Consider the following 141,126-nt stretch of genomic DNA (forward strand, 5'->3'; position numbering starts at 1 on the left):
TGACCATCGATCTTCCAGGATAGTAAATAAGCACCCGGTCAAACTCCCTAGCCACGAAATAGGATCCGTCTTCGAATCTCTGGCCTTGACGGGGGTTCTTCATGAGAATGTCAAGCCTATTTTCCTCTCAGACTCCAGTTATGTCAGGCAGATAGTGCATCTCATCTTGAGTGACATTGGAGGACTCCTTGATGGTCTTGCCGCCGCGCCCCCTCTTTTTATGCCTCCTCTTATTGTCCCATGCCTTCTGCTCATTTGCCTTGTACTTGTCATCGATCTTGCGGCCACCCATGGACTCAGCAGCACCCAAGAGAGAGAAGGTAGGAGGGACGTTTCCAGCCTGTGCCGACCCTGTGGTCTGGCTATCTTTGAGCTATGCAAGCATCGACATTGCCCGCTCTTCATCTCCGCCGGCATCGACAGGAGGAAGTATCCTAGGGGAAAGGCCGAGCGGCGAATGAGAAGTACCTTTGTGGGTGGAGGGAGATGGAGTCATAGAGGACCGGCGCTGGTTGTAGAGAGATACCAAGCTCCTAGGCCACATAATGCGGTAGTTTGGACAACCTCCTAGGATATCCACGCCTGCCTCCGGAGGTAGCGGGATAGCATAATCCCGATGCTCCTCGACAATGGAGTCCACCATCACACTCACTTGTGCGTCGTTCATAAGAATGCCGTGCACCAGTGACGGTTATTGTCTGGGCATCAGGCGGCCAATGGCGCCTACAGGCTTCCCAGGCTTGTCAACATGGATACGACAGTTCACCGGTGTCTGCGCGTAACAAGAAGAAGGCATATGTGTGTAAGATCTTTATTCATGAAGGTAAGGAGTGAAAAGGAGTTTGAAAAGTATGCTTACAAGGATGTTGTCGCTCGGACCCGGATCGTTATCCCGGATGCCCTTGCTTGGGTCCGGTTGGCTAACGGGGGGGTTGTCCATGCTAGGAGCCGGGCTGTAACCTGGGGTGTAGGTGTCTTCGTCGTCCATACGTGTGTCGGAGGCGGCGCTGCTCTTCATCGGGGTGCTCTTTCGCAGGAGAAGAGGAGGAAGAGGAGGAGGTTCCTCAAACCTTCCACTCCTCCCCCGAGTATGGTGTCAAGGGCGGGGTGGTCTTTGGCCAATGCCGACACCAAATGATGGACGTCTTGCACTCCCGCGACACCTCTTGAGACACGATAGATGCCTGCTCTCGCGCCTCCGCCTTAGCTTGTTCTATTATTTCAGCAGAAGCGGGGAGCTTTTTCTGGACCGTGCTTCGCTTCGGAGCTGGCGGGAAATAATCATCCTAGCAGGCCCCTTCGCCTTCCCCTAGAACACGGCCCGTGTGCTCCGCCTTTTGCAAGCCGGAGGTCACAGCCGACTCCCACCTCTTGCTCTGCACGGAGTTGTCTGAGGTTTCTGACCTCTTGCTCTACTCCCATTTGTGGGCATTTTCCTGTTATCATATAAGACAGGACGTGAGTCTATATGGATCAAGAGTGTCATAATTAACACCAAAAATAAATAAATGCACGTGAACCCTTACCGTAAATTTTTTAACAGGCGGCTGCATTGGCTCAATGCCCGCCCACTCCTCGGGTGTCATGTGCTGACGTGCATATTCTCTAGCACGTTGGTCCTCCGGCATGTCATGCACTGGAGGCACCCTGCCTGCCGCCTCGAGAATTCGGTCCTGCTTGTGCCAGACCTTCATCTTCCCCTCTTTCCCTGCACTCCCTAGCCTGTGGTTCAAGGGCTTCCTAAAGCACAACGCCCTCATACGTTCACTCTTCGCAATGAAGGCAGGGTTAGACGATTCCTTTTTGAATTTTTCCCATTCAGCCTCATCAGTTACCGACGGCCATTTCTTCTTGATAATCTCGTAGGGTTTGTCCATCCACTTTCTAGTGGTGGTTTTCCAATTAGCAAGTCCATTACGCACTGCTATATTGACGGCCCTTAGGAATTGCTCGCGCCACTCGTCAGTGATTTGGAACCTCCTTGCAACGTCCGCGATGCACGTGTTTCTAACGACTTCGAAGATGTCACTCCACTCGTCGGTGATCTTGCAATACTTACGTGCAACGGCTCCACAGGTCGTTGTGAAGGCCTTCTGTGCCCTCTCAGGTGACTCCGGGCGGCCTCTCTCAGAGTGCCGAGTGACCACGTAACATAACTCCTTCAAGTTGTGGCTCCCCCTCGGCGTCTTCTTTCTTGGATTCTTAGCGGGAGTTTCAAAAGGTTGCGGGTTACTCTCTTCCACCCATCGCTTGTTGTCGCGCTCTTCTGAACGAGAGCTACCTGAGCCAGAGCTGGCAATTTGCTCTCCCGATGAAGACTCTTCATCGACACGATCTACCTCCTCCCGATCAAGAACTGGTTTCTGGCTACTCTTGCCCATTTCGTACCTATGCCATCAAAACCATCTAATATATATATCGGCCGAAAATTTCGGCATGACCTATGCTAAAAAACTAGCAAATTTTCTCTACTAGGAGATCGAAACCTGCATAAAAACCCACCCGCATATGTACCCCCTCGGCACGATGGCCGGCCCCTTCTCCAATGACCCGACACGATGGTCGGGCCCACAATTCATTACTCAATTCTCCAAAATAGCATATAAAACCGCTATACAAAAAACTACATGTATAGCATATAAAAAACTACATGTATAAAAAACTACAATGCATATACCCATGTGTGCTATATATTATCAAATGGATATACTCATGTGTGCTATATATTACAATGCCTAAAACATCATGTAAAATGTGCTCACTACGATCCTCTGTAGCTCAATACTATATAAAATTCACAATGGTAAATAAAATGTATCCATGTTACAAATTAGTTATTACAATATGTGTGCCCATCTAACTCAATATATCAAATTCACAATGTATACATGCCCTGGTGTGTGGTGGGAAATGTACATCTAATTTGATATAAATTATCTACTACTACAAACTACAATGCTAATCCTAAATTAACAGCAACAAATCCTAACCCTAAATTAACAGCAACAAATCCTAACCCTAAGTTAACAGCAACAAATCCTAATCCTAACCCTAACCCTAAATCAAGCTAAATCAGAGGAGAGGGAGGGAGGCAGAGGAGAAGGAGGCAGAGGCACGCACCTGTGGCTCGGGGAGGAGGGAGACGGCGCGGGCTCGGTGAGGAGGGAGACGGCGGCGTGGGGTGGTGGCGCTCAGGCTTGGGGACGAGGACGCGGGGTCGGGGAGGAGGACGACGCGGGGTGGCGGCACTCGGGCTCGGGGACGAGCACGCGGGGTCGGGAGGAGGACGACGCGGGGTGGCGGCGCTCGGGCTCGGGGACGAGGACGACGAGGCCGTCGGCGGCGGGCTCCGGGCGAGGACGGGTAGGCGTGGGCTCGGGGTGGAGGAGGAAGACGGCGCAGAGGCGAGGACGAGAAGGCCGTTGGCAGGCTCGGGGCAGCGTGGGGTCGACGGCGGTGGCGTCACGAAAATCCGGCAGCGCTTCGCTAGGGTTAGGGAAGCGCCCACTGGTGGTCTCTCGGGTTAGGGGAGGACGCGCACGCGAGAATGACTCTAAAATTTTCTAGGTGTTCCTTTATATACCCAACTATCATCAGTAATGGGCGGATAAGGGCGGCGACCGTTACTGATGTTCCCTCAATCATCAATAATGGTCGGGATACAACGCGACCGCCACTGATGAGTGCCTATGAGAAATGCCCAACAACACATCAGTAACGGGCGCCTTGTTACTCGCCCGTTACTCATGTCTGCATATACTCATCAGTAACGGGCGTGTAACCATGCGACCGTTACTGATGTGTTCCCATCCTTCTTGAGCATTGTACCAATTTAAATTATAGGAACGTTTAAAAAATTTAAAACCTGTCCTTTTGAGTGTTTTAGGACATGTACTTGTCACATTCAATAGATGAAATCAAAATGTTGAAGTTTGATGAATAAATTCATGCATTTTGTCTAGTTTTTTGGGAGTGACAAAGCCATGTACTGACATACATACACAAAAGTACATCGATCGCACATAATTTCACTTAGTACAAAGTTTGCATTAAGATTCAGTACGAGTACATTTTACAATGTGACTACTAGTGCTTCTCCTTCCTTCAGTAAGTCATAACTTGACTCCTCGCAGAACTGCTTCTGAGGTAGAGTTTTTTGTGGTATTTTCTCGCTCTCGCTCCCATCACTTCTTCTTTTCCTTCTCCTTTTCCTCGTTAATATCGTGCGTTCCGCTTCTTCGTCATCTGCGGCGGTCGTCGGATCATGGAAACCTTTGTAGTCTTTTTGTGAAGTAACTCCGTCCAATCCAACAATGCTTCTTTTCCCTCTTCTTACTATGACGCGGCCTTTATTTGCCGGGTCGTCTATGGAGGTAGCACCATCGTCGTGAACCTATGACTTTCTTCTTTGTCACATTTGGTCCATCTTACACGGAACATTGTGATCTTTGTGACCGAGTACTCCAATTCCCAGATCTCCTCGATAACGCCGAAGAACGCTTTGGTTTTGCTGTTGTCGTCGGTCGCGGTCTCAGAAGTCATGACTACACCACTGTTTTGATACGTGCTTTTACGGTCCTGAGACGCGGTGTAGAAGTTATAGCCGTTGATCGCATATGATTGCCAAGTAGAGACGTTTTAAGCAGGTTCCCGTGACAAACATGCAACCGTCTCTTCTGATACATTGGTCGTCTCCCTGCCGTACCCATAATTCTTCGGCCACGCTGCGAATATTTTATTGTGCTCCCAGTGGATCCAGACTTCTCCTCTTTTAAGGTTTTCATTTCGCAGTTGTTCCACGTGCACTTCCTGATAAGGCCGGCAGCAATCGACAGTTTGGAACACAACCAAATGTGCTCTTTCAAAGTCAGCTTCCCTTCCTCTTCCATAGACATTAAGGTATGTATGTCCAAAGCCACCTTCGCCATCGAGCTTGCCCTTGTGCCGTGATTCGGGAACACTTATTGATTTCTGGTCGGCCAACCAATCCGTGCAGAACTCGGTGCACTCTTCTGCCCTAAAGCCTTCCACGATGCTACCTTCCGGACGCGATCTGTTACGAACATAGCGCTTCAGAACCCCGTTGTATCGTTCAGGGCCATACATGTTATGCAGGAACGAGAGCCCTAGGGACAAGATCTCATCGCATATGTGGATCATTAGATGGACCATGATATCGAAGAATGATGGAGGGAAGAACATCTCGAGCTCGCACAGAACCTGTATCATACTATCCTTCAGTATCTGGCATCGTCTAACGGTGATTGACTTCTACAAGATGCCGTCAAAGAAGTCAGAAAGCTTCAAAGAAGTATGACATGGTTGTCGTGAGACTTCATGCGAGATAGCGGGCAACTTCTCCGATGTCGTGTTTTCCCCGCACTTTGTACAAGCCTTGTAGCCATGTGTAGTCATGCATGCAGGTCAGAAACGCTGCTCTCATCGTGAAGTACTCCCTCTTGTTTGCATCCCAAACCACTCTGCCAGGGTTCCAAAGCTGCTTCAGCTCATCCTTCATTAGCTGCAGATACACATTTAGGTCAACTCCCGGCTGCTTTGGACCCTGTATGAGCATGCACATGTGGATGTACTTTCTCTTCATGATTAACCATGGAGGAAGATTGTAGACAAACAAGATCACTGGCCATGTGCTGTGCTTGTTGTTCATGTTTTCGAAAGGATTTATCCCGTCAGTGCTGAGACCGAGCCTCAGGTTTCTGGGCTCTGCCCCGAAATCAGGAAATGCCGTGTCGAAGTCCCTCCACTGAGTCCAATCGGCAGGGTGTCTTAGGACCCCAGCTTCCTCCACACGGTAGTGCCCGTCAGGATCGAATGCAGGCTGCACCAGATCGTGATAGACAAGATACCTCGCATCCTTAACGTTCTGCATCCAACGCTCAACTCGGCCACCTGCCGTAAGATACCAGACAGTCTTTGCCGGCCTGCCCTTCATCACTTCTTCCCCATCGTCTTCGCCAGCTCTGGCATTTTTCTTCTTCTATCTTGATGCACCGCATATGTGGCAGCTCTCATGGTTCTCGTACTCTCCAATGTATACCATACAGGCGTTTGGACATGAATGATGTTTCACGCAATCTAATCCATGCGGACATGTAATCTTCTTCGCCTCGTATGTGCTCTTGGGCAACTTGTTTGGCTGTGGAAAAACCGAAGCAAGGTAACTCAACAAGTCCGTGAAGCCCTTGTCTGACACGCATGATGCTGCCTTTAGACTCAAAAGTTCGAGCATCACTTCGAGCACGTTGTTTTCTTCGCCAACTCCATCATACAAGGGTGTGTTTGCGTCCTCCAACAATTTTTTGACCTGAGCAGACTCTGCGTCATCTTCGGGGTCCTCCAGCTGCTCCCGTAGGTACGGGTCATCTAGCATTTCGGCAATCCTGCCACGTGGAGCTCCTTCACCTTCCACATTAGCCTCCTCATCGACTCTTGTTTCTTCCTCGGAATCATTCGCCAGATCATACCGCAGGACATCATCATCTTCGCTACCGCTACCGACATCAACCCGATGCCAGCACGTGCATCTGAACATCTCAGGTTTCATCATGCATGTGTTTCCACATTTGCGACATGGACAACGCATCATCACAAGTCCTTTTCGTTCCATATCACCTTTCGCGACTCCAAAAACGACCGTCCATTCGGTTATCTATTGAGCATTCATTCTTTCCTTGGCGTACATCCAAGAACGGTCTTTCGATCTACAACACAATACACAAGAAAACAAACAAAGCAAAATAGTTAGCCAAATCATTGACAAGGGGATTAAGGTGTTAATTTGAAATTAGAGACATTCGGAGAGAAATAGGAGGCCGGCGAGAAAGATCGGGAGGGAGAGACAGCTCGCAAGGGAGAGGGAAGCTTCGGGTGACGACGAGCAGGCCGCATTTTGGCCTACAGCCGGTGCTCAAAATTTTTAAATTGGGGAACTTCGGAGAGAAATTGGAGGCCGGCGAGATAGATCGGAAGGGAGAGGGAAGCTTCGGGGTCGAGAATCGGAGCTCGCCGGCAGCCGGAGCTCCAAAAATGGAGCTTGGCTGCCATGGCCGCCCGCCGGCCATGGAAACGGCGGCCGCCGGCGCGGGGGGGGGGGGGGGGGGGGAGGAGGAAGGAAAGGGAGGGGAGGCTACCTGGGGGGCTCGCCGGCGGCCATGGTGCCGTCGGGTAGCGTTTCGCCGTCCCCGGAGAAGAACGGCCGTAGCTGGTCCGTTACGACGCGCAGCGCGACCAGCTGCAACTCTGCTCTTCGTATTTAAACCGCGACGATTATCAGTGGCGGTCGGGAATTGGGCGACTGTTACTGATAATAGTGGGTACATCAGGGCGACCGTTACTGATGCGTGGTTCATTAGTGGCGGCCGCCTTTTAACCGACCGCCACTGATGTACCTCACGAGGTATGATGGTTCATCAGTGCGCGACCGTCACTGATGTATGGCTGGGCGGGGACGGGTAGACCCCGCTTTGTTCATCAGTAACGGTCGCGCCGGACCCGTTACTGATGTGCCGTTGCATATAAACCATTTTGTAGTAGTGCGTCCCAAAACAAGTGACGTGGATTTGTAAAAATTCTTATGCAAATCCACGTCACTTATTTTGGTAGGGCGGGAATACTGAATACTGATCCTGGTTTCCACTTATTTTGGTAGGGAGGAAATACTGAATACTGATCCTGATCCTGGTTTCTCACCAAGTGAGCTCTCACATGCACGCATGGCTGTCGATCGCATGCAGGCGTCCGTCCATGTGAATCTACCGTTAATTAAACAGAAGTGCATGCAACACCGACACGAGGGGACCGTTGAATATAAATTCCATGTTACAGCTTATGTTTCAGACAAAGTGGATCGAAACATAGGGAGAGTGAGGTGAGGTGTAGTTATCCAAAGCTGGTAGCTAACATCGATTAATTAGGAGTACTAGGAAAGCTTTACCTAGTCAAGAGTACAATTTAATTGGGTGGATCGATCAGAGTACGTACGTCGAGATACAAAGCGAATGATGATGGTGTGTGTCGTGGCAGAGGCGAGCAGCATGTTCCTGAAAAGCAGCAGGGGAAAGGAAAGGATCGATCTCAGCAGCTCAGCGTGCACCGGGAAACCGATCCATCGAATATACTCAAAGTGCATCCTTTCTTAATTTGTTTATTTGAAATTAAGTGTCTTCTTCTCTTGCACCAGCTACTGTATGTATGTATGTATGTACTCACTCTGAATGTCATATGCTATAGTGGGAGATGGGTAAACAAATACTCCTACTGTCCTACACATGTGGGTTTGCAGCTTTTCTTCCTGCTTTTTCTTTTGCACTCTTTCCTTTTTGTTTCTCGCCCTATTTTCCTTCTTCTCTTGCATCAGTTAGTTAGATTACAATACTTTTAAGTTAATTCTATTATCAGATCATGATCGAAGTTTGGTGCGCACGGTTGGTGCATGCAATACGATGCAGATGTGGTCGAGATGTGTGTATATATGCACTCCACAAAACAGTACTCACTCACTCACTCTCCACACGTACAGTTTCAGTTTCTTTCAGAATCTTGAGAAACATAAGCATTCTGAGGACCTACCTGCGCCGCATTGGGGTGTACATCGTGGAGGAAAACATGCAGGAAACACAAGCACGAAGGCAGACTAGTACTGATCTGTAGCTACCTTTGGTCTAATCACACTGCATTATGGAGTATATTCTAGGGGCTTGCCCTCACATATACCCATCATCCATCGATTGATCCCCTTTTCTTCCTTTCTGTCAATCGATCTGCAGTGCCAGTTGCTGCCGCTCCGGCACGGGTCAGTGGAGTACTGGAGTGGCGCCAAACGAGATGCGAGCAAACGAGCCAGTCCACCCAATGGCTTAGTTTACCTGCTGTCTCCTCACGTATCATTCGCAACAGCGACGCCACACTACTCAGATCACATCATGTGTGGTAGATAGACGCTAGCAGGTGTCAGCTTCCACGCGTCGTGTTAAATTTGGCAATTAGCGAGAATTGATCCGAACCTAGATAGCTCAGATTGATTTTCTTGTGCGGAGTTCGGAGTTACTCCCTGTGATTCTAAATTGTTCTCGAAATATTACATATATCATATATCTAGACGCTTTTAATAATAGATACATCCATATTTATGTAAATTTGAGAGCACGCCGGCAAGTGGGCGGAGCGGAGGGAGTATACCCTCTAGACAGTGAGCCCCAAGGTGTCGCCGTTGTGGTCATTGTGCCCATCGCCGTCGATCGGCTTCGCTTTCCGGCCGATCAATTTTTTCCCTTTTCCTCCTTCCTTGCCCCCGCGAGACCGTGCTCCCTAGGAATAATATTTTGCTAAATGTTTCTTCTCACTAAATTTTTCTTAGGAATAATGTATTCACCAAAAGCAAATTGAACCCACATGGTGCAACGGAAAACTCACCCCATTAAACTATACGCTACCCGTAGAGTTCAACTTTAGCCCAAAATGTTAAAACCAATTCACAAAAATCAGACTATTCTAATTGACCCTAAGTTAATTGACATCAAAAACATATTCTCCATGCTTTCTCTTACCCTCAACACCATCACCACTATAAAAAATATATCCACATTTCACCTTAAGTTTCCAAATTTTTTTTGCGCAATTTAATGAGCATAGGATTTTCTTCATTCCTTTAGCGAAAGAGCAATACCGAATTTTGGGATATACTACCTTCACTTCTAAATATAAGAAGTTCTAACCTTGTCCTAAGTTAAACTTCTTAAATTTTGACCAAGTCTATAAAAAAAACCTACAAATTTCTATGACTCTAAATTAGTTTTATTAAATCAACCATGATATATATTTTCATACTATACTTATTTGACATTAATTCTAGATGTTGATATATATTCTTGTAAACTTGGTCAAACTTTAAAAAGTTTGACATAGTTCAAAGCTATGACTTCTTACATTTATGAACGTTGGGTGCATTACCTACCAAATCGGACACATATTTTTTGTGCAACTTAGTGAACATTTTGTCGCATTAACTAAAAAAAGTCAATACCGAATGGATATATTACCTAACAAACACAAGGGGAGTTGAACCCTCCCCGACACATCCAATGCCAGTCTTGAAAATTTTCAGACTAATTTGTCGATGCGCTGGTGGGAACGATCATTTCGGGCTTGGAATGATTGATGTGTGTGTACTACTCTCTCCGTCCCAAATGATGTGAATTTGTATAAGAATCTATACAAATTGGAGTCACTTATTTTGGGACGGAGGGAGTATATACAATCACAAATACCTAATTTGCATACTCTGTTCGTAATTAATGTGAGATCGATGTGTCTATATTTACAGAGCGCGCCCATCATTTTTACATACTACTGCCAAAGTTACGGTCGGCCGGCGAAATTGAACAACTCAAGTGCAAGCTAACTTTGCAGCACGCACAAGCTAAAGTGTGTTCCCTTGGGAGGTAATACTACTACTAAAGAGACGGATCCAAGTGCAGGTACGACAAGCATAAAAACAGTGACAGTTGTAGTGCCACGTCGGTGCGTCGCACGCTCACTAATTGAGCAAAGAAAATACTTGTGCGGGGTCCATAAAATTCCCCTGTGATCTCCCAAGGCAGAATTGGACGGAGATCCCGGCCAGCAGGGATCATGGCTAGCTTAACCCCGCATGCATGGATATTCTTTCTCACTCTCACTCACTGGCTTCACTGTCAGTGTTGGATGGATGTCTACTCTTCTCACCCTACTGTCTATCTATCTATCACTCTATATAGAGAGCCCTCAGTGCACTCCTCACTCATATCCCCCTGCCTAGCTGCCATAGCTAGCTCTCAAATCTCCTTTCCTCCGGCTTCAATTCCTCTCTAAACTTGGTTGCTTCTCCTTTGGCCCCAAGGAAGAAGCTTGCTAGCTAGCAGCAATGGCGGACGTGGAGGCTCGTCGGGTGTGCGGCATGCCGGAGAAGATGCAGCTCCATGTGGCCATGCTATCGCTGCAGTTCGGCTACGCCGGGTTCCATGTGGTGTCCCGGCTGGCCCTCAACATGGGCATCAGCAAGCTCGTCTTCCCCGTCTACCGCAACATCATCGCCCTCATCCTCCTCGTCCCCTTCGCCTACTTCCTCGAGAAGTACGTATGCATATATATACATACATACATACATAGAAACTCAATAGTAACTATTCCTAATTAACTGACTGGTCTGCTTTGGTGTGTGCAGGAAGGACAGGCCGCAGCTCACTCTCAACTTCGTCATCCAGTTCTTCTTCCTCGCGCTATGCGGGTTCGTCATGATCTGATGACCATTAATATTGTTTGTAACTAGCTTTTATGATCAATGCTTTATTGTTGATTCATTCATGGTCAGAATAACGGCGAACCAAGGTTTCTACCTTCTGGGGCTGGACAACACGTCGCCCACGTTCGCCTCCGCCATCCAGAACTCCGTCCCGGCCATCACCTTCGCCATGGCCGCCGCCCTCCGGTACGACACAGACAACAGCCACAAGCTAGTACAGGGACCGGCCCAGACCGATCTGACCGTGACCAAACGTGATAAATCAATAAATTGTTACATACATGCATGCATTGTACGTGCAGGATCGAGAAGGTCCGGCTGGACCGGCGCGACGGCGTGGCGAAGGTGGTGGGCACGCTAGCGTGCGTGGCGGGCGCGTCGGTGATCACGCTCTACAAGGGGCCCACCATCTTCGGGCCCGGTGGCGGCGACAAGCTGATGAGCATGGGCAGGCCGGAGGTGTCGTGGACGGCGGCACTAGCGGGAGAGGGCAAGAACTGGACGCTGGGGTGCGTGTACCTCATCGGGCACTGCCTTTCCTGGTCCGGATGGCTTGTGTTGCAGGCGCCCGTGCTCAAGAAGTACCCGGCGCGGCTCTCCGTCACCTCCTACACCTGCTTCTTCGGCGTCATCCAGTTCCTCGTCATCGCCGCCTTCCTCGAGAGGGACGCCGAAGCCTGGGTCTTCCACTCCGGCTCCGAGATCTTCACTATCCTCTACGCCGTGAGTATATTTATCCTAATACTTGATGCTTCATGTTGGGTTTATTCTAAAAAATATATTTATCTAAATTAATCTAACTAGTCTTTAATCATCTGTGAGGGGCTAAGAACATGTAAAAATGACTTCAATCTCAGTCAATGTACCAGAACTATCGGATTAAGTAAAAACCAGATCCGATGTCCGGCTCATCAATGGATTGATTTCTAACTAAAATTCAGATGACATGGGCAAAGCAAAACCGAAACAAAAAAACTCGACATAGCATCTACATCAATATAAGCTTCTATTTTCTTCTTTAAACAAAGAGAAGTGTAAAAAAAAATACCAAACGTAGGATCAGATAAAAAAAAGCTTCTTGTTTTTTAAGGAGAACATGAAAAAAAAAGTGGTCCAACGAGCTGTCAAATGATCACTTTTCGCATGTTTAGCGTTTCTCTCTAATTGAGCTAGCTCAAGTGCTCAACCTACCTTTGGACTGTTGTTTATGCACACAAGCGTCACCCGCTTAATTAGTAGCTAGCTAGACTCTTTTTTGGCATACTGTATAGTTTTTGGTTTAGTCATGAGAATAAGTGGAGGGCACGATCAATGTGACAGAGGTAGCTATATCTCAGATCCGTTTTGCTTTAAAATAATATACCTCAGATCTTAATGAAAGTTACCTGTGTGCTACTCATCATTAACCATTTCCTTGCTTTTCATCAATAGCAGCAAGCTAACAAAAGAGAGGAAGCAAAATGACCATGCAAAAATATAGATCGTTCACTTGGTAAAGGAAAATTATGTATAACATGATATACTCTAACTAGGAAAGACAAAGCGGATGCACTCAATAAACTACGTGGAAACTGATATTTGCACATTTTAAATTGTCTGTAAAGTGCGCAACTAGTCAATCCCCAGCGAAAAAAAGTAGTCAATTCCACATTTTTGTACACCAAAAAGTTGGACACATATTATTTTGTACAACTGGCTCACTGTGCATGCCTGACAAATATCCAGGGTTTCATCGCGTCTGGAGTGGCATTCGCCGTGCAGATATGGTGCATCGACCGCGGGGGCCCGGTGTTCGTGGCCGTGTACCAGCCTGTGCAGACGCTCGTCGTCGCCATCATGGCCTCCCTCACCCTAGGCGAGAAGTTCTACCTCGGAGGGTACGCACGCACGCACACCCTATTCATCACGGTCATATATATGAAGCTCGCAAAAACAATGTTGACATGACTCGTAATACTATATGCAGGATCATTGGCGCCGCGCTGATCATCACTGGGCTATACCTGGTTCTGTGGGGGAAGAGCGAGGAGAGGGCGAGGATGGGCAAGGAGGCGGCGCTCATGGCGGCGACAGCTTCGAATTCCTCCGGCGGTGACCACGTCGCCCGGAGCACCAAGGCCTCCTCCATCACCCAGCCCCTGCTGCCTTCCTCCACCTCATCCGACAACGTCTGATCTATCGCTACCGTATCTAGCTAGCACTACTTCACTTCTGAACGATGGATCAAGAGTGTTAATGTTAATTTTTCCTTGTTTTTTCATCACGGCGTCGCCAGCGAGCTACTATATGTATTCGCATGGACGGATGGTGTGTTAATTACGTGGTGAGCGAGCAGCTGAAAGTACTACGGATTTGATTAAAACTAGCTAGGATTTGTTTGGATCGTGCGTGCGTGTGCTGAATTATGTTATGTACGACGTTTTATCGTCATGATTTGGTAGGGTTTTCTAGCTTGCTGTGTGATTTGAACAAGGCTTGTTAGTTAGATCTGGACGCATTTGAGTTGTAATTGCCTGCATGCCTAAGTATTACTACAGTGTGTACCTGGGTTTAATTGTTCATTTTGCCTTAATTTCACTGCATCATGTTGGGCGTTCCATGGCGGTTTAAGCGGTCAGACTATTGGGGAGGCCAGCGTTCTTCCTTTGAGGCGTTTTCTCAAATCCTGTGGCGTTTTCCAATTAAGAACGCCTCGACATTTTGATGTGTGATGCCACTTTATGTTTTGTCTTGAGCGAATAAATTTCTCTTTGCGGTCTCATGGGCTGGCTTCTTCATTGCCCGTATACGCCCTGGACTCCCGATTGGGCTGAGCAGTCGAGATGGGCCCAAAGCCCAAATGTGACATGTCATTTTTGACATGTGTATAGGTAATTTGGCTATGGACAATTTTCATTTTTTTTTCCAAAGGATACATGCCAAATGGATATGTCATCTGTCAATTTGATATCTGGCCCCACACACACCACATTGGTTTTTACTCTTCTTTTTTTTGTTGATTGGCTGATGGGACATGTTCACAGACAGTGTCTGGATGAACTTCTCAAATCAAGATCAAATTTGAAGTAGTTTTGACATATCACGAAAAAAACGCTAAAAACAGAGGTACATGTGTGTTCTACATTTTTCTTATCCTCTGCATGACTGCCATTGTGCCAGAGGCAGGCCACGTTGGCTGGATATTTGCTGGCTTTCCCTCTTGCCGATCAGCGCCAGTGGGATTCAGCCATGTGATCAATAGCATTTGGCGCGGACCAGTACATTGGTGATTCCATGTAAGGAAGAAGAAAGGTGTTGCAAGCGTATTTCAATGTCCACACGAGGATCAACACTGCATTCCTAGTCACCGTCGTCGTTATCGACCACTTGGAAGACACGATCGAAGTGAAGAACTGGTTGTGAATAAGAATACAAGGATATCTGTTTTATGTCACAAAAAGTATATATCAGTAGACTACTTGTTGGTCAAACGAAATGAAATAGGCTTTATATTTGAGGAATTATTTTTCAGATAGTACGGCCCAAGGAGGTGCCATTGTTGCTTACTAGAAGAGAGGGACCATCGCAGGCTCCTACCAAGGTTGTAACGGTACGTTGGTGGATTGTTTCTACAAATTTGGTCAAACTTGGGACAAAATTATAAGGACATGTCTAGGGGGCGGCCGTATGCTTGTTAAGCCCTCCGAGCGGCCTCCCTAATATGAAAACCTCGTCCCTGTTAAAAATACGCGGGGCCTATATGTGTCTAATCCAGCTGTGCTTGACCCAGCAGAAAAGTTAGCCCCCTTCTCTCTCCCTCTCCCCCATGTGCGTGTTTAATCTCAGGCTATGCTTTCCAATCAATTCGGTTCGGTAGTATAGCTGCATGCATGTGTATTTAATTTCGTTTGAATTTCAAAACGCCATAACTTTCAAACCGAGCGTCGAAATTATGATCTGTTTTCATCGTTGGCTCTCTCGCGACGAGATCTTCAATACTAGATCCGTGTTTGCTATATTTTGACAAATATTTTACGAAAAGCAACTTTTATGATAAACAATGCAACTGCGGCTCTCCTACTGGCAATTTTTTCTTAGATGCATACCGGCAACAGTTTTTCCTCCACTATAGCAACTTTGGCGGTTATACTAACAATTATGTGTGCCCGATTGCAACTTTCTCTATAGCGGCAACTTTAACTATCATACTATTAGCTTTGGTTGCTATATCGGCAACTCTCGCTCACATAATACCAACTTTTACTGTTATACTGGCAATTTTCACTCACATAATACCAATATTGGTTGCTATACTGACAAACTTCGACTCATCTATTAGCAACTTTGGTTGCTCTATCGGCAACTTTCACTCACATACTAGCAATTTCGGTTGTTATACCAACAACTTTGACTACCATACTAACTAATTTGTCTTCTGTATTAATAATTTTTACTCACATAATAGCAACTTTAGTTACTATATCAACAAGTTTCAATCACAAAGAAAACAATTTTGGTTCCTATACTAGCAACTTTGATACACGTACTAGCAACTTTGACTATCGTATTAGGAATCGTAGATCCTATACTGGCAACTTTCAATCGCATACTGCCAACTTTGGGTACCACACCAGTAACTTTTCACATGGTAGCAACTTTGACTGCTATATTGACAACTTTGATATACATAATAGCAAATTTGGTTTCTATATCGTTAACTTTGACTATCATGCTAGAATCAATGGCCGCTATACCGACAGCTTTCACCCGCATATTAGCAACTTTGGGTGCTACACTAACAACTTTGACTCACTTATTAGCAACTATGACTGCTATACTAACAATTTTGACTCACTTGTTAGCAACTTTGGTATATATATCGACAACTTTGACTAGCATACTAGCAACTTTGATTAGCATACTAGCAACTTTGGAGTCTATATCGGCAACTTTGACTAGCATAGAAGCAACTTTGGTTGCTATACCAGCAACTTTTCACATTCTAGAAACTTGTTATACTGGCAATTTTGATTCACATACTAGCAACTTTGGTTACTATATCAGAAACTTTTGGCTTCTATACTGGGAACGTTCACTCACACACTAGCAATTTTGGCTGCTATACTGACAACTTTCACTCACATAATAACAACTTTGCCTATTATACCGACAACTTTGATTAGCATACTAGCAACTCTGACTTCTATACCAGCAACTTTTCACATACTAGCAATTTGCTATACTAGCAACATTGATTATCATACTAGCAATTTTGGTTACTATATCGTCAACTTTGACTACCATGCTATCAATTTTGGCTTATATACTGGCAACTTTCAATGACATAATAACAACTGTGCGTGCTATACTGACAACTTTGACTTACATATGAGCAACTTTGGCTTCTATAACGGTAACTTTCACTCACATATTACCAACTTTGACTGCTATACAAGTGACTTTCACTCACATATATACCTACTTTGGCTACTATAACAGCAACTTTGACTACCATAGTAGCAACTTTGTCTTCTCAACTTTGATTGACATATTAGCAGTGTGTTGGAATGATCCGTTTTCACTATTGGCTCTATAGCGACGACCTCTTCAAAACTAGATCCCGCTTACAAATATTTCTTGAGAAGCAACTTTTGTGCTAATGTGCCAATCTGTTTTCACATGCTAGCCACCTTTTTGTGCTTATGTGGTGATTAATCAATTCGCCTATAGTCACCACACTAGCATTTTGTCTTCTTTGGTCCCATCCCTGCCAGCAGTAGCACTACAAAATTTCAAATATGGGTTCAAATATATGTTGACAACGTATCTAAATGGATGTTGCAGGTGCTAGTCCCACTCCCACATCGCAAGCCTCAACATCAACATCAACTTTTGGCCAGATGACCTAAGCCATCGATGGCCTTCACATACAACCTCCAGCGTGGGTAGCGGGGGGGAGGGGGGGGGGTACGGGGTTCTCGAAGAACTCTAAACACAATAGAAAAATCAGGACAAAACCAACCCGCGCACGATGAAGACCCAACAACAAAAACAGCTCTGTGCTGCTTACCTCAACTCACCGGCGGGCAGTTGAAGCAGTGTTGACGAGGATATCCCAGCCGGGTAGACGAGAGCCGACTACAAAAAAGACTCCAAAAATAGGGCAGGTCTCTCAGATCCATGAGTCGGATTAGAGGAGCCTCCGGTAGGGGCAACCGCTTTCCATACACAACACCATTGCCCTTTGATCAATCCACCAATTCCCAATCCGACATTCTGACACAATCCGCAACAGCCGGTGATGTCGGTGGCACCGCCTCTTGAATCCACTGCTCACTTGTTCCCCTACACCGACTCGTCGAGATCTCCTCGACAGCCTTTGAAGATGGCAATTTTGTTTGCTATTCTTAAAACTTTGGATGGGTGCAACAACTTTGTATGAAAAAAGCAACTACTATGTGTATTTTATCAACTAACTATTTGTATTTAGCAACTAATTAGCAACTTTATGTTCAAAGAAGAGCCCAATGATATACAAGGTATAGCAACTTTTTATCAAAGAATAAGCAATTATTTGGAATTTTTTTCAATGGGAGCATCCCACATCTCTCTCTCTCTCTCTCTCCTTCTTTTCTCATGTTTCTCTTTTTTTTTTCTTGGGCCGCAGCTCATCAACTGTCTGATCACATCTCCTGGTTGGCCCAACCACCAAATGAATCGGGGTCCCCTAAAAAAAATAAAAAACAGCCCGCCGGGATAGATCTGGCCGCCGTCCCCCTTCTCTCTTTCTTCTTCCCTACGAAAGAACAGCCGGGATAGATCTGGCCGCCGTCCATGGCTGCCCGCTGAGGAAATCGAGGATGAAAATCAGGAAAAAGAAAGGGAGAAAAAGCACAAAAAAGCGAGCTGGGCTGCAGTATCGTGGAGGTTCGTGGAAAGGTTCGTGTTCCCATACCCCTATAATCTCGGAATCTGTTTGTTGGGACCCTTTTTTCGGAATTCTTAGTAAAAGTTGCCTGTTATGCACAGAAATTTGCTTGTAGACAAAAAAAATCCGACCAAAAAGTGCTGAAACGTGATGAAGATGCAGTAGTTCCTACGCCTTAGCTTAGTTGGTTGCCATCTCTAGTGTATTTGTTGCTAGGACTAGAAGAGTAATAGTTGCAAGGTCTATTGTATAGTTGCATGTTCCCCCAGTGACAAAAGTTGGTGTTGGTGGGTCTAGTGTGTTTGTTGCTAGCACTACAACATTACTTGCTCCCCCTAGTGTATAGTTGCACGTTCTACTGCGTTTGTTGCTAGTTCTAGTAAAAGTTGCTAACTCTAGTATATTTGTTGCTAGCTGGCTAGTTATATGGTTCCTTGTTCCTCAACATAAAAAAACGTTGCTAGGTTTTCTGACAAAGTGTTGATACGCCTACGTGATTAGTTACTAGCTTTATGGTTGAATGAGAAAGTTGCCGTACGTACGAAAAAAAAGTTGCTATATCTGTCATGTTAAGTTGCTCATTCGCTGATTTTGCAGAAAACCATGTATCATATGCTCCATTTGTGTGGGCAGATGAAAAGGTATGGCATCTGCTGTTTTGCCATGAAATATATATGCAAACAAAAGATCTAGTTAAGTACTTCAACTCCTTAACATACTGTCAATTTGTACCACACATCCCATGTCCACGTGAAAAAAAAGCGGAAAGGATATAGCCGTTTGTTATCCCACAAACACCAGATCCGTGAAAAAAAGCCAGAAAAAACATCTATGTACATCTAATAAGCATGGCATAACATGATGTTGCTGCCAAGACACATTGACATTCTTTGTGCTGCTTGTGGTCCAAAACTATTGTTCTTTGGCATGATCATGCAACTGCCGCCACTCACTGTAAAAAAAACACAAAAAAAAATGAATAAGAAGATCTGGAAGTTACTGGTTTTATTTGAAACGTTGCATGGATTCTTGAATTATTTGCTTGGTTTATTACAACAGTTGCGCACTGTTTTGGTTTTTTGCGTTGTTAACTATGGATTGTTTTATGTTCATAAAAATGACATACATAAAAACTGATTATACTTATCAACTTTGCAAAATTTCCCCCTGTGCAGGTAGTAATAATGCAGCGCCTGAATGTAAAACCGTGGGACTTGAACCTAGAAGCGCCTCTTGACGATGGCATTGGAGGAGGTGCTGAACCGGTTCATTGCACGCCTGATGCGCCGATGGATGTGCATGAAGGAGTGGGGGAATCTCCAGCAACTGTTCACATTCCTGACACCTAGCCCTTGCATGAGGAGGCGTATGTGGGTCCCCCCGTTGCTGAAGGCACTGCTGGGGGTAGTACTGGAGTTGCTGACACTAATGTAGTTGCTAAAGACACTAATGGAGTTGTTGAAGACACTGCTGGAGTTGCTGGAAACACCTCTGGTGTTGCCCGTGATCCTCCCTGCAACATTGAGGAAGAGCTCAAATACTCTTCTCAACCATAGGAGCCCTTCCTAGGGATGAGATTTGACACACTAGCCGGTGCAAAAGAGCATTACAATGCTTATGCGCGCGTCAAGTGCTTCTCTATCAAGGCAAACACATCTAGGTGATCAGCATACACTAATCTTGTTGAAAAGCAGTAGTTCGTTTGTAACAAGTTTAGGAAGCCCAAGAATATGGACGATGCTGCAGGGCAGTCTTCTAAGGTGCGCAAAAAAGAGAGTTCAAGCGACGACGAACCCGTTGATGCAAATGAAGGTCCGTTAGCATCTCAGAAGGTGGTGAAAAGGAGGAGGAGAGAATCGATAAAGGAAACGGAGTGCAAGGCCAAAATGACAGTAAAGTTAAAGGATGGGAGGTGGGAGGTCATATTCTTTGTTGTGGAACACAATCATGAACTTATAACCAAGCCTTCTCTCACCAAGTATCTCCTGTCGCACAAGAATATCTCACCTGAGGAAGAAGACTTCCTGCGAGCGACTGCAATCTAGAGACTGGTAAAAATAAAGTTGCTCACTTTTACATATGTGTTGATGTATCTTGTGGTTTTGTTGCTATTCTGCTTGTGTAAAGTTGCAAGAAAACTACATGAGTAAAAGTTGCTCATTTTTACATGTGTGTTGTTGTACCTTGTGGTCATCTAGTTTAACTAACTATTTTTTCATAGAAATATCAACTATATTTACCAAAACTGGAAGGAAAAGAGATGGAGATTAAATTACTAGAAAAACCTTGTTGGGTTGCAGCTATCCAAAAAAAATTCAGTGCATTTTGATAACACTGTGTGAAAAAGGATCTAAAAAAAAGTTTCTGCCGTAGACTGCATGGCTTGCTTGTTCTCTTGAGAAAAAGTTGCTAAGTAAATGATTTTTTTGCTTCTCCCTTTTTTACTATCTATTTCGCAGGTCAGATGATGCAGCTAATGTCCAGATTTTATGCGAACGGGTTTATCGTGCCATACACAACAAAGACAATCAGCAACTTCCGCTTGAAGATCAGATCTGAGAGGAAGGGTGATGACATGGTTGAAACAGTATCTGTTGGAGATATGCCCTAGAGGCAATCATGTGATGATGTTATTTCCTATGTATTCATGAGTTATTTGTCCTTGAACATCATCACTGATATGTATCAATAAATACGTGATTTGTTTGTGAAACTATGTATTCTATGATGTTGTTCTAATGGTCCCTGGTCATTGAGGTTATGCGGACACATAACCTAGACTAGCAATGTGAATCAGTGTGATGACTATGTTTCACAAGTCATAGGGCAAGGTGTTGCCGACTGATAGCATGGACTCGACAATGAGATTGTTGAGTCGGACAGACCCGCACTGAGACACAACGAGATGATTGTCATTTGTTAGTCTCAAGTACGATGTATATGCCAGTCCTAGACCTGAGGTCATCGTATGAGCTTGGGATGTGAATCGGCCTACTTAGGGGTTGCCAAACGCTACTCCGTAACTGGGTGGTTATAAAGGTAGCTTTCGGGTTTGCTGAGAAGCATGCTGCGAGTCATGGTTGATCAAGATGGGATTTGCCCCTCCTGTTCGGAGAGATATCTCTGGGCCCTCTCGAGTGATCAGATTCGGAAAGCATGGCCATGCGACTTGGGTTAAGTGTTAACCCGTTCGGGAATCTGTATCACAGGAACGAGAAGAGATTCGAGCTATCCACAAGGATGACACGCACTCGCCTTGAGCTCGACACACATATCGCGAGGCAAAAGGAATGTTGCATATGACACATTGTATGGTTCGTCAATATACCTTGTGGTTACTCGGGAGTTGGCACGTGCTGCTAGGCGCCGCTACCAACTATCGACTTGAGTCGGTGCCAGTGGACGAGCAAGGTGTTACTCGGGCCCGCAGTCCGAGCTCGTAGTCGTGGCCGACTGACCGCGAACCTGAAGGGTCACACGCTTAAGGGGTGGGAACCGAGTTGGATCGGATCCAACTCGTATCGGGCTTAGACTCCTAATGGGCCTCAAGTGTTGAGCCCACTAGGGACGTCTATATAAGTGGAGGAGACCAACCCGTCTAGGGTTAACTCCAGTTGAGACGCGAGTTAGACTCGGCCGTCGCACCTCCACGCCCAAAGCCTTGCGATCGGATCTAGCAGTCCGCCGCACGGAGTTCCTCCCTGTACGTGTGGATACCTCGGAGGCGCTGCACCTGCGGCGCTTGGACGAACTGTTCGTGGGATCGGCGAGGAGGAGCAGGCTGTTCGACTACTCGGCATCGACGCGCTACATCGACTCTACTTCCGCTACGGGTCTGCGCGTCTAGTGGTAATCTCGTGATCCATTATCTACAGCATTGATCCGGGCGGAAGCGGTAGAAAATTTTATTTTGTGCTAGCGTAGCATACCGCGTTCCCCAACAGTATCCTACTTCATTGCGAAACAGAAAGAGGACCCAACCTTGTACTTCAGTGTGAAGATGGATGAGGAGGATAGGATGGAGTTGCTATTCTGGGTTGACGGCGTAGCGAGGAAAGCATATACAGAGTCTTACCATGATTGCATATCGTTTGACACCACCTACCTCACGAACCAGTACAACATGCCCTTTGCCCCCTTCATTGGCATCAACCGGCATGGGCAATCATTCATGCTGGGCTGTGGGTTCATGAGGGATGAGACGCCTTCGAGCTTTGATTGGCTGTTTGAGCAATATCTGGATGCAATGGGTGGCCAAGCTCCTCTGAATATTATAATTGATCCGGACTATGCTATGAGGGCCTCGATTGCAAAGGTGTTCCCAGATACTGTCCATCGCAATTGCCGATGGCACATTATGAAGAAGGCCCAAGAGAAGATTGGTTCTTTTTTGGGAAGGAGGCCTGGTTTGTCGGAAGACTACAATGAGTGTGTTGATATGAGTAGGACTCCACATGAGTTTGAGCAGAACTAGGCAACTTTTGTTGCGAAGCACCAGTTAGAGGAACGTGCTGATTTTGTGCACCTATACAACATAAGGAGGACATGGGTGCCGTGTTACTTTCGGGACTGCTTCTTCTCCTTCCTCTAGTCCACACAGCGGAGCGAGGGGTTTAACGCTGTCCTTAAGCGCTATGTGAATCCTCACAACTCCATCCTGAACTTTGTGAAGCAATACGAGAAGATCCAGGTTAAGATCCTCGTGAAGGAGGGGGGGGGGACGACTACAGGACAGACCATCTAACACAATGTACTTGGTCGTCGTACCCCATTGAGAAGCAGGCTTTCGCAGTTTACACCCATGATATCTATGTCAAATTCTGGGATGAGTTCAAGTTGACGGGGAGGTACAATGTTTGCCCACAGCCAAACGACCTGTACAAGCTTGAGCCCAACATGATATACTATCAATTCTATGGTGCTAGGAGTTACTTGGTCCTTGCTCGGGTGCAGGAGGAGGAGTACAACTGCGAGTGTGGGAAGATGAAGAGGGATGGCTTGTTGTGCTGCCACATCTTGAAAGTGTTTACACACCTTACGAGCAATGAGATTCCTGAGCAGTACATCATGAGGAGATGGACGCAAAACGCAATCCCGGGAGAAGCTGCTCGTCCAGAGGAGCCACAACCGGACGCCCTCCCACCGGAATCATTGAAGCAGATAAGGATGGCAAATTTGTCTGTCAAATATGGTGAACTTGCTATGATGGGTTGTGCTTCAGATGCAACGAACGCCATAGCAGAGAAATACATCCGTGTGACAAAGACTGAGATAAACCATCTGAACTTGACGAGGAGAAACGATGCAAAGAGGAGGGGGGAGGCTGCAGCACGTAAAGCAAGTGAAGCTGCTGCATCGACTGTGCCGGTGACTGCACCATGCCGTTCAGCAACTTCAGGGCCTCCCCAAGCAACTTCAGGGCTTCATCCAGCAGCTTTAGGGGCTTCTCCGGCAACTTCAGCGCCCCCCCCCCCACCCAGCAACTCCAGGGCCCCCCCTCGGCAACTTCAGCACCACCCCCGCAACTGCAACTCGTGCTGGAACAGTAGCCATGACCTCTATAGCTACTGCGTCAAATCCTTTGGCGAGTGCAGCGGCAACCGCATCTGCTTCGATCGACCTTTCTCGGGTCAGGAACCCTGACAGGTGCCCAACAAAGGGGCGGCCGCGGAAGAAAAGCTTCTCTTTCCCCCGAGACTGCCCTGGTGAATGGCAACTTGTGTGACTGGGTGTAGTGGGAGGAGCGGCGTCCCCCCTCTTGAGCGGCTGGTGTGAATTATCATCTTGTTCATGCAAGTTTCTGCCACTCCCTTGCAACTTTATAGCATCATGTGGCAACTTTTCTTCTTGTGCTTGCAGGTGACTAGTTGGTCCTGGCAACTTGACTTTCTTAGCTGGCAGCTCAGCAGTTTGCAACTTATCAGTTGTTTCATGCAACTGTGCTGATGATCCTTGCAACTCTGCAAGTTTCGCCATCAAAATCTCATTAGCGCGTTGCGCCTCTGCATCTGCAGCCGGCCCCTCCTTGCGTTGAGGTGGCAACTCCGCATGTATGGGCGATGATGGCGCCGGTTTATCATTGCCTGCCAATCCCTCCTTAATCCCCTGCGACCCTGAAGCTGTGGCTGGAAACTTCTCATTCTACACTGGTGCCTGCATGTTTGTGGCATGCGACCCTGACGCTGGGGCTGGCAACTTCTCACTCTGTGCTTGCCCTCCGATGGTTTTGCCCTGCAACTCTTTACCTTGGGCTGGCAACTTCTCAGTCTGCACCTGCGCCCTTATGGTTTTGCCCTGCAACTCTTTAGCTGGAGCTGGCACCTCCTCATGCTGTGCTGGTGCCTTCAGGGGTCTGGCCTGTGGCTCTATAGCTGAAGCTGGAACCTCCTCATGCGGTGCCGTGGGCAGGGGTCTGGCCTGTGCCTCTGTAGCTGCAATTGGGAGCTGTTGACCATGCCCTGGCAACTCTTGGTCACGAGTTTGCAATTTTGGATCAGTGTGCAATGCCCTTTCAACAGTACCCTGCAACTATCCTGTGGGGTCTGTCAATTCTTCTTCTGCATGATTTCCGTCCACGGCGCTGCTTGCAGGTGTGTCCTTCTTCCTGGTAACTTGGATCTTCTTCCTCATTTTCTGTTTCTTATGTACAGGGTTTGCTACCTCTTTCCTTTTCGCCAGAGTTGCATTTCTTAATTGTCCTTGATTGGCTCCTACTGTTGCTGGTGCTGGTGCTGCCGGAATAGCTTCATCAAAACCCACTACTTGATTGATCCAATCATCTATCATACTTTGTGGGCAAAGCTGAGGGAACAAGTCCTTGTCATCTAAATTCCCCTTGTCATCAGTCTTGTTCAATTCCGCTGTCACAAAATCTTTCATTGTCTTCCCTTGGAATATTTTCTTCGAAGCTTAAGATGCTTGGTTCCTGTAGAGAAAATTAGCACCGTATAGTAAAAAAATAAATATTTTTTGACCTCTAACAAAGTTGCAGAATTGTGAAAGGTTGCAATAACTAGCTCCCCCCTCCCCCCCCTATCTACTTGCAATGGTGTTTGTGGAAAGCTACTATTGACCTCTAACAAGTTGCAAAAACTGACTCTCTAGTTGCAAGAATTATTAGTAGTTTAGTTGCAATTCTGTTTGTAGAAGTTCCTACTGACATGTAACAAAACAACAAGGACACCTATATGAAGAGTTGTTTAGTTGCAATTAGTAGGTTAGTTGCAAGAATTTTGCAGTTTAGTTCCAAGAACTAGTACTTTAGTTGCAAGAATTAGTAGTTTAGTTGCAAGAATTAGTAGGTTCACATTTTTCTAGGGGGTAAGAACTTGCTAGTAGTCCCACAAAACAATGTAAAAGTTGCTACAAACTGAAAAAAATTGCATAGTTGCATTGCTGTGTTGAAATTTTTTGCTACAAGACTGTTTACCTCAAAGGTGGGCACTTGGTGGTGCTCCGGTTCCATGCTAACTAATTCCAAAAGATCTATCTCGATGTCGCCGGCTTTAAAGCAGAAGGATGATGATCCCGAAGAATTGCCAGTAATGTTTTTAGCTCTTTGGTGTCTCCTCCTTGAATTTTCAATCCAGCCGCCGAGCGTGATGTTGTCGTCCGGGCTTTTGTCCTTTCTGGTTTCCTGGGCTGCACCCTCAGCTCCTCCGGCGCCACTACGGGGGTCGTCTTTGTCATCGTCACCATCTTCATCGTTGCTGCTGCCGTCTTCTTCTTCTTCTTCTTCTTCTTCTTCTTCTTCTTCTTCTTCTTCTTCTTCTTCTTCGTTGTCATCTTCATCTTCGTCTTCGTCTTCATTGTCCTCATTCCTTGCCAGCACCTCTTCATTTATGTCATGCTTGTCCCCTCCCACCTCAGTTCTTTGGTTGCCGCCCTCGCCATCTTTGTCATTGCCGCTGTCTAACCAGTCAGTTCTGTTATCGCTTGAGTCCGCATTGCCATGATCCTTTGCGACTTGTTCATCTTCTTCTGTGGTGTCTTCGCCATCTTCAAAGTCGCTTTCATCGTCGTCCATGCGACACCTCTTCCTCGAATTGTTGCTTGTGCTTGGTCCATCAGGGTCTTCATAGATCTTTGCGATGCCTTGTACAAACACGCCCATTTTTGCTTGCACAATGTTTGAGATATCGGTGCAAACACTGTTGACGAGGTCGGCATTCCTCTTCTTCTGTATAATGACAATGCAAAAAGTTGCAGGGATGAGGATTGTGTAAAAAGTTGCTGCTGTGCTGTGTAAAAGTTGCTATATTTGATTACTTACGTTTGCACTTGTGTTCCTTGGGAGTCTCGCGGCAACAAACTCTTCTGCCGCGGCTGCTCCTTGAAATAAAACATTCGTTTCTTCCCCCTGAGCTGGCTCCACATAAATATCCTTCAGCTAGCAAAAAGAAGCATCGGCGTTGCCGTGTTTTAGGCTGTAGTTGCAGGAAACAGAAAAAGCAAAAGGCATGATGTGGTTTGTAACTATTTTGCAGTTCCAGCAACTTCCCCCATAAAAGGCAATAATCAAAATTATGGTTAGGTTTGCAACTATTTTTGCAGCTCCAGCAACTTCTAATGCACATGGTGTAGTTTATCCAAAAAAAACACAAAAAAAAAGAGTTTGCCGGTTAGGTGCGCGAAAAGACGGCGATGAGCACTCAGGGGCAAGTTGCGAAACTGGCCGTCCTCCTTCATGTCCTTCTTGATGACCCTGCTGATAAGTTGTTTGGTCCATGCTTGAGCCTGCACCTTGCTTCTGCTGATCTGCTCGCCGTGGTCAAGGGAATCCAGGTACAACAGCTCCCCCCCACACACCCCCCCCCCCCGCCCCCAAAAAGGGAAAGAAAGAAAAGACACATTATGCCACATGCGCGCCGCCGGGGATTCCCTGTTTTAGAGCTAGAACGTACATAAAAATTTGGCGAGCAGAAAATATCCAGAGAAGCATACCACAAGGTGGAAGACGCAGCAGGACACTGAGTTCTTCTTGTCACCCAAGTCGACGAAGGCATAGTGTATAGAATCCACCACAAATTGGCAGAAATCTAAGTTGTCCAAGATCTTGAGATCAACAACAGCAGGAAAGCTTTTCAGGCTGACCTTTGTGCTTGTGCTGGGTCATAGAAATCCACTTATGGCAACAATAAGCCAGGCTCTGAAGAATTTATCATTGGCTTTTCCCCTCATGTCCTTGATCATTTGAACCCAGGTGGGCAGCGGAGGAGAGCTTCCTGTCCCAAGACTATACTGCTCTCTGATGAAGTTGGACGCGTCCTGATCTGACTCATAGGGCACGGCACGCCCCCTGTTGGGTAGGTTCCAGATTCTACTCACGCTCTTTGCATCCACGACTATGCTTCCCCTCCTTGGGAAGAGCATCTCGCATGTGCGAACACTATATGGCGACATCAGAAACTTGCTGAATCTGTCATTCATTGTGCCTGGGACAAACGTCAAACCTCCAAATCCCTTCTTCTCGATGAGCTTGATTTGCGCAGGAGATAGATCTTCGTTTAACTTGAAGAGCCTGGAGGGGGATGCCCGATTCCTACCAAGTTGTGGACATGGCGTAAACAACAAAAGACAATTTAAAATGGGTCACAATTATATAAAAAAGCAACTGTATGGCTGTTTATACACTAAGAAGATGTTTTTGCTGCATGAAAGTTGCTAACTCCATGTAAAAGAAATTACAAATTATACACTTAGCTGCTAACTTCATGGTAAAAAACAAGGTTAAACGTTGGACGTGATAGTTGCTGGATCTAGTATATTTGTTGCTACCCACAATATAATAGTTGCTCACTCCCAACATATAAGTTGCTAGCTCTAGCGTGTAGTTATATCCCTAATGCATGTAAGTTGCTAGCAGTACTCTCTATTGTTGCTGGATGTGGACGATTAGTTGCTGGGTTAGCAGATATGGTTGCGTGGAAAAAAACTGTCGGCACATCTTAGCCCTTGGCATTTTTTGGTGTGAAAATTTATAGCAACTAAAAAACAAATCAGTTGATCCAGCAGCTTTTTTTCCTTGTGAAAATGAGCATAACTTACATTTTTAGGGTCGGGATCTCTAGCTCTAGGGCCCTTGGCTTTTCTTGCAACTTGTAGCGGGACTCCCACTTCGTCGGGTTCTTCTACTTCTTCTTCATCATCTTGTTCTGTCCCTTCTTCATCAACTTCTTCGTCAACTTGTGCTTGCGGTTGTTCTGGAATCTCTTTGTCAACTTGTGCTTGCGCTTGTTCTGGAACTTGTTCATCGACTAGCTTGGTTCGCTTTGCAGCCCGTTTGTAGGTTTTGCGTACTTTATTTCCCTCATGTGCCTGCGAAAAAAAGAAAAAAATGACACAAAATTTAGGATTTCACATGTTGTTAGTGGTTTTTGCACTTGCCAAAAAATGTGACAATGTTGCTAGCTCAAGCATGAGGACCTCCCCATTGCTTAAAAAGAAGAAATGTAAAGTCGCATGTTGTGTATGGTGAGTTGCACCTGTCTTATGGTTAGTTGCTGAATTACCTAAAAAAGATGCCCAAAAAGATATGGGACATGCTAGCTGGCTCTATTGCGGTGAGTTTGCGTGCTACAAAAAGGTGGTGAAAAAAGATTGGCCAGTATGCGTGTGCATGGTTACTAACTCTGCTATGATAAGTTGTTGGGTTGACCTTTACCTTTTTGCTACGCTGTTCCTTTGCGGTGTCAACAGCTAGTTGAGCACTGCTGCCTCCGTCGTCACCTTCACCGCCCGTGTCCATGTTATCGTCGCTGAAAGCCGTTGGCTGTAAAAAATGATAATAAAAACAGGTTAGCGATGGATCTATTTGCAACTATTAGAAACCCATATGTAGTGCCCGTATGACAGCAACACAAAACATCCATGAACCATCTAAGCAACTTTCATGACATGTAACTCCATCGATACTATACTCACTTATGTTCTGTGCAACTTTCTCTGCTGTGCTGGCAACTTTGCCTTATGCGCTAGCAACTTTGCCGTTCTGCGCTAGCCACCAATCTATGACTATGTATATATAACTCCATTGTTCACCTAAGCAACTTTCTCTGATGTGCTGGCAACTCTCTTTGGTTCCATATAAGCACTATTTTTCGTCGATTTTTTGCATCTAAAGCAACTATGGACAACTGTTTTGCCATCAATTTTGCATGTAAACACATACAACCCCCAAAAAAAACACATCTGAAAAAAACACGTACCTAACCTCGAATCGTAGTTAACCGTCGCAAATTCCACCACAAAAAAACCACACAAAAAAAGGTCAGCAAAACAAAAACCACCACAAACTAGGCAAAAAAGCATGATAAAAAAGCAACTCTATGATCCTATACTGACTTTTTCCCAACTATTTTGCAACTAAACACCGAATTACCGTGCTCTCTAATTCCCAGTTTCAAAATGACACATCGTTATGATCCCTATTGTTGCATTAGCTAAACGCGTCGTCATTGCTAGACTAATCCTGGTCAAAACAACTACCTACTGTGCAAAATCCCCACATCATCATGCATCCATTTCGCACACGCGCCGGACAAGCAAACCCTGTTGTAGACAAAAAAAAATCCGACCAAAAAGTGCTGAAACGTGATGAAGATGCAGTAGTTCCTACGCCTTAGCTTAGTTGGTTGCCATCTCTAGTGTATTTGTTGCTAGGACTAGAAGAGTAATAGTTGCTAGGTCTATTGTATAGTTGCATGTTCCCCCAGTACCAAAAAAAGTTGCTGGGTCTAGTGTGTTTGTTGCTAGCACTACAACATTAGTTGCTCCCTCTAGTGTATAGTTGCACGTTCTACTGCGTTTCTTGCTAGTTCTAGTAAAAGTTGCTAGCTCTAGTGAAAATCCCCACATCAACAAGCATCCATTTCGCGCACACGGCGGACAAGCAAACCCTGACGGAGTTTTCATCTCTGGATGTGCATGCGGCTAGCCCAAAGGGTGTTAGCATGATCCTAACATAGAACCCAAAAAATCGGAGACAAAATGGGGGACAACCTGAAACCCTAGGGAGCCAGAGACAAGGAGAGAGGTGGGTGTAGGGGAGGAAGAACAAGGACAGGGGAGAACAAACCTAACCCTGAAGCTATCTCGTCGCCGGTGACTCGAGGCAAAAATCCGCGCGCCCGGTGGGGGTCAAATGCCTCTGTCGCACGGGAGAAAAGGAGGGGGTGAGACGATGGAGAGATATAGAAGGTGGGGGAGCAAAACACCATGGCCGCCGTGCCGCTTACCTCACCTCACGGGTCGCCGTCCAAAAACCGCCGCCGACCTCCCGCGTTTGCCACCTAGGTTTAGCAAATCCGCCGCCCGCCTTCCTCCCCCAAAACCGCAGCGAGCCGCGACGGGAGTTCGGGCGACGCCCGAAGCCGTGCCGGCGATCCCTCTCCCCCACTTCCTGCCTCAGTCACGCGGCGGTTGCTAGTCGCGCGCGGGGCGTTCGGGCACAGCGAGGAGGGCGACGAGCGTTGGGAGCGACGAAATTTGGGGGTGGTGTCGTCGCTCGGTGCTCCGACACCGGGGGTGTGCGGCCACGTCCCCCTTTTAGGTTTGGTAGGGGCGTCTGGGGCAGAGACCCGGTGATCGCCGGCTCGGCCGATGAGGCCCTACGGGGCCGGTGAGACAAAGTGCTAAGGGTGCGCGCTGGTCCAAGAACAGGTGCACGCACGTTTTTTACCCAGGTTCGGGCCACCCGGAGGTGTAAAACCCTACGTCCTGCCTGTCTGAGCTGGTATTGATTACGGATCAAATGTTTACAAGTTGCCGGGCCGGTTCCCGGGCTTCCTCTCAATGTCTAAGTACTCCCTACTGCTCTCTGTTGGCTGTCCACTGGAACCAACTGATCCCCGATCTAGTGAGCCAGCGAAGGGAACTTGTGGAATTGAACGACTGTCCAACTGACTAACTGACTAACCCACTAACCGACTAACCCCCTTCACCGTTGGCATGTGTCCTCCTTTTATACGCAAGGGGATGCCACATGTCCAACGGTGCATGAGCTACAAGTGTCCAACGGGGAGTCATGTAACTCTCCCCGGTGAGCTGGTGGCGTGCATGGGTGCCACCTCCGCTGCTAGGGGCCTAAGACCCTAGGGTAGGATTGGACAACCACTGTTCCTTGGATCGGATGGGTAACTACCCGTCTGTCCGCTCGTTTACTGAGCCACGCGCCTTGCTCCTTGCCTTGGTGGGACCGCGCATCCCGCGCCCTCCACGCGCCCGCGTGACGCTGTCCATTGGGCCCCACGCCCGAGGCGGGGGCACGTGCCCGGGAACCCCTAGTCCTAGCAAGTCGACCCCGGGAAGAACCCGGGCCCAACGCGCCCGGGAAGCAGCTTCCCGGGAGGTGCCCAAGCGGGAATATTCCCCGAAGCCCCGCTAGCCCCTTTCGGGCTGGTAGCTTGCCGGGGAGCTCATAAACGCTCCCCGGGATGAGACCTTCCTGGGAACCCGGGAGAGGGGCCCGCGCGACGTGCAGCGGTGGTACCCCGGGTGCCACTGGTGCGACAATAGCCCCCGGGCGTGGGCCGGCATCACCTGTCCCCGGAAGGGTCTCCCCCTAGTCGGTTGCCAGGCTACACCCTTAACCGACGCGTGGGCCCCAATCAGTCGCGGGCCCGCGTCCCTTCGTTGTCCCGTGTATGGCGCCGTTACAAGCGGAGCAGTGGACGCGCGATCTCCGCCCTATCTCCCCCCCCCCCCTAAATAGGGTAGTTAAGGCCACTCCGCGCATTACTCCCAGTGATTAGGAGTTATCCCCGCGCACCCGTAGGGTACGGAACCGGCCGTTACCAAACGGCCGGGCGTCATCAAGCCTCTACTGTTGCCAAAAAGGGGAACAACACTCTGCCCTTTCGCCTCCATCCTCTTCCACATCTCGTATCCCTGCTTCTACCCGCGGATCGACAACGCGAAGGCGATGTCGTCAGGGGTGGTCTTTCGCGCCCGCGACCAGATGAAGTCCGAGTTCATCATCCGGTCGGGGAAGAAGATTGAAAAAGAGTGACGGGGCAACTGGTGCTGGGTCCGGGTGGAGGACCCCCGGGAGTTCATCTAGTCGCCGACGGAGTTGTCGGTACCCCAGAATGGCTGGCAGGACAGGTACCACCGCGACGCCGACCTCTTCCCCATCGCGGAGAAGATCAAGGCGCTGCGGCTAGCGGGGCTCACCGATGTCGACGTGGCGCGCACCTTCGTCCATCGGCGCATAGCCCCGCTGCAGCTACGCTCCCGGCCCGCGTGGATGTACACGGGTTCCGGGGACAGGACACGCCTCCAGGCGGACGGCATGGACTTGGAGTCCCTCAGGACATGGGTGAGGGGGATCTCCGGCGAGATCTTCCAGTCGACGGAGTTCCCGCCGGGGGTTTCCGCTCTCCACGCCGGCGTCAAGGCGCTCAGCGACATCGTCGGCGCCTTCCCGCCCTGCAACGAGTGGGGGCTGATGGACGACACCCCCACCCGGTTCCCGCACACTCCCCCGCAAGCACCCCGTGGAAGCAGGTGCTCGAGGAGAGTGAGGGCGGGTCCGAGCCCAGCGGGCCCTCCTTCCGGTCGCTGGACGACCAGGCGGGCCAGGTGGCTGCGTCCCCAGAAGTCGTCGCCGTGGAGGACGACGACGAGGAAAGCAGCGACAGCGCACCCTTGATCGTGAGAAGATCGAGGGCGTTCGCAGCGGCCGCGGCCACCTCCTCAACGGCGACGTCCGCAACGGCAGCGGCCACCAACCTGGCGGCGGCCGCCGCTTCTGGGGCGCCCGTCGGTACCTCGACGGCAGCCGCGGCAACAGGGGCAGCGAGTGCCTCGGCGGCGGCCCCTGCCTTGGCGACGGCCGCCAGCTCCGCGGCGGGAACCGGTCCCTGGGTGCCCGCCGGTACCCCAGCAGCGCCAGCGCCTGCGGGGGTCACCGGCGCCCCGGCAACGGCCTTCGCCCTGGTGGCAGGGACCTCCGCGAGTTTGGCTCCCGGCGCCGCGGCGGCATCGCCGTCAACACCCAGAGCTCTCCGGGTTACGACGACTCCGCGGGCGCCCACGGCGCCGCCTGCTCGTGGGGTCTTCCGGGGCTTCGTGCTCCGGCGCAACCCCCCGAAGTCCTCATCGCCGGCGGGTGCCAGCAAGAGGGCAAGGAGCGATTCCCCGCCCGGCACACCAAGCAGGGGTCAGCAGCGGCGCGGGCGTGTCCCTTGGCGACTCAGCCCCAACGGAGACAGCGCCGGCACTGGGTATGTCCTTGTTGATTCTCTGCAACTACAATTTCTGTTAGCTAGGCTCATGAACGTACCTCCTTTCTGCAGTGGGTGGCAGCTCGCCCGCAGCAATCCTTGTGGATGCTCCCGCCGGCGCAAGCGAAGCAGAGGAGGCTGCCCCGGCAAGCCCGACGGCCGCACAAGGTAACCGCCCCGGTCGCTCTTGTCCGTCTTTGAAGGCGCCATCCTTCGCCGGTTCTCATGCTTCCCATTGTTGCAGCCACAAGTGCGCCCGTGCCCGGAACGGGCGTGGCCGTGGTCGACCCCAACTCGATCGTCAAGGCTGCGGGGGCGGAGGTGGAGGCGGAACCGGCTCTCACGTCCGGCCCCGCTACGACAAACACAGCGGTAGCAGAGGACACTGCCGCCGTCGTGACGGCACCTGGTGACGCGCCCGAAGCCGCGAACGTGGTCGGCACGGGCTCACCTGTCGTCCAACAGGAGGCAACCCCCGCCGGAGGCAGGGAGCCTTCTCCAGCCCCGGGGTCCCCGAGCGCAGGCGCGGGGGAAGTTGCCGGGGAAGAACGGCAAGACCCTCGGGAGCAAGTCGGCGACCCCGCGCCTAGCCCCACTTCGGCAGCAGGGGCTTCATCATCCTCGGGGGCTCTCCCCGGTACCGACATCGGCACCCTCGCTGGGGTCGCTTGGAACCCCCTTACCTGGGATCCGAGCATCTTTGAGCGGGGGCACCGGTTCCTGGACGCTGTCGTCGAGCGGATGCAGATGAAGCCGGAGCCTGATCTCCCCACCGACCCCCCGGCCGAAGACGGCGACAACTAGTTGCCGCAGCCCCCAGCAGTGCTTGTTGCTTCCCTGCATCTTCTTTTGTTTGCTTTCCCTGCAAGTATGGCGCTTAGCGCCGTTTGAACAATCACCTTTTGATTAGTCCATGTAATCATTCGGCACTTAGTCAATCAAGCTTGTTAATTTGCTCAATTTTTGTCCCTTATTCCAGAGGCTGCCTCGCGGGATGCTTCCCTTAGCCTTTGCGTGTTACGCCTTGTGTTGTCGGGGACTCGCACGACCCACCCTTGACCAGACCAGGGACCCGGGACGGACCCGTGGTGCCGACCTGGGGCCAAGCGGTAGGCGGCGAGCCACTCTGCTTGCGGGGTAACTACTCTAAGCCGTGTCCTCCCGGGACGGGCCCGGGAGCCACACGGGGAGCGCACTCCCCCCGCAAGCGTCCTCCTCACACCCCGGCCACGCGCAGGTTCTGGGACCACACTCGGCAAAGCAGCGTTAATTCTTAGTTAAGTAAACTTTTTCGACAAGTCCGTTATTCCTGACACTGTCTAGCAGGGTGGCCCCTTTTAGCCTTTGCGTACTTCGTCTTGTGTTGTGGGGGACTCGCGCGCGCCTCACCCTTGACCAGACCAGGGACCCGGGACGGACCCGTGGTGCCGACCTGGGGCCAAGCGGTAGCGGGGAGCCACTCCACTTGCGGGGTAACTACTCCAAGCCGTGCCCCTTCGGGACGGACCTGCGAAGCGACACGGGGAGCGCACTCCTCCCACAAGCGTCCCTTTGAACACTTTGGCTATGCACGGGGGCAGGATCGCCGCCAGCGGCAACCGCCGCCGACGATGCTACCACCACGCTCACGCGGCAACCCTCGCCTTCAGGGACGGACCCTGCTTTCAGGGAGGAACCCTGGCTTAGGAGGACTCTGCCTCGGGAGCAGCCGCAAGAAGGCTATAACGTCCTCGCCGCAAGCTTCGCCCCACCCCAAACGGCGGGCACGGGTGGCGAGGAAGTTATAGCCTCCCAGCAACAGCCCCCGCAACTGGAGGGACTTGGTTTCTTTTTTCTTTGGGGAACTTGTCCCAAGGGATGTGACAGCCCTTGTTGCCCGGGAGCAAAACTGCTCGGGGGCCGCGGCAGGGACGCGGTGATGGGCCGGAACAGGCGACGAGCGCCGGTACCGGCGCCATCACAGCGTCCTCGCACTGACCCGCGCCCGAAAAGGCTATCTCAAAGGGAATGCGGCCGGGTCTCTATGATAGTGCACCCGTCGGCACAAGGCACGGAGGGAATGCACTACCATAGAGTCTCTGCGGCAGCCCCTGCTCCTTGCGGAGGTGTCCTATGGAGGGGGGCGACAAGGGCACTGTGGCAATGCACCCCGTCAGCGCCGGACGCTGATGGGATGCACCACCACAGTGCCTCTGCGGCGACCCTCGCCCAGGAGCCGCCCCCTTGAGGAAGCGCGGCAGGGGCACAACGGCAGTGCACCCGTCGACACAGGACGCCAATGGCATGCACTCCCATCGTGCCTCTGTGGCGTCCCTCGAGGTGGGCTCGATGGGGTGATGCAGCAGGGGCGCGATGGCAGCGCACCCGCCGGCGCCTAGCGCCGGCGGGAAGCACCACCTTCACGCCTCCGTGGCACCACCCGCCTTAACGGCCCCGAACCCGGCTTCGCTCTGAGCCGTTCCATGGTTGGGGCGCGCCTTTTATAGGCGCGAGAGGGGGGTTTGCCACCACGCGCGACGGACCCGCACAGCACCGTGGCGCCCTCCCCTCGAACGCGGTGCAGTTTCCGCCGCCATGTTTACCAGGCAACCGTGGCACACGTGGCGGCAACCTGTCAACTCAGAAGCCTCAGAGTGCGGTGAGCCCCTTGCGTTGCGGTCCTCCCGCACCACAAGGCACCAGTGTATGATGCGGCCCGTGGGCAGCTCACGGGCACCACAGTGTACAAGATTCCCTTTCCTGCAGGTTAGACTCTTACCAGGCCCGAGGTGCTGCAAATTTTTTCGAAACTTACGAAAATAAGAGAAAATAAGTAACACCGACAAACCCCTCCTGCTTCCCAGCCCCCGGGCACAAAGGGGTCGATGCCAAACTTGGATGTGAGCATTTCCTTTCCCAGGCGCAGCGACTGTGCGGGAGGCCGAGCAACTGCACGCCCAGTGATACACATTGCGGGAAGCCCGCCAACGGCATGTCCATGGATGCACGTTGCGGGAAGCCCGCCAAGGGCATGTCCAGCGATGCACGTTGCGGGAAGCCCGCCAACGGCATGTCCGGAGATGCACGTTGCGGGAAGCCCGCCAACGGCATGGCCCATGCCGGAACGATCCGGCAACGGGTTTACGTTTCGAGGCCACAACAGCCTCCTGCTCACAACCAAGTATGGAAAGACACCTTTGTGCACTCAAAGCAGGAAACAGAAGAAAAAACACGCGAATAAACAAGGCAAATCCAAAGCTCAAGGGCGAAACACTTATCTTTATTCACGATTAACTAGCGGTTTACACACGGGGGCTGCCCGGTTACACTAGTTCGAGAGGTATGCATCGGAGGCATCACCTGAGGGTCGGGCTCCGCCGCTTCACGGGTAGAACTTGCGCAAGTGCTCAATATTCCAGCTATTGGGCACCGGCAAGCCGTCTTCGGTTTCCAGGCAGACAGCCCCCGGCCGTGTCACCTGCACTACCGGTAAGGGGCCCTCCTATTTCGGAGTCAACTTGTTCCCGGCCTTCGTTCCTTGTATCTGGCGCAGGACAAGGTCTTCGTTCTCGAGCCCCCGGGGACGGACTCGTCTGTCGTGATAACGACGGAGCCCCTGCTGGTAGCGCGCAGCTCGCACAGCAGCCCAGCATCGAAGTTCTTCGATGAAGTTTAGATCGTCGACCCTTTGCTCGTGTTGGCTGGTGATATGGACATGCTAACCATGGATACGACCATTAGAACCCTAATTGTTGGTGTCTCTAATAATTATAATCAGGTGAATTCAATTACAAAATGTTTTCAATATGTTACTTGCAAAGAGGCGGAGCTACTATCTTGTGTAATCTTATTATGTAGGCATCTTATTGAACTTTACAAGTCCAAAGTGAAGATGAAGTGTTATAGCCTGCAAAGGGAGATTCAAAGTGAAGCCTATCAAGTGTACTTTCCAACAAATCAAACGGCACATGATTCGGAGCTTGCTAGAGAAAGATATCACGAATTAAAGTTGAATCCGATTCGGGTCCGAGCTGTCAGGAGACCCGAATTTGTTTTAATCACCCAGGCCGCATCCGGAGTCCAAATCAAGCAAACAAGTACTTGTTGGAAAGGTAATTACAAGACCTTTCCAACGGATCTGGCCCCATCAAGATATTCCACTCGTGCTGACCGTGGTGGACAAAACAAGCTGACGGATCTGTTTTTCTGTTTCCTAAAGAGTTGTAGTTTGTTAGGGAAGTTAGAGATAGAGTTGGATTTCGGCCTCCTTACTCAAGGTGGACGAAAATATCTCTCCCTCCTCCTATTTATACCCCATGAGCCCCCCTATGGAGCCTTGGGGTTTGTTTAGTTAAAAGTTAGCCATCGCTACTACTTCGTGTAATCGCGTGTGTCGGTTAGACCACCTGTTTTACCGCTTTCGGAACCCCAACTTATCGTCTCGTTGAGACATTGGTTTGATATAGTATATTCGCAATTTTAGATTGCATCCGCTATTTATCTTGTCCTTGCTTGTTCTTCGATTGCTTGCAGGAACAAAGACCTTCGTGGTCAGGTTGATCGTGCCCCCGCGTGATCAATAACCCTTTGGAGTTGGTGTATCGATTGCTAAGGCGCTGCCTGCTAGGCCGTAGTCGGATCGTCAACGTCACCTCCTACCCAAATCGAGAGTTATCAATCTCATCGAAAGATCGGGCCACCCGCGCCCGTATCAGCTGGTGTCGCCGTACGCGCGTACTCAGGGAGATCCGTACTTGAGCTCGAGGGGCAGCACCGCTTCTTCCCCGTAGACAAGGGCGAAAGGATTTTCGCCCGTTGCCTGACTAGGTGTGGTCCGGATTGACCACAACACGGGCTGGAGTTCTTCGATCCAGTGCTTCCCGTGGCCTTTGAGCTTGTCAAAGATTCTCGTCTTGAGCCCCCGCAGCACCTTCGCGTTGGCTCGCTCCGCCTGTCCGTTACTCCTCGGATGAGCAACGGACGCGAAGCGCAGCTTAGTGCCCATGTCTTCACAGTAGGCTTGAAATGCCGCGCTCGTGAATTACGTGCCGTTGTCGGTGATAATGCTGTTAGGAACACCAAACCGGCACACAATGCCCTTGAAGAACTTGATGGCCGCCTGGGCGGTCACCTTCCGCACTGGTTCCACCTCCACCCATTTGGAGAACTTGTCGATGGCCACGAACAAATATTCGTAACCGCCAACCGCCCTTGGTAGCTTGCCGACGATGTCCAGCCCCCAGACCGCGAACGGCCATGAGGACGGGATGACATGCAGGGCCTGCGCCGGTTGGTTGCTCTTCTTTGAGTGGAACTGGCACGCCTCGCACGTCTTCACAAGTTGCTCCGCATCGGCCAGGGCCGTGGGCCAGTAGAAGCATGCCAAAACGCCTTGCCAGTTAGAGCCCGGGAGGCCACATGGTGTGAACATGTGCCTCGATGTATGTCTTCCAACAGTGCGCACCCTTTATCCTGCGGCACGCAGATGAGTTTGACACCGTTCGCACGCAGATGAGTTTGACACAGTGTACATCTTGGCTTGCCGCGCTACACGCTCCGTGGCGACGTCATCCTCCGGGAGAGCCTCCCCTTTCAAATAGCGGGCGATTTCTTCCGCCCAGGGGGGGATCTCCCTGCCAACGCATGCCGCCGTATCAGCGGCATGGACCCCCGCTGCTGCAGGGGTTCCTTCGGTTGCCGGAGGGGCGTCCCCGGCAGCCGGCTGGGGGGCGACTGAAGGAGCCACTTGCTTCTGACAAAACACCCCCGCCGGAGGCTTCCGGCGCTCTGCTGCCATCTTGGCCAGCTCGTCAGCAGCGAAGTTATCCTTCCGCTTGACGTGCTCGAAGCGCAAACCCTTGAACTTTCGTTCCAGCTTGCGGACCTCCTCCACGTACGGCGCCATTTGAGGGCAATCGTAGTCCTTGTTCACCTGGTTGATCACGAGCTGGGAATCGCCGCGAACAACCAGGCGCTTAATGTCGAGGGCGACCGCTGCCCGCAACCCGGCAAGCAAGCCCTCGTACTCCGCCGTGTTGTTGGTGGAGTTAGCGAAGTCGAGTTGAACAGCGAACCTCAACTGGTCCCCTGTGGGTGACTCGATGACGACCCCGGCGCCCGCTCCCTGAAGACTGAACGCACCGTCGAAGTAGAGGACCCAGTGGTCCTCATCCAACCTGCCGGGAAGGCTGGTCTCTGGCTCACTTTCTTCTACACCTGTGAACGTCCACTCCGCGACGAAGTCCTCCAGGGCCGTGCTCTTAATGCTTTTGGAGTTGACGAAGCAGAGGTCGAACTCCGACAGCTCCATCCTCCATTCGGCCACCCTCCCGGTGGCTTCACGGTTGGTGAGGGCTCGCTCGAGGCAGAACCCGGACACCACCGTGATGCGGTGCGCCTGGAAGTAGTGGCGCAGCTTGCGGGACACAAGGAGAATCCCTAGAAGGAGCTTCTGTACTTGCGGGTACCTTGTCCGTGCGTCGCGCAGCACCGTACTAACGAAGTACACCGGGCGCTGCACCAACCGCTTCCGCGGTGCCAAGGTTGTTGACTCGAGGGCGGTCCCCGGGTCTGAGGCGGTTGCCGGAGGCCGCTCAGCCCCCTGCCCCGCAGCCCCAGTCCCCGGGACGTCTTCCTCCCTCTCGGCAATCAGCACCGAGCTGACCACCTGGTCAGTCGCCGCTAGGTAGAGTAGCAGCGGCTCGCCCAGCTTGGGGGCGACGAGGATGGGTGACGACCTCAGATACTGCTTGAGTTCCTGGAACGCCGCCTCGGCCTCAGGAGTCCAGTCGACTGGACCCTTCTTCTTCATTACCCGGAAGAAAGGCAAGGCACGCTCGCCCAGCCTGGAGATGAAACGTCCCAGCGCAGCAACACAGCCGTTGAGGCGTTGGACATCTTTCACCTTGCGGGGGGCCTCCATCTTCTCGATGGCTTCTATTTTGGTCGGGTTGGCCTGTATCCCTCGGTGTGAAACCAAGAAACCCAGAAGTTGCCCGGAGTTGACACCGAAAGTGCACTTATCAGGGTTCAGCTTGAGCTTGATCCTGCGGAGGTTGTCGAACGTCTCCCGCAGGTCATCAACCAGCGAGTCCCTCCGCTTCGATTTGATGACGATGTCGTCCATGTAGGCCTCCGCGGTGCGGCCTAGCTGGGGCCCCAAACATTCGCGCAGGGCGCGCTGAAATGTGGAGCCCTCGTTTTTCAACCCGAAAGACATGCATGTATAGCAATAACAGCCAGCCGGGGTGATAAACGCTGTCTTTTCCTCATCCTCGACCGCCATCTTGATTTGATGGTAGCCGGAGAAAGCATCCAGAAAACTCAGCAAATCACAACCAGCGGTAGAATCAACTATCTGGTCGATACGGGGCACAGGGAAGGGATCCTTGGGGCATGCGCGATTAAGATCGGTAAAATCTACACACATGCGAAGCTTAATCCCTGCTTTAGGCACTACTACAGGGTTAGCCAGCCAAGTGGGGTACAAAACTTCCCTGATTGCCTCGGCAGCCCTAAGCTTGCCCACCTCTTGCTTGATGAAATCTTTCCGCTCTTGTGCTTGCCGCCGGATCTTCTGCTTGACGGGGTGCGCATCCGGGCGCACCGCGAGCCGATGCTCAATCACCTCCCTGGGGACTCCGGGAAGGTCCGACGGTTGCCAGGCGAACACGTCGGCGTTATCCCGGAGGAAGGTGATGAGGGCGCTTTCCTATTCGGCGGCCAGGTTCGCACCGACAGTAACGGTGCGCCCCTTGTCGCCGGCTTGGAGGGGCAGCTTCTTCACTTTGGTGGCCTCCTCCCGGAGCCCATGCCTCTTGCCAGGGCGCGAGCTCGAGCCTGCGCCGCCCTCGGCAAACCCTTGCGGGGTAGCGCGGGCCTTTTTCGTTGCAGAGGCATCACCCGACAAGCCGTCGTCCTTGACAACATCCTTGTCGCCGGCGTCAGCTACAGCAGCGGCCCGGACGACCTCGCCAACGCACCAAGCCGCGTCTTTGAGGTCGCACCTGATGGAGAGGACCCCATAGACGGACGGCATCTTCATCACGCCATAGGCGCAATGCGTAGTCGCCATAAACTTGATCAGCGCCGGCCGGCCAAGGATCCCGTTGTAGGGCAACGGGGTATGCGCCACCTCGAACACTATGTGCTCGGTCCTGAACGCTTCCCGGGACCCGAAGGTGACCGGCAGCGTGATGCGTCCCAGCGGGCGCACGATCCCGGGGTTCACCCCCCGGAATAGTTCGGTGGGCTTCAGCTGCTCCATCGGCAGCTGGAGCTTTTCCACCAGCCTGGCGGACGGGAGGTTAAGCCCCGCTCCGTTGTCCACCAGCACCTTGGTCACCGTCATATTGCTAATGATCGGCGAGACGACGAAGGGTATTACCCCTGAACCCAACTGCCGTGCTGGGTGATCGTCGACGCTGAAGTTGATCGGCACGTGCAACCACCTCAGCGGTTGTTGCAGCTCCGCATCCGGAAACAACGCGCACACGTCGCGGGTGAGGCGCTTCACCGTGGCATGGGACGGGAGAGCGTAAGCTCCCCGATGAATGCAGGCGACGCCATGAGGCTCCTGGAAGCCCGGTTCGTCGCCGCCGGTATAGTCGGACTTGCGCTGCTCCTCAGCACGCGCCCTGTCGCGTCCCCGAGGAGGGCGTTCCCGCCCAGCGAGGGGCTGGCCGCGCCCCCCTTGGGGTTCACCCCTGCCGGCACCACCGCCGGCCGGCCTCGGACCCGCTCTGGGGTCGTTTGGGCAATCTCGGGAGAGATGCCCGATGTCGCCACAATTAAAGCAGGCGCCGGCGGCGCAGCGCTTCTCGTGGCGCTGCTCCCGCCGCTGCTCGATCCCTTGCAGAATGCGACAACTCTGCGCGTCGTGGGTGGAGTTGCTGTGGATGGGGCAGCGGGGCGCGTCGCCCTGCTTCCCGCCAGACTCTCCACCCGGCGAGGCCTTCTTCGCGGGCCTCGCGGCAGGAGCCCCCGAGTCCGCAGCAAGGACTTGCTTCCGAGCTGCGCTTGCGGGAACCCTTCTTCTGCGAGCCCTCGCCAGGGCTCGCGGCAGCCTGGGCTGCCAGCTCGGGCGCTAGGCGCCCTTCCTCGGCCATGGCGCATTTGTGCGCCAAGGCGTACAAGTCCTGCGTCGTCCGGACCCGATGCGTGCTCAGCTTCTCGCGCATCTTGGGATCGCGGACGTTGATGGCGAAGGTGTTGATAATGGCGGCCGCCTCCGCCTCCGGGATGGAATAGGAGAGGTTGGAGAAGCGGTTGACGAAGGCCCGCAACGTCTCTCCCGGTTTTTGCACGATAGTGTGCAGCTCCGCCATGATTCCCGGGTGCTTATAGCCGCCCTAGAACGCGCTCACGAACTGCTCGCGCAGGTCCGCCCAAGTGGCGACGGACCCGGCGAGCAGGTTGAGCAACCAGGTTCGCGCTGATCCTTTCAGGACCATCGGGAACCAGTTCGCCCTGACCTTGTCGTCGGCGCCGATGGCATGCATGCCCAACGTATAGGTCAGGAGAAAATCCTTGGGGTTAGCGGTCCAGTCGTACGTACCGAGCGCAAGCGCTCGGAACTTACGGGGCCACGCCACCTGCCGCAGCTCGCGCGTGAACGCGGTGCAGCCGTCCTCGGGGCCCATGGGAGCGTCTTCCTACACTTGTGGGCGCTGGCGCTCCACCTCGTGCCGCAGATCCTCCTGCTGGCGGGCATTCAAGATGCCACGCGCGTCGCCCCCTGGAACGGTGGGCGATGAGTTCGAGGACCCCTCCGGGCCCCCGTCTCCTTGGCCTCGCTGAGGAGGGGGAGGGTTCTCCCCCTGTCGTGAGGCGGGCGGCGCGTCTCCACGCTCCAGGTTCTGCCCGTGGCCGGAGCCTACCGGGGCGCCCTCGCCTTGCGGCTGTTGGGCGGCCAGGGCGAGAAGCGCTTCCAACTCTTCGCCCCACGTTTCGTGCGTCGGCGTGCCCTGCTGCGGCTCATACCGCACCATGATGCGCGCGGCGACGATGGCTTCAGCCGGGGTTCACACGGGGGGCAGCCGATTTCTTGAACGGCTGCTTCCCGCCCTGGCCCCGGACGCCTCCGGGTGTACAGGGTGCGAACCCCCAGGGGTTGCCCGTGACGCGGCGTGCTCCTGGTGCCGCTGCCGCGGGGCGTCCTCGGGCCGCAACTCAACCCGTTGGCTGGCCCGGGCGACGCGTGCGTGCTCGTCCGACTGTCCCCGACAATGGGGGCAGCCGGTCCCCTTGGCCGATTGTCGGTCGACGGTCGAGGAGGCGGCGGAGGCAGCTGCGTTTGCTGCACTCTCGAGGGCTCGGGGTTCTCTTGAGCCCTCGACTCGGGTCGCACGTCGTGCGACCGCGTGTGCGCCGCTGGGGCCTCACGCGGGTCTACGCGTGAGTCACCAGCCCGCTTGGGGGGCATGGCGGCTAGACTCGTCGGTGAAAAGGGGCGAAGCCGACGCCGATGGAAACTCCTGCGGCCGACGATCTTCAGCGTTGTCCACTCCCGCGCCCCCTACCTGGCACACCAGATGTCGTCGCTCGGTGCTCCGACACCGGGGGCGTGCGGCCATGTCCCCCTTTTAGGTTCGGTAGGGGCGTCTGGGGCAGAGACCCAAAGCCCCGCTAGCTCTTTTCGGGTTGGTAACTTGTCGGGGAGCTCATAGACGCTCCTCAGGATGAGACCTTTCCAGGAACCCGGGAGAGAGGCCCGCGCGTCACGCAGCGGTGGTACCCTGAGTGCCACTGGTGCGACAAGTGGAGACGGGGATAGAGGAGCAATGAATGGAACGGCTCGCCCCCCCAATATTCAAACTGCAGTCCTCTGGGTGGGACCCAGCATTGGTGTGTGTGTGTTTGGGGGGGGGACCGGAAAAATGCAAAACGCCCTGATCGGTCGATGCTGGCGCGTTCGATGCTGTTCGGTCGATCGGGTGGCTCGCGAGTGCGTGCGGTCGGAAGAGCCAAATAGTTAGCCATTAGTAATAAGAAAACATTTAGATTTATGCTGCTCGTCATACTAGAACGTGGAAGAAAATAGAAAAGGCCCAAAAAGTTGGACTCACAGGCCCACTCGGAGCACTACACATAGCCTAGATAGAAACAAAAAGCCCACACAGAACTAGGAGTAGAAGCAAACCCGCTGGACAGTGGACACGACTCTACAAACGTAGCTCGTGACAAGAAACGCGAAACAAAATCAGAGTACCTAATTAGTGCTAGAGTTATTCAAATTTTGTCCTGCTAAGAATTCCACCAAAAACAAAAATAAGCGTTTCTGTGTCGACGCAGAGATAGCAAAACCGATAACAAAAACACACCGTCTCCTCGGGGCGGCAAATAGTGTTCTCCACGAGATGAGACCATGACTCTATAGATATATGATATCTGCAAATTAATCAAATCCATTAAGCACCCCCAGGCCCAGGGAGATCAATTAACCAACAAACGAACGCCCACCAAACATTAGGTCCCTTGTCTTGATCGCCCAATCTTCCCACACATACTACAGTGCTGCCGCTGCCTGCCTTGCCGCCCCTTGAAGCATCACCCCTCCACAGTCCACACCAAACCAAACCAAACCACCCCGCAACGTAACGTTGCATCTCGCATTGGGGCCGGCATTGCCATCCCATCCCGCCCGCCGCACAAAGAACTTATAGCTACGCAAGGTCGCAAGCAAAACACAGTGCCAAAGTGCTAACACGGGCAGACAGACAGGGGATACACGACATGACGAGCCCCCCGCTGGCGCGGAAGGCGAGGCTCAAGACCCACCTCGTCTCCGCCAAGGTCAAGCTCCGGCAGCACGTGACCCTCCGCCGCGCGCTCCTCCTCGCCGCCGCCTCCGCCGCGTCCTTCCTCTTCCTCCTCACCCTCCGCACCCTCCTCAGCTCCTCTCACGCCAGAATACAAACACCTGCCACGCAGCTGCAGCTGCGTGGCCAGCACTGCGCGAAGCTGCCGGCGCCCGTGGCCGAGGCGCTCGTCTACTACGCCACGACGTCCGCCAACAACGCGACGTCGTCACAGCAGCAGACGGCGGCCGAGCTCGCGGTGACCGCGCGCGCTCTGGCCCGGTGCCGCGCGCCGTGCAACGTGCTGGTGTTCGGCGGGCTGGGGGGCACCGAGAGCGCGCTCTGGGCCGCGCTCAACCACGGCCAGGGCGGGCGCACCGTGTTCCTGGAAGAAGACGCGTCCCTGATCTCCGAGATCAGCTCCAGACACCCGGGGCTGGGCATTGAGCCGCACCAGGTCGCGTACCAGACGACGCTCGCCGACGCCGACGAGCTCCTCGCGCTCCGCGACTCCCCGGACTGCAAGAAAACGCAAAATCGCCCGTTATCCCCGGACGAATTCGAGAGTTCGAAGTGCAAGCTCGCGATGCGGGGCCTGCCGGCCGCGTTCTACGAGACGGAGTGGGACGTGATCATCGTGGACGCGCCGCCAGGGTGGGTGCCCGAGGCGCCCGGGAGGATTGGCGGCGCGATCTACATGGCTGGGATGGCGGCGAGGGCTCGGCGGTGGCCGGGGAAGACGGAGGTGATTGTGCACGATGTGGATAGGGCCGTGGAGGACGGGTTGTCCATGGCGTTCTTGTGCCGAGGGTACCTGGAGGAGGAAGTTGGGAGGGTCCGGAGATTCGCGGTTCCTAGCCACAGGGAGAAGGATGTCATGCCGTTTTGCCCTTAATTGACCACAGCATTTACAATGTGTATACAGTAAACAAGTATGTCTACTCGTAAATATTGCTCTTTGATCATGCACCGAGTTAGCCCGTTTGAGCACAATTTTACTGCCCTATAATCAACCTGTCGTCGTCGTCCCTAGTGAAAAAGAATCATCAAACGAAAATTCTGTGATATCAAAATTCTATGCCCTATCCCTCAAAAAAAAATAAAAAAAATTCAATGCAGTATTTTTGTCCTGTCATAAAACATGTTAGATTAATCCTAGTCTCGAATATACTTGGCACAACAATTGGTATAAGAGTGTCACACGAAAGAAAAGGAGTACTGTACAATTAAAGGGAAGTGCTTAGTTGACAGCTGACCCAACAGTTAGCAGAACCTGATGCGTACCAATGAATACCTTTGTTTTGTTTTAGTGCCGTGGTTTTATAGCAATTGCAGCTTTTCCTTTTGGTTCAGAGCCAGAATCCAGGAAAATTAATGTTGTTGCCATTTTCTTCAATGCCGTATATAATGACATCGTGCACACTTTATAAGTTTGAGGAGCCTTGCTATGCATACAGGAGTTATCATGGTGGTACACTGGGATACATTTCTTTGTCATGACAAATTGTGATGTTCTGTGCACCATGTTTGTTCAGCATAATTATGATTTCCGTGTTCAAATAATTAAATTCAGCTCCCTGAAGATCTTGTTCTTCAGATATCTTTGTGAAGACAGGAACATGAGGAGCATAACCGTCCAAACACCCACCTTAGCTTGCATTTCACAAACTTCCATCCCCTAAGTTCCACCATATCCATGCAGTACACATATATATATGAATAGCACATATTCTCGTAATCTCACTAAGGGCTTGCATTTTTCTCATACTGAAGAGTGACAACCGTAGAATCCAGCACCTTCCACATATCTGCACCACCAAATGGTTCTGTTCTTTTCAGCTTCGTTTTCAGGTTAGAGGAGCAATAGCTCGCCTGAAGAAGCTTCGTAGAAGAATTTGCGATTTTCCTCCATGAGCTGGACTCGGAGATGTTGGGATCTCATCTGTTTCACAACTCTCTGCTCTTGTCGAGCCGTGTTTGGCGCACCGCTTCTTGGATATTCCTCTCGTGTTCCCTGAGCACAACATCTAAGTTTCCATCTGGTTTAATCAGTAGACCAGAGTAGTGGATTTTGCTCTTCTTACCCTTGTACTTCTGATCAGACCGAAAATAAAGAAGAAAAACAATAAATAGCTTAAACATTTCAGTACATAAATTGGAAAGGTACATAGAAAAGAAAACCAACAATTATCTAGTGATAGTGAACTGATGCCCAGACAAACTATTGCATAAGCGTGTGAAGTCTGAACCCTCAGTGGCAAATTGTAACATGTATTCTTCATCTACTCAAGCATTCACAAATAAAATTCGTATCGATGGTTCTAGAAATAACTATTATTGTTATTGATATATTATATTATATTATTAGGATTATATTATATACTCCCTCCGTCCCATATTAAATGACGAAATATTACATGTCTCTAGACGCTTTTTGGGTATAAATACATCCATATTTGGGCAAATTTGAGTCACTTAATATGGGACGGAGGGAGTATATTTTTACTATGTGAACAGAAAAGCTGCATGTACTTGAAATACTCTTGCATCCTATCTATGCCAATATAAAAAACACGAGTTGGTTGGGATATATTTTATCCGAGCTATCTGGAATGTCTAATCCAATTGCATAACTATCCACCCAATGATTGTGAAAACATGTTATACCCTCCCCTAACCACCCATGTAGTTATAGCCTCTTAATTTTACTTATTGCCTAGTACAGTCACTCTGAAATTTCAGTTTGTCTACACAAGAATTATTATTTATCGTGATTACATAACTTTTTGTTCATGATATTGTTTAATAAAGGAGTTTTATATCTCTGATCCCAAGAAGTGTGTTATTGGAATATATTTTCCTAACAATATTTTCCTGTTTAACATGAAATTCTGCGATGATCGATATATCTGAGCTTAATGGAAAATATGCCTGTAATATATTGACTTAATATATACTAGTCTTTCTTTAATAAATGCAAAATTATATGTTTTAATGTTTTGATAGTTTTTTTTCCACATCAACAATTGTAACACTCCGAAATTTTCTAACACTTCATTTTTTTGATGAGCCAGAGGAGTTAACTAAAATTTGACTTTTTGGACCGTAAGTCGTACAGAAGATCGGAGGCCATGGTTGGATCCATCTCGTCTCGTCGATCGAAAACAAATATAGTTTGTTAAATTTGGAGTCCCGGCCAATAATTTGGAGCGCCTTTCATTTCCAGCCTTCAAATGAATTTCAGATTGCTCTCTATTTCTGATTCGAAATAAAATATAATTCATGGCTTGCTCTCTATTTCGGATTCAAAGAAGGATTTCTAGTAGCCGCAGATATTTCCCATTGGGCCTTGCCTTGCCACCGGAGCCCACGCATGAACCCTTTTATTCTCCAACTCCCTTGCATTGCTGTTGCTTGCCTAGGGTTTGAGCGCCGCTGCTGCCGTTCCCCATCGCCGCAGCCTCCGTTGTGGAATCCTCCACTGCTGCTAAACCTGCTGTTTTCCGCCGCCGCTGCTTCTCCCGCTGCCGGGCGCCGTTGCTGCTGCACCATAACCGTACAATCTTGCCGGAGCTCTGTCGCCAATCCATGCCTCAATCAGCCACGCCCCAAGAGTTGCAGCCTCTACTGCCAGGAGAAGGAGGCTCCATTAGGTGCAGAGCAAGGAGGAGAGAAGAGATCAAGGAGAGGTGGAGGTGCAGCTCCTGTCCTGTGGTGCTAGACTGAGAGAATCTGGAATCAGAGGAGAAGAGGAACTAGGGAAGAAAAGAAAAGGGAACAACCTCTAGATTCAGACGAAAATCACCAAATTGGAGATAAATTTCCAGATGCACTTCAAAGGTAACAATCTAAATATTCCCTAGGCACTCTGGCTGTGATTAGAAATTCGAAATTAGTGGCCACCTGAAGAAGGTTAATTGAATTGTTAATCTGAGACATGATTTCGAAAACTGTACGAAACTAATTTGAAAAGTGGGTTTAAATGGCTGAGAATTTGGAGATGACACTAACAGAAACGTTGTAGAGTTTTCTTGTAGCTTTTCAACGGTATATTGGTTGCTCAATTCTGATTAATGGTTTAAAAGTTATCGCTGACACAGTGCTACTGTACTAGGCTGTTTGGCTGCAGCAGATTTCGCTTTCCCATGAATTCGCCTTGTTAGAGGCAGAACTAATTTTTGGTCTCAACATGAAAATTGTAGATAAATTTCTGCTGATTATTGTAATGTGCTTGTTTGCATGATTTGCTGAATGGAGTCAAGATTTATAACCTAAACATAGATCTGTCCAGAACATGTTTGAGAGTGTAAAGTAAGTCGAGGACCCTAGGATTTCAGTTTCTTGTTGAGGTCTATAGTAATACATATATGTCTGACTCTTGATTATACTTGCTCTAGTCCTAAGAGATACTTCTACAGGTTTTGGATGTTTGAGAACCAAGGCAAATATGTGGATTGTTCACGATATCTAAGGCAAGTATATGACGAGCCCCTCCTTATATGGTTTGCCCATTGTGTGCCAAATTTCTATGACTTTATTTGATTTGAGGCAAGTGCATGACGAGCATCTTGTCAATCTGTTTGCCATCATTGATTGGTCATCCAAAGTTGATATTTGATTTCTTTGGTGTTTGTGCTATCGGAAAGTTTTGTTTTAAGTCAGGGTGGTGAGTAAGTTACATGTAACTATTCCAGTGCGGTCGGTGAGCTAAGTTACCGTGTAACTATTCCGGTGAGCTTGAGCTAGGTCGATGAGTAATTCACACGTTTAACTATTCCGGTGCGGACGGTGAGAAAGTTAACGGTGAATATTCCGGAATGCTTCAAAAGTAAATTACAAAGTTTATAAAAAGATTTTGATGGCTTTATTTGCATTGTGCTTTTAGAAGGTGTATGTTCTCATTTTTGGCTCTATATTGTGCTTCGCTGAGTATATTTTACTCACCCCTGCTCTTCTTTTTCCTTTGTTGTTTTTATTTGGATTTCAGGTCATCAGTGTAACGACATGCATGGGCGGGAGTAGTACACCTTCACATGAACACTACACACTCTATAACTTAATGTGCTAATCTCATACTGTTTAACTAGAGATATCATCCCTAGAGAGAACTCCCTTGTATTGTAATTGTTTGTATCAGTCTTCGGTCATTCATAGATTATTATCTTTTGTTTATCTTGGTATTTGATTGAGAGATTTTATAACCTGCCTGGCGTGGATGTCCTTATAAACAAAGGAGGTGTTGTCAAAAATTTATAGTTTTTCCTCGAGTTAGTGTTAGTTGGGTTAGAGGGGTAATATTCTAGGTAGGGCTGATACCTGGGGTGTTACAACAATATTAAAGGTAAGAAACATGTAGAAATTCATGTTTCAGTTATGTTAGTCGATTGTGCGTTGAACATGTACATACATTTACTAGTCATCAATAAGCGAACAGTAAATATCCACATAGTAATTTTCTGCACTCCATACTTACACTTTGTTGACACTTGTGAGTGGTTTGTTTTTCGAATAGGAGGGATCACATCTGGCCTTATTTAAGAAATAGCAATACATTTAGCATTCAGATACTTACCACCATTGGGACCTTTGCTCCCGTACTTCTGTTGTGAGAAGCAGGCATACCATTCCTCATATCAGTCGATTCAGGTTGAAGCATATCTGGACCGCCCTCTGTCCTTGAAACAATGGAATTTGCCACCCGGGCAGATCTATATTTGCGTGCAGGTACTTCGCCATTGTCAGTATAATTGTTACCCCCTTTGTTGTTCCATGTGGAGTCAAATCCTAGAGGTTGCACCTGAGTAGCCAATGTGCTTGGATCATCCTCTGGGTTGAGATTTACCTTCTTAAACTTTGTTTTGGTATGTGCAAGTCTCTGCATGATGAAAAAGCTACTTAAAGTCGACTAATGTAGTGCTCACTACTTTAATTTTTTGAAAGAAATGTATTATTACCTCTGTTCCTAAATATAAAATGTTCTAAACTTGTCTAAAGTCAAACTTCTTCAAATTTGACCAAGATTATAGGAAAATATACTAATATCTACAATCTCAAGTAAGTATACTACGAAGATATATATCATAACAGATTTAATAAAACTAAGTTAGAGTGATAGATGTTGGTATATTTTTCTACAAACTTGGTCAAACTTTAAGAAGTTTGACTTATGACAAATCTAGAACATCTTATTTTTAGGAACAGAGGTAGTGCTTCATTTCATATAACGTATGTGCAAAATGATCTGCTTCGTATGCACATATGCATGACTGCAAACTAGTATATGAGATGAAGTTTCTTCTGATTGTTGTTATCACCAAGGAAAACCTATCAAGTACTCCCTCCGTGGCTCCATCCCATAATATGATGCAAGCACGCATTCCTAGATTGTTAATTTAGCTAACTAAATATAAATTTAATAATTAAAAAATTATATCATTAGAAAGTTTTTTCGATAACAAATCTAATGGTGTACTTTTTGTTAAGAAACATACATATTTAATTAATCAAATTGAGGATCTAGGGATGCGTGCGTGCCTCATATTATGTGACAGAGGGAGTATCAACTGAATGGAAGCATCGTAGGAACAATAACTAAGGATATTGATATTGAAGCTATTGTACGCACCTTCGAATTGATGGGACCATAGGCAGAACGATTTTTCCTTGTATTCTCAATTCCCGGTCTAACAGATTCTGCCTTTCTTTCCCTATTGAAACAGCAATAAGAGTTTGTGTAAAAACTAACAAGCCATATCGACTGTATCCTCCGTATGAACTGAAGGAAAATGAAAACTATACCTCCTAGCTTCTTCTAGTCGGAGTCTAGCATCATATTCCTTGCTTGGTGGACATTTTGGCAAGCTTGAAGGGCTGCAAGCAAGTGGCTCTGTTCTGAAAAACTAAAGATTTGGGTACGTAGGTTAGGTGCTGCAATGCATATAAGAAGCAGTGAAGCACAGTTTCAAAATCCAGCCAGCTTATTAAATCAATATACTGATCTAGCAGGAACAACTTGGCGAGCTTTGCCAAGTTAGGTTAGTAGGTTTCAGAAACTATTACTGAATTTATGAATTAGCATGTACAACTTTCCCTGCAATAAGCTGAAGACTAATCAAGTTCAGGACTAGTCGAAAGGAATAAATTGATTGCATCTTGCTACAAAATTTTGAACCTGTAACCAACCACAATATGCACGGTTGACTAATTGACTTAATTTTATTTGTTACTCCTGACATAACTAATGCATAGAAGTTGTTTCCGCAAAAAAAACATTCAGGCTCATTAAAAGATGTTCAAATTCCCCTAGCTATCTCAAATTATTAATAATACCAAACAATTCTATGCAAATCATAACCATAAAGCTTGCATGACAGTCCTGACATTTCTGGTTACTGGTAGACGTACTAAAGACCCACTACTAGTCTACTAGTGTCCTTTTGAATGCTTGTTTGCTTTTTTTTCGAAAAGGAGGGAAGCCCCCGGGCCGAACTCTTGTTTACTGCCCTGCCTTGGTAAAAATATATTTTAATTAGTGTCATGCATATAATACTTTTAGAAGTTTATCATCAACAGTTTAAACCTATAAAAGATGGTGAATATTATGAAACTTACATCACTCTGAAGAGTCAATGCAGCTGTTCCACGAGTTTCTGGTTCTAATGCAAGCAGGTTATCTATAAGACCTAGAGCTGAGGGAGGCAAATCTTTAAAATTCTCAGCAATGCACCGCTTATACTGACAGCGGGGCTTGATCACCCCTGTTGGAGGCACCTCCAAGTTTTGCCAGTACTCCTCAGAGGGTGATCCACAGAGCTTGAAAATCTTGTGAATTTGCTCCACCTAGCATGAAATCGTTGGAGAAAATTATGAGACATACTAAAGGAACAGAAGTACAATTGTAAGTCAAACCAGACACCAATATGCACTCTCCTGGATTCAAAAAATGGAACAGTTTCTTGTACCTCAGTTCTGCCTGGCATGATTGGCTTGCCAGCTAGCAATTCTGCAAAAATGCACCCTGTACTCCACATATCCACACCAACACTGTACCTGGTGGCACCAAGCAGAAGCTCTGGTGGCCTGTACCACAACGTTGCAACACGGCTTGTCAGTGGTTGCTGAGTGCCAGGATCATAAAATGTTGCTAGGCCAAAGTCGGCGATCTTCAAAACACCATTGCTATCAATCAGGAGGTTGGAACCCTTCATGTCACGATGAAGAACTCCATTGCTGTGGCAATGATCTAGGCCACTAAGTATCTGCTGGAACAAGCACTTGACCTGGGACTCATGAGAAACCATTCAAGTGTCATCCATATATTTCAATTAAGTGATCAAGCAACTGAAGAATAGTATCATAATCACCTGTGGCTCAGTGAACTTGAGGCCTGGAGTTGCAGCTAGACCAACAAGGTCATGTTCCATGTATTCAAATACAAGATACAGGTTTTGTGAAACAGAAGATGTTACTATCCCTTCCAACTTTATAACATTTGGATGGTTGAGTTTCCGAAGAACAGATATTTCCCTAGACATAAAGCGCACACTTTCAGGATCCGTGCTGACAAAGCGCACCTTCTTGAGCGCGACAACCTTTCCTGTTCTAAGATCCCGAGCTTTGTACACACTGCTATAAGTCCCTTGTCCAATCTGCAAGTCCAAAGAAATAATGGACAATTCGAAGGGGGGGAAAGGCACTAACAAGTACCAATAACAAATTTTTCCTGATGAAGTATCATAATAACAAACCTTGCTTAATTTCTCAAATGAATCTACTTGCAATGGTTGCCAGCCTTGCACTGCTTCGGGAGCCACATTCACAAGCCAATCTGGCCATCCGATATTGGCATGTTCAGCCGATTTATTCCCATATCGTCCAGTTATGCCATTGTGCCGAGTACTGATCCAGATTTTGAGTCGATGTCTTGCACTCGGCTTCCTAGGAGGATCAAAGCCAATAACTGATTTCTCTTTCAACTGGACATTGGGCACTTCTGTGTTTCCCTCATCATCAGCAACTTTGGCTACAGTTGCAGATTGACCCTCTTTACTGGACGGTGTGTAGAGCCCATGTACACACATGGTACCAGTGCCCTGGCTTCTTGAAGTGCCACCATCATCTTGTCTAGTGCACTTCGAACAAAGGTGGCCTACAAACACATTTAGTGCCTTTCCACTTGATCGAAGGAATCGAATGTGTATCTTCATTCAGCAGAAAACAAGCAGTGCCAGAACTTCTGAATCTAACAACGATAAACTTTGAATTTGACGGCACAAGAAGTCCAGATTCCAGACACTAATATGAAGCAGAGATATGTTCAAAGATTTCCTTTAACTGAAGTACTAATTACAAAAAAAAAACAATCATAAACTCAATAAGAAACTTACATTAAGAATGAAAAAAGATGGAATTTTTTTGATAATAGTCAAAAATACTATTTCCAACTCTCCCACCAAATAACACGGTTTTAGCCGTATCTCCAAAATCTATAATACAAGTACAACCTTTTTCAAAATTGAGGGGATAATTTGACTAAGCACCCCTAATGTGATCAAATTTCCATCTTTTAAGGCAAACATCAAGAACTGATCATTCTTGTCCTTATTAAATATTGATTCAAATTTAAGAGCAAAACCATTTCATTAAATTAACTCCAGTGACAAAAATAATTGAAACTCTCTTTGCACGGAAAATCAAATAACTCTATAAACAAAAATCAGAAGTTAACAAAAATAGTAAGCAATAATGCATGAAAACTACAATATCCTTATAGAAGAGAAACCATAAGCAATAGTGATCAGCTAGTAACAAAAAAATGACATTTCAGGGGAGCGCATAAAGATTATGATGAATACCTCAAATTCCCGCTCTCCTTTTCCTTTCAAGAAAATACAATGGCGCGATAGATTGAGCAATCTGCCCCACCTTCCCCTCTCTCCATTCTAATCCTGAAATGGAGGAGAGGAAGGTGGGAATAACTATGATAACTGAATTCGGATTCAAAACGAGATTGCCTCTATGGTGTATTCCTATGAAGATCACTTCTCCGCTAATTTAACAAAAAAGAAAGTAGAGAAAAATCCAAAAGAAATAAGAAGGAAAAAAACACCTAAAAGATGCTTGTTACAGTCAAGCAGATTAAAAATAAGAGGTGGGGAGGAATCGTCGAGCGCTAAAATTAGCGGGCATCTATCTTTCTTATGTCTTGAACTATTGTTTCCCAGTTTCCTTTTTATGGATAAATGTGGTGGGTGAATAAATACTCGTAAAATAAATTCAGGGAGAAAGACATTAGAGATCATCACAGAGGAAATAGATAAACTGGACAGAGATGCCGCCTCCTCTTCCCTCCTCCCCATCGTGCGTCGCAGCCGAGTATCAGAGAAACCGGCTGGGAGGGAGAAGGCGGAGAGGGCAGATTGGGCGTCGCCAATCTGCGTGGTAAAGGATGCTGCGACATTGGTGGGATGGGTGACATGAGCTGAGGCAACGGCGGCGGCGTGAGCTTTGGGGGAGACGGGGGCTAGCGCAAGCGGGGATTTCCACCGCCGGTTGATTCTTTCGCTGTCTGGAAAGTACTCAGCCGCTGCAACATGGGCCCAGAAGTATGTCGGGTCCGGTGGTAGCCACACTAGAGGCGTAGTTCAATGTAAATGAATAACCCACGCTTCAGCCCCAACGAATAGCTCAGATCGATCGCAGAGAAAATCGGACGGTGGAATGCAATTTTTCTCCTGTGTACTCTCTGCCGTTCCGATTTCACTGTTCTTTGCATCTAAAAATCTAATCCTTCCGATTCATCAAAAATATGTCCATTTTGTAATAAGTAGTATAAATTTTGTACTAAACGGACAACGCTTTTTATGTATCGGAGGGAGGAAGTAAAATGCTTACCCCGATTCCGTTTAAAATGAAATGGTCACACTAAGAAAATAAAGTTCTTGCAACAAGAGGAATGCATTTTTCATTAGCTCGAACTCAAATAATCCGTTGACGACCATTGCCTAGTTTGCAATAAACCTGGGCATACCTCGGACTAGGCCAGGTTTTGGTCCGGGCTTCATAAAGCCCAATAGCAAGACATAAAGCCCGAGCCTGGCCCAAGTCTCGGGAAAATTACATTTTACATTAAGTGACTTTCTATTACATGTATCTAGCCGCTTTTTAGACATAGATACATCCATATTTGGACAAAATTTGAGACAATTAATATGGGACGGAAAGAGTATTAAATATTTTCGGTATAAAATGGGTTTTTACCTAAAAAAACAATTTCCAATCTAACTGGGCTTTTAGCGGGCTTTAGGCTTGGGTGTGAAACTGAATGCCAAGACTAGACCGGGATGCCGGGCTTTAGGCCGGACCACACACACATGGGTATAGTTGTAGTGCGACTATTATTTGCCTATCTTCGTATGATATCCCAATCCATAAATCACAAAGTCCATGTCCTGAGGTAATTAAAGGTATGTTCAACTTCGTAGAGTATGAAGAGGATATATTACTCACAAAAGAATGTGGCAAAGGTTACAAAAATAAGTGAAAATAACAAATATTCTAAGGGCATATCCAGGAGTAACCGAGTAAGTTGAGTGAGAAATAAGAAAAAACTCTTAAATCTTAGTCGATCTCATGTGCAACTTACAAACAAAAACTCAATTGCTTAATGTGCCATTCACGGATTTTTTTTTAAAAAAAAACAAGTTGCACATGAGGAGGCAAAATGCTACCCATCCAAATAACTCAATTGTATATCAAGAATCTTAACTAACAAAAAAACAACTTAATCCACATTAATACGGGACGTACGAGCAACTAATCCGAAAAACTCAATTAGACACGAGGATGAGTTTTATGCAACTAATCGAAACTTAGATCGAGTTATTTCTAACTATTTCTCAAGCAGCTTATATATACTTAGCAAAACCCATATTTTAAATCAGAGATGCTATACGATACTGAGAAGTAGGCATGCCGGGCCCGCAAGTTTAATTGGGCCTGTATATTGGAGATATATTGTGCCCCTCAAGGCCGAAGAGATATTATGACTAAACAAAACAAGGTCAATATGTTGTACCAGTGCACTCGTTACATTTTTCTCTTCATGAATCATGCAAGAACACACACTAATTAAACGCGTGAACCTGGAAGCGCTGACCTGTTGAAGACATCGATGGCCATAGAACGAGACGCACAGTTAAAAAAGCGCAGAGCAACAGAGCAACTTGCATGAAAAAAGAAGTTAAGATTCTGCAAATGCTTGTCGTGCCCTACACACTGCTTGCTACACATCCAGGTACAAGTCAATCAGCAGCACGGCGTTCTTCCCAACGGTGTCAATGGAGTGCGTCCGCATCAGGCCATACCCAGTGGCTCCACGGAACCCGCCGGTGCCCCCGACAACCGGCAGCTCCCTAACATCGTCAAAAATGACGTCCCTGGCGAGCACGGCCACGGTGCTCCTGTTGTGTTTCCCGGAGCCCGCCGTGAACACGAAGTTGGCGCTGAGCAGCAGCGCGTACTCCGTGAGCGACGCGAACTGGAAGAACCCCTGCGCCCTGCCGACCTCGGCGGACGGCGCCGTGGGGTCGGGCCCCGCCGTCAGCAGGTCGTCGATGGCGAACATGTCGCCGAAGTGCGTCGTGGGGTCGTTGGGCAGCGGCACCGTGCCATTGATGACTTGCACTGCCGTCGCCACCGGGTATGATGGTGGCGTGGCCGTGATGACATCGTGCATGTAGAAACGGAGGTGTGTTGTCGTCTTCGTTGCTGTCGCCGTTGCCGACGACGATGATGACTCGGTGCCGGTGACGGCAAGGGCTAGGGAGAAGAGGAACAAGGATGGGATGAGGAGCTGCATGGTGCGCTTGATGGCCATGGCAAATACAGGAGACAGAGGTAAGTGTATCATGGGCTCCGTCTCGACCCCTTTATATAGGCAAATGGGCATTTCGGATTTGGTTATAAAAACCAGACCGATCGATGCGAGATAGAAGGATAATTAATGGTATCAACACGTTAACAGGCAGTAAACTCAAGTTTCCAGAATATGTTTCTCATCAAGCTTATCCTAGCTAGCTCTTTCCAAAGACCTACTACTACTACTACTAATTATTATTTTGTTGACCCGGAATGTTTGCAGATTATATATTCTCGTTATCATAAGGCAGCCGGTGATTATTATTCAGGATTCAGAAGTCAGAATTGGTGACATTATGGCGTACTAATGTTACATGGGTATCCTGTTGTATATGCGCATCTCATGTGCTTCTAAAGTCAGATTTACCAAAACAATGGATAGCTAATGCAGGAATCTAGGTTAGTGAAGTCAACTGTTTCACATGTCAACTAAAGTTAGCAGCCGGGACGAGATAGTTTATGAAGAATGAGGACCCCTTTTGTCTTTTGCAAGGAACCCCTTTTGTCTTTTGCAAGGAACGAAGAATGAGCTTTAAGGGATGAAATGTTGTAGCCTCACAATGGTATAGTGTTTATATTGTACGTGATTTGTATTGATAAGAGGATATGCTCAGGGTACTGATGGACCAACATTTAGATTTAATTACCTGGGTTCCGGCGATTGTATTGGGTAACAGTCCTACTTCTGTGTTAAATTGTATAATTAAGTACTTTGTAGCAAGCTAGCAAGATAATATTATGGAAAATGGGAGGTAATATACAGACCAATATTTATAAGCCTACATGGTCCTTGTGTATCCAGGAAGTTTATTCCATAGCTGACTTATGTATGCTGACTTGTGTATCAATAGCATGTATGAATATAAGAACTGTCTATTACTTATTAGTTAGTCGACTGAGAAATTAGAGAAATTATTATTTCTTAGCCGATGGCTCCCTACCAGTCCGATCAATCTGCTGCTGTTGCTAAAATTCGGTACTGTGTTTGTATTGCTAGTATTTATGCTGTTGTTAGCATTTGGGCTTTGATTGGGCTTATCAGGTTGGGCTTTTCATTGGGGGAAATCTCAAGGAAAAGAGCCTGCCACTGAAAACGACCCAGGCATTGAGAAACCCATTATTTGCTCAAGTGAAAAAAAAAACTGTCCATTACTTGGTCTACTTGCACAATGTCTTTTCGTAAATTGCACATTGTACACTGCAACTTTAATAGTGTCAATTGTACAACTCTCTTGCTAAAAAAGCAACGCAATTATATACACACACAAAATGTTAACTACTCATGTATGCACACGTGGAATTTAGTGTTGTTCGGAATGCAAATTATTGGTTGCACATAGTTGACAAATAAGAAGTTGCCGGATGGGATAGGCATCGCAACTTTAATACTAAAAGAAAAATAACTACCAACATCAGGGTGACAGAAAACTACTAACTTTACGTGCAATTATATATTAGTGTAAATGCAGTTTTGCACGAGGGAAAACATAAAATAAAAAATGAACAGAAAGTTCCACTTACACATTGTTGTTGCCTGAAACTGCACGACGATTGTTCATTGTGCAAATTTACTAGCATTGATTGTGCAACTTGCTAAAAAAATTGCCAGGGAAAAAAGATTATACAACACACATGCCAAAAATAAATTCAACCATATATGATATTAGATGTATTTATACAATCAGAAATGAATGGAATCTTGTGCTTGCATGCCTTAATTTTAATTTATTTTTTGAGGGGGCCTTAAATTTAATTAGTTATATTGTGCAACTAACGGCCGTCTCTTTTTTTTTGGACAGCAAAAACCCCTTTATTGATTCAAAGTAACAAGACTTACATCATTGAGAATAAGAGGGGTGATGCAAGGAGGCGGGTGTCAACCCAGGAGTTACCGGCGAGAATTTGGCTTGACGAGCAAGTTCATGGGCCACACTATTGGTACTTCGTCTGCAGTGTTCAAATGAGATCTTCTGAAAGTCCTTCAACAGAAATGAGCAATCCTAAAAAATGGCTGACGCCGGGCCATAGCTGCGCTCCCCGTAGTTCAGCATCTCCACCACAGTTGCATTATCACAGCTGACAACCTTGGAGCATCCCATGGAGATGGCAAGCTCCATTCCAAGCAAGACTGTGGAAACTTCGCCATAACCACATCAGCAAAAATATCCAGCTTCTCATTCACAGCCGCCACAAATTCTCCCGCCAAATCCCTGATAACGGCCCCAACTGAGCCCTGAAGAGTGTCCTCAGAAAAACTGGCGTCAACATTAATTTTAACGCACTCAGCCGGTGCTTTAATCCAGATCTCATTTTTTGCCATAGCTTTACTCGAAGCAGCAGTGGTAAAATTGCTAACCGTAGCAATAATAGGGAACACAGAGCTTGTAGCCGACATCTGTGATTCGTTATGCACAAACCGACGACGTTGCCACCAATTGTGCCAGGTTGCAATCGCCGCTGTCTCCTGTAACTGTCTCTCAAGGATCGCTGGACCAGCTCTATCCGACACCAGAGCCTCAGCAATAACATCCATCAAGCCCAGCTCCCTCCAAATGGCATGTGCACGCGGGCAACCAAAAGCACATGAGCAATGTCTTCAGGCCCAAGTTCACAATGTGGGCATTTCAGATTTACTTTGACATGTTTATCCGCAAGCACAGCAAAGCACGGCATGGCTCCATGGAGTGTTTTCTAGATAAAGATTTTAACCTTTGCCGGGACCTTGAGATCCCAGAGCTTCCTCCAAATAGGGTGATCAGCCAGCGCCCCTTGTCCCCCACAATCATAGCATCTTCTGCCAAGTTGGTGATTCCATTCCGCATGGTAGGCCGACCGAACCAGAACACATGATTCTTTGTCAAATCCCAAGCAACAAAATCATCCGTGAGATTGTTTGAAAGGGGAATCCCAGCTATATGCTGTCTATCCACCGGCCAGAAGATTTGTGCAAGAAGTTGTTCATCCTAGTTCCCCGTGTTTGGGCCTATGAGATCAGACACCTTATTCAGTAACTAGCAAGGTGCCCGTGCCTTACTACGGAACAACAAAATCACACAAATACACATTGATCAAACGGACATTATAATCGATGAACAAGTACTGACCGGTTGTGACAAATATTGCCTTGCCCTTACTTCTCATATATGGCGATCACCACGCATAATGCATGTGAAATTTCAGATGCAAACAAAAAATAGCCTGATGGTATTCCAAAATATTGAAACTCCACTTCAACTTGAAATGAGTTTTTAAAAGCTATAGTTCAACACTACATGTATAGAAAGTAAGAACACAACAAAACTTGTTTTATAAGACTATCTATTTCCTGATGCATGGTGTCTTCCGCTTCATATCCATTGTACTTGAGCAGGTGTACCAAAAATTGCTTCCTCGCCTAGCTTCGTATGCAGGCATACCAAAACTTTGCTTTCTCACTGCGTACATGATTGATCTTCACCATCCCATGAGCGTAGAACTGTATATGATGCCAAAGAACACAAGTATGATTGTCTCGGACTTTAGAACAATAAAATAAAAATATATGTAGTGATTTTTAGTAGTGGTAGTCACCTGGGCTCATTGGAACACCTATTGGTGATTGATGTCACCAATATACCACGCCTGAAAGAAAATCATCATTCAGCTGATTTGCGCTACCTTGAGTGCATCGTTTAGGTGAAATAAAATCCTTTGACCTCCCAATGCATATCTCATGGCTTGAATATGCTCAAGACATGAAGGGATTCCAATATAGAGATGAGTTGATCGGATTTTCTTTAGACTTAAGCTTTATTTACTGCACAAGGTTTGGAGGTTCGCAACCTCTTTTTTATTTCTTTTCTTATGAAACAAATCTTTACTATGGTCCTGAAATGCCAAAATCTAAAGAAAAAAGGACGACTTCTTCAATATTGAGTTGATATTGTAAAATCAAAGAAGAGTAGAGAACACACTACCTTGGATCATTGTGCCATCATAAAATTAATTATTGATCTTTGTATTTCATAGAGTAATCAGATAAACAGGAAAGGAGCACACAAGATTATATTGACAATTTTGACATTAAAAACCTAAATATTCAGAAAAGGACGACTTCTGCAATATGGAGTTGATAATATAAAATCAAAGAATAGTAGAGAACACACTACCATGGATCATTATGCCATCATAAAATTAATTATTGATCCTTGTATTTCATAGAGTAATCAGATAAACAGGAAAGGAGCACGCACAATTATATTGACAATGTTGACATTAAAAACGTAAATATTTGCTGCTAATATATTTGACCATAGGAATCCGCCTCAACATAACCTGTAGTGTCCTTAGGGTTTCCCTCGGCATCTTCCCTTAATAGATGTAAGAAAAATCATAAATTATGTAATTACTACTAAGAAGTAAAGTGTAGCATAAATAAAAAAAACAAGTGACAATGTAAGCATCCAAAGAAAATATATTGAGCAAATACGAAGCTGCTCCTGCATTCAGCCCATGCTCATTACTGTTATATGCACCATAACTGAGTGATTGAAACTTACATTGCTACCAAGAGAGAAGAATTGTGGTTACTTACTCTCATCTTGAGAGGAAAAGAGACTCCTTTTTTCTGCTCTGTATTATTCAAACTAAAAAGACACATGAACTAATTTGTATTTGCTAAACAAAAAACTAGACGTAGAGATATATGGCTCTGAGCCGAAGATCTATATTTAACCATTATACAAGCTTCAGGATACAAATGGGAACATCTTCCTATTTATATATAGTAAAAACTAAAAAGGCAGGCTCAGGAGTGTAAGGAGTACGCGGTGATTTTCTTGAAATTGCAGGTAGTAGTTCCACATAGCTTAGTAATTGGTTGGACATCAGTTTCTCAATAGCACAGCGAAAAGAAGAATACAGACCTTTATTTCTGGAGTAGATGATTTGGAGGTCTGAGCCAGTCATCAAGAATGTAAAAAAACAAACATGGTGGCAGCCTATTGACCGAATCAAACATGCAGCCTGGTATGATACAAAATGAATACACTTCATGCAAAGGAAATGATTTTGTTCTACCATAAAGAGCATACTGTTTTTTGTAGGCCTTTACCTTGCATTTCTGAACCATTTCATCAGAGTACTTCTGCTCTTGCTCATGCAAAGTCCGGAAATTTTCTACGATTTGTCTTGGGGATTCAGGGGCTCAAATGGGCAGGTCAAGATGGCAATATTAGCATCCTCAATTCTCTTTGGCATTTGTGAGTGGCTCATATCTTTGTCAACAGCAATTCCATATATTATCTCAGTGTCCTCTTGCTTACGGCCAATAGAGACGTACCAAGTTAAAATCAAGAGGTGGTGGATAATTCCCCAACATTGAATTCCTCCGCCCGGCCGCCGGCCGCAGTGTCTCCTCTTCCTCTCTGCTGCAGCCTCATCTCCCCCTCTTCTCCTCGCTGCCCCTTTGTTCCTCACCTGAACCCTGTATCAATGGAACATGCCATGCCAATCCAAATCGATCTGTGCATACTGAAGAGGTGAATAAATTAAGAAGAAGAAGAACTGAGTAGTGCGCAGATGGAGAAGCAGTTTACCTTGCGCTACTCAGAACCGGGATCGAGGGGGCGGTTCAGGCATGGGCGTATCCAGCATAGAAGCCGTGGGGGCAGCTGCCCCCTCTCGATTTTTTCACTCCCTTTGTACCAAGCTTGGGTATAGAGAAGCTGCCCCCACTCTCAGTTGTCCGACTAGTTCATGAACACATTGTTGCCCCCTCTTAATTTTTATCCTGGATCCACCCATGGGTTCAGGGATGGGTCGTTGATGGCCCATGAGCAATGGAAAAGCATGGCGGTTTTGTTGAGAGGAGGGCGTCGATGGGGGGTGATGAGGGAGATGATAAGATTTGTGAAGAGATGAGATGCGGTTACCGCCTTGACCGTCGCCATCACCCCTGCCGACCTGCGACCGCCGTCGTCCACGCCGCTAGGTCAAGAGGGATCTGAATTCTGAACCCATGGACGGCCCACAACGAGTGGACGGTGAATCATGGGTAAACTGTGTGTTTACAGTAGTAAAGAATTAGTCCCTTGTCTAAGAATTTTCTAGCAGAGCATCCAGGAACCCAAGGATCACGGCATATATCAATCTTATTTCCATCGCCAACTCCCAAATAACGCCGAGCTTCAGAGTCCTCACTTCGCCATCATACTCTGCCACGTAAAGGAGGCACCTTTCTTTAAATTTGCATTGAGGAGATTGCCATCCGGAAAGTACTTGGGTCTAAGGATGGAAGCGCAAAACAACTCCGGTGAATCAATCAACCTCCATGCTTGCTTGGCCAGCAGAGCCAAGTTGAAGCAGTGAATATCCCGGAAGCCCATCCCGCCATGTTTCTTCGGAATAAAGAGCTTTCACCAAGCAAACCAATGCATCCTTCTATGATCGCCGTCGTCACCCCACCAGAATCGAGACATTGCATCCGTTATCCCTTTACAAGTGGATTTCGGGATTTTGAGGACCGACATTGCATAAGATGGGATGGCCTGGGCAAGTAGCTTTTATCAGGACCTCTTTTCCCCCAATCGACAACATCTTCTCCTTCTAGCCAGACGTTCTCTTCAATACTCTATCCACTAAGAACCGGAAACAGTCAGATTTGTCTGCGCCCACCAGGGCCGGCAGAACCAAGTACTTGTCCGAGAGGGCCTTCTGTGAGAATATTGAGTTCATTGCAAACCTCCTCCCTAATAGGTGTATGTCTCCAGAATGTCACCCTCTATGTTAACTAACAGATTATTGGCAAGATAATCATCTTCCATCTTATTGCGCAACCTTGTTTAATGATTTTGATACTAGAAAATGCACGCTCAGCACTCGCCGTAGAAACCGGGAGAGTAATGAGCAAACGGAACAGCCTTTCAATCAGATTGTAGATAGTATGTCTTCCTGTCTCCACAAGGCATCGACGAAGATCAATTAAGGTTGATATATTTTTTAACTCTTCATCTTTGGAAGCGTCCACAACAAAATAGTTTACCTGTTGTTGCAATGCATAAATATCTTGGGGGAAATCTGCTGGGTAATACTTTTTCACCATCCCACATACAGTATATCTTTAGCTTTGAATCCTCTGAATTTGTTTCTAGGAATCAAGGTGGCACTAGTAGATAGAAGATGCATTATCTTCCCCATGGCTGTTGCAATTTCTAAAAGTGAAAACATATTCATGGAAAAGAAGGAAAAAACACCTGGAAAAAGAAATTGGGGAAGAGGAGCAGCGGGCGCACGGCAGCTTGCGATGGCGAGCGGCGGCGGCGGCGCGCGGGGCGGCCCTGGCTGGCTTCAGCCGTCGCTGGAGGTCTGCAATTGTCGTCCTCACGAAGTCATGAGGCAGCGCACGGGCGGAAGGCCGCAGCGCGCCCCTGGCTGCGGGCGATTGGCGAACAGGAGGCGCAGCAGAGGCATCGTTAAGGACAAGGGCAGCGGCCTGGTTTCTGCTGCTGGGCTGGGCTGGGCTGGGCTGGGCTGGGCCGTAGTTGTAGCATTACTATTTTTTTTCCCGCAAAAATCCTGGACGGGCCATGGCCCAGGTTGGACCCAACATAGCTCCGGCAGTCTGCCTGAACACGAACGCAACATCAACAAGGCTGCTCAACCGACGACGGCAATCATTCATACACGGGTATACACTTGCGAACTGCTCTAGATGGCCGAACCGATTGCCCTTCGTCTTCTTCGTCTTGCCACCGTTGCCGGTAGCTTCTTCCGGAGAATCGAATCGAAGACAATGATGGAGATGGCTGAATGGCGGCGTGGACACCCGAGGAGGAAGTGTTTTTTTTAACGGAAAGCTTTAGGCAATAAGGCCTATTGCATATTAACCCGATCAGGCCCGGTCACGAGATTTCGGGGATCTGGTGCGAAACTAAGACTTCGGACTACGTCGGGGCTCTTAATAAAATATAATAATGATAACTAATGTACGTATATATAAAATTTCACCACAAAAACTGACAATAAATCAAAAATTGTGTTTATATCAAAAAGTTATACTTAAAACTCATCTGGATTTCTTGCTACGTTGAACGTGCTCGTGTTACTCTTTAAATATTTATCTATGGATCCTTTCTGCCATTTTATCATCTCCATCTCCTCGTCTCGTTTCTTCCTTTTCCTTTTCTCACTGCCGGATGGATACTTTTTAATTCAAGACGACGATGGCTTCATAATCCTGAAATTTAACATACTAGATGAATACACAATCACAAGCTTGAAATAAATTAGGATTAAAGATGGGAGGGCTGGATGCGTGGATTGGACTGATAAGATGATGTTCACCTGTCTCCTGACGATGGCGATGCAGTCCCTGCCCCGACCACAGCAGGCAGCAGCAGCAAGTAGAAGCGGCGCAGAGTGCAGGGGCGGCGCAGCTTAGGGCTGGCTGCTTGGCTCGCGATCGGTCAGGGAGGCGATTAGGCTAAGGGTTTCGGTCACGCTTCGGCCTCGGGGCATTGGGAACAAACAGCACGGGCGCACAACAGCGATCGGGGAGTCCATCGATCGGCCAGGAGTCACGATCGGGAGTTACAAATCTCTTTGGGCCGGCCCACCTGAACACATGTATATAGTAGGCCTGTATATGCAGGGGGCCCTCCAAATTTGGAGGCCCGGTGCGTGGGCACCGCCTGCACACCCCCACGGCCGGGCCTGAACCCGAGGAGGAAGTGCTCTGTCGCTCATTGCCCTGTGCGAGTCCTCGCCGGAGGAAGGGAGGAGAGCAGCGGCGGGCGAGATAGAGCGTTGTGCAGCGGCTGCTGGAGGGAGGAGGTGGCGGGAGGCGGCGGCTCCGGCCTCCGGGTGCTCGGCCGAATTGGGGGGAAGACGAGGGATTCGGGTTGGGTCAGGCTCGGGACATTTGGCTAAACGAGACGGGCTAGACTGGGCTTGGTGTCTTTTTTTTTGAACTATTGGGGTTGGCTGGGTGTCTTTATCCTGTGGACGTGTGGAGAATATGGAGACGAGGAAGTGGGCCTTTTCTGTTTCAATGACCTAGGCTCGCTCGGCTCGGAGGCCGAACGTGCCCAAGAGGCAGACTTTTTAAGAAAAAATCCCAAGAGCCGGACTTGGCTCGGTCTTTTTATGTAGCGCACCGAGCTCGAGCCAGGCCGAGCCCACGCGAGCCTGAAAGCTCAGCTCGAGCGTCCACTACGTAAATGTCACACCTCCGAGCTCCGCGCCTTAATGGGCCAGCCCAGTTTTTTTTCTGGCTGAAGACAGCAAACGAGGGGCACTTTGGTGAGGCTTTAGATGGCCTTAAAAAAACTCACCTCATACGCTGAGTCTAACAGAAAAATCCGTTTTGTTCTAAAAAAAACAGAAAAATCCGTTTGTTCTAAAAAAAAAGAGAAAAATCCGTTTGTTCTAAAAAAAGAAAAATCCGTCAGGTCAAACATCGGTCGACACGACACTACACAAATCAGGGCAACATGATGCTACCTAACCTACCCGTTCGATCAATCAACGTCCGCTTGAGTTTCATCCCTGCGTGGCAGTCTGTCTCCCTTGCTGCTTGCTGGCTTCCAACACAGGATCCCAATCCAACGATCCAAAAATGAAAGGGAAACTATTAATATCCGTCGGCCGATCGGGTCGCTGCATCGGCCACGCGCAGCACCGTCCGATTGGTCCGCACGTCCGTCAGCCTCCCGAAAGCCTGCTTAGGATGCGTCCATTCGCTCGCCCCGTGCGTGCCCGTGTAGCATCCGCTCGATCGATCGCAGCACTCTTTTTTTTTTAGGAACCCGTGAGCAGCTTTATTGATCATCAAACATAGGAGTACAATCAGCCTATCTAAGGTTGTGTTTGCTTGGGCTGGAACTTCACAGCTGCAGATTCTACGGCTGTAGATTTTAGAATCAGCTGCGGCTGGAAGGTTGGAGCTGTCTGATATCTGTTTGTTTCGGCGGCTAGTGCAACTGTAGCTACAAGTGAAATGTGCTGAAATGACATGAATGACCCTATAGTTCTGTAGATTGGATTTTTGTGCTAATTGTACCGTTTAAATATAAATTATTGATTTAAGAGTTGTTTTTCTGCAAATATCAACTTTTCACTCCATTATACAATGTATACATACCGCAATAAATAAAATAAATAATATATTATCAATTTATGGTCATCGTGACAGTGCAATAGCACCACATCTAGAAAAATGGTAATAATATGAATCACTATTTTGTATTACAGGTTCCATCTAAACAAGTATACATCAAAGAATAGTGAGAATTTGGACAAAATACAAACACATGTACACTGAACCTCGATTAGCAAGCACCCTATCTAGCGCTACAAGCCACATCATCGATCAGGTATTCTGGGATCTTTGCAGCTTTGCTACTGTACAACCCAACCGTCGGTAGCAGAAGGTCGGCCGCCGGCGGCGGCAGCAAGGGAGACCTGCTGGAGGCGGCGCCGGTGAGGGAAGGTTCTGAACCCTAGTTCACCACTTCACCATCGCGCGTGAGAGGCGAGATATTTTGACCGGGGTTCTGCTCAGGAGTCCGGATGTGGCTGGGAAGAAAAATAGATGGTGAAACATTTTGTGGCATTTTGTACGTAATATGTGAATTGGTGGGAGGGTATTCCGGTACAATGGCCGATTTGGAGCGGCAGTAGATGCGGGAAGCACCCATTTCCCAGCTTCTCGCTCGTAGTGCATTTGGGTGGAGCGCTCCACGGGAGCGACTACGAGAATCCGGCCCCAAATTTGGTGTTTGTTTGGGTTCCAATTTCTAGGACGTGGAAGCTGTTGGAACAGCTCTTTGGAGTCCAAACAAATGGACCCTAAGGCTGTGAACAGGGACGGAGACGGGGGGTGGGGGGGGGGGTGCTGAGGGGCTTGCTGAGGGGCTTCGCCCCCCCCCCCCCCAACTATCTCCTCGTTACGTAGAAATGATTAGTCATTGTATTGAACCCATCTGAGAGTGCATATTTGTGCCAATTGGCTATTTACCATGTTGCTGATCCATTCGATCGATTGTGTTCAGACTAGAAAATCCATTAGAACAAACTACCGAACTGTCTTCAGATTAGAAAATTGATTTGGTTCTTCAACTGCACTTATATTTTTATTATTTATAATTGACTCTATTTGCTATGCTGATATCAAGACTATATTTTCTTCGATCCATAATAAGTGTCTCAGATTTAGTACAACTTTGTACTAAATTTGTACTTAAATTCGAAAATTTTATTATTAATGGGAAGGAGTATCTTTTATGCAGGTCATTTTTGCGGTTTTGATTTTTCTCGCCCCCCTCAATTTTGTGGCTCCGTCCCTGGCTGTGAAGCAAAAACACAGGACTCGTGTGTAGACTACATTCATTAGTTTGACATGTGTGTACTGTGACATAGATCTCCTGCGTTCACTTGCTGCCATATGTGTAGGCCGCTTCACGTAGTCTAACTTCTTATCACACATCCCTTTGCCCTGTACTATGCGTATGCACTTGGTACCACATGCATACGTATGGATATCATGTAGTCACGTTTATATGGGCCTACTTATATTGTCTCTTTGGAGCATATATTTTTTCCCGCCAGTTTCTACATACACCACCTCCACGAGCTCTTTCCTTGCTTGCAGCGCCTCAACTTTTTGCCTGTAGCACCTTGTCCGAATGTTTCCGCATCCCACATTGTTTCACAACAGCCCCTCTGAAACACCACGGATGACCCATGGTGGAGCTTGAGTACACACATCAAGCCTACGATGACGAGTTCATCACCGGGAATGGGTCCAACCGTCCACGGTGGTCATATCTCTAACGAGGCCTCGATCCATTGGATTTTTGTCACGAGCTTGCCCAAGATGGTGAGGTCCATGTCTCAAAATGTTGGATCAAACAAGTTAGTTAATTTTAGATTTTTCAATGCTGCAAAGGTTAGTTTTACATATTGCAAGATTGTACATGTTTTGTTGCATACACATAGGGGACATGCTGCAATCATTTTTTGGAAAACGATGTTTATCAGCCGGCTGATCAAGTGTTTTCATCTCTCACGTTGCGGACCGTTAGATCTACCTTGATCATACGGTTTCCTTGTAATTTACATCCTTGCCACCGCAAAGTAAAAACGATTGGATCACCAACTCCAGCGCACATAGCAACAACTGTCTCAGGCCGAATAGAGGACAGAGAGGGGAGACGACCGCCTTGGAAGGTGATGTGCGACCATGACGGCTACGTCATCGCAGTAGACAGCGGACAAGCAACTGTGGATGAAGGCGCCCCTTCCTCTTATTCATTCTCCTCCATGAAGTTTGCACGGTGGATTGACTGATTTTAGAGCTAGTGGATCTCAAAATCTATACCATTGAACCTTCGAGATTGAGGAAAATGGGTATGGGGCTATCTGACAAGCTCTTATGGGGAGTATGAATTGGCGAAAATGATGTCTCAGATGAGTGATATTGCAAGGTTGGTGATTTTCACAGTTTTAATGTTGCAAAAGGTGTTTCGACAAGCTACAGATACTCAAATTATTTGCTGCATATGCAAGATAGTTATACTGCAACAATTTTGGGTGTGTTGCGAGGAGATGTGCAAACGTATTTTTCGTTGATGCATACGTTATGTCTAAATATTGCAAGCATTTGTTTTTTTGCTGCATATATTCCGACCCTTTCTCTAAGTGTTCGTACAAACAAACGAGGAGTTGTTCCATACACATAATTTTTTTTGCTACCTGCGTATGACTAAAATGTTGCAAGGTTCTTGGATGTATTTTTAAAAACCAATGCAACATTTCATCGCAACACAACATACATCCATTTTCGCCTCATCTCATTAATTAAAAAGGAGTTCAAACAAGGTTGAAAGGAAAAAAAGAAAAAAGACAACAAAAACATATTCTCCGGGATAATACTACTCATATGCTTAGTAATTGCGAGCTGCATTCTTGATCTTGTAAAAATAATAGGCGGCATAGTCGAAGACCCTTGCGTTTCTTTTGTTCCAAAGCTCCGAGATGACTAGGATGATGATAGAAGCAATATTCTCCCTTCTCATACCAACTCCCAAGATGTTGGAAACCCACCACACATGATTTTTTTTTTATATGGGCTACCTAACATACCCGTTCGATCAACGCCCGCTTGAGTTTTATGAGTTATCCCACCGTGGCAGTCCGTCTCCCTTGCTGACTTGCAACACATGAACCATGCTGACTTCCAACACATGAACCAGGCCAGGATCCCAATCCAACGACCCAAAAAATGAAAAAGGTTAGCCCGACACAGCCAAAACAAATAAAAGGAAAATGATTGGTCCAACAATATCTACTGCGCTTCTAGGCTCTCCAACCACAGTGGCACGAACTGTGCACTACGGTGCACCCACGACACGTCGCCATCTCAGTAGGCACCGCACATCGTAGATAGACCGTACCCGCCGCCAGCTAGCTAGACTTCCACCTGAAAACAGAGCACATTTTCCTCACCTGATGAAGCCATAGCCACCGCAAGGTAGATCGGAAGCACTCCATCTAAAAGAGATCCGCGTCCAAACGATGGAATGCGACATTCTGATTCCCGAACGATCGGCTTTGCAGGAAAGCAGCCTCCTCCTGCTCTTTTGTTCTGTACTCCAACAACAGCGACAAAAGGAAACGATTTTCAGCAGGTACGAGTATCTGCTTCGGATCCCGGCCAGCTAGCAGGGCGATCTTCGGGAACGTGATCGTAACTATAGTTTAATCTAATCCCGAGCCGGATCATATCTGCTTTTAGCTTAGATTAATTAGCGTCGTGGGTGTTTGGTGCCGCCCTGGTTAATTAACCTCGTTTTGTTTCTGTCTGGGGAAAGCGAGACGGTGTTGCAATCCTTGATCCTGTCCTTGTCTGTCCCTCCTGCATCATAGGAATATAGGATTGACGACGACGCAAGCAGGGAAACATTTTGTTCCCTGTTGTAAGAACCCCTCATGGACTCATGGTACGGTGGTGCTTTTTTATTTTGAGAATCGTACGGTGGAGCTTTTTCCCACCTCCTTCCTAAGCTAGGAGCTTGCTAGCAGAGGATCTCTGTAACTGGATTTGGAGATCCAGGCCTTTTTTTTATTGTTGTGCAGCATAAATAGTTGCCACCAGACCAGGACTAGAATCGCATGTGTACGGTCGAGACCAGCAACGGTACTACTGTAAAGGCAATGGTAAAGAGATTCAGAAAAATAAATAAATGGGCAAGAAAATTAGATTTAATCCAGATTTTCATGAAAACTTTAAACGACACATCAGAAAAAAAAAAGAAAATACTCCCTCTGTCCCGGATTAACTAGCGTGGATTTATATATATATTTATACAAATACATGTCAGTTAATTCGGTACGGAAGGAGTAGAAAACAAACCAAATTTTTAAAAGAACTTAATGAAAATAAATAAGTTTCAGATAAAGGAAAAATTGTAATTTTATCCAAATGTAAGTTTTCAGGATAATTGTAATGTTTTGAATTTCCAGAATTCCTAGAATCGTCAGTAATATTTCTCAAAAATATTTCAGAGATTGTAAAAAAATAAGTAAATTTTTTCCCTTACTTTTAAATACTCCCTCTGACCCATAAGAAGTGTCGGGGATTATGAATCGGAGGGAGTACTTCATGGGGACTGGGTTGCCACTTGTGCGAAATGTCCACATCATCATTCTAAAACCTCTTTTAGTAGAGTTGAAATAGTAAATTTATACGATTTTGATATTCGAGAAACGAGAGATTAATATCCCGTATAGAGTTGAGGGTACCAAATTTTTTTCCGATAGTAGGGGGTTAAACGTTGACACTTTCATCGATTTATATATGTAAGACAGTTTTAATGATTTCTAGGAGCTACATAGTATCTGCACAATTCATAGCAATTACACGACAAATAGAACAACACTTATGATATGATTTGGATAACTTCGGTTCAATAAACACCACATTCATAGAAACGTGCTCATGCAACCAACTTAACGATACTTATGTTCTTCAATCAAACTACTAAACAGTTTCAAACCACCACAATTCAGTAATAGCAAATAAAATACGACGAAAACTTTATGGTTCGATTCTCACTTCCTCCCCTTCTTCCTCCCCTTCCTCACCTTCTTCTTTGGAAGGCTCAGTGTCCGCATCCACCTCTTGGGCTTCGAGCTTCCTTAAGAACACGCCGAACGCCTTGTGTATTCTTAGACACACGACCAGTGTCTTCGGCATGCTGCACCATGCTTTTGAAGTCGTTTGCGAACATCCTCTTGTAACGGTATTCGTACGCACCATACTCCAGTGCATTGAGGACGTGACGGCTTTTCGCATGAATTAATTCCTCCTAACCGCCGACATCTGAATCCTTTTCCTGCATAACATCAACAAGCATATGTTACTATCGAAGATCGGCGTTACACCAAAATTAATTCACGACGGATACTTGAAAATAATTGCCAAAAAACAAAGTTCGGCCTCCCCATAGGCGCACCACCCTGTCCTAGTACCCACTGAGGTGCTTAAGCATCAGCGCTGAAGGTCTCAGAAGGTACTAGCTGAAGGTGATGCAACAGACTAAGAGCCGCTGCTATTGATTTGTGAGGGTGGCCGAACCCTTTTATGCCGATGACGGCGCCTCTAAACGGGCGAGGTGGGACTAAACCACCCCCTCCCCTAATTAGTACTTTAGATTTGTGCACGGAGATTCATGAGCTTGTTTTTCTTTCCTCTGGCCAGGCTAGTATGCGGCCTGTGTTCTGTTTGGGCTTCGGAGCCACGTTTGTTCAGGGCTTTTCGTCGGGCCTCGGGGGATGGCGGGCGGGCGGGGGTGTTGATTGACGGGGAGGACGTGTTGTTTCCTTTTTTTTTATCTCGCTTTCGAGTTTGGGGACGGGGTGCGGGAAGAGGGAGAACCGTCGCCGGAGTTCCTGTGTGTTGCGCCTGTCTTGCCAGATTGCTCCGCCAGCTCTCGGATCATGGTAAAGTTTCTTCCACCCCAGCACCGCTCTGTCTGTGCAGGGACGTGTGTCTAGGGTTTGGTCCTTTTTTTTTTCATCTGTGATTCGATAGAGGGGTTGTTAGATTGCAGGTTGCTTTGTTTGATTACTGTTTACTGTTGCAGATACCAGCCTACATAAGATATACACGCCGTTTTTAGATCGCCGGATCACGAGTTGCTTTGTGTTTTTCCAGAAAGTATCATTGAAGTATACGCACCGTTTTTATTATTTTTTCCTGTGAGTGTTCTGCATTTAACCTATGTGTTTTCCTAGTGGAGTTCATGGCGCGCCCTTGCAATGAGTGCAACAAGTTCAATGTACTATGCAAACGCCCTGAGGCTTGCCATTCAGCCTTTACAATCACCATGGTTGAAGGGTGTGGCAATTTTGCGGTAATGGGAACAGTTAAGTGTTCACATTTTTATTTTCGATGCTTTTTAATTTTTTTTACCAATGCTTTCTGTTTAAGCGGGAACAGTTGTTCCCCAGTTCTTCAAGGATCGCCTGAACGATTTTGCGGAGAACTTCCTTGTTGTTGTGGACTGCCATGGGTTCGAGTACGACTTCCACATCCAAATTGGGACCGACGCCACCGTACTATGTGGTGCTTATTGGAAACTGTTTGCAAAGACCCACAAGTTGAAACCTGGTGCTAGTGTGCACTTCTCTGCCGCGGAGGACGGGGATGCTTTCAGTGATGTGTTAGTGGGGCAGCACAATGATGTTGTGCTGCATGCTACCCTTTTTGGTTAGTAGCTTGTTTTCTTTCTTTCTTTATTTGTTGTTTTATTTTGCTTACTTTTTTCTATAACTTCTTGCTTCTTTTTTCACAGGGCTACGTGAGGTCAGTGCTGATGTGCGCAATCTCTTCCACTCCATTGTATTCAAGAACATGGCCGACCTAACCGATCGTGAAGTACGAAGGGTTCTGAAAATATTAGATGGATTGGATGAACCGGAGTTTTTTGAACGCGAGATCATCGTTCAGAAGATGACTGATCTTGATTTGGCTTCCCGAGTACTTGTAAGTTTATTGTCATTTCCCTTTTTGCCATTACGACTAGCTAGGACTTTTTCCAAGTTTTCATAAGTGTATCTCACAGGTTATCCCATGCAAGAGCAAGAATGTGCTGAGGATTCCCACTATTGGGTATGGCAATTTCAGTTCTGAAAGGCTAAGCAACAAATTCATGGCACTGGCGTACTCAGCGACCAACGCATGCGACACTGTCATCCACCAGGGGTGGGAGGATTTCTGCATTTGCCACGGGATCAGGAGCGTCAACGTCCTTATGTTTGAGGTGGGCAATGCGGCAAGATTGTTTGTTCAAGTTTACATTGTCAAGCTCTGAAAACTGCCGGTGTCCTCTTTTGTCAGATTCCTATTATATACACCTTCTACCATGAGTTTGTGTTCCCAAGACAAAAACAAGTGTGGATTTTTTGTGTTTTTGTCCTTTTTTCATGCACTGGGGTAATATGTGTGTTGAGGTGCAGAGGATATGTGGGAATGTTTTCTGTTCCAAATGAGTATTGTGTGTTGGCACGAACAACCCTATTTATTAATGAGTTGCTCCAGTAGTATATATCAGTGGTTAGTCTGACTGGTGCTAAAACTTTGTTTCATATTTACTACCAAACGGTTAAATCATGAGTATTTCTAAACATTTGTTTGATATTTATTTCGGGAACAGGGTTTCCAATAACATAGCAATTACACAGCAAATAGAACAACACTTATGATATGATTCGGATAACGTCGGTTCAATGAACACCACATTCATAGAAACGTGTACATCATAAATAGTTCATGCAACCAACTTAACGATACTTATGTTTTTCAATCAAACTACTAAACTGTTTCAAACCACCATAATTCAGTAATAGCAAATAAAATACGACGAAAACTTTATGGTTCGATTCTCACTTCCTCCCCTTCTTTCTCCCCCTCCTCGCCTTCTTCTTGGAAGGCTCGGCGTCCGCATCCACCTCCTGGGCTTCGAGCTTCCTTAAGAACACGCCGAATGCCTTGTGTTTTGCCACAATGTGAGGCGCCTTCTTAGACACACGCCCAGTGTCTTCGGCATGCTGCACCATGCTTTTGAAGTCGTTTGCGAGGCTCCTCTTGTGACAGAACGGGCACACCCATTTGTCACCGTAACAATATTCGTACGCACCATACTCCAGTGCATTGAGGACGTGACGGCTTTTCGCATGAATCGATTCCTCCTCACTGCCAACATCCGAATCCTTTTCCTGCATAACATCAACAAGCATGCGTTACTACCAAAGATCGGCGTTACACAAGAATATGTAATTCACGACGGATCATCAAGAATATCCAAATCACCGTTTGTACGACCAAGATAATGATTCTGACATAAATTCAGCCATAATTTACATCACCTACAAATTGGCGCCGATCATGCATACTAAACTTAACTTAACATGAAACTTAACATCAATAGTGTATCCGACTAACCCTAACTCGCATAGACTTGGCATACCGGTGACAAACTAGATTGCATCGCCAAACCCTAGAATAACATGGCATCGAACTCATGGACTAACTAGTTTGATCTTACCTCTGGTTCCAAGTCGCTGAGGACTTCATCAAACTCCGTGTAGTCGGCCGAGTCGTCGGAGAAGTCCCAGTCGTGCGGCAGATTAATGGGGTCGACGATGCCGACGACGTCCTCCTCCTGTTGGCAGGTATTGGACCCCGCGGCGATCTCGGACGGCGAAGACGTCACCGAACCTGCCGGCGCTTTACCCAACGCGGTCACGCCTTCCTTCTCCTCCGCTGCATCTGCCACGATCACGGACTCCTCCTCCTCCTCCACTGGATCTGTCACGACGGCAACTTCCTTGACAACAGTCACGGCGTCATCTGCTCCGCGCGTTCGCTACATCGTCGGAGGTGGTTGTGCGTCCGGGGCGTTTTTTTCTTCTTCGCTAGATTAGAGGGAGTCGTGAGGCAAGTCGATGTGAACGACGCGGGTTTTATTCCATATCGGGTGCGTCCGGGACGTTATTTCTTTCCCTGGATTAGAAGGAATAGTGGGGCAAGTCTGTGCCGACGACGCGGGTATTATTCCATAACGGGCGTACGCCGTCCGAATACACCGAGTACGTATACACGTCGACGCCAACGAATACAGCCGCGTACAACCCCTTGCAGCCCGTATGGGCTTTCTAGGACCATACGTTGGGTTCTACGCGACGATATTTACAAAATTGCCACGGCGGACGAAGGGGTGCGCGTCAATCCCAGCCGTCCTTGTGTTTTCGGTTGACCGACGGAGTTCGTATAGAATGACAAGTGTTAATGTAAACGTAATACCAGTGCCAGCTTGGATGCCAGTGGTACGTCAGAGTGACCCATGCTCTTCTACTGAAAGCACGCATGGCTGCATGACCTTTTGTCACTGCCCATGCAAATAAATTGGGATGCGTACTGCCTCTGCATTTCGCAGCTGGCTCATTTTCCGTTTCCCATCGCTTCTCTCTGAAGGGAAAGATCGATCATAAACCACAACAATATATATATCCCCTTCACTTGAATTGGCCCATATGACACTGTAACATGATCTGATGCTTTCTCGGTCTTTCCAAACCAAAAACAAGTGACTTGGAATTGTATATATTTTTATGTAAATCTACATTATTTATTTTGAAACGGAGCGAGTATTATAAAAGACTAAATCTACATGCACTGAGCACATGATTAACTTGGATCCAAAATTTCAGTTAAAATGACACAAGTTTCCCGGAAACACTACATGAAAAAAAAGAGTTGTTTACACATGAATGTAAGATAACTGGGGAATTGCATTAGCTGGCATAGCGCGCTATAGCGCTCTGCTCACCAAACAGCGCAGTGTCGACTGTCCTAGCGAGGCGCCCTATCATTGCTGTGGCCATTGGGGACAGGCAGCAGTGAGCCCTCCAGATACATGCATGCATCTGTCAGGGAGACAGCCGGCCGGGCGATCTCCGTGAGCCGAATCTGGACGCGCACATGGGTTGACCAGGGGTCCTTGGTCAGGTATTTATTCCCCAGCGTCACGGTTGTACGTACGAGTACGAAACGGATGGGATGATAACGCGTGCCATCTTGTTTTTCAGTACAGTAGTAGCAGCATAATATCTGCCGCTGCTGCTGCAGAGACCATCACGAAACTTCCGCCCATAGATCTTAAGAAAGAACGAGCCGCGACAGTACAAGTAGAGAGCATACCATAAACGAAAAACTTTATATTGGACGTTAGTTAATTTGTTTGGTATAGTAGGGTTAGGACATGTTGAAGTGAAGGGATCCTCATTTGCTCATCATTTGTCACTTTTGTCCATTTGGATTTTCATGTACGTATAATGCAATCTAACGAGACTCTCAATTTCTTCCCATTTGTCCAAATCTTCTATCTCCTCCCAAATTTAAGGACGAAATGACGATGTGTCCCTGTCCGGTGTCAGCCTTCACGTCATCAAATGTTTTCGTCAACCCCACCTATCGGCCATTGTAGACCCACCTCTGGCACGGGTAGTTCCACTAATAACATGTAGCGGGCACCAGGCAAACCAACAACGAGACACGTTCCCACAACGGACTGAAATGGGACCCTGAGTTGGATCCTTCGGAGCTCCCGTCGCCACTGCTCTAGCAGTGGTGCCCATCCACCTTGGTTGGATCTAGGCAAGGCCCAGCAGGGCGCCAGGGTCGATGGATGGAGCATGCACGCAGGTTAGGCGGAGGATCTAGGCATGGCCGATCGGGACAATGCAGAGACAGTGGCAATGGAGATCGATGGTCCTGGAGTGTGTTGCGCCACTACAGAGGAGGTCGAGGCCAACACAAAGGAACTTTCGGACCCTCTGACTTACACTCCGACTAGTCAGATTTTTGGGAGAATTCTGAAATTTCGGACAGAAGGACAAATGCAGGCTCCGATAGCCCTTAAACAGAAAAATAAAGAGGATTAACAGGGATCACCTTCGGAGGATGTTATTAGTACAGCCTCCAAGCAAAAAGCTTGTATTCCTGCAGACCAGGGACCAGATAAAGTTACCATTAGGCTTTGTTTCATCCAAATTCTTAACATTTCTTATCCAGTGTAGATAACCGGAAAGAATTACAGTAATATTTATTGTGTGTCCCACGTGAATTGCACGTCCTTGACCTTAATTTGCTATCTACTAGCTACCAAGAAATGCACACACTTACTGTGCTCGAAAATGATAACACAATCAAGCTATCCGAAGTGTAATTAATCGGAAATTAAGCTCTCTGGAACCCTAATTTATCTATTGTTTGGAAAGATTAACCAGTTCCACCCCCAAAAAAAAACAAAGGTTGTGAACCTCCATAGGGATCAGTACTTCAGACTCTTCAGTAGCTCCAGCAAGATGGTTCCCAGAGCGACCCCTGGGCCCAGTCGTCATTGTCCACGGCGCCGCCTCCCCAGACAGGCGGGGCCAGGAGCATGGCCTCGGCCAGCTCAGCCCACATGTTAGGCGACTGGGCCTCCAGATCATCAGCACCAAGCACCACATCCCACGCCACGTCATCGAGCCGGTACTCCGGGCTTCCGCCATCGCCGCCTCCGTTGCCATGGCTGCCTGGCAGTTGCATTACGAGGTCGGGCCTGAACCGAACCTGGGCCGCGGCCTCGAGGGCCGCCGCGCGGACGTCGTCGGGCTCGGCGGTGGCGGGCCGGCGGAAGAGGTGGGCCAGGCCCGGGAAGTTGAGCCTGGCGTCGCGGCCGCGCAGCCGGAGCGCGGCCACGTCGTGCGCCACGGCGGCCATCTCGGGGGACTCGAAGCTGCCCAGCCAGATGCGCGTCTTCTTTCCTGGCTCCCTGATCTCTGACACCCACTTGCCCCACTTCCTCTTCCTCACCCCCCTATACTGCTCTGCCGCCGCCGCCGCCGCCGCCGCGATGCCGGCCGCATTGTCGTGCATCTCCATCGATCGCTGCAACGCTCGAAGCTGTTTAATTTTGCTGTGATTTGCAAGTGCAAGAAGCTGTTTTTGCTGCAGTGGTGAAGTGTTTGAGCGAGAGAGAGAGTCGGTGTTGGGATTTCGAAGGCGTACTAGATAGTGCGTGTATATATAGGCATGGGGGAGAGTGACAGGGATGGTGGAGTGAAGACGAGAGAGAAGAAGAGGGCGTGTTGAAATGCATGGGTGCATGCATGGGAGGTGGTGCGGTGTTTGAGCTGCTAGGTGGAGACAGCTGGAGAGGCTGATACGTGTCGCTCCCCTGTTTTTTCTTTGTAAACATATACTGGGTGCTGGGGTTTTTATAAAGTGAGAGATTGTGTCGATGCATTATCCACCGGCAGGCGCATGTTTGGCTTGCTTTCGCGGGGGGAGCTTCCTCGATAGTGCAATGGCTTTGGAGGTTAGTTTTCCTATAATGTATAATGCTGTGATTATTTTCTGCATGCAGTCGACTACTATTTATATGTGCCTAGCTAGCACGTTCAATCGGTTGGTTCTGTGAACAGTTTAAGCTATATATTGTTTTTTCATGTACTTGAATTGAATATTTCAATTTTGTGCTTACGTCAAAAGATAATTAAGATATATGCCATTTAAAGACATGTGTGCGAGCTCGAGTGAATAAAGAGTGAAATATACCACCGGTCCATAAACTCGAGACCAATGCACAGTTTGGTCCATAAACCCAAAAAACACACACACTACACTCAAAAACTACCTGCCGGCAAAAGTTCTGTATCCAAGGCAGATTGCCTGCCGGCAAAGAGATTTGCCGTCAGCAATATAGAGGGGAGCCTTGCCTGCCGGCAAAAAGCTCCTCGTGGCAGTTTGACTGTCTGCATATCCGGGACGTCGTGTAGTGACACATAAAGCCGTAAACTGATATTTTAGATCCAAACGGTTCGGTGGGATTAATATCGGCCACGTGACAGCCACGTCAGCTTAAGCCAGGACCGCGGGTTCCTGTCGGGGTTTTTTATGCAAACATTTAACATATTTCTAGAATTGTTTTTAACATAATTCGTCGCGGCTTGTTGTTATTTGTTAAATTAGCAAAAATGTAACATAATTCTTCGCAGGTTGTTGTTAAATTTCTGCAAAAATCTCCCCCGAGAAACACCAATAGCATCCCACGGTCCTAGCTTAATTAAGCCGACAAGGTCGATTAACCACACGGAACTGTTTTTTGACATAAATGTTACACTAATACCAGTTTAGGGATTTATGTGTGCATCTTTAAAGTTCGCGGACTAAACTTCCAAATTTATGGACCAGTGATGTATTTTACTTCAACTTACAAGTATTTTTTTTTTGCGGGGGAACTTACAAGTATATGGTTGACATATTCCTTTTTGACTTCAGGGGAGTGGAACGTGATATTAAAAGTTCGTGATACCCTGTCATAGTGTTAATCCGAAAAGAAAAAAGAAAGAAAGAAAAACAGCATGCACCAATGCTCAAGCTCAAGGAGTCATGGTTAAGCTTAAAACTGCTGATGGGAACGACAATGGCGTACGGAGACATCAGTGAAGAGGCATGGCAAAGCAGCGCTGTGGTGGCGGGCCCACTGTCCAGGCAGTCTCAGAGCCGGCCCCGATTCGGTATTGTTTGGTGTTATTGTATTTTTTTAGTTACTAGTGTTTAATATTTGAGGGTTTTGGGTATCAAAACACTAGCGTTTAAAAAAAATTACTAATTTGAGAAGTGTTTTAATTTGATAAAAAAATGAAGTGTTTTGTTGGGAAACTAGAAATAATCTCCTCGAAACTATTTCCACCAAACAACCATTTGAGGTTTTTAGTATTTTTTAATTTGAAGTGGTTTATACCCTAAAAAAAAAACCCCAAAAACTCCGGTACCAAATAGGGCCAGTGAATGCCGTGAACTCAGCCATATGTTTTTACTTGGATTCAGAGTCAGGTCAGATATGATAGAGCCGACTCATGGCTAATGAAAGGCAGTGCGTTAATGTGATGGGGCAAAAGGGCCAGCTTCAGTTTGGTGTTCCGCTTATTTTTGGATCAGCTAGCCATGCGTGCATGCATGCATCTGCTTAATTGTTGGGTTGTCGAGGGTTCCAGTAATCATCATGTGTGTTTGGCTACATACCTTGCATTTTTGCGCTTCAAAACAATCAGTGATTACACGATTGGTCATACTAATAGGCCACTGTGCGACGGCTATCATATTGGTTTGATGGTCTCTTTGGAAACAGAGAAATTCTGTTGTCTTTGAAGGGGCGAAACCGGACGTTTCGACAGTGTTCGCTTGATTGACACCGATAATAGGCTTTGATGGAGTGCTGGCTTTTTTAAGACTCAGGATGAGAGTAGTCGAGTGGGTAGGGTGTGGAGTAGGCGGGAGTAACCCGCCCCTCACATGGCGTTCGGCGTGCCAATTTTTTGGACCATATGAGAGGCGCCGGCGTAAAGAATAATTTGGGAGCCTGCCGCGTCCTAGCCGTGCCCCCGATACTAAAATTTGACATCGGCCCAAATTCAGTCATGTTGGCGACATTTATTCAAATTAGGCGACATTTCATAAAGTCCGACGACATTTCATTTAAATTTGCGATAATTTACAAAATAAAAAAAAACTAAAATAAACCCTAGTCGTCTAGGCGATCGATCTAGGAGGCGCCGCTGCTGCTGCTGGAGTCGAAGTCGAAACCGTTGTCGTCGTCGTCGTCGAGGACGATGACGCCCGGCTCCTGCTTCATCGGCGTCAGGGCCGGCTTCGTCTTCACCGTCTCCTTCGCCGCTTCCTCATGCAGCCATGCCTAGACTTCGCGGTCAGAGGCCGTGTAGCCGAGGAGGCGGCGCCGATCCGCCCACGGTACTAGAGGGCGGCGTGCTCGTAGTCCGGTGTAGGCGCCCACTTCGGCTCCGGCTTCGGCCGGACTAGGCGGAGGTGGCCACGCGGCAGCGATGCGGCCCGCCGCGCTGTGGAGGAGGAGCCCGGCTCATCGAAGCGACAGCGTGCGTGTCGCCGAGGAAGACGAAGAGGAGCCAGAGCCACCGCCCAGGTAGTTGTGGCGTCCGGCCAGTGCTGGTGGAGGAGGAGCCCCGCCGTCGAGCCTCGACTCGTTGCCGGCGGCGATGTGGGCCAGGATGGCGTCGAGGGACCGCCCCGGCTGCTGCCAGATGGCGCACCTGTCACACCAGTGGCCTCCGGGGTCCCACTGATGCTAGACGCGTAGGTCGCTTCGGTCGGTTCTAGCAAGGGAAGCTCCTCGGGCAACAGGAGCCCGGAAAGCTCCTCCCCGCAACCATCGGCCTAGCCAACCCGCGAGCTGGCCGATCTCGGCAACCTGGCCACATCCGGTAGGCTCCTTCGCGGGGTCTGTTTCCTCGGAACCCCCTTTGAGCTTGTCAGGTGAAGGCAGGCGGCCACATTCAAGACGGAGCATTTAATGCTCCGACAAGGCTAGAGCGGCGGTTCTAGCTCACCACGACGAAGCTACATCGGCGACTCTAGCTTATCTTTTACTCTCTGTAAATAGTGAAACGGGATCTACATGAGTTACAGTGTGGCACCGAACACGCCACCCGACCTGTTCGACCGACGCGCGTCTGGCTAGCGTGTCAGCTTGTAATCGTGCCACATGTGGTATCCCCTTGTTTATAAAAGGAAGACCGAGGCCACTTGTAGAGGGGTTCAGCTCTTAGATAGTCATCATTATGATAGGATACCCCGGGAACTCACCCAGCAACTTGTAAACGACTTTGGAAGAAAACGAATACAGACCAGAAGCAAGACGTAGGGTGTTACACCTCCGGGTGACGCGAACTTGGGTAAAACCATCGTGCCGACACTTCGTGTCCTTCGTCCACGCCGGCGTTCGTCGGGGCGACCCCCACAACCCATTACCGAACCTAAAAGGGGATGCTCGGCATCCCCGGTGTCTGAGTTTCGGGCTCCGACAGCGCCGGCCCTCGATGTTGTTCCGCACCGTCGGGTGCGGAAGATCTCGAACTCGACCGCGGTGCTCCTCATCGAAGAAGGGCGTCCAGGCGCTGCCGTTGTGGCGGTCCCACGCCATCATCCTCTGCTTGTCCGGCGTTAGGTTGCGAAAGAAATGCTCCGCGATCCTCTTCCGCCGGCGTGCTCCCGTCGGTGACGGGCCTGCCGCCCAGGCTGAGAACCCAGCGGTGGGAAAGGCGGAAGTCCGGCGGCGTGGGGTAGCTGGCCTGTGCCAACACCTCGACCTCGGTGAGGTGGAGCTAGTGGCGTTTTTGCCAAGGGTCGCCGGCCATGGCAATGTGGATAAGGGGCAAAGAGGAGGGAGGAGATGGGTGAGGAGGAGAATGGCGAGCTCTCTGGGCCGGCGCTGCCTTTTATGAGCGCCGAAGTTAACCCACCGTGGGTGGGAACCCGGCGAGAAATAGGCGTTGGGAATGCGCGGGGACATGCCGCGTGTAAGCTGACGGGACATGACGGCGGTTTGACCCGACGACCGCCGTTACTCGCCTGGGAAGCCAGCGAGGCGATAAATGGCGTCTGACAAGGCAGGCCAGTGCCTTAAAACGCTTCGCTGGTGCCCCGCTCGCCTCCCCGTGGGTTGGGTTCGACCTGAGGGCACCAGCTAATTTATTGGCCGTGCCGTCTAAAATTTAAGAAAAGGGGGCCCGGTCTGTTTTTGGGTGCCGGCGCCCCCAAAATTGGTTTGGGGGCCTTTAGGGCCGCCGGCTAGCGATGTTCTAAGCTCCTATATAAATTGCATAAAAGCTTAGATCTTTGAGTTTGCATGTGCATTCTGGAAACAAACATTTTACTACAGGAAGCTTCCCAGATCCTTTGGAGGAGATAATGGATACTAAGGCCCCCATCATATTCTGTGCTAACTGTACTTATCAGAGTATCAGAGACTTAGGGGACACATGAGCTCTAAACGTTAATGTATTCAGGGCAGAGCTTTCTGTCCAGTTGTCTGATTCCGTCCGAGATTTGGGTTGACCTGGGCATGTGCGGCCGAACATTTTCTATTCGTAAGCATTTAGCAGGTGTCCTTTATCCGTTGATGTAACCTTAAGTCCATCTTAACTACATTGGAGAGTAGGCATGTGTCTGACTTTTTACAGTAGTGCTATATGTACGGTATAATTCGTACGATTTTCATACGACAGCAGCGTGTCAGCACTTAATCATCGTCTTTGCACACCGGAGAGCCAAGGCAGAGTGCCAGAGTGTTGGATCAATGATTGTATCGTAATTTCACTGTCGTACGTGAAGTATTTTTGCTGACCTTAATAAGAGATGGTTGTTGTGCATGAGTATCACAAAACTAATATCCTTTCCTGCATCCTTTAAGGAGAGCATATCCGAGCATTGAATTCAGTTCTTTCCCGGATCCCGTTCTAGAGGAGATTTTCGAGCATTACTGGAGGTGTTCGGGGACACTACTGAACTGTTCACTGAAATGAACCATTTTCTCATGCGATTACAACACTGCTGTTTTTCCTTTTCACTGATATTAACCATCTTCTAATGCGAGTACAACCTGGCAGTCCAAAGACGCTGTACATGTATCATGGATTTTGCGAGAGGTAGAAATCCAACTGACAAACAATATTTACCGGGAGAAGACCACATGTATAATCTTAACTGTACTTCACCACTGGAAAGACCGAAAGAGTAGCAGTATTGGTGATTGATAACGCATAAACAGAAAGTGCTAATAATTCGGACAGAGGATAAAGTTTAGACCATGGTCAGATAAGATCCCATCAGTAACAGGTGCCGCTGAGCAAGAAAAGGCTACATGAACTGACTGCAAGTTGAAATGGTTCTGGTCTATCAGTTGGTCAATACACTTCAAATAATTCAAGTCTTCTTTATTTTCACATGCTTATCGGGTCAGTGTGATCCAGAGTTTATAAAATTTATGATCATTTGTGGCGTTCCATTTCAAAGATTGTAAGGTCTAGCAGAATACGATCAACGAATAGACTAGAAAGAATCTAGAAATTTACAAAATCAGCAGTTAGGATGGAACAAATGTTTTATTTCTACGGAGGGAGTGGCACATGCCCCATTGATAATACATCAGAGCAAAAGTATAAAGAAAATACACAACAGAGAATGGGACTTGCGCCTAAGAGACGAGTGTAACTCATGCCTTCAGAAGGTCGAATTCAGTTAGCTGCAAAGTAATTGCTAACGTTGTTGAATTAGAGCATCAAGAGCTCATCATATATGGCAGCATCCTATAAGGAAGTGCAGAAGGAACGGTGTGCAGAACTGGTCGTATTGCTATTCAGTGACTTCTACTACCATTTTAGCTTAATGGCCTTTTAAGTTTCCAACTGCTACTTATGTTTCATCTTAAAGCTTGTGTAAAAGAAGCAAGAGATGGACATGGATTGTTTGCTAACAGAGTTTATTTCTTACTTATTCTTACTTAGAAGAACTAGATGCTTACACATTACAAAATTCTAAAAACATTCCTACGTTTATATTGTGAAAAGAAATGTCGGGCTGCGTGCACTGTGCTAAAAATACACAAGGGATCAAAGCGAATAAACCACTCAAGGGTCTTCTCATCTGAGATACATCCTAATGTAGGAAAACGGAAACAAGTTATGAAGCCAAACAGTGGAATTAAGTAGCTCTACATGCAACACATCAATATAAGAAAGGCAAACAGAATGTTATTGATGGGATCAAAGAAGCTTCAGAAATTGCATGTTTTACTCATTATGGTACTCATCTCACAGGGTTATTGAAGCATAGAAATTTCATTATAAGATATTTTTTCGAACTTTATCAAATCAGGTGTAGAAACGACCTATCTTCAGAACCAGTGAGGCTTGCTGATTAAGTTCCAGTAACTTACAGTACCATGAGCTTCAGGACATCTTGGGGAGCAAGATAAAATGAAGTTTGAATTATTAAAATAAGGAAGTTTCTCACCCAAAATTTCTGGTTTTCAGGAGTCCCAATATGATCAGGTAAGAACTAAGAAAGTTGGTCCTGGAAACATCGGCTTCGTTGTTTGTCATGTCATACATACTATATTACAATCTACTTTCCTAGTCTGCTTAACACCCTAATTCACATGGTCTGGAACTCATATGAACCGTTATCAGGTTATGGAAAGTGAGTCATATTAGTGATCACAAGAAATGTCTATGTTGGCCTTTTTCTTGCATAGATGGTTGAATAGCCTACATGTTACATATTGAGTGACAAACATCAATAGCAAAATGCAGATTAGAAAAATGTCAAATACTGAAATATCCCTCCTTTCCACACGGTTGGCGTATTTGGTTCCATTACTAAATCAATGTGTTTTTTCATACATGAAATTTATATAAATAGATTCGCCTTCAAAAGTTCTTGCTAATAATTATGATTTTGTATCATATAAATTACATATTAATAGAGTTATCATTGGTCAAAGCTTTGTCTTGACAAAACCAAATACGCCAACCTTTGTGAAAAGGAGGGAGTACAAAGCAAAAATCTATCTTGATTCCTTACTTGATAGGCAAACATAATGTTCAATTACAACTGCCCATGTACTCAATTGTAAGTTAACAAAATCTAGATTTACAAGAGTAGTGATTACCTTGGTAACATCCCACACCAAATAAAAAAAACATCTTTATGAGCTGAAAGCTCTTGAAACTGCATATATGAAGTCCAATAAACCGGTTCCCTTGAGAAGGCCTTTGCCAGTTAAGAGTTCAAAATCTATCAAGAGAAGAAAGCCAATTATGGCGGCTTTTCCATTGATCTGTTCATTGTCAGGAGTAAAACCAAAGCCTCCAACACCCTCGTCGACTACCATTCTCACCTGATAACGTAAAAAAAAAGGTCATATTCTGGCTGTAGATTGTGTAAACAGTTCCTGCAAACTCACATTTTGCTCAGTGGAATAGACTAGATTAAATTAGCAATGCAGGGAGCATCTCAGGAAAGAAAAAAACAGTGTACACATATGATTTAAGATTAGGAGCAGAACTAATGGACCAAGGAGTGAGAGACCTCTTCGATGTTGACATCAGATGCAGTAATCCCTGGTTGAGCCTTCCCACTAAACAGAATCTCAGCTGACCCACCAGAACTACCAGCTCCACTAATACTGATGTATATATTTTCTTCATCAATTTTCGCACGGTACACAAATAGTTTTCTCAAAACAGGTGTCAGAGCCCTTAAAACAGGGTTATTTGGATACCATTCTTTTATTTCCCCAGTGCGAAGATCAAATGTACTATCTGTCGATGGGCAAACGATGCAGCCATCCTGATACAAACAAAAATAGAGTCACATCTTCAAGATAGGAACTGCAAATATCGCATTTAATAAAGCAATGGTGTTTTACTGTCAGAGCATATATGTTCAAAGGGGACACAAATCTCATAACATTGCAGATTAATATATAAATAAAAAAACAAAGTTCAAAACTAATAAGCAGATTCAGTAAATCACATACAAGCAAATACATGATATAACTTATTGAAACCGGCAGAACTTTATCCCAGCTCTGCTAAGAAACCAAATGTGCATTCATGAATCACGAGATAATATATAACGTAATTGTGTTTTACTCACATGAAACTGCTGAGCATGTCTAAATTTGCACTTTTTGTAAAAACAGAAGTGCCCAAAAGTTGTTACAACTTACAACAGCATAATGCAAATAGAAACAGTTCAGAATATAAGCGATGTGTTTCATTTTGTAGCCTCAGCATGAACAGTCATAATTTGGTACTTCAATCCTAACATTTCAACTGCCATGTCAATTAGACCTCAAGACTGTCGGAACAAAAGTTCAAGGTTGTCCCGTAACATATTTCTGTGATATTTCAAGAATATATCTCAGCGGAAGGCAGGCAACTTGGCACAAGAAATATGGAAGAATATAATGCAACCATCCGTATTAGAATATACAATATGATGTTTCGACAAAATCTGTTAATGTTTGTTCGAACAGCTTGCTCACTAATATCCATCTCCTCAGTAAATTGACTTTGATTTCCATCTTATTTAATTCAGAGTCATAACTGGAACAAAGAGCAAGATCCTCTATGACATGATATCTAAATAGAAGAAACTAATTTAACACATAGCACAGGCTATTGACAATAGTGACAAACCCGTCAATAACATGTAATCTAGATCAAGAGACTGAACACCACCATTTGGATTGAGTTCAAGACCATCGATGAATATGCGTGCATCTCAACTGTTAATATTATGCGAAGTCCTATGTTTCTTCTAAGATGATACAATACAACTTCAATGGACAGGCCATGACTTTTAATTTCACTCCATAATATTTGATCGTTTTAGCATTTATGTCTATGATTAAGAGTCAGTTTCTACACACCTCAGTCCATCAGGAAAAAAATTAGTTAGAAGGCCAAAGCAAACATGAGGCACACATGTAATGTGGACACAGTAACCAAATACATTTTGCCTGTTCATGGTATTATATTACTAAAACACTATGTGTTACGAAATCCGGCAGATGCACGATCAAGGATGACATCGAGGCACGATATTTGTTAACGGGGTTTGGCCAAAGCCTACATCCGCGGGACATGACTACGGGCGCTCCTCCCCCCATAATATCGCAACACCGGCCACCCTGGGTGCCGGCACAAGTCGCCGGCTCCCCCTGCGAGCCTATTGCTATTATGTTGTCATGATCTCTTCGGGCTACCCGCGGTGCCTTTATATATTAGGCCCGGGTTACACGTGTTCGACTCCAACACCTAACCCTCCGCTAATTCCAAGTTCAACTGTAGCCCTACTCGCACACATATTCGACACATATCTCAACAAACTCCACCTTGGTGAATATGTCCTTCACCACCTTGAATCCGTCATGCACGAACCTCCGTGTACCTAGGACTTGAAAACATCAATCATGAGCTCCACTGCTACTTCCTTGACATCACATAACTCCACCTGCAACCGTAGTCCCTTCCTTTTATTCATTAACAGTCAATCCTCCCGACAAAAATAAGTTCTCCAAACTCCTGCCTTGTGTTCCTAACTTCCCGAAGTATCCGTTCAACGCCATCACACACCGATCATAAAGTCACCATATTCGACAACACCGATGTATCGTCACCTTGGTTCCCTCTTCCTTGATCTATGTGAAAATTTGAACAACTCACATGTTAGCTACCACATATAAGAGTTACCTGAACTCATCATCCTCGCTATCGTTGACTGTCCTCATGAAACTTGAAGGAATTTCGCCATCGCCCTTGAGTCAAATTCACAGTTGTCTCATCCTTTTCGGATAGTCTTCTACATGTCCCACGGCTATAGCACTCCGCCTCCTTCTGCATCCCGTCACCTGCACTTTGCCATGTGCATCGAACATCACAGAATATACGGCCATGTGCTCTCTAAGCCTTTGACAATCCAGACTTTCCAAAAAGAACACTTTCTCAGATTCCCCATGGCCGACTCTTGTCCATCACTTCAGACCGTCCTAATAGACCCAGTCACCAACTTGAACCTGGTACTCGCCAACACTGCTTCAGCACCCCTGCACACATGTCAAGCCACTGTCTGACCGCATATGCCTTGGTCTGTTGCCGTGTCCCATGCTTACCGCACACCTCGCCACTATTACCACATCGAGCATCAGCAATCTTGGCCAAGATCTACCGGGTAGCATACCCACACCACCTTAGGCCCCACTGTAGATCCATCAGTCATACCCGACCGATGTTGAGTTCCACGCATCCCTCAGGCATGCGCCACGTGTTGCCACGCCACAGAATTCGGACACCATCAGCCCTCACGCTCCTACGTCGTTGTCGCCGATCTTCACCATCTTCTGTTCCGACCGACATCCCCGTCGATCCGCCAGACTATCGTCTGACCCCAGCCGAACTTGTCCGACTGCAACCGTGCTCCACCTTGCATCGTGTCATCTCAACACCAAGTGTATTGCTTGACGCCTTGTAGATACACGATCCTCACGACACGCTCCAGGCTACTCCTAGCCTTATATGCGCACCGTCTCTCGTCACCTGAAGCCACGATGCCGCTAGCTCTCCGTGGTCTGTACCCTTGCCTTGGCCTCGCTGAAAGCTACGTTTATCAGCCGTGGATTAGCTTTACTGAGTGATCCCATCCCTTGCTTCTTGATTCGTGTCCTACACGGCCTACCCACCCAAGCCTATTTGGTATCTGCACGCGGAAACCAGGAACCCGTCAGACTCCCCGGCACCTGCACACGGGCCTTGCGCCGCCTGAATCCGACCTTCGCCCCCCTGCCGCTAGAAACAGCCCTGTAAGCTAGTGCCTGCCCTTCACCGCCTGCCTAAAGCTGCTCTTTTTTCTTTCTTTGATCTGTTTTGAATCCGAGCAGAACTCCCACATGAGCCTTCAGCCTGCATGCAATCCTTTTCCTTTTTCCGTTGGAAACCGTGCCCAACTAGCCATGGCCCATGGCACATACGTGCACGAATCCTTCTTTTCTGGTTGCACACCGACTAGTAATGCTCCTCTCTGCATGCCATTGCGCCACGCTCGCCTGCTGTCCGTTTTATCGCCTGACACGAACATGCCTTGGACTCTTTGACTCGGACTTCCAATCCAACCGCTGCAGCCTCTCCCGACGAGTTAATTCCGGTGTATTTCACTTGTCGCATGAACACGCCGCCGACACTTGTAACCATCGCACCGTTGTGCAAATTCTATGCACAAAACCTATGTTGCACCCTGGCCACCTGCATCATCGACACAACTTGTCCACCGTGCCACCATGCTGCCCTGTGCTACACCCGATCCACCGCTATACCGCGATGCATCCCGCCCCGATCTATCCGGTCACCCCTGCGTCCGGTCGCCGGTCTGATCGCGAGCTGAAGCCGTCGTCCGATCCGCGACGTCTTCCCGGCCACTGTGTCGGCCCGATCACCACGCCTGGTCGATCCTTGCCAACTGCAGCCCATTGAACGGTTCAGGCCACCTACCTAAAGTGTCCGACTCCACCGATCGGAATTCCGATCGCCGCCATGCTCCACCTTGCACCGCATTGGACGTTCCGCGGCGCCCGTCGAGCATGATCCTCGCACCTCTCACAAGATCTCCCGCATCCCCTCCACCTCGCTCTGATACCACTTGTTACGAAATCCGGCGGATGCACGATCAAGGATGACACCGAGGCACGATATTTGTTAACGGGGTTTGGCCAAAGCCTACATCCCCGGGGCATGACTACAAGCGCTCCTCCCCCCATAATACCGCAACACCGGCCACCCTGGGTGCCGGCACAAGTCACCGGCTCCCCCTGCGAGCCTATTGCTATTATGTTGTCATGATCTCTTCGGGCTACCCACGGTGCCTTTATATATTAGGCCCGGGTTACACGTGTTCGACTCCAACACCTAACCATCCGCTAATTCCAAGTCCAACTGTAGCCCTACTCGTACACATATTCGACACATATCTCAACACTATGTGAGGGAAAAAGTGCTCGGTTATTGCAAGAGAAACTATGCAAGAGAAACAGGGCTGAACTATTACTAAACACACATTTAATAGACGAACTCTACATGCACCATTCAGTTTCAATCTTGTCTAAATGGTATTTGCCCTGATGACTATAATATACACTTGTACACAGCAGCAGAGCACTTGGAACAAGTGCACCCAGGCCGCAGCACGCAGCAACTACTACCATATTACTCAGGTGTACTCGCACACATACACGACAGTACAGGCAGGCATTTCGCCGAGCAGTTTAATTACCTGCGTGAGCTTGGCGTTGAGGAGGCCCTCCGTGTATGCGCCCTCGGCAGGGGAGCGGTTCTCGATGGCGAAGACCTCGTCCTTGTACCAGAGCAGCAGGATCTCCTCCCCGTCCTGCACGATCACCCGGCGTTCCCCGCGCGGCAGCGCCGCCAGCGGCACCACCGGCACCCAGCTCCTGCCGCCGCCGCCGTTTCCCGTCTCGGGCGGCGCCGCCGAGGGCTCGGCCCCGGACACGTCGGTGGCGCGGCAGGCGAGCCTGCTGGAATGGCACCGGGTGCGCGCGTGGAAGGGGAGGTGGCCGCGCGGGGAGGAGGAGACGACGCGGCAGTGGAGGAAGCAGGAGGAGGACGCGGTTGTGGTGGTGATGGCCGCCATGGGGGGGAGTGGAGGGTGGTGGTGCGTGGCCGGCGGGGCGGAGTGGTTAGGGTTTGATTTGAAAAGGCGGTGGAGGAGCAAGCGGTGGGGTGGTGGTAGCGTGGGGTGGAGCGTCCATGGCCACAAGAAGGAGATAATGGCTTCGTGTGGGCGTGGGGAAGACAAGCGGACAGATTTATACACGTCCGGAAACGTGTTGATAGCCGAGATCGGACGGCCAGGAATGCTCACACAAGACGAGATCGGACGGTTGACAAGGTTGATAGTTTGTGAAGGATCGGAGGCGGCTGCTTTCCCTAATACGTATCGGAAATTATTACAGAAGATGCAAGACCGACTCGGTTTTCCCCTGCTTCGCCGCCTCTAGACATATGTGTGCATCGTCACCTCCTCTAATCCCCTCACGCTGCCCTTACGAGATCGAGTAGTCGAGCTAGTAACCAGCTAATCGTCCGTAATATTTCGAATTTCCTTGGGTTCTGCTAGCCGCCCGTCCGTCCGTGCGATCACCCGGCCCAGGCCTAGCGGCGGCGATGGCAGCCCCCCTTGATCTCTCACTGTTCCGGCGATTGTTGCGGCTCTTGCCAGAGGTAGAAAGCCCCAGCGACAGCATCCTCATCCCTTCCCGGCACAAGGCAGAGTACACGGCCGCCTCGCTCCTAATCTTCTTAGCCGGCAGCCATCTGCCCCTGTACCAGCTCCACGGGATCGCCAACACCACCTCGGCTGATGATCATCATCGGGGCGAGCAGCAGCTGCAGCTCTACCGGAACCAGGCGGCGTACGCGTCGACACGCGGCACCTTGATGGTCTCCGGCGTGCTGCCGCTCCTGCTGTCCGAGGCGGCGGCACACCTCCTCTGAGGGCTCCACGTCGTCAGGCGCGACGAGGCGAACCGCGTCCTCCTGCACGGCCCGCTGCAGAAACTGCTGGCGCTGGCGCTCTCCGCCCCCATGGCAGCCGGCGCCGCGGGGGAACATGTCGGCGTGGGGAACAACGCGGTCCTGGCCGCCCTGCAGCTCTTGTTCGGCGGCGTCAGCGTCGTCTACCTCAGACGAGGTCCTTAGAAAGGGTTACGGCCTGTTACCTGCTGTCCCATTGTTCACTGCCGCCAACATTTGGTAAGAATTAATTAATTAATTACCTTCTATCAATTACTCCTACTACTCTTTACAGTTTACACTTGATTTCATTGAATTACTGATTAATTAGTTATTGCATATAATTTGTTCAGCGTAAGTCTTTTGCTCAAGGCACTCACGGGCGTGCATGGAGACCTCATGGCGACGTTTGCCTTCTTTCTGCTTGTGCTGCACCTGCAAGGCTTCCATGTTCCCTTGCCACCGCTGAGAAAGACGATGCCAGATGGCAAGCCGTGTGAGCTGCAGGCTAGCTACAGAGTCAACAAATCGTACCTCGCATGTGCACCCATCATCTTCCAAGGCCTACTCCTTTCAAACACGTGTTTCATCTCAGAGGTGTTTCCTCCGTTTCTAAATACTTGTCGTGATTTTAGAAGTAGTACACAACATGCATAACAAGTTATTGTTGTTTTTCATAATAATAATTCGTGACGATGGGCATGTGAAAAATGTTGTTTCAGGTTTATCGTTGCAGGGATTATACGCTGCATTTGGGGGAAATAAGCTGGTCAAATCTGCTCGGTAAGTGGGAGAGATCAAAACAATTTGGAAAACTGATTCCAGTCAGCGGGATGGCCTACTACCTGACTACACCACCAACGTAAGTTTGTAAACCTATACTATATATGTTTGATGCATTAATTAATTGCACGCGCTATCTAAATTACTCCTTGTATTTTAAAATGTTGATTAACGTTTGTCAATTGTGTGAATTGAAGCTGGGCTGACGCCACAAGTGACCTTATAAATGTATGCATCTATGATGTCTTTCTGCTCATGGGATGCGCTCTTGTCTCTGCGGCTTGGTTCAGAATCCGTGCATGTGCACAAAGATATCAGGCCCGTTTGCTTGGGGTAAGTGCACGCATCATGTTTATATATATGCCTTTTCTTTTCAGCAACTTATGAGTAATTATTAAAATGATTCTATTTGCTTGCCGTATCCAGCCTGAGACGATTTCTTTCAACCAATGGACGCGTCATGTCATCAGGGGTTGCATTTACCGTGGGATTTTGCATTGGTGCGCTGACCCTCCTGGCGGGATTCATGGGCGTAATTGGCTCTGGCACTGGAATTATGCTCGCCGTGACCATCATATATTCTAACTTTAAGTTAGACAACATAGCTTCCAGGACTGGTTCATTTGGACTTTGAGATTGTTGAAATTGTAGTCTGACTAGAGGTTGGGGAGCTTGCCACGTCTCCTGATCCGAACATTTTTCAGAGCAGTGATTTGTTCACTAGCAGGCCGGAAACAACTTTAGACTGTTCCTTATTTGTTACAGTAGAGATCGTGCCTTTTCTATTATCTTAGAGAGTCAATCATTTTTGGTTGTGTTAAAACAATTTGTCTGTTATCCATATATACACATTGTTCCCTCAAAAACAAATTCCATTTTTGGTGAATACTATTCCTCTTTTGCCATGATAAGCAAATTTCATAATGTAAATTAGAAGATATTTAACATTATATGTTTGTATAAAAAATAAGCTTAACTTCAAAATGATGAACTTAGAGAAAAATAATCAGTTTTTATCCTAATACACAGTATTGTACTAAAAGTGTGAGAAACGGGAAACATATATATATATATATATATATATATATAGATATATATATATATATAGACACACACTAAGTAGAAAATGAGATCATCGCACACGGATAATTGTGTGCCACACACAGTTTCTTGAATTGACCAAGTGTGATGGACTCCGTGGGGCTTATTTTTGCGTCCTCCCATAAAGCTAAGTTCACACGTTTTTTAGGCCATCACCAAGGGGAAAGATTCCTCACCTGAATATATTATTTCAAGAAAAAGAGTTCACATACAAGATGAGAAATAATCGCGTCACAAACCGGCCGCTATTTTTTTCTGATTGTCTTTTCAATCTAAAGGACCATAGAGTGAGATCTTGAATCAAGGATTGGAGAGCAATATGAGCAGTAATGTTCTCATTAGAGAAAATCTTAGCATTTCTTGATTTCCAAATGCGCCAGAGGATTGCAAGGAGGATCTAAGGCCATAAATCTTTCGACAGTAGTAGAGGAGGGGGCAGAAACCAAAGTTCTTGAAAGGTGAGGTTGTTCGGATTGATGTGAACTAAATCCCAGAACTGCAGCACCAAAGTTCACACGTTTTTACACAGAATAGGACGGATTAGATGGCACAAAACATCCTAAATCACATTACACACGATTCATAGATTGTCTCCAGCAATCTAGCCAGTGCCATACACAACACAATTTTTGCACAGTTCTCGGATTGTATCACATCTCTAGCTAGTGTCACATACACAAAGTGTCGCACACATCCAAAACCAACAGCAAAAGCACAAAAATTAGGGTGAGCTGAATTCTCCTCTGGCACACATGGCATTGTTGACCAAGAAGGGAATTAGTATCCTCTAATTAACATCGACCGGCCATGTCGACATCGCTCATAGGACGATGAATGTCCGAGAACATAGCGTCTGGACAAGGCCACGTGAGAGGCAGAGGATCTGGCCGAATTCGTGCGGAGCAAGGAAGACAAAGAAGACCCTAGCGACAGACAGAGACCACCGCAAGCGCTGAGCCGACCGTGAGATTTCAGGAGCCAGGGCAAAACTAGAACCCAGGCCTGGGCGAAAGTAGAGTCAAGGCCCAATGTGCTTGTTGCTACTGTTGCGGCCTGCAGTGCCACGGACGACGACCGTGTCGATCGATTTCCGTTAGGAGCTAGGCGGGCCCATGGATTTGGTGGGCTTGCAAGTAAATCTCATAATATTTCAACAGAATGAACTCACGTTTTGACATAATCTTACCACTAAAAAAACTCAGAAATGAACAAGTACAAGCAGTCTTCACAAAATGATTTCAGAAAGTGACTTAAATCTGTAGAGCAAATCTGAGAGATGATCTCAGAAAGGTTAGTCAGAACCTGAGGGAAAAACTCATGCCAAGAAAATCATAGGGATCTCCCGTCGAGAATGAATCTACAACAGAGGGAAAAGTAAATAGAGAAATTGTTCCTTACTTTATTAGTTCCTGGTTCCAGTCACAATAATTAGTACCATCTTACTATGTAGTTGTGCAGGTGATATTCAAGCATGTTGGTGTTCATTCGATCAGAAGGCCAAGAGCATGCAATATTTTGACAAAGTTCAATAAAATGGATCAAGTACAACTGGACATCTCAGAAGCAACCCCACATGAATATTTATTTGTGTGCCTCATATGACATAGCTAAAGGCAGAAGAGTGTCCAAACTTGACACAAAAAAAAGACCCAAAGCCCAGTTTCTTGAAGTAGGCCTTGTCACCATTACATGTTCCTCTCTTTGTGGCTCAGCGCTCTGAATCGCACACACACAATAAAATTGGGCCTGCATGCATTAAAAAAGGGGGTCAAATCTGGGTAGAAAAATTGAGGACAATGGCTACAAACTTCAGAGGTCTTAGAAATTCAAGGCAGCATAGGTAAATTTCGTTGAGGTTAATTAGTAGGAGTATGCGCCTAACATTGCTTGGATTAAGAATTAACAAATATTTGCTATTAACTATATATGAGTAGCGCCCATCAATGGTACTCTAGTAAATAAAGGTATAGAAATGGCACTTTGCTGACAAATAAATAGCACCAAGAAAAACAGGTTCTAGAGCTGACAAAATCAAATGAGTATGCAGGAATAACGAAACACAGATTCTCGTGCTGATGAAATAAAACGATGAAAACATCAAGTATAGTTTACCACTATCTATAACTACACATAACTGCGGCAACTGGCACAGAGAAAAGAAATCTAGTTTTAAAATATCCGTATGACAATTAACTTAATCTTATGCACTTCGTTCTTCTCACAGAATTAAGTCAGAAAACAAAAGACGGCTCGATAGAGAATTTGATAAGCTAACTAATCGATTATGAAAAATTGGATCGGATTTTGCAGTTCTTTTTTCTGCAGTACCTCGACATGACATGAGCGTGAAAGAGGTTCAAGAATCCGTTTTCTTTTTATAAGGGCTAAAATCACTTATTTTTTTGGCTTTTTGACCCCATATTGTAGGGTGGATCTCGAAAGATAGGAAAGATCTCCCTCCAAGCCGTACATACGACTTTCATCGAATACGGCTTTCCACAGAATTCTATAGGGATCTATGAGATCGAGTATGGAATTCTGTTTACTCACTTTAAATTGAGTATCCGTTTCCCTCCTTTTCCCGCTAGGATCAGACACAGACTCAATTCAACTGAACATATGGCACCAGTGCCATTTACCAAGTACATATAGATAAAAACGTGGCAGTGGTCATATCTCATGGTCTGAATTGAATACAACAGGGAGATTGTTCTACAATTTTACTATGCAAGTGGATAATGTTTTAAAAGAACATGAAATTGCCCCATGGTCACCAAATGACAGCAATCAACTAAAATCAGGACGGACCTATGTAAGAGATTGATGCAGTCAGTTTAGGGAATGCACAAAATCTAATACTGAAAAGCAATTATCAGTGCTATTACTTTTCTACCTGCAATACACATACAAAAAAACTATCATCAGAAGCAAACTCAACAGGAGATGAGAGAACACGTTATGACTCTAGGGACCAACAATCAAACATTACTTAATTGCTTCCTCCTCGTTTTCTAGATAGAACGCTCGTTATTAATCTTTGGAGCAAAAGGAAGCAAAAAAATTAGAGACTAACGCAGAAGAAACCCAAACTTGAAAAGACCCAAGGCTAACAGGGCGATATTCTTCAGATTTCAAGGAGAGATTAGAAGCTAACAAGGTCCAATGTCGAAGAAATAACAAAAGTAAACACTTATGCGGTGCACAAGGCAGACAATCATGCAAAGAGAGAAATGAGGAAAAGGAGATTTGTGGTCATTGTAGACTTGTCAAGATCAGATTACAGTTGCATATGTTGCAAATTTCAGAAAGGTGGCATATTGTGCGTTCATGTGCCAAGGGGCCTGGTCCACCTAAATATCACAGATCTCCAAGAAAAATATTTCATTGATAGATGGAGACCAAAGGAACAGAAGCAAATAAGAAATACTGAGCACAGCATAACAAAAGAGCTAACAGGAGAAAATAACCAGCTTAGGTATAACATTCTATCAAGGACGTTTAATGACTTGGCGTCAGATGGATCGAGAGACCCAGAAAAATGCAGTATGCTTCTGTTGGAAATAGATAGGTAGAAGCAAAACTTAATGGTTTAACAGTTATAGACCGGGAAGAAAGCATGCAAGGAGAGACAAGTCATTCAAAAGTTAGTACACCATCAAAAGAACAAAATGAGGTAACCCAGTTAAAGGACCCGCAGTTGGTGAAACCAAAAGGGAGACCGACTGACAAATACAATGCCGGTAGGACAAAATACAATGTGCAGAAAGATTGACCAAACTCAAGAGTGAAACCTATTGTTCAACAGTTCAAAGGAAAGCTGGTAATGAGATGTAGTCATTCTGGAGAAAGAGGTCACAATATAAAGAAATGTACAAGCTTGCATATCCAGTTTGATGCTGCGGCGATCAAAAGGAAGAAGGAAGAAGAAAAGAAAGGTAAGAACTAGCGTAATGACATATACTTGATGCATTACACAAAAAATTGTGGGAAAATTAAATGGAGATTACTTGTTTGCAGCAAGAAATCAAGCAGCAGTGAGACAATATTTCAGCAAAGAATCAGCAGGAGATAAGAGAGCAGAAGCTTCACGAGAAGATAAGAGAGGACCATGTTCAGAAGATAAGAGATGGCAAGCTTTAGGAGAAGATAAGAGAGGACAAGGTTTGTAATTAGATTCCCATTAGAAAAAGAAAACAAGTCAATCCTCCCACCCCTCCACCCCTAATACATATGAAATTGCACTTGTTAAAAGTTAGAGTTACAAACAGGAAAAGTGCAATTAGTTTTAAATGGGAGTGCAATTTAAATGGGTTCATATAAAACAGATAGAAGGGGCCATTAGGCATATAACCAGAATCCTACAGTGAAGACTGTAATCAGAAATAGGCATAACATGCAGATTCCAGAATGAATAATGAACTGCACTTTCTCTAAATTGCAGTAGAGCAAAACAGTACTCCCTCCATCCCAAATTAAGTGACTCAAATTTGTCTAAAAATGGACGTATCTATATACTAAAGTACGTCTAGATACATGTAATATTTCTGCACTTAATATGGGACGGAGAGAGTACAATTAATTTATAAAAAGCAATGCAAATGAATAGATTCCCATAGAAAAAAAGAGAACATCTCTATCCACCACCCCACCCCACCCCTCCACCCTAATACATCTGCAAATTGCACTTGTTAAAAGGTAGTGCTACAGCAGAAAGAAATGCAATATGATTTAAAGTAGGAGTGCGATTTAAAATGAGATATCTGTAGAACACAAAGAAGGAACAAAACATCAGGCTTATATTGGTTATTGCGATCATCCAAACCGATAAACTGAACGGGCAGCCAAAATGATTTTCCCTGAAAATCAAAGAAAAAGGGTACAAAGAGACTAGAATTGCAAGTTGCAACAGTAGTAGTAGCTGTACAAAACCAAAATAAGGCAGGGCACCATCCCCTCAACCACATAAAAATTGCAACAGTGCTATAATGCTGCAAAAATTTGAGAAACCAACCACCCAAGCTTCAAAGCTAAGAATGGATAAAGATAGGATTGCAATACTGGAAGCTGTACAATATGATTTGAGACAGCATTGCAAAAATGAATAGATTACATGATTAAAAAAGTAAAAGAAAGGAACATATCAATACCTCCCCTAATAGTATATGTAATTGCAGTTTGAAAAATCTACTAAGAAGATTTGAAAGGGGGTGTGATTTAAAACGATTACAGTAAAACAGAAAGAAAGAACAAACATTAGGCTTATCTTGGTTATTGTCATCATCTAAATCAACAACTTTAAGTGGCGGCCGAGATGGTTCATTGCCAATATCCGAGTCGTCAAGGTCAGAATCCGAGCTTAAATCCTCCTCATCAGAACCAATAACACTATCTCGGTATCTCCCATGACTACGTGAAAAGCAAACACAAAATATGGTAGCATGAATTGGTACTAACTCCAACTAGAACAATAAAAAATGTTTTGCAAATTCAACTTGACATGCTTGTAATTCAGACAATAAAAATAATGCAATTGCAATGAAATATACATATCACTTTTAAAAATTACAAACCCTACAACAGATTAAGCATGTAGCAAACATAAGAGACACATGAAACAACGTGTCGCACATTTACAGGTTTGCAGTTGCGTTGCATTTCGTGCAACTAGCTACAATAACCAACAGAGAATTACACAGGAAGAGAAAAGATATGTTCCCATACAAGTAGTATGACTTACAGGCATGGGGGAAGTTACACTGGAAATTAGGTCCACATCACATAGCACAAGACATAAGGCATAATCTGGCTCCTTAATCTGACCACTATCTGACAACATAAATACATGCAGACTTTCACCAACTCTAATTCCAAAATCTGAAAGTAAAAACAACCTAGAGCAGAGTGCAACCGGCATCACAGCAACCAAATACACCGATTTCTCCCTAGGGAACAGATGAATCACTCACCGCAACAAGCACAGGCAGATCCCGAAGAGGACAGAGATGGCATATCCACGACAAAAATCAGCGGGTCAGTAGCAAAATCTCGAGCAAACAACGACATAATAGAGTGTGGGGCGGGGGGGACTCTGACGCCGACAAGCACAAACACGCACCGCTACCCCCCACTGCCTTCGCCTGAACGCCTTCGCCGGACAAAGACTCACCGCGCCGGTAGGCAAAGCTCGCCGTCGGCGAAATCAGATCCAAAACCACCTCCCGTCCCCCTCCCCTGCTCCGCCCAGCAAGCAAAACATCAGAAGCCCCACCCCACGAACAACAGCTAGCCAGAAACACGGAGCAAAACTCCCGCCGGCGACGAGGCGGTCAAAATCGCCTCCCTAGCCCCTGCCCTCCTTCCACCCACCCCTCTCGACAGTTCCGGGACCCTTTTGGTCAATTCAACAAGAGGGCGAATGGAGCAAAGAAAAACAAAACGAACAAAGAAAACCAAACATCGCACGCACCCATCTTGATGCAATCGCACGGCTCAGAAATCCGAAAAAGAAAGATCCTCAAAATCGATTAGTCTCGCAATTACTTTCTCGTAGACTAGTACGGAGTACAGATTGGAAGTTCCTAAAATAAGGAAACTGATCTGAAAACTACTAATAAAGGAAAAGGATCATCACAAAACTGCGGAGAGCATATCGATGATTTGGCAGGGACAAAAACAACATAACGTCAGGCTAAAATCCCATCACGACCTCTTAACCGCAAAATGCTTCCCTGTCGAAATGGCGACGATCGAGACCGGCCGCAGGTCCAGCCCCAGAAGCACTAGCCCCATCGTGCCACCGCGAAGTATGCCATGGCGAGCACACCGCAGACAACTCCAGACCCAGCAATCACTGCTCGCACCACGGTGCCACGGCTGGGGCGGAATCCGTCGAAGTCGTCCAGGTCGAAGCTGAAGGACTCCGACGTGAAGACGTTGCTGTGGCGAGCATCCCTCATAGCCGAACCCCCTCCGTAGACACCGGCGCCGGAGTACTCGTCGCCAACTCCGAGGGTCGCCCGCACGGACTCAGCGGCTGGCACGCCTGCCGCTGCGAGGGCCGCATCTCCCACGGCATCGGCGGCCAACTCCCCGCCGTAGACACCAGCCAGGTCGTCGCCAACTCCGAGAGCCGCCCTCAAGGACGCAGCGGCTGGCACGCCTGCCGCGGCCACGGGTGGTGCGACTGCGAGCTTGTGCACAAGCAGCACATGCTTGTCCTCAGCCTCGTCGGCCATGGCTGCCGCGCTCAAGCTGCGTGGGCGCGCGCAGATTGCTAATGCTAACGCGGTGCGAGCTCAGAAAGGGCGGGCGCGGAGGGCAGAGATGTGAGTCGGGTCTCGTGTGGCGTGCTGATGCCAGCAGTCGAGGCTTAGGCTTTATAGAGCGGAAGGGAATGAGCGCGGAAGGGATTGAGCGGGGAAGGGAACGGGAAGAACAGAGAACAATGTTCGTTTAATTTCTTCCTCTCCACGTTTTGATGGTCCGGCACTCCGCTGTAATGCGACTTGAGAAATTGTCCTCGAGTATGTATGTTCTTAACAAAGGAGCGACGCAGCCGACGGGGCGCCTTGTGAAGCTCGTCCCTGCTCTGTTTTCCAGGGTCGCGCGCCGGACTGCTGGCCCTCGTCTCGTCGTCGACGCCTTCCTCCTCTTGGTCCAACACAATGCTCATCACCCTTTTCGGCCGCGCGCGTGGCAGCGGCTGGAGGACCGACAGCGTACGTCGCCAAGATGTTCTTCGGCGAGGCCGCCAACTACGACGACTTGCAGTTCGTCTTCAGGGATCAAGCCCAACATCTTTTTCGTCTACAACGCATTGCTCCCCATTCCCCAAGATGAATACTAACTCTCTATCTACTAGCTAGAGAGCCCACTTGAACTCCCTTATCCACATTTCGTTTCTTGTTGAATATAGCGTATCATCTATATATTCACACCGAGCTTGGCACCTTAATAATGGCAGAGGCTGTGTCCGGGGGATGCTGAGCTGGAGCCCCGCCTGCCGTCAGCTTGGACTGTCCCCAAGGGGACGCCGCCAGCAGCTGAGATTCACCTGAAGCTCCAGGAGGTGCTGGGACGTTTCAGTTCGCCAGCATCTAAAATACTTGCTGTAACTATGCTGAGTTTACTTCCTGCATGTCTGCAGATAGTTGCAGTTGCAGTTTTAAATTCCCCGCTAGCTTTGCTTGGGAACTTTGAATCTCTGTTTTTTGGGCATTTGCACTGTCTGATCTTCAGTGCGTTCATGCTTTTGTGCCCCGTTGAATCAGATCAGGCGGTTGGTACATAGATAGCCAAAGAATTCTATTAGGCTTTTGTTGCTTGACATCATTTTATGATATTCTTTTCTTGCTTGATGTCAGTATGTCGATATTATGCGAACTCACGTGGTTGGTTCCTTGTGGTGGAACCAGCACACCCAGGTTTAAACGGGTGCTCGCATTTTCTTATATTTATTTCAAGATGTAACCGACATTGTGCTTCGTCAATCTAAAGATGATGTGCCAAACCAGTCTTTCGAAGGTGCTCATCGGGATAGAGTGTACATGCGTGCCTGTGTTCATAGGGGTGGGTGAGTGTGCGTGCGTACTTGTGATTGTCTGCGTCTGTGTTTCTTAAAAAAAAGTATGTCGATATTATTCTTACAGCATTCCTGGCAAAAACAAATGGTTTCATGTAGTAATGTTTCTAGCATCACGTAGAGTTCACTGTATAAATAAAATAACTCATTTTCTCGTGCTATAAAGTGGTGTTATTGTGGAATTCTTGTATCACTATCTTTTGCTAAAAATGGGTGGGCGAGTGTAGTTATGTTTGTAGCATTTTGCTGTATATACTGCAAAGTAATTCATTTGTACACATGCTCTTCAAAGCTTAGATGCACGTACTCTTCCGTCTCATATTAAGTTACTCAAATTTGTCCAAATATGAATATATCTATGTCTAAAAAGTGTTTAGATATATGTAATAGAAAGTCACTTGATATGGGACGGAGAGAGTATTTTGGATGTCCTTTACAAAAGAAACAAGCCTTTCTATGTGTCGTGAACTTGTGATGCTTTGTTATTAACCTTTTTCTGAAGGCTAGTACGGTCAAACCGAACCACAGATTTAGGGTGGTAGATGCGACCGTTGCAGGCAAGGTGGCGGTGGGAAACCAGTGACCCTAGCAAGTTTGTCAAAATTTTAGTACACAGTAGAAAGAGTAAAATGCACCCGCAGTCACTGTATCCAAGCCGTATTCTCACTTAAGTCACTATATTATGGAAACGAAAGATACGGTCACTGGACTCGACGAAATATCTCACCTTGGGTCACCGTTACGGTATTTCTACGTACTCGTACGGTTTACTTCACACGTAGGCGCGGCCTTTTTGCATTCCGGCCCTTCTGGCAAGCGGGCCCTAAATATCCCCCCTTTCTCCACACCTTGTTCAAATCCCTAAATTGAGTCGTTCATTCCTTCTGCACACCGGCCACGCCATTCCCCATCCCCAGCCACGAAGGAAAGAATGAACTGGGAAGGAAAGCCCTCGAATGATAAAATCATAGAACACAACCCGTCCCCCAAGCATGGGACGAGGGGTTACCTCTTCACCGGGGAACCAAACACGTCCTGGACCCGATGACAATAGGCCTTCCTCTTGCATTGAGGCAACCCTCTCACGGTTCACCGCCGATGATGGCCAGGCACTTGAAATGGCTGTGGTTTTCTTGCTCTTCCCCATTTCATTGGGTCGAAGGAGTTTTCCTTGTGCTGGAAACTTGCACGAGTTCTGGGCTATGGAGGCTCAAATGCTGGAGCTTTGTTTGCGTGGAGGAAGGGTGGTTAAACTAGTTTACCCCACCTCCTTCTTATATGCTTACTTTGGTGAAAAATCCGTGCCGCACGATCCTTATCGTGGCCATGCGTCCCGCATGAGTGGGGATGCGAAACAGCGGGAATGGCAAACGGCCGCTCACTTTTCGGGTGCGAGAATCAATGGAATCAACATTATGCCTTGTTTACCGCGCAATATGCGGTCATTTCTCCATCGGCGCACGCCAACAGTGCGTCTAGCTGTCAGGCTAGACTGCACACTCAGTCACATCGGCTGACCAGAATGGCTCTTCACCGTCATCCATGACGAGTTTGACCCGAATGTCATGACTCAAATTATGTACTATTCAGTGGGGTGGTTTTCTCACTGCAAATACCCAGACTCGAGTCGAGTCGCTCCTGTAAACACCCAGACTCTTGTTGAGTCGCTTTTGCCAACGCCTGGCTTACTTCAATCGAGGCTTCGCAAAGTCTATCTACGGGTCGCCCTCATTAAGCGAATAAACCCAAGTCCATGTCCATGACATGAAAGTCGACCGACTATAGTCGAAACGAAAGTGAGTCGCACCTGCTGCGTTACTCTAGTTCATCCATGCTCATTGCATGAAGATAAGACTCATGGATCTTTCCATAAAGCCTAGAGTCGCACCAGCTGCATCACTCTAGTTCACCCATGCTCATTGCATGAAAATAAGACTGATGCATCTTTCCATAGAGCCTGGAGGTCGCACTAGCTGCGATACTCCAGTTTATCCATGGTCATTGCATGACGATAAGACCCATAGATCTTCTAACGGGCTTGGAATCGCACCAGCTACGTTATTCCAATCGAACCACGCTCATTGCGTAAAGGTAAGCCCTATTACTATGCCTGGGTACGCATCGACTGCATCCATCGAGCAAAACTTTAACTCAAGGGTCGCTCCCTAACCCACGTTCATTACGTGAAGATAAGACCCGTAGGCTTCCTACGGGGCCTAGAAACGCACTGGCTGCGTCATTCCAATATTGATCATGGCACAAAGATAGTGTTCCTAACCTTCGAGTCGAGCACTTGAAGCTGGGATTCGACTTTGTAAGTCCCCGCGGGATGAGTCGAATTTTGCCAGTTGCCAGGTTCGATCCCGGGGACTCGAATACTGATGAAAGATAATGTTGTCTTTGCCCTAGAGCAATTAACTGGACTCGACCCATCGAGTACTCCAGGCACATTAAGCATTTTTCCCTATGACCAAAAATTGCCACACTTAGCTGAGTTTTGATTTGACATACTATCAAATCAATAACGTTGCTGTCGTCCAGCAGTCATACATTGAAGATCGACTCGAACAATCTTCGAGTCGAGCACTTTTCATTTGAAGTTTGACTCGATGCACTTCCGAGTCAGCAGAGTTATATGTCTAGCACTTTTCTTCGATTCTGTAAAGTTTCTACTCAAATCTTCGACTCAACTAGGCACTTGGGGGCTACTGACGTGGTTATGACTAACCACGTACTCGACTCGAGTATACCCATCATGGCCCAGCCGGGAGCCCACAAGGAAGCCTACTACGACTCCAGGAGTCCATATGCTCAACTTGCGGCTCAAGACAAAGAAGTCTAAACATAGTATGTCTCAACAATGTATTCGACTTGGACTCTACCCGGGACCTTGTCTCCTGCATATATAAAGGGACAAGGAGGGGGAGCCAAGATCAACCAATCTAGCATAGAAGCCGCCTAGACGCACTCGCGAGATCGAATCTGTGCATCTAGCCCCGTGGCTCCCTCGTAATCAACTCATCAATACAATACAGACAAGCAGGACGTAGGTGTGATACCTTTTGAGGGCCCCGAACCTAGGTAAATCGTGTCCCCTATGTCCTTGTTAGCCGACGAGATCACCAACACATACACTCGAAACTTTCCTAGATACAAGTCCGGTAATATGGACAGTGTCGAAGTCACCTCTTCGTCAGTTACCTCTTCATTGGGGAAATGAATGCGTCCTGGCTCCGCTAACAACAGACCTTCTTCCTGCATTGAGGCAACCCTCTCACGGTTCACCGCCGATGATGGCCAGGCACTCGAAGTGCGGTGAGAATCCGCCCCGGAAGCAGCTGCGCATTTCTTGCTTTTTTTCCATTTCACTGGATTGAAGGAGATTTCGTTGTGCTTGAAACTTGCACGAGCTCTGGGTTATGGAAGCTTGACCGTTTTGTCTACAGGCGCGAGGAAGAAGAAGGGTGAAACTGATTCACTCTTCTCTCCTATAAGTCCGTTTGTAAAAGAAAATCAAGGAAGTTATCATTATGCCTTGTTTACCGCGCAGCATGCGGTCATATCTCCACTGGCGCATGCCAACAATGCGTCTAGCTATCAGGCTAGACTGCACACTCAGTCACATCAGCTCACCAAAATGGCTCTTTATCTTCGCTGGATACGTCATCCATGACGATTTTGGCTCGAACGTCATAACTCGAATCTTCTACTACTTGAAGGGGTGATTTGCTCATTGCAAAACACCTAGACTCGTGTCGAGTCTTTCTTGTTAGATGCTCGGCTTATGTCAATTTGACTCCCAGCAGTCAAGGCTTCATAAAGTCTATTTACGGGTCGCCCCATTAAGTGAATAAACCCAAGTCCATGTCCATGACATGAAAGTCGACCGACTACAGTCGAACGCAACTGAGTCACACGTGCTACGTTACTCCAGTTCATCCATGTTCATTTCATGAAGATAAGACTCATGAATCTTTCCATAGAGCCTAGAGTCGCACCAGTTGCGTGACTCTAGTTCACCCATGGTCATTGCATGAAGATAAGACTCATGGATCTTTCTATAGAGCCTGGAGTCGCACCAGCTACGCTACTCCAGTTTATTCATGCTCATTGCATGACGGTGAGACCCATAGATCTTCTATCAGGCCTGGAATCGCACCAGCTGCGTTATTCCAGTCAAACCACGCTCATTGCGTGAAGGTAAGCCCTATTACTAGGCCTGGATATGCATCGACTGCGTCCGTCCAACAACACTTTAACTTAAGGGTCACTCCATAACCCATGTTCATTACGTGAAGATAAGACCCGTAGGCTTCCTATAGGGCCTGGAATCGCATCGTCTGCGCTATTCCAGTATTAGTCGTGCCCATGGCATAAGTTAGTGTTCTTCACCATTGAGTCGAGCACTTGAAAAGTCAAAAACTGGGATTCGACTCTGTATGTCCTCACAGGCTAAGTCGAATTTCGCCAGTTGCCATGTTCGAGCCCGGGGACTCGAGTACTGATGAAAGCTAATGTTGTCTTTTTCCTAGAGCAATTTACTGGACTCGACCTGTCGAGCACTCCACGCACATTAAGCGCTTATCCCTATGACTAAAAAACTGCTACATCTAGCGAAACAATGATCACTGTCACCCGACAGCTACATACTTGTGATTTGACTCGAACAATGTTCGAGTCAAAATACTTCTCATTCGAAATTTAAATGCCTTTGACTCGATGCACTTCCGAGTCGACAGGGTTATGCGTGTAACATCTTCAGTCGCAACTGGCTCAACACGTGCGTAAAGCTTTCATCTCTAGAAGTCCCTACTCAAGTCTACGACTCAACTAGGCACTTGGGGGCTACTGACGTGGTTATGACTAACCACGTACTCGACTCGAGCATACCCGTCATGGCCCAGCCGGGGGCCCACAAGGAAGCCTACTTCGACTCCAAGAGTCCATATGCTCAACTTGCGGCTCAAGACAAAGAAGCTTAAAGATAGTATGACTCAATAATGTATTCGACTTGGACTCCACCCGGGACCTGGTCTCCTGCATATATAAAGAGACCAGGAAGGGGAACCAAGATCAAACCAATCTAGCATAGACGCCGCATAGACGCACTTGCCAGATCGAATCTGTGCATCTAGCCTCCGTGGCTCCCCTGTAATCGACTCATCAATAAAATCCAGACAAGCAGGACATAGGGGTGTTACCTTCCGAGAGCCCCGAACCTGGGTAAATCGTGTCCCCTGTGTGCTTGTTAGCCGACGAGTTCGCCAACACATACACTCGAATCTTTCCTAGATATAAGTCCAGTAATATGGACATTGTCGAAGTCACCCCTTCGTCACACCTCCTCCGCCGTTCCAAAGCTCTCTCTCTCTCTCTCTCTCTCTCTCTCTCTCTCTCTCTCTCTTCTCTGTTCCTTCCCTCGCGCCCCCCCTCTGCTCGACGTCTCCCTCTCCCTGCTGCATCTGCTCTAGTGCCCCACCTCGCCGGTGAGCTCCTCCAAGCCCAGCCAGTCGCCTCCTGCTGTTTCCCTCGTACCACCAATCACCGCACGCCCGACCAATACGAACACCCTCGGCCCCGCTAAAGCGACCGACCCCGGGTAGGGTTTGATCTATGTGCTTACAGTGCTAGTCCCTGGATCGACTCGCTAGCACACACGGTTTCAAGATGTAATATCAAGATACAAAGGTCAAAAGTATATTACATCGCATTGATCCAAAATTTAATAGTACCTTGCATATTGCATAACCTCATGGGTTAGCTGAAAAGAAAATAAAATCTTGCGGTGGAAGGCAAAAGATACATGAGTCCCATAACAACTCCACCGTCGAAACATGTTGGAATGTAAATTCGCAACAGTAACAATTCGTACCTCACTCTTCACCTGATTCACCTGCAACATTTAAACGTTACAGGCATTAGGGTGTCAATACATTGAATGTATTGGCAAGTTCACCAGGTAATTATAATAGACCTAACAATGTACATGCAGTATATGGCAAGGTGGGTTTCAGGTATTTTGCGTGGAAGCATAACGTAATTTATCCTACTACAATTGAATGTTACAATAATGCTAACTAATGGACACCGGGCAGACACACCGATGCTCCTATTAATCTATGGACATTGAGTAGACACATCAATGCTCCTATCCCATGTTTAAACCATTCATTTTATTCAAAAATTAGAATGAGTGAGACCTTTCTTACAGCTCCCAAATCTAGCTGCTCATAATTGTCCGTAACCGGGGACACGGCTAAGTACTTAGTTTGACACTCTTGAGAGGTTGTACACTTTACCCACAAGAAACCGACAGGTTAATCCCTTGCTGTCCTCAGGGTAGAGTGACAACGGCGTCGATTACGAGAATTTTCAGACCATAATCACCCAGACCACCTGAGAGACCTACGTTCACACCTACATATGCACAATTCCTCGGATCCAGGATCATATGTCTTACTCCATCAAGCTAGAGCCCATATTAGCATGTGGTTGTACTAGAAGCTACTAAATAGGAAAACTAGTCCAGTTTCTGGTTATCCCGGGTGGCATCCCATATTTGCGACGCAGGCACTCCCATAGACATGGAGAGACGACTCATAGAAATGGACCCATAGAAATGGACCATACATCTCAAATACTCAAAGCAGCCCACTCAGGATGATTCATTATAGTTGTTTTACCAGGTTTTAACAGTTTCATGGTAATTGAGTTTCCCTCCCACGTATACTAACATAGCGTAGCATTCAACTACATACGATGGCAATTGGTGGAAAGGTAATGGCACAGGTATCCTACTCTACTAGGACAAAAATGTAGCTAGCATAAATATGAATAAATATCCCTATCAATGCAAACTACACAACACTAGTGCATAAGTATTTAAAATAAGAAATGTAATGAGAATTTATGATCAAAGTGAACTTGCCTTGGTTAAAAATTTTGAAGCCTTCTTCTTAAATGACACACAATCACTACAACCGCACTCCGAGTGATCTATCGTGAAGAAAGAAATAACTCCAATAAACACAATGTTCATAGAACACCAAATAAAATTCAAATAAAATATACGAAGGCAAAAATACAATAAACATATATTATAGCAGTACCTAAGCATGGTACAAATACTCTACTACAAAAGATAGGTTCAAAACTATTGGCTAGGGAAGGCGAGGGGCAGAATTGGAGCTTGGATGGATGAAGCATGGCTGATAACAGATACAGAATTCTACGGATCATGGGCTAATGTAGATGAACTCTAAAAGGTGTACAAGGTGATCCAGAATTTAGTGTTGGGTGTAATCTTGTGAACACAGGAAGAATCAACTGATTCGGATCTACCGATATAGGCTTTGGAAAATAGCTAATCAATGTGACAGTGTTAACAGATACAACTTTTGATTGAAGATGCACCTCTGTATATGAAACCTAAATTGTGCAACAAGTACACTAATGTGGAGAACAAGATCAAATCGATGAACTACAGAAGGTTTGGAACCAAACGGATCAATGGAGCAATCTATATGAGTTTCGAAAGGTGGCTAATTCAGAAGATTTGGAACCAAACATGCTGTGAATACATTTTTCCAAAGAAGATGCGCTACAGAATATGATCAAGAAGGGATATACAAAGTGATCTAATCTATAGATATAAACGTGGTCTATCTACAGAAAAAGTAGTTGACTAGAATTGATCTACGGTTTGAAAGATATGGTCTACCGAAGTGAGCTACTCGATACTGCTGCGGCTGAGATGCTCACCGAAAGGAAGCTCGCCGGAGTTGAATGGAAACGGTAAAGTAGCAGTCGAAGGAGTCGTGGAAGAGGCTAGGGACGTGCACGACATCAAGGTGGACATCGTGACGCGGTCGAAACGGTCGGAGAGGCTTCTGGATGGCGACGGGCGGAGCTCCAGGCGTGGCGTCAACATGACGTCAGGGACGGTGCGGCCAACGTTGGACATGGTTCGCACAACCTTGTCAGAAAGTTAGGAGATGGTCACGGGAGTGCACCGGTGAAAGGAATTGAAGAACGGAGGTTCGGAGCGAACTCATCTTCAACAATCATGGCGACGAACGGCGGGGAAGGGCGTTGGACTACCGAGCGGTACAGAGGTTTAGAGGCGAAGCTTTCCATACGGGAATGAGAGAGGAGAGGCAAAGGATCGATGTGACGCAAATGGGGTCGTCTGTTATAGGCCGAGGAGGGATATCGGGCGTGGATGTCACCGGCCGGCATTCAGGGCGCGACAATTTGAAATGGCGATTAAGATAGGAAACGACAAATTGATTGCGTGAATTGACTCAGGGGACTGTAGGGATTGACGAGAAGATTTTCTTTCGAAGAGAAACGCGTGGGAAGGAAGGAATCGAAGGAGGGAATCATGGTGGCAGATACGTGCGTGCTTCTGGTTCATTTCGTGCGGAGGAAGAAGACGACCACTAGGCTCGGGCGAGGCTGGGCTGGGGCGCGGGGCAAGTTGGGCCAGGGGAAGAGGCTAGGGCCCAGGAGAAAAAGAAAAAGGGAGGTGGGCTGCTGTTGGGAGATGGGCCAGAAGGAGAAGGAGGCCCAGGGACAAAAAGAAACGAAAAAGAAATAAAAAGAGGTGGGCTGGGCTGGCCAGAGAGATGGGCTTCGGCCCAAGAACAGGTTTAGGATTTTCTAACCTTTTCCTAATTACAAAAATAATAGGAATTCAAATAAGGCTTTTGAAAAAATACCATATGAACCCCGGACAATTCAAGATAATTTCAGTAAATCAAACTATCCAATATGGGTTTCGTCAAAATAGTTTCCACCCAAATAACGTTCATAAATAATTTTGGAATTCAAATAAGCCTCAAATCAAATCCAAATAACACCATATAAATATTTTAGACTCTACTAAATTCTCAAAATTTATTTTAACACCAAATCGCACGCTTTGTAAGCCATTGCAAATGTTTCCAACTATATAAATTTGGGATTTGGGAAGTCACGTTATCCCACTCTCAACGATGGAATAGATGTTGGAATAGCATTTGGTCATGAGGATGTCACGTTATCCTCTTCTCGAATATTTGATATCTTGTTCTCGAAAACAAAATGATCAAGACAAAATAAAAATTAAGACAGCATAGATGAATCGTTAAATATGTCTCCAACCTTATAATCAGGAAATTCATATTATTTTCTCTCTTTAACATTTAAATAATTGTTGGAAAGCATTTCTAATCGATTCAAATATTTCAACGATGCTCTCTAATGGTCATGGCATCCAAATTGAAATTTTAGCATGTTAGTAAATCTTTCAAACAGAACATATGATTTATTTAGATGCAAAGAATATTCCGAAGAAAAATCATAAGACGCATATGGGTTCAAAATAGAATACTTTGAACTTACATAAATTTCCCAACCATGTTGTATAATTTGGATAGTCATAGTAATCCACTCGTTTATTGAATATTCAAACATGGTGTGAAATTTTTTAAATAGCTCCCAAAAATTCAAAATCCTTCAATTTCACATCAAAATATCTCCAAAGCAAATATTTCAATTAAAATAATTATTTTATTTCACATTCCAAAATGGGAAAATTTTGGGATGTTACACCCGCACACACAAAAAGAAACACATTCCCTTCCGCCCCGATCGCTACCCTAGTACCCCTCTGTCGCCGCTACGTGCGGCACATTTGATTGGACTGAGGATATAGACGATGGCGACGGGATTCTAGACGTAGGCGCGCACCATGGAGGAGTTCGAGGCGGGGCTCCGGTCGCACATGCCCAACGAGCTCCAGGAACAGCGGGTCGGGCGGCGCCACCATCTTCGCCCACCACACCGCTGCCTTTCCTCTATGGCCAGCCATGTGGGCTGTCGGGACAACGTTGTTGACCGGCGACATGCTTCCTCGACCACTCCATTAGGGACCAGGGAGCAGCAGCAAGCACTGGCAAGTAGGAGAAACAGCCGCGCACTGGCGACGCGCAGTGGGTAGGCAGTTGGCGGTGGCACGAGGGAGAGAAGCAGCGGCAAGAACTGTTGTGGACAACAAGGAGCAATTTTTTTTTGTCTTCTTCCTTCTCTCTTTCTCAATTTTTTTGTGTGCGAAAGCCAAAAGATGCATACGGAATTACAGAGGCAAGTAAAGCAAGAAGAAAAAAAGATGCAATTTTCTGTTTATCAAGCATCTTATGAACAACAGATGCAAGTTAGAAAATTACAGATGCAATTGCCGATCTCTTTCCCCTAACTACGACGCCGCGTTCGCCTCTCCCTGCTACGAAAGTCCAAGGGCCACATAGTTATGGGCAACTCCGTGAGTAGATGTAAGTATGTTGTATTTGGTCGATCCAAAAGTATTTTGGGTTTCACATTGCCTCTTCCGTAAGCACAAGTCAGATGCAGTTCAGAATCAGCTTAATTAAAAATATGAAGACCCTGTAGGTCCAAATATTTTGCAATTCTCTGTGAGGCGAACAAGCATTTGTCCTCAACGTCGGAATTGACAATATGAGTCAGTACTCAATAGTCATCCGGTGAATGTACAAGCCTTCTTTCCTAGAAACACAAAGCAGTTGGTCTTGAAGCAGCTGATTCCAAGATTATCTGTGGTCGTGATTATGTTGACCTTTCTATGAACTTGAATTTTCGTGTGTAGACCGTGGGAATGCACTCGCACTAGTCTTGGAAAAAGAAAGTTGCGGCTACGAAAGATCGAACCTGGAGACTCTTTGCATACACCGTATAAACGTGGTCCGAAGGGTTGCCGAGTCCCAAATTAGCATGTCATAAACTAAAGAAAATCAAAAGAACATCATCTACTTTGCCTTCATTAGATTCGTGTGACCACCCTCCTCCACGGCACGTCTCTTCGCTAAACTGACCACAGACGTGCTGTTGCGGAAGCAAAGCAATCCTCAGCGGCCAAACCTCCCCGTGCCGCTAACGCGATCTACACCTACGGTATTGTTCACACACGTGTCCACTCATGTTCTGTTAATCCTCTGGCACCTAATATTAGCAGTCGGATGTGTCTGGCCATCTCTCTCTCTCCTCACATCCCCATCTTCCCCACTCCTCTCTCTCTTTCTCCCTCTTTTAACTCCCGATCTTCGCGCTGCCACCTCTGGCAAGACCACGATCTCCGCCGACGCCCCGGGCCGCCGCCGCCGTGGGCTGCCGCCGCCGCCGTGCGGGACGCCGTCCGCCGTCCGCCGAATCCTCGGCCTCACTCACTGTGCCCGTGACCATGGGCGGCTCCGTCGCGCTCGCGGCGACCACAGCCATGGTGCTCTCCAGTTCGGTCCGCCACTTCGCCAAGCTTGCCCTCGATGGAGAGGACGACAGCCATGGAATTTGCTTGGGCCCCTGCCTCTCCTCCTTCAACTCAGTCGGGTAACAAGATCCTCCCGACGCTTGATGCTTTGCTTGGGGCGATTCGTTCCCATGGAATTGAGGATTGCCACTGGATACCAGACCGTGCCAGGTACTATGGGGATCGAGGAGGTACTTAGGTATTTAATTGTATAACAATCAATGGAAATTGATTTGTTTGATGTATTTTAATGTGAATTTTAGTGATGTACATCAAATTGAGAAGGTACTTGTCGTGTACTTATTTTTGCACGGATTGATGTACAAGGACCTGATATCACAAATTGTTAAGTTACTTGACATGTACCTTGATGTACATCAAATTGAGAAGGTACTTAAAATTGTTGAGGATAGAAAATTGACGAAATATTTTTAATTGTTCTAATGTACTTGACATGCACCTTGTTGTATTTGTTACGTACTAAAAATTGATGAGGTACTAAGGTTGAGAAAGTACTCCACTTAGTACTAACTTTCGTTGCGGATGAGGTACTAGGTACTGTCTACATTTTAGATATATAATGGCTGATTTATGTAAATTAAACGACAAGGTACAAGGTACTAACATGATGTACTAACTTTCGTTGCGGATGAGGTACTAGGTAATGACTACAATGACTGATTTATGTAAATTAAATGACGAGATACAAGGTACTGACATGTACTAACTTTCGTTGCGAACGAGGTACGATGTACACTTTATATCGACAATGGCTGATTTATGTAATTAAAACGACGAGGTACAAAGTGCTAACTTTAATTACCATGATAATGATGTACTTATTTTGATGTGTCTTTGCGTACATTTAACATGTACCGTATTTTTGAATTAAACAATGGCTGATTTTTATTATCATACACGAAAATACATTTCGTAGAATTTTTACTAAAAAATGTTTATGTATCATCGTCTAGTGTACATGTACCTGTCATACTATAATGGGTACCAACTAGTCAAATTATACAAAAGATATAAGTGGCCCTTTAAAATTATTGTACAAAAGGAACATATATATTAGAAAAAATAATGATTGGTCTTTACGTGAGACCGTGAGTGACTGACACAAAAGAGAGAGAAAAAAGATAAAAAATTGATTGACACAAAGGAGAGAGAAGAAAAAAAAGGTAACATGAAAAAGGTGTTACCTGACATAAGCAGTGTTTTTCCTATTAATTAACTCTCTATTATAACACAAAATAAGTTAATTTGGTAGCCCGGCTGAACGAGTGGCTACGAATTTAGGGGTAGATCGCGTTACCGTTACCGTCTCCGCTCTCATCCTCAGCGCAACCCACGCCCAGCCCAACAAAGAGGCCAGCTCGTCGTTTCTGGGCTTCGCTCTCGCTCGCCACTGAAACGAACCAAAGTCGCAAGCCAAGCCACGTGCCCACGTCGGCGACGCCGCGGGATTGCGGGGCGGGAGGACTCTTTCCTTCTCCATCGCAAGCGCTACCGAGTCCCGACCAGAGTCAGAGCATATTAGACCCCTCTGGAGTTCCAGATCGAAGAAAGGTCAGATTTTTCCTCCCCATTATTCCCCCGAATCGGTTCAGGTTTCCGTCATGGATCAATCTTTCGCAGTTACTTGGGAGGGATTCTTTCCGCGCCCAGGCACAGGCTTGCTTGGCCCACGATTTCTTCCGCTGCTGCTCCTTGCAGTTGCAGGTGTTCGTGAAGGGATTAGTATTGCATTTTCTTTTATCCTTCAAATTTTCTTGGGGGTGTGGCCGGCGCAATTTGGTTGGAGGATTGGGTTTTAGTGGTTACTTCAGCGGTTTATCCACGAGTTTTCGCGTTGGATGAACAGTTGGTCTGTCCTGTACTGATGTGCAGAGTCTCCAGATAGCATTTCTTCCGTTGTCTTTCTTTCCTCTGCGATTTTCCAGGGGCAGTATTTGCAGCTTGGATCAAGTATTGTTTTTCATATGAATAATTAAATTGGTATGTTGAGAAGTTGACGTGCGACCTGCGGACCATATTGATATCTCTTCCATGAGGGAGTTGTCCTGTATGGATGCAAAATTTACCCTATAACTCGATTAGATGCCGTGGCCTGTTATTTGTCTGTATTTGCAACTTAGTAAAAGTAAGGACTTCTTTTATATTAAAGGTTGATGAGTCAGTAATCGTCAGTTTGAGTTTCCAGAAATTTCTAACCATGTTTACGAGTTTGATTGGGTTACTAGCATTCTGTTCGCTCATCTGTTCCATATAATAATTATTATTTGCGTCTTATCTCTGTTGTATTTTCTATGATACCATTTGGCATGATGCCATAGCAGCTCTGCTAACTCTGTTTATGTCTGCCTCACCTGCACTTTTCTATGATAAAGTTTGTCCAGCTGTCCACTAAACTTGACATTCTTATGGTGCTTGATCCTACATGCTTTTGTTAATCAGCATATTCATAGAGTTAGGAAATAAAAAGCTGTGCATGTGCATTTGTTTCATTCAAATTTCAATATGTTGACAGGCCTAGCCCCTAGCCCGAAGGAAGAGAAATGAAACCGAATGGTATGCCTGAGCCGCCAAAGGGCGTGTCTCGGAATAGTTCACCTTCGCAAACGAATGGTGATTCGGTGAGTTCTTTCTTCCAAGATTCATTTGAAAGCTGTCACTACATTTATTCCTAACCATGATGACTTTGTGAATTCTATTGCCAGCGGAAACATTTTAAACTTAAATCAATAGCAGTTGTTTGTTTTCCATTAACAAGAAATTTATTGTAACATACAGTCCACAATACTTAACAGTTTTACTTTTACAGTGTCTGTATTTAACTCTCTTAACCACTTTTTTAAATTTGTGGATGAAGTTTTTGCAAAAGAGAAGGTAACAAAAAAGAAGAGAAAGAGTAATGACTACAGTTGATTCCTTTTTAGTTATGTAATGCCTCTATATTTGTTTTGACTGGGGCCTCTATCAAATTGGAGTGTCAATGGGTGTACTTTGACTTGTCAGGAAAAGGTTGATCCTGGACAACTTCCAGAGTTGACATGGGAACACAAGTTAAGTCATGTTAGATATGATTTGCCGTCATTCGGACTTAAATGGAGGGAGGCAGTGAAGATGGTATGGCTTCTATTTTATGCAAGTCTTAAGTCTTTTTGGTTTGCTGAAATTTATCTGAGCATAATTAATCTGGTGATCTAGCTGGCATTTGTAAAATAATTATTGGCAACATTCAATTAAATTCTTCTGTTTCTCTTTCATTGTTTTTTTGTGTGTTTGTTGGCAAAGTTGACTTTGTTGCTATCTGTTCTTACTTTTTTCTTCACGTTCCTATTATGTTTTCCCCTTGTTTTAGATTCATTTTCATTGTTGCAGGCCGGCCTTGGTTTTCGTCTTGGTCAACACATCGTTGAAGAAACTTCAAAAGGACGAGTATGTTTTCGCAAGTTTGCTTGTATTACTCGTTGTCATGTGCCGTTTTGAACTATTATGCATGCCCATTCTGATATTTTATTTAGATATTTGTGTAAGTGCTAATATTGTTAGTTTTCTACAGACTGCTATTATTGATCCCATGAAAAAGCGCACTGCCAAATCTGGTCAGGGTGTTCCACTTGGTGGCATTGGGTATACCTTCTTCTCTCAGCATAACATGTGTTTCTTATCATTGTTATATCATGGTTTTTATATTATCGTCACGTTTTTATATTCTCGATCACCACAAATCGTATTTTAATAGATTTACAGTGTTAAACTGCTTGACACTACAAGTTAGCTAGACCGATTCTGAAAGTCCTTTTATCCAACCCTTTTTTATTTATTATGTATCTGTTGTGATTGTTACTTTCAGCTATAATGTTGTCATTGGTTCCATGAGGAGATGAGTTTGTTAGATTTGTTTCTTCATTCCTTTGCAATGATGTGAAAACTATTTGTACTTGAGCCTATTTGTTGATCAATATGCCAATAGTTCATGTTTACACTTGAAGTCTGTAGCATCCAAATAACTTTGATAACAAGAAACTAAAAGTAGATGTGGAGACATGCATCACAGTGAAATATGGATGAGTTGGTTGTGCATCTGTACTTCTTGGAAGAACAAAAAAAGATCCATTGAACAAAGTTATTGCAGTTTCTCATATTATCTCTTTATATTTTCTGCAAAATATTTAAGAGTAAAATGCATGAGAGGTCCCAATTCTTTCGCAAATGTCCCAAGTTAGTCCTAAGTCTTTGAAACTGCACGTTTTAGTCCTAAAAGTTTCATAAGTGGTTCATCCCAGGTCCTATACTGGCTTCGGCGCGTGCCTGGCGCCTACGTGGCTCTTCGGGCCCACTCGTGAGATGCCAATGCGGACAACTTTTTGCAAATAAGCCCCTCCCTTCTCCTCTTCTTCCCCCCGTCACCCCAGCTCTCTTTCTCTGCTCTCCTGTCTCCTCTTCTCCGCGACGCAGAGTCGACCTTCCGGCGACGAGAGCGACGGCGAAGAAACCGCCATTGCCGGGCAGCGGACGACACAGGCCACTCCGCTGAGATGGCCCCAGTCCGGCAGGAGCCCGGCGCCTGCCAGCCTCTGTACGGTAAAACCCTAGCCTGGCGGAATCTCAACCCTAACCTAACCTGTCCGGTGGGCTCATGGGGGAGAAGACAGAAGGAGGCAGGGGGTTATTTGAAAAAAGCCGTCCGCGCTGGCATCTGACGAGTGGGCCCGAAGAGCCACGTAGGCGCCAGGCACGCGCCGAAGCCAGTATAGGACCTGGGATGAACTACTTATGAAACTTTGAGGACTAAAACGTGCAGTTTCAAAGATTTATGATTAAATTGGGACATTTGCGAAAGAATTGGGACCTCTAATGCATTTTACTCAATATTTAAATAGTGAAGCTTCAGAACTCTTCTTCTGTTTTATGGAAATTTTAATGCAGTCTCCTCTAATTGTTGGAAAACTGTAGTGCAGGAAGTATCGGAAGAAGCTACAAAGGTGAGTTTCAACGCTGGCAATTGTTCCCAGGAGCTTGTGAAGATAAGCCAGTACTGGCAAATCAGTTTTCTGTAAGTCTTCACTATTCTTCATGCTTCTGCTTTGGCACATATATGTGCACTTTCAGTATCTGATGATCACTGTTGTCCTTGGTATGACCTTGAGAGCAGCTGCTGTCAAGGTAGCGGCTCGGTCTACTGCAACAGTATATGCTTAGCTGCATAAACCAGTGGTTATGCAGGGGTCACAATAAGTTAAGTGGGTGGTTCAAAATGCAGCCCTTATGGACTTATGGTGGCCCCAAAAAGAATCATATTCTTTTCTCTACCTCCTGTCCTATAATAGTTTGAAGCAGTATGGACTGAACTCCTAATATATGACATGATTTGAACTCAAGTATTGTGTTCTGCCATTTTCTTTATCATGTATTGCAATATGAATTTGTATCTTAATAAATTATTAATCTTTGCAAGACTTCTTTTGGGTTCACCTACCACAATAGACCTACAAGGTGGGGCTGTATGCTCACCGCTATATATTTAGAACACCATTCATGATTTGTTTCACAACTTGATAATATTACTATTCCCGAATGCATGGCACTTTAGGATTTTGCACGACCAAGATACATATAGAGAAACTAAATCGCCCTTCTTGTTGGATCACTAATTACTCTTGCATGGTCTGGCTACTCTAGTCTATGTTAATGAATAACATTGAGAAGAACAAAAGGAAGGGCGTAGCAGAGAATTTTTTTGCCCAAAATCATCTCAAAATGGTGGAATGTCAACAATAGTTGGAAGCTGTAATGACTTGAACGATAATTTTTCTAAGTGCCCAAGCTTTACCTTTTTTCAACATTTGGTCATCAATACGAGTGCCCAAAAATGTGAAATTATAGGATTTATCATCATCCATGAAACACGGCGCAATAATTTGTTATCCACCAAAACAATTGGCTGCTTCATCCTTTGACAGTTTTGACCATTTTGCGCATTGTTCAAGAATTCGGCCGATTCAGCGATTAATCGGCCGATTAATCGCTGATCGGCAGGCCACCGTGCAGGTTAACACTTATCGCCGCAGTTAATCGCCCAAGCCGATTAATCGATCTGACAACCGATTAATCAGGATTAATCGGCCGATTAATCGGGATTAATCCGCCGGCCAGCCCCTGCTCGAAGCCTTGAAGAGCTTCACTGATGCCTTTGCTTCCTCCCAAGCTGCTGCTGCTCCCATCCGTTTTCACTGATGCCTTTGCTTCTCTTGATTTGTTTTAGATGGCTGCACCTTCCCAAGGTTCTGATGCGGCAAGTAGCCCAATATATAATTATATATACTATATAGTATAATGGTCAACCGATTAATCGGTCCGATAACCGATTAATCACTAATCCCTACCCGACTGAGCAGTTACCGATTACCGATTTCTTGAACAATGATTTTGCGCACTCATTCATTCTCCTCTTAACTCCTGTCACTGACAATAGCTGACCACCACCACCTGCACTACCGTCTTGTTTTTCTTCCACTGGTGACAGTCTTGGCTTCCACCATTGCTGGTGGTTCTGTAGCTGCCATGCACCCCTGTCTGTTGACTTTTAGTCAAACAAAAGCACCCAGCCAATGCCTCCAGAGTTCTTTGCTTGTCACAACCTCCATCACTGCCAACCTCCCTTGCTGAAGCATATCTCCATGTCCGCACCCATGCCAACTGCTGAACCCTCTCCCTGCCTTTTTACCCATCCTCAGCAGCCTGCCAAGTTGGCCTGAGCTCGTCCAGCGAGCATGGCACAACTATAGTACTTTAGATCTCCCGTCTTGCCCAGTGAAGCACTACATTTGCACATTCTTGTCCTCAAGAATCTGGGAGAGTGGATGACCAAGGCAGATCTTGCAGCTGGTGTAGAGTGGACAAGGTTGATGTCAATCCCGACAGCACGTCAGAGGTGGATCTGAGGCGAGGCATATGTGCATGGAGGAAGTGGGTGTCTTGCTGGTACAGAGCCATTGAAGGCCATGGCTTTCATGCTTAGTTGGATTTTTCCGTGGTGCTGCTGAACAGGATGGTTTGTTGACCATGGCCTGTAGCGGGGCGATGGAACAAATTGAAGGAAGAGGGGCAAAATGGTCAAAGTGGAAATGATACAAAGTCGCCGTCCTTTGGAGGGACCAAAAAATTATCACACTATGTTTACAGTAGTGAAACCTTTAGACCATTCTCTGGGGGTTCATATACTCAAATTGGCCAATTCAAATTTTTGGTTCAGTTTATATTTGACTAGAAATGAGCAGAACGTTAGATCCATAAATAAATGGTCTGTTTATATGTTCTCTCCAACTCTTATCTGCAGACATACACTAACATAGGAAAAAACAGAATGTTAGCGAGATATTTGAGTACATTTTGTCTAACCTTTTTGCTTTTAGGCCTTCATTTCCCGCCAAGATGGTAGAAAGTATTCTACAGTGCTGCATCCTGGGAAACCAGATTTGCCAAAGTAAGTTATTGCATTGCTTTGTTAGTTTGGTGTTTAGATCAATAAGGTAATAATGGGTAATTTTTAGTTGCTTGGAAAAAATTCCTTAGATCTTTTTTAAATGCAGAGGAACTAACATTTCAGGAATTGGATCCTGGGACTGGAACCTGAGTGGACAGAAATCTACTTATCATGCACTTTACCCTAGGGCCTGGACAGTTTATGATGGTATTACAATAACCATAGTATTCTTTTCTAAGTAACCACGGTTCATTTTTTATTAAAAAAATATTATGTTTGCTAGGAGAACCTGACCCAGATCTCAAGATAGTGTGCCGCCAGGTTTCACCAATAATTCCACACAATTATCAACAGAGCAGCTATCCAGCTGCAGTATTCACTTTCACAGTAATAACCCCCCTTTCCCACGGATTTCCTTAAATGGACATATTAGTAAATATTATTTTTAACTTAAGAATATAGCTCTACACCAGTACATTTTGCGATGATTTGCTTTTTAAAACACAGGTAGCCAATTCTGGAAATACAGCTGTCGATGTTACTTTGCTTTTTACATGGGCTGTAAGTTCTTCTGTGATATTTTGCACTTCTGTTATACTTCTGAATATTTGAAGTTTGAACTTTGAAATAAGTTTTGATCTCTGCAGAACTCTGTTGGTGGAAAATCTGAACTCACTGGATATCATTGTAATTCTAGTATGCTGTAAGAAACTGATGAATTAAGAAGATTTGGCTTATTTTCCACATTGTTACTGTATAAATAATATAGTTTTCATATATCTAATGGTGACAGAGAAAAGGATGGTGTGCATGGTATACTGTTACATCACAGGTAACTTGCTATTTCAAATTTCTGTATAATACCTGATCTCCCATGACTTAATGACATCGATGATGTAAACTTGAACTCAGCCATGGATATTTTTCTTAATGAGAGCAGAACTGCTGATGGACAGCCACCTGTAACTTTTGCTATAGCTGCACAAGAGAAAGAGGATGTTCATATCTCAGAATGCCCATACTTTGTAATGTCTGGAAGCTCTGATGAGTTCACAGCAAAAGATATGTGGAATTCTGTGAAAGAGGTTTGTTGATTTGCAGCATAAACTTGAGACTCACTAGAAATGAGCCGTTTGACTCCATTCATGTATATTTCTGATTAAAAGTGCTTCAAAACCAAAGACAGAGCTTATGTTCTTCTGTTTGAGATGTTTAGATTAAAATATCCTGTAAATTAAGCCAACTTGAATGTTAAGTAATTTTGTTAGTACTATTTGTTCTTAAGAAGCTGGCTCAACTTTCTATTTTCGCAGCATGGATCTTTTGATCTTCTTGATCCCATCGAAGCATCAATATGCTCCAGACCCGGAACATCAATAGGAGCAGCTATTGCAGCTTCAGTTAAGCTTGCTCCCCAGTCAACTAAGGATGTGTCATTTTCACTTGCATGGGCTTGCCCTGAAGTAAAGTTCTCCAGTGGAAAAACATACCATAGGTTAGAGCAGAAGGCAAAACAATTAAGTTATAGAAATGGATTAAATAGTTACGAAGCAAATTGAAAATGATTTCTCTCCTGAGTTTGCAGGCGTTACACAAAATTCTATGGCACAGATGTTGATGCAGCAGCAAGCCTTGCCCATGATGCCATTGTTGGTACAGTCCAATTCCTCCCTAAACTTTCTGCTGAATAATGTTTTGTTCTTCATTGCACATGCAAAATAAAAGACCAAAATGGTATTGGAAAATAAATTATTTGGAAAGAAAAAAATAACCATGTTATCCAAGTTAAAGAATTGTGAACTCATAAAACTGGCTAGTCCTCTGCTGGTTTGGTCAAAATTGCCAGCTGAGGATATCTCTAACAACATCTCCGGCGATACCAGACTAATGAGTAATCACAACGAACAACATCCAAGCTACGTGTATGTCAGGGGGAGCCGCTGCACACACCCCTCCCCCCTTCCCCTGCCAGTTTTTTTTTCTTTTTACCTTTTATTAGAAAAAATTAAGCATCTGGCCCCTCCAAGATTGGAAAATTGCAATTTTTCTCCCTCCAAAACATTATGTAAAGCTCCGCCACTGACAACGAATAACTATTACCATGCACGAAGCTTTTGCATATAAACTGGTTATCACTGGTTGTAGGAGCACCACCTATTGATCATATAAACTGTCGAGAAATTTGTCACTGAACAGTTTAGTTTGTTCGCAATGTCATCATAGATAATGTTGTTGTAGAGGAATAGGCAAAATCCTGCATTCGACTGTTTTACTTGGTAATTATATTTCTTCTTTTTTATATGTGTTACTGGATTTCATCCTTTAGTCTGGACAATTATTAGATCATAGTTCGTGGGAGAAGCAAATTGAAGAGTGGCAGAATCCTATTTTGCAAGACAAGAGGTTTCCCGCGTGGTACGTTCAAACTTTTATAAAGCAACAACCAGGGATTACTGAACACTGATGCATAGAATAAAATTTTCTCAACAGGTATCCAGTCACACTTTTCAATGAACTTTATTATCTGAATGCCGGAGGATCTATATGGACAGGTATTTCCCCAACTTGTTTTCTTCTAACTGAAGGCACCTACCTTTCATAAGTATTAAAATAGATCCATGTCCACAGATGGATTGCCACCAATTCAAAGTTTAACAGCAATTGGGGGGAAAAAGTTTTCTCTTGACATGTCAAATGGAGAAACTGATGATGTTGATGAGATGATCCCACATAATAATACTGCCACAGATATCCTTCAGCAAATGGCATCAATACTTGAGAGAATTCATGCATCTCTTGCATCGAATTCTGCCATAGGAACAACTTTGCTTCAGGGTGAAGAGAACATTGGCCAGTTTCTCTACCTTGAGGGAATTGAGTATTATATGTGGAACACATATGATGTTCATTTCTATGCATCATTTGCACTTATCATGCTTTTTCCTAAACTTCAACTCAGCATTCAGAGAGACTTTGCTGCTGCTGTGATGATGCACGATCCTGAAAAGCTCAAGCTCTTACATGACGGAAAATTAGCACCAAGAAAAGTTCTAGGTGCTGTTCCTCATGATCTTGGCCTATATGACCCATGGTTCAAAGTGAACGCATACACACTCCATAACACAGACCGCTGGAAGGACTTGAACCCGAAGTTTGTACTGCAAGTTTATAGAGATGTTGTGGCCACAGGCAATAAATCCTTTGCCCGCGCTGTTTGGCCATCCGTTTATATGGCGATGGCATATATGGAGCAATTTGATAAGGATAAAGATGGGATGATTGAAAATGAGGACTTCCCAGATCAAACTTATGATGTGTGGTCGATGGCTGGTGTAAGTGCATACTGTGGTGGTCTTTGGGTGGCTGCTCTTCAGGCTGCATCGGCCTTGGCACGTGAAGTTGGTGATAAAGCTTCTGAAGAGCTTTTCTGGAACAAGTATGAGAAAGCTAAGTCTGTGTATGGCAAGCTTTGGAATGGTTCTTACTTTAATTACGATGATGCTGGCACCAAAGTTAGCACTTCCATCCATGCTGATCAGTTGGCTGGACAATGGTATATCACGAAATCTGTATGAGTTCAAGTTTGCTATCTCTGTTCTAGTTTTCAAATTTGCAGAAATATTGTCAGCTGCTTTTCTAATGAGAGAAACAAAAATAAATTTGACACACAAGACCTTTTTACTAGCTTCCGTTGTCCCAGTATTTACTAAATACTAAACTTATATGACCTTACAGTATTTGCATGAATTGTGGCTAGTGGCTACATTGTTTTCTAGGTGCACTGAGCTTAGAGCTCCAAAAAGGTTACCCTGGCTAAGGGTACCCTCTGACCCTCTTTAGTTCAAACAAATGAACTAGTTGTTTAAAAAGTGATGCGATTTTAAAATTTTAGTTCATTTGGTTGAACTAAGTAGGGTCAGAGGGTACCCTTAGAATACCCTTCATTCATTCTTTGTGAATTGCTTAAAATTTGGGTAAAATGATATGAAAAATGTACATTCCCTTGTCTTGTGAAATCTAAGAAGTATGTTAGCAAATCTAATATAATTCTGCTGGTGAAAATGCGCCTTCCCTTGTCTTGCCAACTGTCACAATTTTGTTTTTATCGTCATCTAAAATCTTGCATTTGTTCAGTGGATTGAAGCTTGCAGTAACTGAATACTTGTGAAGTAACAAGTCAAAGCATTAAAGTATACTCCAGTTCCAGTTCTTCTCACATTTCTTAAATGCCATTGCCTGATATTACTTCATGTCATGTCAATTTATCCTATTCATCAACGAACTCTATAAACAATGTGACACATTTCCAGGTATGCCAAATCCTGTGGTCTCTCCTCAATTGTTGACAAGGACAAGTCACAAAGTGCACTAGAAAAAATATATTCTTTCAATGTAATGAAATTCAAGGATGGTAAAAGGGGAGCAATGAATGGTATGTGGCCAGATGGCACAGTGGATATGTCCACAATGCAATCTAGGGAGATATGGCCAGGTGTGACATATGCGCTCGCTGCATCTATGATTCAAGAAGGTATGGTTGAGGAGGGCTTCAAAACAGCTGAAGGGATCTATCATGCAGCTTGGTCTCCAGAAGGACTTGGGTAAGTATTTTTTATCTTCTCCTCTTCAAACCGTATAAAAAATAATTAACAAACAAACAAAGGTCAGTTGCGACAAGCTAACGAAAACACTTCACTATAAAATCTCAGACGAAAATGTAGCAAAATATGTATTGATATTGAGCATTGAGTCAGTAGTGATGTTTCAATACAATTGATTATATTTTCCTTATCTATAGCAAAGCGTTCGCATTTTGCTAGTTTCCATAAAGTTTGAGCTTCCTGTGCTAACATCTGACTTCAGGATCCTGCCTAATTTAGATCTTCTTCAGCTGATACCGCATTATTTTAACCAAACTCCGGCTTCCATTCCATTGTAAAAACCGTCAACTTGTTTTCAGATATGCATTCCAAACTCCTGAAGCTTGGACCAACGACGATGGATACCGGTCCCTTTGCTACATGCGGCCACTTGCTATATGGTCGATACAGTGGGCACTATCAAGCCCAAAGCTTCACAAGGAGCCTCAGAGAGATTTAGCACAAGATTCTTTCCCAAAGAACCAGTTCTCGTATGCGCGAATAGCGAAGCTCCTGCAGTTACCTGAAGATGAATCATCCAAGAGCTTCCTTCAAGTGATTTATGAGATAGTTCGGAACAGGTTTAGTTCATGATCAAAATGTCCCGGCATGCCTGGATGCCCCATTACTGAAACATTGATCACTGTGATTATCGATTGCAAACACTTATTGGTTAGCACACAGCAGTGCAGTTAATGGCAATAAAGTTGAGATTGGTTAGGACATCAGTACACAGAGAAACGCTTCTTTGAACCGACCTCATGTGTGTGTGTTTTAATTGTAATTCTGGGTGCAACAAGAGGCAAACCATCGATTAGATTTTCGATGAGAAATATTCACCATCTTTTCCAGTCTGGTAAATTGCAAGCTCAGTTTCGTCTAGAGTACTCTGGCTCTTGTTTTTCACTAGTTATGAATTGTCGTTGAGAGATGTCCATTTTAGCTCCTATATTTGACCAATGATTCATATTGCAATCCCAAACATGCTAGCTGTAATAGTCCGAGACCATCCTTTTTCCTTTTAACTCTTTTTGACTGTTTTGTAATTTAATTATCTTCATCATCGTGCCATGCTCATGCCATCATCTGCATACATGCCATGTCATTAGCATCATCTCACATGTCGCTTGCACAAAATGTCACTTCTTTGTTGTGTTTGTGGCAGCCTAAAATTATTTTTTTAGAAATCCTATTTTAAAGTTTGACAAATTATTTGTGGGTCTAATTAAACCTATACCCTTTCTCTTCTTATTTTTCTATTTCGGAATCAAATTAAATATCAAATTAATTTAATTTGTGTGCGAATGTTTGTTGGGCCAAAAACCAGCCCATCTAAGCCAAACCCTAACCCTAGACTATTTAATCCCCTCCCTCTCCTCTCTTTTCTCTCCCTCTATTTCCTCCTGGCCGCCACCGCCAGCACTTCTTCTTCTCCCCTTCTTTTCTTCTTCCTGCCGTGCGCTCCCTCTCCCTTGCGCCTCGCCTGCTGTCTCCCGTGCTAGCTCGCCGCCGGCAGGGCCTCTTCTCTGCTCCCCACGCCAAGCTCCCCCGGCGCAACTCCTCGCCATCGACCTCCTGCGCGAGCTCGCCTCCTCTCCTCTCTCTGCCGGTGCTGCCTCTCCCCGCACCTCCACCTCGCCTGGCCGCCCCACGCCGCCTTGCTCCTCCACGCTGCCGCCGTCGACCTGGCCGCGCTCGCCCAAGCTCCGCCTCGCCGCACGCCTCCCCTCGCTCCACGCCATCGAACGCGCCGCCCAGCTCTCTGGTCCACCGGCAGCGCCTCCGCCACCTCCTGCTGCTCTGCTTGCTGCTGGTCCAGCCCAAGCCCCTTGTTGGCCCATCTCCACCGAAGCCCAGACCGAGCCCCCTTCGGCCCAACTACAGCCGCAAGTCCAAGCCAGGTCCAAGCCCAGCAAGCCCAGGCCCGTCTCCTTTTTCCCCTTCTTTTCTTTTCTGTTTTTGTAAATTTGCTTAAACCTTGACGTGTGTGCCCTGCTTGTCAGCCGCTATCCTTGCCGTGTGTTGCTGTTGCTCTGCATGCATCGTCTTGCTGCTGTGTTGCTGCTGCGCACCTCGTCGGAGCCGCGAAGACCTACATCGCTTTGGAGATGAAGCCGCCCCCGCCTACTTGGCCTACGTGTACAACTACTTCCTCTACTCGACTACATCGTCTACATCGTCTACATCGTGACACGCTCGTGTCCAAGGTACAACGTGCGATCGTCCCGTGAAGCCACCATCTTTGGCGTATACTCATAGGTTGCAATTGTTGATATGCATGTGTTGTATGAGATGCCCGTGATTGTACCGATTGTATCGATAATATTAGTTGCAGGTGCGTCGTTGCCACCGGTGTGTGCAATCCCGACCGAGTTGTTTGTTTTGTGTTGTTCTCGTTAAAGCATGTGTTACATCTATCCATGTCATTCTCATGCATGATAATACAACTATAATGTTGTGTGTAATTAATTAATTAAACTCTATTCCTTGCATATGGAGTTGTATAGATGCTATGTGTAGTGTATTCGGACTCCATTTAACTTGGTAATTGTATATCGGATTTACTTTTGGCATCCTTAATATGTCATGCATCATCCCTATATGCCACGCATCATTCTTTGATTGCGCATATCAATTAATTTGTGTATCTTGTATGCTTATACTCTCCTTCCATGTTGTGTATTTGCTTCTTCTTCGTTAGTCTCCGGTTCCTACGACGACGACTACAGTTGTGTTCTTCTTCTAGGATTCTTGCTCAATTCCGGGCAATTGAGTACTCCAGGCAAGCAGCCGTTCCTTGACCATGTTGTTTATATCCAATGCCTCTCTCTCATTCTTGCACCAAGTTACATTCTCAGTCCTGTCATGATGCCTTTAGAATTGCATAGCTTATTAGTCAGCTCCATTTATTGCCATATGTCTCGTTACTTGTCCCAATACCCTGTTTGTTTGTTGCCCTACTTGGTTATTAGATGTCATGCTTAGACTGCTAGTCTAGTGTCCTTACTTTGGGGTTCCACAATTGCTACATCCACATGCTACTTCATGTATTTAAATTGCAATTATTAAACTGTGATATGATATTTAATTGTAACAAGTCAACGATGGGAGGCCGTGCTCTAACGCATTGGTGATTTGTTCCATTTGCGCCGACCTAAGGACTGAGTTCTCGTTTTCGCCGATCCAAGAAACTTCGCACTAACCGCTCGTGGGAGAAGATATGGCTTCCCCCTCGACTTAGTACTTGATCCTCAGCTGTTCCAGGGGCCACATAGTTCGGGCGTTTCATTTGGCATTTGCATCGCATGCACACAGAGATTCGTGGAGACTTGTTGGTGACTTTGCATTCATATAGGATTGCGGCACTAGTCTGGAGTGGTCATCCTACGGGCCCTGAACCACTACCAGATGTCCACGCAACTCTTGAGTCCGTACGACGTTTCGGCCGGGCTCTCGTTTCGGATAGACTCAGTTGGGTTGGTCCCCTGGATTAGTTGTGGGGATTGGAAACGTCGTGTTCCCCAATCCTGCCGATACACACCTTTGTGTGTTCCTACCTGAGTGGCAATAAGGGTTGGACGAACATGTACGGGTAAATTGTATCCCTCAGGGGTGTGTCGGCCATCTCGGGGTGACACTTTTTCAGTTGTGATACATGGAAGACATTGTGGACATTGGACAGTGCTTCCGGTAAATCCAACTTGTAGGCTACCTCTCCTTGTCGCGACAAGATCTTGAAAGATCCAATAAATCGGGGTGCTAACTTTCCTTTTATACCAAATCTCTTCACCCCGCGTATAGGCGAAACTCTGAGATACGTTCTATATTCAGCATCATAGGTAACTTCCCTATGTTTGGTGTCTGCATAGCTCTTCTGCCTTGACTGAGCTACTTTCAGCCGGTTTCGGATGAGTCTAACCTTTTCTTCGGCATCCTTTATCATGTCCGGGCCGAATAGACTACGGTCTCCTACACCATCCCATAACAATGGTGTTCTGCATTTACTTCCATACAAAGCTTCAAATGGTGACATTCCAATGCTGGCTTGGAAACTGTTGTTGTATGAGAATTCTGCATACGGCAGATTTTCATCCCAATTGGATCCATAATGTAGAGCGCAAGCTCTCAACATATCCTCAAGGATGTGATTTACCCTTTCGGTCTGTCCATCTGTCTGCGGATGAAAAGCTGTGTTGAACTCTAGCCTCGTTCCTAGAGACTCATGTAATTGTCCCCAAAATCTGGAGGTAAATTGGGTACCTCTTTCTGATACTATCTCCTTGGGCACTTCGTGTAAACACACTATTCTGGATATGTAGCGCTTCGCTAACTGTGCGTTGGTGTATGTGGTCTTTACCGGTATAAAGTGGGCAACCTTTGTCAAACGATCAACAACTACCCAAATGGAATCATATCCTGATCTGGTCCTTGGTAAACCGGTGATAAAGTCCATGCCTACTTTATCCCATTTCCAGTCTCGTATTGGCAATGGTCTTAGGAATCCTGCTGGCTTCTGGTGTTCTGCCTTAACTCTGCTGCACACACCACACAAGGCAATGAACTCTACGATGTCTCGCTTCAATCCGGACCACCAAAATGTTTCTTTTAGGTCCATGTACATCTTTGTGTTTCTAGGGTGGATGGATTAAGGTGAATCATGGGCTTCTTGCAGAATCAACTTTCTGAGTCCTGGATCCTGCGGTATGCAAATGCGTTTTCCGAACCATATGGTACCCTGGCCATCCTCACGAAAATCCTTGGCTTTTCCGATAACCATATTCTCTTTTATTTCCTTTATTTCTGAGTCACCCTTCCGTGCCTCTTAATCTTGTCCAAGAACGTGGGCTGCACTTCCAAGTTGGCCAAGTAACCTTCCGGTACTATTTCCAGTCCTATTTTCGGTACTAGTTCCCGGGTGCGTGCCCCTGCCTCGCGTGTTTGGCTCGGTGGACAGCGCCGCGTGGGACGCATGGTCCCGCCAAGGCAAGGAGTAAGGCGCGCGGCTCAGTAAACGAGCCGACCGACGGGTCTTAGGCCCCTAGCAGCGGAGGTGGCGCCCATGCATGCCACCAGCTCACCGGGGGGAGTTGCATGCCTCCCTGTTGGACACTTGTAGCCCATGCATCGTGGCACATGTGGCATCCCCTTGTGTATAAAAGGAGGACCCATGCCAACGGTCAAGGGGGTTAGACGGTTGTCGGGTTAGACAATTGGTAGGTTAGTGAGTTGGTCAGTTGGTTCCAGTAGACAGCCAGCAGAGAGTAGTAAGGAGTACTTAGACATTGAGAGGAAGCCCGGGAACTGGCCCGGCAAACTTGTAAACGCTTGACCCGCAATCGATCTCAGTTCAGACAGGCAGGACGTAGGGTTTTACATCTCCAGGTGGCCCGAACCTGGGTAAAAAACGGGTGTGCCTTTGTTCTTGTACTAGCGCGCACTCTTAGCACTTTGTCTCACTGGCCCCGTAGGGCCTCATCGGCCGTCCCGGCGACCACCTGGTCTCCGCCCCAGACGCCCCTACCGAACCTAAAAGGGGGACGTGGCCGCACGCCCCTGGTGTCAGAGCACCGAGCGACAACATTTGGCGCGCCAGGTAGGGGGCGCGGGAGTGGACAACGTCGGAGATCACCGGCAGCAGAAGATCCCATCGGCATCGGCTTCGCTCTTCTTCGTCGACGAGCCTAGTCACCATGCCCCCCAAGCGTGCTGGTGACTCCCGCATAGACCCGCGTGAGGCCCCAGCGGCGCACACGCGGTCGCACGACGTGCGACCCGAGTCGGGAGCTCAAGAGAATCCCGAGCCCTCGAGGATGCAGCAAACGCAGCTGCCCCCGCCGCCTCCTCGACTGTCGACCGACAATCGGCCGAGGGGGCCGGCTGCCCCAGTGCCGGGGGCAGTCAGGCGAGCACGCATGGCGTCGCCCGGGCCAGCCAAAGGAAATAGTCGCGGCCCGCGGACGCCCTGCGGCAGCGAGACCCGGAGCATGCCGCGTCACGGGCGATCCCTAGAGGTTCGCACCCTGCGCACCCGGAGGCGTCCGGGGCCAGGGCGGGAAGCAGCCGTTCAGGAAACTGGTTGCCCCCCGTGCGAACCCCGGCTGAAGCCAACGTCATGATGCGGTACGAGCCGCAGCAGGGCACACCGGCGCACGAGACGTGGGGCGAGGAGTTTGAAGCGCTTCTCGCCCCGGCCGCTCAGCAGTCGCAAGGCGAGGGCGCCCTAATAGGCTCCGGCCACGGGCGGAACCCAGAGCGCGAAGGCGCGCCGCCCGCCTCGTAATAGGGGGAGAACCCACCCCCTCCTCAGCAAGGCCAAGGAGACGGGGGCCCGGAGGGGTCCTCGAACTCATCGGCCACCGTTCCGAGGGGCGATGAGCGTGGCATCTTGAATGCCTTCCAGCAGGAGGACCTGCGCCCGCGCTTGGAGCGCCCGCGCAGGCGCGAGGTGGAGCGCCAGCGCACACAGGAGCAAAAAGACGCTCCCATGGGCCCCAAAGACGGCTGCACCGCGTTCACGCGCGAGCTGCGACGGGTGACGTGGCCCCGTAAGTTTCAAGCACCTGCGCTCGGTATGTACGACGGGACCGCTAACCCCAAAGATTTTACGTTGGTCATGCATGCCGTTGGCGCTGACGACAAGGTCAGGGCGAACTGGTTCCCGATGGTCTTGAAAGGATCAGCGCGAACCTGGTTGCTCAACCTGCCCGCCGGGTGATGCCCCGACAACGAAGAAGGCCCGCGCCACCCCGCAAGGGCTAGCCGGTGGAGGCGCGGGCTCGAGCTCGTGCCCCGGCAAGGGGCAGGGGCTCCGGGAGGAGGCCGTCGAAGTGAAGAAGCTGCCCCTCCAAGCCGGCAACAAGGAGCGCACCGTTACTTGACTTTGCTAACTCCACCAACAACACGGCGGAGTACGAGGACCTGCTTGCCGGGTTGCGGGCAGCGGTCGCCCTCAACATTAAGCGCCTGGTTGTTCGCGGCGATTCCCAGCTTGTGATCAACCAGGTGAACAAGGACTACGATTGCCCTCAAATGGCGCCGTACGTCGAAGAGGTCCGCAAGCTGGAACGAAAGTTGAAGGGTTTGCGCTTCGAGCACGTCAAGCGGATGGATAACTTCGCTGCTGACGAGCTGGCCAAGATGGCAGCAGAGCGCCGGAAGCCTCCGGCGGGGGTGTTCTGTCAGAAGCAAGTGGCTCCTTCAGTTGCCCCCCAGCCGGCTGCCCGGGACGCCCCTCCGGCAACTGAAGGAACCCCTACAGTAGCAGGGGTCCATGCCGCTGATACGACGGCATGCGTTGGCAGGGAGATTCCTCCCTGGGCGGAAGAAATCGCCCGCTATTTGAAAGGGGAGGCTCTCCCGGAGGATGACATCACCACGGAGCGTGTAGCGCGGCAAACCAAGATGTACACTGTGATAGATGGTAGCATCTACCGCAGGCGTGCGAATGGTGTCAAACTCATCTGCGTGCCGCAGGAAGAAGGGTGCGCATTATTGGAGGACATATATCGAGGCACATGTTCACACCATGTGGCCTCCCAGGCTCTAGCCGGCAAGGCTTTCCGGCATGGCTTCTACTGGCCCACGGCCCTGGCCGACGCAGAGCGGCTGGTGAGGACATGCGAGGCGTGCCAGTTCCACTCAAAGAAGAGCAACCAACCTGCCCAGGACCTGCATGTCATCCCTGGTCGTGCCGTTGGCGGGCTTCCCGCAACGTGCATCCCTGGTCATGCCGTTGGCGGGCTTCCCGCAACGTGCATCACTAGGCGTGCAGGTTGTTCGGCCTCCCGCAGCCTGCACCGCACAGTCGCTGTGCCTGGGAAAGGAAATGCTCACATCCAAGTTTGGCATTGACCCCTTTGTGCCGGGGGCTGGGAAGCAGGAGAGATTTATCTGATTTACTTGAGTTGCTTGTTTTCGTAAGTTTCGCAAAATTTTGCAGCACCTCGGATCTGGTAAGAGTCTAACCTGCAGGAAAGGGAGGAATCTTGTACACTGTGGTGCCCGTGAGCTGCCCACGGGTCGCACCATACACCAGTGCCTTGTGGTGCGGGAGGACCGCAACACAAGGGGCTCACCGCACTCCGAGGCTTCTGAGTTGACAGGTTGCCGCCACGTGTACCACAGTTGCCTGGTAAACATGGCGGCAGAAACTGCGCCGCGTTCGAAGGAAGGGTGCCACGGTGTGGCGCGAATCCGTCGCGCGCGGTGGCAAGCCCCCCTCCCGCGTCTATAAAAGGCACGCCCCAACCATGGAACAGCTCAGAGCGAAACCGGGTTCGGGGCCGTGAAGGCAGGTGGCGCAACGGAGGCGCGGAGGTGGTGCTTCCCGCCGGCGCTTGCGCTGCCATCGCGCCCCTGCTGCGTCACCCCGTCGAGCCCACCCCGAGGGGCGCCACGGAGGCACGATGGTAGTGCATGCCATCGGCGTCCTGCGCCGACGGGTGCACTGCCGTTGTGCCCCTGCTGCGCTTCCTCAAGGGGGCGGCTCCTGGGCGAGGGTCGCCACAGGGGCACTGTGGTGGTGCAGCCCATCAGCGTCCGGCGCCGACGGGGTGCATTGCCACAGTGCCCTTGTCGCCCCCCTCCATAGGACACCTCCGCAAGGAGCAGGGGCTACCGCGGAGACTCTATGGTAGTGCATGCCATCCGTGCCTTGTGCCGACGGGTGCACTATCATAGAGACCCGGCCGCATTCCCTTTGAGAGAGCCTTTTTCGCGCGCGGGTCGTTGCGAGGACGCTGTGATGGCGCCGGTGCCGGCGCTCGTCGCCCGTTCCGGCCCATCACCACGTCCCTGCCGCGGCCCTCGAGCAGTTTTGCTCCCGGGTAGCAAGGGCCGTCGCCTCCCTTGGGACGAGTTGCCCTGAAAAAACCCAGGTCTCCCCAGTTGCGGGGGCTGTCGCTGGGAGGCTATAACTTCCTCGCCACCCGTGCCCACCGTCTGGGGTGGGGCGAAGCCCGCGGCGAGGACATTATAGCCGTCTCGCGGCTGCTCCCGGGGCGGAGTCCTCCTAAGCCAGGGTTCTTCCCTGAAAGCCAGGGTTCGTCCCTGAAGGCGAGGGTTGCCGCGTGAGCGTGGTGGTAGCATCGTCGTCGGCGTTTGCCGCTGGCGGCGATCCTGCCCCCGCGCTCCTGCCGCATCCCTCAGAAGATCGTTTCCCTTGAACAGGTACCCAAGATGGTTTCCTACCGAGGCAGTGCCCCGTCCGCACTCTGCCACCGAGCGTCGCGAGACATTGGACCGAACGGAAAAGCTAGGTATCTGAACATGGACGCTGAATTCACTAAGAGCTGAACGAAACTGAGCACTGTCCCGCTGGGTGCGGCCCCAGGTCCCGCGCGTAGCCAGATTGTTAAAAGGGACGCTTGCGGGGGGAGTGCGCTCCCCGTGTTCTCAACTTCTTCTTGTTGGGGTGCTTCACTTGGAGTTGAAGTTGGAGTCACATTAGCCTTCAGTGCAAGGCTTGAGCGTTGAGAGAGAAACTTGGCGCGAATAAGGTTGTCCTCGGAGGTCTTCTTGAGAATATCCATAGCCACAAATTCTCCTATCACTTGACTTGGAGTCAAGATATAGTAGTCCGTTCTTTGCCTAATCATTGCGGTGTGGACCTCTCGATGTGGGGAGATCGCTTATATGAATAGACGCTTGATCCATTCATCATTGATGTCACGACTTTCATGGTCCTTCATCTTGGCTCCAACGGTGATGACTCTCCTATATAGCTCATCCGGAACTTCTCCATCCTTCGTGAAGAAATTCTTACACTCATTGATGACCACTTCAAACTTTGACTTCTGAACACTCTCATTGTTGTCAAAGTGATCACCGATAATCTTCCAAGCATCTCTAGCGGAGTCAATACCATGGACATAGGTTCTATATTCCAAAGGTAGAGCCTTTTGGATTATTCCAATTGCATGCTCATTGAGTTGATTGTCCACATACTCTCTTGGCGACATGTTTTTGGGATCATGGACATAATAACCTTCATCAACAATTCTCCACAACTCCGTTGATGTGCTCTTGAAGTGAGTCTTCATGGTATGAAACCAATCAACATAGTTAGTAGAGGTTAGCATGGTGGGATCACCTTGGTTGAACATAGGTGGCAATAGATGGTGGTGAGGGTTATAAGGAGGTGGTGGAGCCACGTCACTATACAACCCATTACCACCCCTGCCTTGGGATTTGGTTTCACTCTCTTCACTAGCCTTAGCCTTTTTAAGGGCTTCGGCATCGAATCTTCCTTATCCAAATCCACTGCACTTGGTGGCTTGGACTAGAAGGACTCGGCAGTGGAAGAAGAGGCTTTAGTGGGTAGGTGATCACTAATCTTTTTGTCCACACTATCTAGAATGACCTTTTGCATGCTAGCCAAAAGCATTTTGATGGCTTTAAAAGTGAGTGGAGCATTATCATCTAACACCTCGGTTTCTTAGGTTTTCTCAGCGGGTTCCCCTTCATTGCCGGCCATAGTCTTAAGAGTGGTTAAGCCCTAATTAAGAGATGAGGCTCTGATACCAATTGAAAGATCTGTATGATCGAGTAGAGGGGGGGTGAATAGGTGACTAACAAATTTTACTTTTTCTTTTCTTTTCTTGAAAGATACAAACACTTAATCGGAGGGTTTACTAGATTCTCTAAAGGGAATGCAACCCTAGTATGAAGTGTAATAACCGAAGCAAAGGATACACAATGAAGTAAAACAAGTAAGTAAAGGGGCAAGAATGATACCACACGGGAGACGAAGATTGACTCCGGAGTTCCACCTTTTGGGGAGGTGTACGTCTCCGTTTGGAGGAGTGCTCTACCACAAAGGTAGAGACGCCACTGTAACATTCCAAAATTTCAAAACCATTCATATGCATTGCATCCATGAGCATCATGCCACAATTGCATATTTAAATTCAAATTTGAATCTCAAAAGGCTTTAAAAAGATTTTATTTCAATTTAAACCCTAGGTTTTCACCCAATTTGCATGAGCTACAGGTGTCCAACGGGGAGGCACGCAACTCTCCCCGGTGAGCTGGTGGCATGCATGGGTGCCACCTCCGCTGCTAGGGGCCTAAGACCCTAGGGTAGGATTAGACAACCACTGTTCCTTGGATCGGACGGGTAGTTACCCATCGGTCGGCTCGTTTACTGAGCCGCACGCCTTACTCCTTGCCTTGGTGGGACCATGCATCCCGCGCTCGCCACACGCCCGTGCGGCGCTGTCAGGGGAGTCCCACGCGCGAGGCGGGGGCACGCGCCCGGGAACCTCCAGTCCCCGCAAGTCGACCCCGGGAAGCACCCGGGCCCAGCGCACCCGGAAACCTCCTCCCGGGAGGTGCCAAAGCGGGAATATTCCCCGAAGCCCCGCTAGCCCCTTCCGGGCTGGTAGCTTGCCGGGGAGCTCATAGACGCTCCCCGGGATGAGACCTTCCCGGGGACCCGGGAGAGGGGGCCCACGCGTCGCGCAGTGGTGGTACCACAGGTGCCACTGCTGCGACAGTAGCCCCCGGGTGTGGGCCGGCATCACCCGTTCCCGGAAGGGTCTCCCCCTGGTCGGTTGCCGGGCTACGCCCTTAACCGACTGTTGGGCCCCGATCAGTTGCGGGCCCGCGTCCCTTCGCTGCCCCGTGTACGGCGCCGTTACAAGCGGAGCAGTGGACGCGCGATCTCCGCCCTAACTCCCCCCTAAATAGGGTAGTTACGGCCACTCCGCGCATTACGCCTAGTGATTAGGAGTTATCCCCGCGCAACGTAGGGTACGGAACCGGCTGTTACCAAACGGCCGAGCGTCATAAAGCCTCCACTGTTGCCAACAGGGGAACAACACTTTGCCCTTTCGCCTCCATCCTCTTCCGCATCTCGTATCCCTGCGCTCCTGCCAGCTTCCGCCCTCGCTTTCCATCGCGCCCCCCACCACCAGGAAGGGGAAGGAGGTCCAAACCTCGAGGAGGCCAGCGACCAGCAAGACCGAGGCGGCCATCAAAGCGGCCGCCGCCAGGGACCAAAAGAGGCGGGAGATGCGCGCCACAGTCGCCTTCTTCCGCCCGGCTATAACGGCGAGGCGCTGGGGAAGCTCCGGCACGCCGTCGCCTCAAGCTTCAACGAGCACGGGGAGATGCAGATCTTCCCGGCAGGCGTCGAGCACCAGGACAACGATTTCCGGGTGTTCGCACGTTTCCTCCTATGCGGCATGGTGCCGCCCTTCTCTCTGTTCCTCCACGCGCTGATGAAGTCTTATCAGTTGCGGGTGGCGCAGCTCCACCCCACCTCGCTCTTCCTCCTCGCCACCTTTTCAGTTCCTCTGCGAGGCGTTCGTGGGGGTGATGCCGTTGGTGGGGCTCTTCCGCCATTACTTCTACCCGCGCATCGACAACGCAAAGGCGATGTTGTCAGATGAAGTCTGAGTTCATCGTCCGGTCGGGGAAGAAGATTGAAAAAGAGTGGCGGGCCGACTGGTGCTGGGTCCGGGTGGAGGACCCCCAGGAGTTCATCCAGCCGCCGACGGAGTTGCCGGTACCCCAGAACGGCTGGCAGGATAGATACCACCGCAACGCCGACCTCCTCCCCATCGTGGAGAAGATCAAGGCGTTGCGGCTAGCAGGGCTTACCGATGTCGACGTCGCGCGCACCTTCGTCCATCAGCGCATAGCCCCGCTGCAGCTACGTTCCCGGCCTGCGTGGATGTACACGGGCTCCGGGGACAGGACACACCTCCAGGCGGACGGCATGGACTTGGAGTCCCTTAGGACATGGGTGAGGGGGATCTCCGGTGAGATCTTCCAATCGACGGAGTTCCCGCTGGGGGTTTCCACTCTCCACGCTGGCGTCAAGGCGCTCAACGACATCGTCGGCGCCTTCCCGCCCTGCAATGAGTGGGGGCTGATGGACGACACCCCCACCCGGGTCCCGCACGCTCCCCCGCAGGCATCCCGCGGGAAGCAGGTGCTCGAGGAGAGCGAGGGCGGGTCCGAGCCCAGCTGGCCCTCCCTCTGGTCGCTGGACGACGAGGCGGGCCAGTTGGCCGTGTCCCCGGAAGTCGTCGCCGTGGATGACAACGACGAGGAAAGCAGCGACAGCGCGCCCTTGATCGTAAGAAGATCGAGGGCGTTC

General features: G+C 47.4%; 9 protein-coding genes and 3 long non-coding RNA genes across 32 annotated transcripts; 5 read left to right on the top strand and 7 right to left on the bottom strand.

Annotated features, from left to right (window-relative positions):
• Positions 1-10,757: 10,757 nt before the first annotated feature.
• LOC100822482 (protein WALLS ARE THIN 1) lies at positions 10,758-13,871 on the top strand. Its single transcript, XM_003577609.4, has 6 exons — positions 10,758-11,130; positions 11,222-11,284; positions 11,369-11,485; positions 11,602-12,022; positions 13,025-13,176; positions 13,266-13,871. The coding sequence occupies exons 1-6, from the start codon at positions 10,922-10,924 to the stop codon at positions 13,471-13,473; spliced, it is 1,170 nt and encodes a 389-aa protein (XP_003577657.1). The 5' UTR covers positions 10,758-10,921; the 3' UTR covers positions 13,474-13,871.
• Positions 13,872-22,206: 8,335 nt separating this feature from the next.
• Positions 22,207-22,680, top strand: LOC104585012 (protein FAR1-RELATED SEQUENCE 5-like). The gene has a single exon (XM_010240895.1). The coding sequence runs from the start codon at positions 22,207-22,209 to the stop codon at positions 22,678-22,680; it is 474 nt and encodes a 157-aa protein (XP_010239197.1).
• A 22,294-nt stretch (positions 22,681-44,974) lies between these two features.
• LOC100823105 (glucuronoxylan 4-O-methyltransferase 2) lies at positions 44,975-50,410 on the top strand. Its single transcript, XM_024454435.1, has 3 exons — positions 44,975-46,139; positions 49,626-49,679; positions 50,195-50,410. Exon 1 carries the CDS (start codon positions 45,143-45,145, stop codon positions 46,100-46,102), a length of 960 nt encoding a protein of 319 aa, XP_024310203.1. The 5' UTR covers positions 44,975-45,142; the 3' UTR covers positions 46,103-46,139; positions 49,626-49,679; positions 50,195-50,410.
• Positions 46,573-55,796, bottom strand: LOC100823413 (probable serine/threonine-protein kinase At1g09600). 5 transcript variants are annotated; one of them, XM_024454434.1, is made up of 9 exons: positions 55,062-55,796; positions 53,955-54,355; positions 53,571-53,855; positions 53,169-53,486; positions 52,819-53,046; positions 52,006-52,106; positions 51,833-51,914; positions 50,780-51,082; positions 46,573-47,301 (listed from the first exon to the last, which is right to left on the bottom strand). In XM_024454434.1, the coding sequence occupies exons 2-9, from the start codon at positions 54,285-54,287 to the stop codon at positions 47,155-47,157; spliced, it is 1,797 nt and encodes a 598-aa protein (XP_024310202.1). In that variant the 5' UTR covers positions 54,288-54,355; positions 55,062-55,796; the 3' UTR covers positions 46,573-47,154. The 5 variants fall into 5 exon arrangements, with proteins under 5 accessions (XP_024310202.1, XP_010237794.1, XP_010237793.1 ...); XM_010239492.3 differs by having other exon boundaries at positions 53,955-54,448; XM_010239491.3 differs by having other exon boundaries at positions 53,955-54,501.
• A 1,459-nt stretch (positions 55,797-57,255) lies between these two features.
• LOC100823713 (dirigent protein 21-like) lies at positions 57,256-58,109 on the bottom strand. The gene has a single exon (XM_003577613.4). The coding sequence runs from the start codon at positions 58,082-58,084 to the stop codon at positions 57,491-57,493; it is 594 nt and encodes a 197-aa protein (XP_003577661.1). The 5' UTR covers positions 58,085-58,109; the 3' UTR covers positions 57,256-57,490.
• A 3,197-nt stretch (positions 58,110-61,306) lies between these two features.
• Positions 61,307-65,542, bottom strand: LOC104584578. 7 transcript variants are annotated; one of them, XR_002960480.1, is made up of 4 exons: positions 65,358-65,542; positions 63,218-65,269; positions 61,696-63,129; positions 61,307-61,600 (listed from the first exon to the last, which is right to left on the bottom strand). It is a non-coding gene; the product is annotated as an uncharacterized LOC104584578 (long non-coding RNA). The 7 variants fall into 7 exon arrangements; XR_002960479.1 differs by having other exon boundaries at positions 63,218-65,055; positions 65,147-65,542; XR_002960483.1 differs by having other exon boundaries at positions 63,218-63,589; positions 63,702-65,542.
• A 13,678-nt stretch (positions 65,543-79,220) lies between these two features.
• LOC100829024 (ethylene-responsive transcription factor ERF022) lies at positions 79,221-80,198 on the bottom strand. Its single transcript, XM_003576071.2, has one exon. It carries the CDS (start codon positions 80,093-80,095, stop codon positions 79,517-79,519), a length of 579 nt encoding a protein of 192 aa, XP_003576119.1. The 5' UTR covers positions 80,096-80,198; the 3' UTR covers positions 79,221-79,516.
• A 5,122-nt stretch (positions 80,199-85,320) lies between these two features.
• On the bottom strand, positions 85,321-93,387 carry LOC100824335. 2 transcript variants are annotated; one of them, XM_024454509.1, is made up of 4 exons: positions 92,861-93,384; positions 88,121-88,381; positions 87,702-87,929; positions 85,321-85,748 (listed from the first exon to the last, which is right to left on the bottom strand). In XM_024454509.1, exons 1-3 carry the CDS (start codon positions 93,236-93,238, stop codon positions 87,738-87,740), a joined length of 831 nt encoding a protein of 276 aa, XP_024310277.1. In that variant the 5' UTR covers positions 93,239-93,384; the 3' UTR covers positions 85,321-85,748; positions 87,702-87,737. The 2 variants fall into 2 exon arrangements, with proteins under 2 accessions (XP_024310277.1, XP_003577663.1); XM_003577615.3 differs by lacking the exon at positions 85,321-85,748 and having other exon boundaries at positions 87,586-87,929; positions 92,861-93,387.
• Positions 88,805-92,853, bottom strand: LOC112268624. Its single transcript, XR_002960015.1, has 2 exons — positions 92,497-92,853; positions 88,805-89,856 (listed from the first exon to the last, which is right to left on the bottom strand). It is a non-coding gene; the product is annotated as an uncharacterized LOC112268624 (long non-coding RNA).
• A 104-nt stretch (positions 93,388-93,491) lies between the features above and the next one.
• On the top strand, positions 93,492-95,687 carry LOC104584579 (protein transport protein Sec61 subunit alpha-like). The gene is made up of 5 exons (XM_024454510.1): positions 93,492-94,359; positions 94,473-94,716; positions 94,842-94,981; positions 95,100-95,235; positions 95,329-95,687. Exons 1-5 carry the CDS (start codon positions 94,217-94,219, stop codon positions 95,485-95,487), a joined length of 822 nt encoding a protein of 273 aa, XP_024310278.1. The 5' UTR covers positions 93,492-94,216; the 3' UTR covers positions 95,488-95,687.
• Positions 95,688-97,465: 1,778 nt separating this feature from the next.
• On the bottom strand, positions 97,466-102,412 carry LOC104584580. Of its 6 annotated transcripts, XR_002959991.1 has the most exons (4): positions 101,741-102,412; positions 101,256-101,409; positions 98,812-98,896; positions 97,466-97,749 (listed from the first exon to the last, which is right to left on the bottom strand). It is a non-coding gene; the product is annotated as an uncharacterized LOC104584580 (long non-coding RNA). The 6 variants fall into 6 exon arrangements; XR_002959990.1 differs by lacking the exon at positions 98,812-98,896 and having other exon boundaries at positions 101,741-102,410; XR_001408064.2 differs by lacking the exon at positions 101,256-101,409 and having other exon boundaries at positions 101,741-102,409.
• Positions 102,413-117,244: 14,832 nt separating this feature from the next.
• LOC100824639 (non-lysosomal glucosylceramidase) lies at positions 117,245-128,905 on the top strand. 5 transcript variants are annotated; one of them, XM_010239496.3, is made up of 20 exons: positions 117,245-117,458; positions 118,420-118,525; positions 118,908-119,018; positions 119,274-119,330; positions 119,455-119,525; positions 120,852-120,951; positions 123,311-123,381; positions 123,488-123,588; positions 123,665-123,768; positions 123,889-123,942; positions 124,029-124,084; positions 124,175-124,213; positions 124,322-124,466; positions 124,695-124,876; positions 124,967-125,034; positions 125,724-125,796; positions 125,872-125,933; positions 126,010-126,934; positions 127,692-127,982; positions 128,342-128,905. In XM_010239496.3, the coding sequence occupies exons 2-20, from the start codon at positions 118,448-118,450 to the stop codon at positions 128,613-128,615; spliced, it is 2,862 nt and encodes a 953-aa protein (XP_010237798.1). In that variant the 5' UTR covers positions 117,245-117,458; positions 118,420-118,447; the 3' UTR covers positions 128,616-128,905. The 5 variants fall into 5 exon arrangements, with proteins under 5 accessions (XP_010237798.1, XP_010237799.1, XP_014758508.1 ...); XM_010239497.3 differs by having other exon boundaries at positions 117,246-117,458; positions 123,505-123,588; positions 128,342-128,903; XM_014903022.2 differs by having other exon boundaries at positions 117,246-117,458; positions 120,857-120,951; positions 123,505-123,588; positions 128,342-128,903.
• The last annotated feature ends 12,221 nt before the right edge of the window (positions 128,906-141,126 follow it).

Source organism: Brachypodium distachyon, chromosome 4 (genome assembly GCF_000005505.3).
Source record: "Brachypodium distachyon strain Bd21 chromosome 4, Brachypodium_distachyon_v3.0, whole genome shotgun sequence".
Taxonomy (NCBI): Eukaryota; Viridiplantae; Streptophyta; class Magnoliopsida; order Poales; family Poaceae; genus Brachypodium; species Brachypodium distachyon.

Excerpts from the sequence above, each read along its gene's own strand:
- LOC100822482 (XM_003577609.4), top strand. The coding sequence starts at position 10,922 with ATGGCGGACGTGGAGGCTCGTCGGGTGTGCGGCATGCCGGAGAAGATG. Across the intron at positions 11,131-11,221 it reads TTCGCCTACTTCCTCGAGAA|GAAGGACAGGCCGCAGCTCA; the intron begins GTACGTATGCAT and ends TGGTGTGTGCAG. Across the intron at positions 12,023-13,024 it reads TCTTCACTATCCTCTACGCC|GGTTTCATCGCGTCTGGAGT; the intron begins GTGAGTATATTT and ends ACAAATATCCAG.
- LOC104585012 (XM_010240895.1), top strand. The coding sequence starts at position 22,207 with ATGGATGAGGAGGATAGGATGGAGTTGCTATTCTGGGTTGACGGCGTA.
- LOC100823105 (XM_024454435.1), top strand. The coding sequence starts at position 45,143 with ATGACGAGCCCCCCGCTGGCGCGGAAGGCGAGGCTCAAGACCCACCTC.
- LOC100823413 (XM_010239492.3), bottom strand. The coding sequence starts at position 54,413 with ATGAAGATACACATTCGATTCCTTCGATCAAGTGGAAAGGCACTAAAT. Across the intron at positions 52,107-52,818 it reads CATTGACTCTTCAGAGTGAT|TTTTTCAGAACAGAGCCACT; the intron begins GTAAGTTTCATA and ends CCAAATCTTTAG. Across the intron at positions 51,915-52,005 it reads CGACTAGAAGAAGCTAGGAG|GGAAAGAAAGGCAGAATCTG; the intron begins GTATAGTTTTCA and ends CTGTTTCAATAG.
- LOC100823713 (XM_003577613.4), bottom strand. The coding sequence starts at position 58,084 with ATGGCCATCAAGCGCACCATGCAGCTCCTCATCCCATCCTTGTTCCTC.
- LOC100829024 (XM_003576071.2), bottom strand. The coding sequence starts at position 80,095 with ATGGAGATGCACGACAATGCGGCCGGCATCGCGGCGGCGGCGGCGGCG.
- LOC100824335 (XM_024454509.1), bottom strand. The coding sequence starts at position 93,238 with ATGGCGGCCATCACCACCACAACCGCGTCCTCCTCCTGCTTCCTCCAC. Across the intron at positions 88,382-92,860 it reads TCAACGCCAAGCTCACGCAG|GATGGCTGCATCGTTTGCCC; the intron begins GTAATTAAACTG and ends TGTTTGTATCAG. Across the intron at positions 87,930-88,120 it reads CTGATGTCAACATCGAAGAG|GTGAGAATGGTAGTCGACGA; the intron begins GTCTCTCACTCC and ends TTACGTTATCAG.
- LOC104584579 (XM_024454510.1), top strand. The coding sequence starts at position 94,217 with ATGTCGGCGTGGGGAACAACGCGGTCCTGGCCGCCCTGCAGCTCTTGT. Across the intron at positions 94,717-94,841 it reads ACACGTGTTTCATCTCAGAG|GTTTATCGTTGCAGGGATTA; the intron begins GTGTTTCCTCCG and ends ATGTTGTTTCAG. Across the intron at positions 95,236-95,328 it reads ATCAGGCCCGTTTGCTTGGG|CCTGAGACGATTTCTTTCAA; the intron begins GTAAGTGCACGC and ends TGCCGTATCCAG.
- LOC100824639 (XM_010239496.3), top strand. The coding sequence starts at position 118,448 with ATGAAACCGAATGGTATGCCTGAGCCGCCAAAGGGCGTGTCTCGGAAT. Across the intron at positions 119,019-119,273 it reads GGAGGGAGGCAGTGAAGATG|GCCGGCCTTGGTTTTCGTCT; the intron begins GTATGGCTTCTA and ends TCATTGTTGCAG. Across the intron at positions 124,877-124,966 it reads AGTGGAAAAACATACCATAG|GCGTTACACAAAATTCTATG; the intron begins GTTAGAGCAGAA and ends CTGAGTTTGCAG.